Source organism: Cololabis saira, chromosome 2 (genome assembly GCF_033807715.1).
Source record: "Cololabis saira isolate AMF1-May2022 chromosome 2, fColSai1.1, whole genome shotgun sequence".
NCBI classification, from domain to species: Eukaryota; Metazoa; Chordata; class Actinopteri; order Beloniformes; family Belonidae; genus Cololabis; species Cololabis saira.
The window spans coordinates 14,054,989-14,176,694 of NC_084588.1; the positions used below are offsets into that span (position 1 = coordinate 14,054,989).

The window sequence follows — 121,706 nt, forward strand, 5'->3', positions numbered from 1 at the left end:
AAATAGCAGCTTTTCCCTACAGACTGCAAGCGTCTCTGCACAGATAAAGAGTTATTTTGTTCCCGAGGGGAACAAAGACGTATCAGTTTAGTAATCAAAGCACATTGCCTGGTACTTGCAGTGACACTGATATAAATAGAAGCTTTGTGAGCCACAGACTTATCAGTTCCAGGCCCTCTTGTCTCCACAATGGTTTAATATAAAAGTGCACAAACAATAATGCCACTAGTAGCCACAAACTGAAGTATCATCTGTGCCATCAGTCATATTAAAATCAATAAAATGTATTTAAGTTCATTTAACATGCAAATTAATTCCTTTAAGAATATTGTACAGAAATGTTGAGTGATTGCGCCATTAGATCCTTCCCCACAGTCTTCATCAGCGCTGGCAGCATATTCCAGCTGTCTCAACATTAATTCTCATATCCCTCTTTTCTTTTTATCCAATGATGAGCTGCGACATCAAATAGCCACATAACCTGCAATCCAATCAAATATTCACCTTCCAGGGAGCCACACCCCCCCACCCCTCCCTCCTTGTTCTGCACTGTCATGGTGCTTGCTCCAGATGCAGTTGTCATGGAGATGGAGATGAGCTCAGCGTCCACCGCTAGTGGCACTGTTACCATGGAGATCTCCGCTGCTGCAACAGCCTCAGCGGAGCGGCCAGAGCTGGAGGAGTGTGCTCAGCATCATGGACAGCGCCGCGCCGGAGCTGCATTCCAGCACCGAAAATACCGAATCCTGATTGTGATCGGAGAGATTTCCAGCAGCCATCACCTGGAAGCTGCCAGGCAACAGATCACGCAAGGTGAGCCGGCCGGGGAGAAGTCAGGAGGAGATAAGAAACTCTGGAGAGATCCCGGTGCTCTGCTGACCCGTTCATTTCAACTCAATAAATATCAAATGTGTTCATAACATGGCTGATGTTTTCATCCATTTCTCCAAGCTGCCTCTGTAAGTTTTCACACTGGGATGTCAGAAATAGGGATTAATGTTCCCTTTTCACATCTTACGTAGCTAAAACTATTTGATGTGCAAAATCTCGCTTTCCAGTTTCATGTCAGAAGAGGTGCACACCATCCTTATTTGGATGATTTAATATATCTGCGTGGAATCAGTTCTGGGTTTACATGCTTTTGGCCACTACTGCATCGTGTTTTACCACAGGCTTTATTTTTTTTTAGTTCAACAGAGTCAAAGAAGAAAGAGAAGAAAGAAAACCACATCCAGGTGCCTCTTGATTGGGGTGGAGAAATATTTTTTAAAGTTTATACCTGTAGTCACAAAAAAAGAAAAATGTGCAATACTGAAAAGACTTTTCCTTCAACTGTCCAAATATCATTTTTAATCATCTGTATGTAAAAATAAATAAGAAATAAAATCATATCACTCACTCTGACCTCGGGTTAAAGAATTCAAGTTTTAAACACCGGCAGACCAATACCAATACTTTCATTCTTAAACATTTCTTCACTTTTTGGTGTAAAACTGAGCAGAAATGGGAGATCTGTTGCTCCCATTGCCAGGGAGATAGTTGACTCCAACCTTCAAGATAGTATATAGAGTTTCTCAACTGATTGTGTTTGTTATTTATGTTGTGCTTTTCTTTTTTGTTGTAAAAACAGGTTTACGTTCCTGGAACGTTGATCCGTCTGTTTTTGACCTGAACAAGGAGCTGCAGCTGTTTGAGACCAGACACACGGCTCAGTTTTCCTCCCAAGTCAAAGGTCAGTCAGGATTTATTGATTATCACAGGAACGTGTACATCATCAGGTATTCTGTGTGTGTGTGTGTTGCATGCCTCCATCAGTATTCCTCTCTTTTTATTGTCTGGAGACGGCTATTGCCTCTCCGGCTCAGTGGGCATGGAGGGATGTCTTCATGCAGCTGGTTTGCAGAGAGACAGAGTTTAAATCTGACAACAACACCCTCTTTCTGCTCAGCATCTCTGTCTCCTTTTGTTCATGTTACAGTCGTCTTTCAGACCCTGTGCCTGCGAGCAGATGACACTGATCTGCTCTTTGCCCTGCTTGAGTTTGACTCCACGTGATGCATGAACTAAGACGAATTTGTAAAAACAAAGTGTCTCTAGATAGAAAATAATGACACTAGTGGATATTGAAGGTTTTTTAACAACTGAAAGACACTGCAAATGCAAATGTAAACAATGGTAAATGATGAAAAGCAGGAACCCCATTTAACTCCAGCTCTGCCACAATCCCCGAAAAAATGTCAATCATGGATTAAATTGCAAATCAAACGTATATATGTGGTTGTTAAAACAGTGAAATGATTATAAATGACATAATAAAGTAAATAAGATCAATGTCTAGATGAAAAGTATGATAAAACGTGTTTCAATAAGTAAAAATGACTAAACTTCAAAGATAAATATAAAAATCACTTACAGAGTGTACAGTATATCCACTCTACCTGGCTTTGTGTTTATGTTCAGATTGATGCCTGAATACGATTTATTAGCAAATCTAATCAGAATTCTCTCTCCCTGAACAACAATTTACGTCGTACAAATGATCGGATCCAATCTGTGCCCTTGCTGATGTCATAATCCATGTGGTTGCCATGGTTACCTCCACACATAAAACTGATCTAAGTAAACCCAGCTTTCCTGTTGTGACATGTGTTTGTGTGAAGCTGCGGTACAACATTTCCTGCAAGTTACAAGATAGCGACAGAGACAGAGGAGTCTACTATCCATCCATCCGTCTGTTCATCCGCCTATCTCTTTTAACACCAGCATGTCCTGGGTGTGTCCTGGGGTCTCCTTCTGGTTTGACATGCTTGAAACACCTCGGGGGACTTGGAGAGTCCCTCGAGGGACTGTATACTGCCGTTTTCTGAGCATTTTTTCCATTATCATCACTTTTGTCATTATCATCACATCTTGTGTCTGCCACATCCATCACAAAGTCATTTTCATGCTGTTTTTTGGGTCTGTGAATGTTCAAATTGAAGGGCAACTGAGAAGATCACAGTTAATTTGAGCTAAAACTGTTTAAGTGACCTATCAGTAAGCCCCAACCCTTAAAAACAGTTGAGTATCAGTTCCACAGGGACCAGAACTCGGACAGCTGCAGTTTTCATCTCCATAGAAAAATACGGGAAGATCTTGAACTCTCGTCTGTTCTATGGAGTTTATGCCAATTTTTCTTCTTTTTTTTTTTTTTTTTAAAACAAACAACTTTTAGCATATGTGTGGTACTTGTAAGATTAGTTCCAGGTATTCAGAGAGGATGGCTTGCGGCATTTACTTTATTCCATTTCCCAAATCCAAACAAAACACAGATAAATGTCTGCTTTGGATTAAATGGCCAATTTAACGTCTATAAGATCAACAAAGATTGTGTTTGTTCAATGGTAAATCAACACAAAAATGCTTGCATTCTGTGAGGGCCCGAGGACTCTGTTACCCATTTTCCACCAAACCGGTTCCAGGGCTGGTTCTGGTTCTGGTTCTGGGCCAGCGCTGAGTTTGGAACCGGGCTTTCTGTTCCCACTGAAAAAGAACTGCCTCCGGGCCAGAAAAAGCGGTTCCAAGGTAGCACCAACTCTTTGCTGGGCTAGAAGAAAGAACTGCTTACGGTACGTCAGCGGAGGGGCGGAGTTATGAAGACCAACGGCAATAGCAAGACTGGCGAATTAATCTGGATGCAGCAAAGCAGCAGTGGTCTGTGGAGGAGACAACCTGTCTTTTAACGATGTGGTCCATAGAGGGTGCTGCGTGGACCAAGTCCTTATTAGAGCAAATACGTTGTTGTTGCTTCAATTTTTGCACCAATGCAAACGCAGCGACCTAACTGACGTTTACAGTGACGTAATGACGTGGCTCCGCTTAGCACCCGAGCTATGAAAAAACAAACCATTTCCCAGCTGGTTTGCAAGTTAAACGAGTTGTGAACCAGCACTATCACTGGTCCAGGACCAGCTCTGGAACCAGTTTGGTGGAAAAGGGGTATGGGAGGGCCCGAGCACTGTGGGAGGCCTGAGTGCTCTGGAGAGTCTGTGATAGATGGGCAGGACCAAAACCATTAAGAGTTTTATAAATCAATTAAAGAATGTTAAAAGCAACTGCAAAGTCGAGATATTCAGTTAACGTAGTTTTCTTTCCAGTACCTGGACTTTGGGTAACAGCTGATCCTGAGTACTGATCCGATACCTGTGTTATTTTTATATTTTATTTATTTTTCATCAACAAACGAAATGTTTTAACATTATAACGTTAACATTAACATTATATAAGGAATATTATATAAAGAAAATAGGCAATTACACTTCAAGTGCAGCCACAAAGTTATAATATATAAATATTATATATTTACTGTATATATTTATAACAGATTCAGGATCCAAATGTCGGTTGTTTACCTGATCGCAGCATCTTTTATCTGACATGAAATATGTTCGCTCAGTCTCATGTTGTTTGTAGACAGTTTCAGAGACGTATTTCTGACCTGGGAAACTGCAGCGCTGCAGCAGGTGTTCAATTACGCAGTATAATCCAACATTTTAACCACAAAAAGGGACTGGTCAACTAGGACCAAGAATTCTCAAGTAAATACTCACAGAAGTATCTGCCCCGACTTGGGAGAGGAATGGCCACACTCTGGGATTGCTTTGCTCTGATTCTGTTCAATTGAACAGAGATTAAATGGATAGTTGGACAACTTGGGAGATGTGCTCAGTCTTTTCTTGCAGAGAGCTTGATGAGAAGATCAATAACACGCTCCCGTCTCTCCGTTGAGTGCAAAGCCCCAACTGCAGAGGGATGAGCTTTGCTTTGCAGAAAAATAAGATCGAAAGCAGACTGTAAGAAGTGGACGAACGTTGTCCTTCAGTTTGTGAATCGCAGTTTTGAAGCATCAAGTTCATCTTAATTGTAAGATGAGAGGAGTCTTTTTTTTCAAGCAGAGGTGAGACCTTGTTGGCCATCAATTTTATTGCATTAGAAGAAGACGTTTTCTCTATGGCTTCGCATCTAAAAACTGGTGGTGATCTTCACTTTTTTCTGTAGAGTTTGTGGGAGAATCAGCTAGTTTGGTGTCATCTAAACACAAATGTTCACTTTATCTTGATAACATTTATCAACTGAGATAAAATAAATAAATAAAAAAGTTGGGTTCCACAATTTATATTTGACTTTTTATTAGCAAAGAACAGTCATTTTATTATCAAACCACAGAAAAAGGTTCTTATCTTTTACCTTTTCCGATTAAAAGGGTCATATAATGATTTTTTTCTTTTTCTTTTTCTTTTTTTTTTGGTGTGATTAGAAGCACATATTTGTCGCCCATAGCAACATCCAACTCCAAAACTAGATAACGTAATTTTTCTCTCTGTTTGGAGCTACTGAATTATGAATACATGTCTCTCAGTGAGCAGTTCAAATTTGGGTGAAAGATGCAGATGAGTGTAAAATCCATGATTTACTCAGGGGGTACAGTGGCACAGCTGATAGTGCAGCCATCTCACTGCTAGAAGGTCCTGGGTTCAATTCTGAGAGTAAAAGTGAAACCAGACAGATTTGTATGTCTTTTCTTTTTTTCATACGAACTCGCTTCATTTCACTTGACATCAGCGTGTTACTGTTTCCTCAGTTTCCTCCAGGTCTTGAGTGTCTTTTAACACCTACACATCCACATGCTTCCCTCTGGAAATGTGCAGTTTGACTGGAATATTTATTTATTTATTTTATCCCACACTACAAACACATCGGTACTGGGATGTAACATTCATTATCTTGGTTAGATTCTAGTTTTCATGCATAATTCAGTTTTTCTTTTCTTTTTTTTTTAATTCTCTGATTAACCAAAAGAGCATTTAACTCCATTACCTCTACTGTCGTTCCACTTTTCATTTTTCTGAACTGTGCCGTCTCTCCGGTTCAGCTCGGACATATCAAAGCAAGGCCAGATGGATGGGTTTTAGTCCTTCAGGAGACTCAGTGATTGCAGAGAAATATTATCTGTGCTCTGACTTGATGGGAGAATATCTCTCCTTTCCAACTCTCGAGTCCAGCATCCACTTCTGGCTAGATATTTGAGACTACAACCTGCTACTACGTACTGCTACATACTTTTACAGTGTACCAGACAAATCTGCCATAAACACAAAGAAGACATTGAATGATAAAGAGGATTGTGGTGGTCTTTCTCACCTACGCAGATATATTGTTAGTTTCTCTGGGTCCTGGCTATGATGGGAACATAGACGCAAGAGTCCCAAACAAGCTTTCAAAGCATTCTTATTGATCGGGTCTTAACCCGTCTGGCTGCTGGTGATCAGATTTCCCAAGATGCATTTGAATGGCAGGTCTGACCAGGGTCTTCAACAATATCGTAATCTGGATATCTGTTTCGTGTTGTAATCTGTAATTTTAATGAGGTGTCTGTGGGTGCAGTGAAAGGCTACAGAAAGCCACTTCCTTTGTCATTTGCAGGTACAGTGTGGATGTGACAGAGTTTATCATGTGCTCTCACATAGATGTGCTGTATTTGCATGACAAAGACATCAGACAGTCGACCCGTTCCTGCAGCAGCAGCGTGACCGATTTGGAGGAATAATTACCTCATGGGACATTTTTTTACATTCAAGCGATTAAATTCAAAGTCAAAGCACAACAGAGACGTCTATAACACGCATGGTTGAGATTCCTGCACACGTGGAAATCTGTGGTCTCACATCACGAAGCTGAAAAACAAAGCCCTCGTGCCCTCACCAGGAAAACTTCTATATGTTTTATCAGATTAATGAAGATAATCCGCTATAAGGAGATACGAGGTGCACGGACATTTTCCAAGCAGTATTTCTAAATGTTTCTTAACTAACTGTATTGATTTATTGTGAACATGGAGAGTGGGTGATAATTAGTGGAGCGTATTTTAAATTTGCTCGGTGCCTGCTATTGATGTTATTGATTACTCTCTTTGTCTTAAATCTGCTGCATAAACACAGACTGGGAGGCATCTGATCGCACACACGTGCAGGGCTTTGTGTAGCAAAGCCAACACATGATGCCCGTCAGGATCACACGTCTGCCAGCTGAGGCATAACACCAACACACTCACGGAGGTCTTTTCCAGCTAGAACTGAGGACCAGCAGCGAGGGAGGAGCGCACCTTTTAAATGGAGGAAAAATATGTTCACTGGCGTCGCAGGGCGTCACCCTGAAACAGCCATTATCTGTCAGCAGTCGAGATTGAAGGTGTCAATAATTGTAAATAAACCACATTAAATAAGTAATTTTCACAATCCCAATAGTTACAGTATGTGGTGGAATACAAGATATCCAGCTGGATCTTGGCTTTTAGTCAGTCATACATTATTTATTTTGTATTGTTGCTTCTCTTCTGTACAAAACCCGTTTGTTCAACAATACAACAGAGGTGGGCGTGCACAAACCCAGTGTTCATTGATGCTGTGAATTCTCAGCCTTTTGGTTTTCCATTCGTTTGACTCGGCCTGCTTAATAATGTCAATAAACCTCTAACCCAGCCTCGACTACCACCTGCATGTCCAAACCCCGGCGAGACATCCTAATTCTCTTTTTCTTTTATCCAAAGACTTAATCTGGCTTTAATATCCGGGGGGTGGTATCGACAGGGGCAGAAAAAACTGGCTCTAGACACTGTTGGATAGACATGCAACTAATCAAGGTAGCAAAGCATGTACCCAAGGCAGACTAACCACCAGACTAGTATCAACAAGAATGACACTTAGTGGAGTAGGTGGATAACTGTTGTTGGTTTTGCAGTATAAACTTGTTGTTCAGAGGTTTTATTAGTAATTCTGCAGTCATTTGGTTGTCTTAATAGTTTCTCTTGGATGCTAAATATGTGATTTAAAGCCTGCACCCCTGTGCCACTTGGTCCGGTACATTCTGTACCAGTGGAAATGGCTGCGAATGAGAGTGGTACCAGATCCGTTTAATGAGAGATAATTTTGACACAGTGATAGAATATGGCTGGCCAGGCAGACTTAACCTATCACGTTCAGTACTCAGTGGGATTTCTCTGTTTTTAAGCTTACATCCACTCTGCCCAGACTTTAACTTGTGTTCACATTCTGTATTTCTTTCTGTTTTGTCTACATTTTCCCTACTTTTTCAGTTAAATTGTAGCTATTAGACATCCACTTTACAGTATATTGATTAAAAAATACAATAATAACTTAAAGCGATAGCAGGAGATGAACAAAAACAAAGATAACTGAGTAAATGGTGGTGGTGATTTTACTGCATTTATGTATGTGTGTCTTCAGGCAGGTTTTATTCTTGCTTTCATTCGTCTCTTTGAAGGTCTTTTTATTTCACCACACCACTTTTGTTTGGTCCAAGTCAAATTTCTCCATGGGGGACTAATAAAAGAAAACTATGAACTTTGATCCAAGCACAAATCAGACCTCTAAAAAAGAAGAAAAGAACAGTGAGAACCGTAATTATGTATTGGTTATGATTCCAAACTTTGTGAGCAGACACGAGGGAAGAGAGCGAGATTGCCCTCAGTCCTGAATCGATTTCAGTCCTGACTGGATCGGCTCTGGAAGTACTCCTGAGTTTTATTTGACTGAGCGGAGACCGTCTGCACTTGAGGAAACTGATGACTCAAACCGCTTTAATAATATATAATGGATAAGAACTCTCTTGTATTCAGTGAAGATGTTTTATGCCTTTGAGGATGTTGGCTTTTCAAGGACTGTTGTACGACGTCTCTTTTGAAGCCTGTCTTTTTTGTTAATCACTACAATGATCTTTGAGACTTTGTTTTATTTATCAGGAAGGTAAAAAAAAAAAATCAGATCCAGGAAGGAGAAATGAGAAAATGATTGTATGTAATCGCTCGGAGAGTACGGCTGTGAACTTTCAGCCCGTAGAAATATCAGCTGCACCCCAACAGAGAACTGAGTGGAAAGGCCACGCTGCCTGAGGCATCAACTTTAGACACACTGACATGAAGAGCGAGCTCAGCTGCGGAGAAACGTCTCTCCCTGGACTCGGGTTCATATGAGAATCACTTTGATGCAGGTTTGACAGAATAAATGAAAGAACAAACAAACGTTGCAGGAGAGATCGTCACTTGAAGCCTCACATATGAAGTAATGGACAGAAAATGATTTATTTATTTTACCGAATGGTTTATTGGACTTTGAAAACAAATCAACACCATTTTGCACTTTAATTATGTGGGTGGGTGAAGAAGTATGAAAAATTGATGATTGCATCATTCCTTGTGCTGCACAGCTGACTGTATAAAAAGAACTGGACAAACCACAGGTTTTGTGAGGAGTGCTTTTGAATCTTCTTTACGTCTCTTTGCACAGTGCCGTATAATAGGAACTGACTGGTGAAAACCCCAGTTAATCCAACAGTGGCCAGGCAAGCAGGCCTGCAGGCCAGCTGGAACACGACCCCCTTAGCAATCTATCTGAGGGTTGCTGCAGCCCAAACCAGGACTACCAGTTAGAGAGCTGAAACGGTCCGAGGCGAGGTCACTGGGCCGGAGGACATGGCTGTTCTGGCTTCGGCACGAAGTAGAAGCCGATGAGCTAGAGGCCGTCCAGCTGACCGGTTGGCTCTGACTAGCAGGGCTGGCCCTCGGATGTTGGTGCCTCTAAACAAGATTTGGTTTGTGACCTTGAAAACCCTCCAACACAAACACACTGCTTACGTCCGAACAAACAGACAAATATAATAGAGATGGACAAATCATTTATCAAACAAATATCTTACGTTACTTGGAAATTAAAAAATAATTATCTGAATTACCTTTCATGAGGACAAGGTTTTGTGGAACATGTTAATGTTTTAGATAAATTGACTGAACCCCAGTTGGGACCATTTTGATCAATTCAGAGTCAGAGTCATTTTTATTGTCCCTCGAGGGGAAATTAATTTAGCAGTATGGGAAACAGTCATCATACAAATACATACATACAAATAAGAACAATTAAAACATTAAAACATGACACAGTAGCCATAATAAATGAGTAAAAGCAGAAGTGCTTCCAGCAGTGCAGGCAGAATGATAAAAATGTATTAAAAATATTAAAATTTATGTGAATTGATAATTTTAACAGTGGTTGGTATAAAAGAAAATGTATACCTATTGCTATTGGCCTGGGGAAGCCTATAGCGCCGCCCAGAAGGGAGAAGGACAAACTCTTCTGACAGAGGGTGGCCAAGGACTGGCCAATTCATCTCCAAACTCTTACAAAACAACACAGAACTGGTCACAATGGTCTCTAAGTACAGTTAACAGCACAACAAGCCACATTATCTTCAAAATAACAATAACAGACTCTGACTCAGTAGACCTAACAATGCATACATTTGTTGCTTTATAAAATGTTTACCCATATTTACCCAAGTCTAGCTATAGGGATCCAACTGTTTTAACCAGGCTGTAAGCATGTTTGTTTCTGCTGTAAAAATTGGACATGTTAACATTGGGCATCAATGGAAATTGACTTGCTTTTTGGAGCCTCTAGTGGTCAGCCAAAGAACTGCACTTCCTTGCTTGATTAAAAAAGAGGATAACTGGATGTTGGCCCTTGGTAAAACTAACATAAGTGAAGCACTAAGGTGCACCGAAATTAGGACAGAAAGAAAGAGCTCTTTGAGTTTGTGAAAGGTGAATGGGCTGCAGATGTTTGTTGTAGATTGTTGTTTATGTGTTCATCTCACATTTCCAAAAACAAAAAAAAAGTATTTAGTTATCTGGTCTGTGGAGCATTCGAGTATGATTGGTTCTGTCCCCAGGTCAGCTCACAGTTCAGCAGATGCAGGATGAGCTGGGATGAATCATGGGTCAATGGTATTGGCTGGCCTGCAAAGGTCATATAGGAAAATTGATCTGCTCCGAGCAGGAAAATTGTCTGTGAGGAGATGGGAGCGCCTTCAAGTCGAAAGCGGGTTCTTTTGATCCATCCTCCAGTGGCTCCTCGTCAAGATAGCGATGCTCGTGGGGCTTGAGAAATCCCCCTCTCGGTTCTATTTACCTCTCAGGAAAATCTCTCACAACGCCCTCTGTGCGGCGGCTGGACGAGCCTCCCTCCCCCACATCACTGCTCCTCCCGGTCTGTGCCTGGAATACTAAAACGCAGCCGCTGGGGAGTGCACAGTCATCATGGCCGTCAAGCTCCCACAAAAAGAACACAAAGAAACGTCTACGTGACCCCACAGGAAGGATCATTCAGATACATCGACTCGCTGGCTGACTGGGTTAACAGTTTTCTAATTATCTGAAGCTGAGCATATTTGATCGTGTTATGTTGCCTTTTTCATAGTACTTTCCCGAAGGAGCTGTAGGATCAGTGTTTAATCTGCCTCGGTCGGCACCAGTGATGCAGCCGTGAGGAGATACGCCCTCACCTGTCACATGCCTCCCTTCAGTTTTGTGTACATTAGACAGAAAGACACACAACAGAGAGACATAAGAGGACAGTGACGTCTGAGCAAAAAATGTCTTATTAAAAAAAAATAAAAGTAACCCCACCAACATGCTGCACTGTTTTGCTCAGCACATTAGAGCTTAACTGAACTCTTACAGTCATGCTGAGAGACACCCAGCAGGACATTAACCGGATTTGGGGCTTTTTTCTTAATTTGGCTTTAGAAAGCTCCATCAATTATTCCCACATCTGTACGCCTTTACCATCGCCATGGTAACAAGTGGTAAAAAGTGCCAGATGCATAAGCAGACATTTCTAAAACAACACAGCCATCAAACCAACATAGAAAAGTGTTTAAAAACTCAAATTTTCCCACAACCATCTGGGGAAGATGACAGATGTACAGTAGTGTGATCAGAGATACTCGGACTGAAAACACAAACAGAATTAAAGCTGCAAGCAGCGATGAACGGGCCCTCGCACTCACGGCCACCGCCCCCCATAAGCATATCAGAAACGATACCACCCATGACTTCCTATGTCAAACCATTCAAAAGTTATAGCAGAAAAAAGGGACAACCAATCAGAAGAAGGGGCGGGGCTAATTAAGGCCAAAGAAGCTCAAGGACTCATTACAGAGTCCCATGACACCACCCACGACTCTCTATGTCAAAACATTCAAATGTTATAGCAGGAAATTGGGACAACCAATCAGAAGAAGGGGCGGGGCTAATTTTCACCAATTAGGGTCAAGGACTCTATACCGAGTCTGATGACACCACCCACGACTCTTTATGTCAAACCATTCAAAAGTTATGGCAGAGAAAAGTATTCTATGGGGCGCTGTTGAGCCGTTAGGCCACGCCCATTAATGCAAACCCTGAAATATCAAATTTATCGCCAAGCCTGGCTTGCATGTAAAATTTGGTGACTTTTGGAGAACTATCAAATATGGACCAATCAGATGAAGGGGACGCGCGCTTTTTCGCGTCTAGCGTCGCCACGGAAGGCCCTATTGTATCTGTAGGAATTTTTTTTCTTTTTCTTTTTCTTTTTCGCACTGAAGGTGCTCGGGCCCTAATAAGTCACCAGCAAGAGTTGACTTTAGTGACTTTAGTTTTCTCGCTGAAATCAGTGACATAAAGCATATTTTCAGAGTTTGGGTCAGAAAGATCCAAACACGGGCAAACTGGGTCAACATGAGGATTTTAGAATAGTCAAAAGAAAAAGATAAAACCATAACTCAAGGTAAGCAGTCTGATAGCGGTGGACCTGGACAACAGAAGCCTAAATATAAGCCTTTTCCCAAGTTTAAATCTGATTTTAAAGTGTAGTGTTATCTCCAGGCAAATTGCTGAAGGATGTACCTGCCGGACCCAGGTGGCGAATTTGCGCACCTTTATGAACTACGTCAGAAATTTTATGTTAAAAGCGTGATGAATGACTAGTAAGGATCAGGGTTTTTTTAACAGCATGCATCATACTTTAAACTACTTTCTCTGCTGAGCTACATACACTGAACCTTTGAGCCATAAAGACATTTTAATAATCCTTTTGACTTCATCTCTCCATCCAACAGTCATTTATCTTCAAAAAAGTTTTCCTTGCTTCTTTTCGTCCATGGCAGGTGCTTTTTATGAAACTAGAATTTGATAATAATATAGATTTGCTATATATTTATATGGATAATTATGTAGTAATAGGCATGTTTACGTGGTATTTATATAGACTATATTTATATGGATATTGTATAGATATAATAATAGCAATAATGTAAATTCATAGAGTTATAAAGGGGTATGAACTAGGAAAAAGTGTATACTTCTTCCTACTCCTTTTTCAAACCTATGTGCATATGAAGATGTTACTAATGTTACTTTTTATTTTTATTTTTTATATACATGTTCGAAATTTATTCATTCATTCATTCATTCATTCATTCATTCATTCATTCATTCATTCATTCATTCATTCATAACTGCTCATAAATGCAAACTCCATTGAATTGGACAACAATCGATCTGTGTTTGATCAACTGAATTCCTTAAATACCAGCCAAATTTCAGCCATCAACAGTAATGAACATGAACAGTGAACAGATTTTCTGAGATGATCATCAAATAGCTATTTGCTGTGTGCATAAATCCTTTGTCATGGTGACAAATGAATGATTCATTAATTATTTACTGCATAACTTGACACCCCAGACCTCTTTATCAGTCGTGATTAACCCCCCTCATGGCCTGCTTTGAGCTTCTTAAAAGATGCTTCCAGATCCCCTGCAGAGTGCAGCATTGATACTCTGTTGACCCTCTGACGTCATATTGAAATGGAAACGCTATTACGCACGTGTAAGAAGTGCATCCATCACTGCGGGGTCGATGAATTCTCAGCATCTTGGCTGGTCACACCACACTGTTTCCTCGCTGAATTATGGGGCCCGGAGACAGTCTGGCAACATGAAAGATCCCCTTTCATCCCAGGAGAGGGAGAACAAGAGGACGAGGGGAGAGAGGATGAATGCCGCTCTCGCCCACATGGTCCAATTAATAAAGACTCAGTGGACCTGCGCTGCAGATTGATGGCTGGTAAACAAAACCTGGTGGCATCAGAGAGCCCTCAAGAGATCTGCAGTCAATAGTGGCCATTAAGGCTCAGGAGTTGTATGTCCATTTATTTAGTCCCAACTGTGCTTCCTTGTAATCTTGGTGATAAAAGAATAAACATTTAAGCGAAGAACCTAAATTAAAAGCTAATAAAATGGAGGATCATCATATATCATGAAGGACAAGTTGCTGACCACAAGGTTCTCTCCAGCGTCCATCTTCATGTTGTGAAGCTCACTCACGTCACCTCCAGGTCCTGATTAAGACGGTTTATATACATAAACAGTATCTCTGTTCGGCATCTACGGATGCTTGTGCTCCTCAAGTGCCAACTGAACACGTTTTGAATGGGGAAAACTGGTTGTTTTTTTATGGAGACCAAGTCTGTATGTTGTCATACTACTTAAAGTAATGTATGTTTTCAGATATGCACCAGTTTAGCAATATTCCACTACAAATACGATCATACTGATCAAAGTAAACTGCCTTATTTGGTGCAACTGAGTCTCTGTTTATTTGTTTAAAGTTAACGAAAATAATGGACTTGTTGAGTAACACGTTTATTGTTAATTATCAAACATTGAGTTCCTCCTCTGACAGAAACAAAATACTGTAATATGTCAGTTAATACACACAGACAAGTTTTAGAAAGTGTTTAGGGGAATGGGGATTAATTCATCTCTTTAATAAATAATTACTTTTTCTTTAGTCAAAGGCAATTTGCAGAAAAAGTAAACAATTTAATGCAAGTCCAATTAAACTATCTGATTAAGTGTAATTATAATCCATCAAAGTATTCTAATTAAAACACAACAGTTGACATTAGGAAAGTGGTTCCTAACTTGCTGCTTCAGAACTCTCCAGTATGTTTGTCTCTGCTAAAGTCTAGTGATTATTGGCGCCGTTACAAACGTTCCACATCACTAAAGTGCTTCTCTTTTTAACGATGTCTATAAGTGCATCGCTGTCTTACGAGACACCCTTCCAGGTAGAAGACAAGGAAAAGGCACCATATAGCAGCACCAATCACAACATAACCACCTCCGTGCTTCACAGTTGGGATCAGGAAATGATGACTCAACACCAAAAAAGTTTTGCCATTTATAAGCCAATGGCTGTTGAGTATCAGGTACACAGGAAGCAGAACTGGGAAATCTGTAGCTCTCAGCTTCATAGAAAAACACTGGACGATCCTGAAGTCTCGTTATTGAGTTTATTACCAACCGTATCTATTTTTAGATTTTGTACATACGCCTGAATGCAGCATTTTAAGGACATTGAAAGGACATTTCAATGGTCCTCAATGAAAAGTGGTTGTTTTGTGTCCAACATCTTGGGACACGGTTCTCACACAGGCAGAACTACTTTAAAACTGAAAACAACATTAAAAGATTATCCGGGATAGCAACAGTAACTGAAGGGGCTTACCCATAGAGCAGCAATGGTAGGGTTGTATCTGTGCTGTGATCTTGACAAAATGACAGGGGTGGAAAGTAACAAATTACATTTACTCCCCTTACTGTAATTGAGTACTTTTTATGAGTAATTTTTTAATTTTCTAAGTAGTTTTTGAAATATGTAATTTTTACTTTTACTCGAGTACATTTTGACCCAAGTATTTTACTCCGCTACATTTGAACCCCCTCACGTTACTGAGTACAAAATTTGTGGTGAAAATCTTGTGGGCATTTTATTTTGGTTTATTGTGAATAGCAGGATCCTGCGGACATTGGGCACTTTATTTTGTGTTTGAATACTTTGATTCTGGTTTTAGTGTTGTCGGTTGGACAATATAACTGAAAATAGTTTGCACTTTACAGTACAGGTTGTGACTGTCCTTTTTGTCCTGTTCTGCGTAAGTAAGAGGATCATGTTACTGAGCTCAGCTGAGCTTTTACAAGTGTGGATGTGTACTTTAATATGCCTCGATGTTAATTAAAACAACTTGTGCTGGATTTGATTCGTGACTCATCCTTTTTTTGCATTAAATAACTGAAAGTAACTTTTACTCAAATTACATTTTAAATGAAGTACTTTTGTACTTTTACTCGAGTAAATTTTTAGATGAGTACTTTTATGTTGGTTTGTTTTGTAAGACATTATTTAAAAAAAACTCATATAGGCATGTTAACACGGTTACAACTTTATTTATTGCAGGAAAGTTCCGTTTTTGTTCCTGAAAGAATGAAATCATGAAAGTTTACAGAGTAGTAGGTAACATCGGCCTGAGAATGGCGGTAGTGGCCACATCACACTTGATGTCCGACACCTATCGGTTTGGTGGACGTTCACAGAGAGTGACAGGTGAAATAGCCGCCTGAAGCTGATGGACACAGACAGCGATGAGAGATCCTACAGGGAGGAAGCTGAGCTGAAATGCACAAAGGCAACAAACACACAGGGATGGCAATCTCTGCTCCTGCACGCAGGTCACAAGTGCGCATCAGAAATGCCAGCAGGGAAACTTAAGGGGGAAAGGTCAAGGCAAACATTTGAAATAATGGATGTGGATACATCAGGAGTGGCAGCAATAAACTCCTGCAGAGTCAGCAGGAGTAATCCCTGTGTGTGACAACTGCATTACAACAGTATTACCTACACATATAACTCAGGTGAACTCATTTTCTTGTCTTCTCTGCTCTTTATGAGTTCCTCCCTCCCTGGAGTTTTGGTTGTACTGCTGAACCAACACATGGGCTGGTTAGGACTTTCTCTCCCACACTGCACACGCTGGACACACACTAATCTGTTTCTCTATTGATTTCTGCCTGCGAAGGGCCAACATGTCCAACAAATCACTCCAACGTGCTGCGGAAAGCAATACTAACAGGTCACCGCAACGAGACGATCTGAAGGGAGCGCGTGAAATTGGTGTCACTCTCAGTTGTTTAATGACGCTTTTATTTCGGTTTTTATTTATTTTTTTAATTGTTTTCAAGCAAAAAATCTAGTCAGTCAAAAGCATCGGTGCAAGCTAATGCAAAATTCAGCTGGCATTATTGATTTGCCTCCGCGTTTCTTTGCAGCTTGGGAGGTGCATCAAGATATAGAATATCCTGCTCAAGATTCATTCATCTGGACCCGACGCAGAGGCATAAATTCAGTGGCCAAGACAGAGGCTGATTCTTTGATTCTGTCAGGGAAGGTTTTTTTTTTGACAATGAACTGGGCTGAAGAATGAGGTCCCGCATGGGATTGCCCCTGGTTTCACACTAGCACCTTCTGAATTATCCACTAGGGTTCACTTAGGGGGTTGGCTCAAGTGTGACCCAGGTAAGACTCCCACTTAGGGCCTAGGCTCCAAATATAAATGCTGGCTGTGATTAAGTAGGTAATATGGTTTCATGTTAAGTCACATCACATTTGTCTTTTAAAAGCTTAAAGTGTTCAATTCATCAAGGAAACTGTGAGGTCATGCAGGCCTGCTGCTGCTAATCTAAACCTAGTACGAGGATCTGATTCCTCAGAGTTCTGGACTCACGATACTTCCCAGAGATCCAGGTGATTAACCAGGATCTCCCTCATTGCAATATATAAATTACCAATTTTAATTCTAATAATTATTCTTTGCATTTTCATGATGTATTGTTTCATAGTTTATTATTATATTAAGTTATGAAATCTCATGAGATATGTTAAACTATAGTATTATTATATTGTTATATATAATAGTATGGTGATATAATTTGGTTATATGTTATAATATTTTATAAAAATTACGTTATATTAGGATATTACTATATTATTATTCTATATTATATCGTGCTACACCACTCTAAATTTTTTTTTTTTTTTTACTTTATTAATAGACTCAGGGTCCATTTAAACAAGACGAACACACATACAAATATATATGATAAATAAATGATAATTATTTATTTATTTAACTTATTTACTCTCGAATTAATATTGTCAATTTATGTATCTACTTTCATCATCTTATATACGCACGCACGCACGCACGCACGCACGCACGCACGCACGCACGCACACATACACACACACACAAACACACACAAACTGATGTTGTCTTTTGTCGTTGTTTGCACTGTATGTTAATAAATAAATTAAAAAAAGGATCTGCAGGGGTGTGAAGATCACTAGTTGTAATTGAGACTTCATTTTTCTGGATCAGATTAGGGTCTGAGCTGAGGTGTGGACGGAGGTTAAGGTGGTGCATGAGGGATGTGTTAGGAAGAACAACATGAAGTAAAATCAATTCCAGTCAGGACAGATGTGCAAAGTTATGCATGTGTGGGTATGTGTGTCAATGCTAAAATAACCCTGGAGAAAACACATCCGAACCACTTGGTGGCGCTAGAGGAACAGTCTGACACACAAACCACAGTGATTATGACAGAAAATAACTGCTGTTTTAGGTTTTTAGCAAGATTTAAGAGGTTGGTGTTGTTTATTCTTGTCCTTGTTGGGTTATAGTGGATGGATGGATGGATGGATGGATGGATGGATGGATGGATGGATGGATGGATGGATGGATGGATGGATGGATGGATGGATGGATGGATGGATGGATGGATGGATGGATGGATGGATGGGTTAATTCTTGTGCATCCACATGTGCCCCTGCAGTATTTTGTATGAGCTCATCACTCAGGACACAAATAATAGAGAAAAGTGAGTAAGGATGGGAATATTTAAACTCCTTCTCAGGGATGCATTAATCTACAAATACCAAACGGTCATGTGACCTTGTCTGGCATCTATGCATGTGTGAGGATTAACAAGGATGGTGTAGGGAGGTGGAGGATGGAGGAGACGAGGAACAGCTGAGACATCCAGGGGAGAGAAAAGCAGCACGTCTGCAGGAAGAAAAGGGCGTGGCACGCTGCACACGCGAGCACTGCGTCCATCAGCTGTCAGATATTTGAGATGATGCTGCATCAGTGCTCCCTCCACAGAGTGGCTGTGAACCACTCGGATTTCATTACCAGGCTCTTTCTAGAGACACCTAAAATAAATAAAACACTAAATAAAACACTAAAGCAACTGTCTTGAGACAAACTCAGAGTCAGCAGATGTCATAAACTTGTGATGGACAAATGAAGACCAAAGTCGTCTGCAGGGGTTACAATTTGGACCATTTGAAATAAAAAGGCCTATTAGGAGTACAATGAAGCAGAAAAGTGGTAAAGTCACTGCTGCCACGTCTGTGGAGGTTTCCAGCTCAGCACATTCACCTGACAATGATGAAGGAAGCAGGTTTAACCTCCCAGGAACTCCTGGTCATTTCTGAGAAAGTGGGTCTTTCAGGCAGAATAAAGAGTCTCATCTACAGCCAATTAATGACTCAATAGAAATGACTCAGACAAATTCAATTTCAGTGAGAGATAAAAGCTGTAGATCAACATCAATATGAGTTGGCAGAAAAAAAGTCCTCCAACTTTTCAATGTTTCCAGATGACCTGAGGCGGTCTGACGCCGGTCCAAACCGGCTCATCTGCACCAGCTAATGACTCATGTGGAAATAAAGGAGCAGCTTTCATCACAGCAGAGCACAATTTGGTAAACACACACGATGTCTGACTGCTTATTTGCAAACATTAGTTGCTGCACGTTCTCGTAGAGCTGGTAGAAGCCCTGTCAGTGGTCACCTTATAACGTTATCAGTCTCTCAAATCATTTGGGAGAAATGTTGGTCTTCTTTTCTTTACACGATTGCTTTAATTCATTAGAGGCTGCAAGCACAGGATTATCCACAGCTTTCAGCATTTCTGTCAGGTCGAGGTCTGGCCTCCGACTGACCGCTGATCAGCCTGATTGTTATCTTTTTCAGCCATTGTTTTGTAGATTTACTGGTGATTGATCACCGTAGCGTTGCAGGAACCAACTTCAGCACAACTGGCAGCCAGACAGACTTTCATCTGAAATATTTTGGTACATACAAGAGTTCCTGGTCAGTGACTGCAAGGTGCCGATGACCTGAGGTTCAACTGTGCAAACACAGTTCAGTGGAGTTCAGAAGGTTGCGTAAATTCCGTTTCTCAAGTATCTTACTCTCCTCTCTCACTTACTTTGTCTGGTTTTTGCTGAAAACAGGTATGGAAGACAACACTTCATGAAGGACGCAAATATTATTTAAAATGCAAGTCAAACAGATATTTCAACATGATGAAAAGTCATTTGTTCTGCTTTAATGACAATACAATTCAATAGTCCTTCAGTCCTTTATTTATTACAATATGATATCTTGTAGGGTGTATTGAGTCTACATTGTGCATGTAGACATTGTAGTGTACCACTGTACCATCACGACAGCTGAGTCAGGTTTTCTGGTTTACGTAGCACTGACTACGTTTACATGCAGTCAAAATTCGGGTTATTGCGAATATTCCGGTTACTGAAACATTCAGAATATTCCGTTTACATGCGTGAGCAAACAGGGTTATCCCTGTATACATGGTAATTAATCCTTCGGGATATCCCGAAGAAAACATCGACGCGCGGAGAACGTGATGACGCAATTCCTGTCATTTCCGCTTCTTCTTCCTGTATCCAAATTCAAAACAAATGCTGCTTCGCGCAACTTTTCGCTCACCTTCTTGTAAATCTGGCTATCCCGATACTTTCTACCGTCTACAAATGCAGAAATGTTCATATCCTTCATTACATTTATAAAGTGATCAGTCTCCTCCTCACTCCAAAAGTGTGGCGTGGTCTTGCGTTTCTCCGTGTTTATAAGAACTTCCTGGACTCAAAAGGATTCTTGCGAACAGAGCATGCGCAGAAAACAAATTCCTGTTCCGTTTGATGGGGATATTCCGTTTGGCGTTTACATGACCGAATATTCGGGTTAGAAAAGGAGTAACCCAGGGGTCATATTGAGGTTTTTAAAAACCGGAATATGAGCAAATTCGGGTTATTCAAAGGGGTTATTGGTGTTTACATGGCCGTGCAAATTCGGGTTATTGCCAATATTTGGGTTTTAAAAGGGTTATTGACTGCATGTAAACGCAGTCACTGTGTTAATCCAGATCTGAGTTATCCACATACTAACCAACAGTGGTTTTCTGCTGGCAGCCCTTCCAAACTGTCTGCCGTACATGCTGTCATGTACTTTATCACTGAACATGCTGTCAGGGGCCTGTAGAGTCTGAGATACAGCTTTTGTTTGTTTGTTTTCGTGGGGTTTTGTGTGTTTTTTTTCTCCTCAGAAGACTAACAGCTGTCTTAAGTATTTAAACCTTGTGAATAATCTTGTCTCACTGCAGAACAATGGACTCCAAATAGTTTTGAAATGGGCTTTCAGAATAATGATCCTTTCCAGATTGGAGGGTGACAAGTGCTTTTCTAAGATGTTTGCTAACCTCCTTCCTCCTTGGCATTGTGTTAACACACACCTGAATGTTCCAAACCACCCAACCGTCAAAACTGCTTCTTTCATCGTGTTTGCTGATGATCATTTCATCAAATGTATACAATCAGCAGCACCTGGCTGATTATTATGCTCCTGGTTTTTATGGAAGCTGTTCTTAGTTTAGTTGTGAGGAAACAGATAAAATAATTCATATTCTGATATCCAAAAAGGTTATCATGATGCACTACACTTAAATATATTTAAGAAAAATTAATAGAAGTGTTAGTTTTTAATCCCGACTTGACCAGTTTCATATTTAAAGGATGACACACGCGTGAAAGGTTTTGAGAGAAGTTCAGAGGTTTTTTGAGGATTTGAATCAGCGCTTCAAAGACCTCCGACAAGGACTTGCTTTTTTTCTTTGTGAAACGTTTTGGCAAGCACAGTGGCGGTGGGGAGAAATATCCACCAAGATTTAAGCATACTTATTAACAAAACCAAACTAAAAGAAGAACATTTAAACTGCTGTGGTTTTTACATTACAGGACTGTCTCAGAAAATTAGAATATTGTGATAAAGTCCTTTATTTTCTGTAATGCAAAAATGTCATACATTCTGGATTCATTACAAATCAACTGAAATATTGCAAGCCTTTTATTATTTTAATATTGCTGATCATGGCTTACAGCTTAAGAAAACTCAAAAATCCTATCTCAAAACATTTGAATATTCTGGGAATCGTAATCTTAAACTGTAAGCCATAATCAGCAATATTAAAATAATAAAAGGCTTGCAATATTTCAGTTGATTTGTAATGAATCCAGAATGTATGACCTTTTTGTTTTTTTTTAATTGCATTACAGAAAATAAAGAACTTTATCACAATATTCTAATTTTCTGAGACAGTCCTGTATTGAAGTTCAGACTGATTAGGTTGAGTTTATCTATAACTGTCAGCAAACAAGTGTTTTCCAACATGAAACAAGCGTTTCTTTACTCCCATCATTCGGTGTGATATCTTCAGTATGTGCTATTATATTTATATGTGGCTGTTTTTTAAGACTGTTATATTTGTTGATGACAAAAATCTGATGACGTAATGACGGGTTCAGTTTTCCTCCCCCTCAGAAATGTGAGACTGAATTAAAAATGTTTTCAACCACCTTTAATGGCTATTTTTGTACAGAAGAAAATAACTTTCTGTGTGATCCACAATAACATTATTTCAGGGACAGTGAAGTCGAGACCGACTGTTGTTGAGACGCTTCAGGGGTGGCTGAGACAGGGACGCTCTCCTCCTTCCTGATTTAGCATCAGTCTCTTTGTTTTGTCGGTTAAAAGTTATGATTCATGATTTCTGGTGGGTCAATCTGGCAGAGCTCTGAGTCTATTTTAGTTTGTCTCGGTCCCACCCAGCAGCAGCTGTTTGAGTCACAGCTGTTTGAAAAGTCCCTTCCCTGAACAGCCTCTCCATTTGCTTCCCACTTAATAATTACATCTGAGGCGGCCGGCCTTTGTTCAGATGAACTGAAACTGAACAGGACACACCTCTCCACTAAACTTAGATGGGAATCTGGGTCACGACAATTCAGCAGTGTGCTATATGAAAATAATTACATAGAGAATTATGGGTAATACTATGGGCATCAGGTTTTTTTTTCAGTGATTGGCTTTCATGCACAAATCCATCACTAACAACAGCAGAAATGAAAGCCTGAGAGCATGTTGATGATTATATATACTTTCAAGTAATCAGCTACGGCCAGAAACATCTGGAAAGTGCCACGCTGGCACTTTTAGAGTAAAAACAATGACACATTTACTATGAGATTATAAACAAAGTGACCTTTCATTAGGCAGCTGAAATGACCTGAATCAAAGCAACTTGAGAGAGAGTGGATTTGCCTTTGCAGCAACATGGCAGTGACTGCCAGTACGAGGGGCAATCACCATCCATCAAAATAAACACTGGAACCTCTGACGAAACTCAAAAATCTCATTCCACTTAAAGGAGCTTGAGGCCGGATTGTGGCAGGATTTATGAAAAAAATCTGTATACATTTTAAGTTTTCTAGTAATAATGTCAGATGAAGCGTTCCAAACCCAAAATAATGAGCCCTCTAGTGTATCTCTCCGTTGCCTTGAACAGGCTGTGTGCTGCAAAATGTGCTGCAATTCGGTCCCGAATTTCCCGCGCTGGGCTGCGGATGTGACGTCACATGACGCTGCATGCACGTTCTCCCCGTTCTCCCGTGCCGGCTTCACTGTTGGCTGCAGTACCCCAGGCGGCCGTCGTGGTGAAGGGTGGCGCTAGAGAGTCTCATTTCTTAAAAGGAGCCTCATGCTCCTTTAAGTGATAGCGTGGAAACGGTTTCCACAGGCAACCCGTGGCAATTTTCATAATTTTCACGTGACATCTCCGTCCAGCTGCCACTTTGTTTTTAGTCCCTAAGCCACAAGTCGACTACTTGTAGGACTACTAAGATAATGTAATGATTAACTACATTACAGAAGGCTCGACTCTCACATTCAAGATTATTATTCCATGTTGACACTTGACTATTTCATCATACATTTCCTTTGACAGTTGGACAATCCTTGCGATAAAGAGTCCTGAGATGATTCAGCATGGCTCCCAGCTCCTTCAGCTGATCCATGCTGGAATGGTGGAGACATCAGACATGACTGCTTTTTATTTATTTTCACTAAAAATTAACAGTTGTACAAAATGTATTCTCTGTAAAATATGAACATATGTGCTCCGTTATGTCTTCATTCACAAGTCAGAAGTCAGTTCTAAGCGCTAAGCAATAAAACTGATGACAGCTATCCATCAGTCCACCCACCTATCAATAGACCAATTTGTGGCTTAAGGGGGACATATTATGGCATGTAATGTATATTTTAAACAGGCCTTGAATGTCCCTGCTACAGCACACCGTGATACAAGTGGCTGTGTCATCAACAGAATTGTGCAGGCCTTGATGACAAGCTAATTAGGACCATTAATTAGAATCAGGTGTGATGATGAAGGGACACATCTAAAACATGCAGGACAGGGAGGCCCGAGGACCTGAATTGAAAACCCCTGATTTAAATAATGTGATACAAAGTGTTTTATTTTTAACAAGGCTAAAAACATACTTATTTCTGTTGTAAAAAGTTGGTCAACTGAGACTGTTGGAGTCAACCCCTAGTGGTGAATTGACAAACAGCAATTCATCTCATTTCCGTATAGGCTTCTGTAAATGATGCTGGCGCTTGGAGCAAAAGTATGGCAGTTCTTCACACAGCAGCTTCATCTTGGCATAAACAAACAAAACAAACTGCGAACTCCCTAGACCCAATTACAACAATAATGAATGACCTCCAAAGATGGTTGGAGGAGACATGTCATATTCACATAGCAGATTGAAAGAAGGACTTATATAACACAATTAATCTCTTTGACAAATAAGGTAGAGGGATTTGTATTGATTTTATTTGAGTTGCTATGGTACAGCTGCCGTGTACGAGGGGTTGTGAACGCAGCGCGAGCGGCGTGTAGGTGTCTGGACCAGGCCGAGCTGCTCCATCCTCATCCTCAAGGCGGATTTATGGTTCTGCGTTACACCAACGCAGAGCCTACGGCGTAGGGTACGGCGTGGCTCTGCGTCGATTTAACGCGGAACCATAATTCAGGCTCCATCCTCATCCTCAGCAGCAGCGGCAGCGGCGCTCCGCCCTCCCTCCATCCCCTCCGACCGAGGCGCCTCGCCGCGGTTACTCTCCCCCCATCCATCAGGCAGGACGCCGCATCTCTGCTTTTTCTTTTTCTTTGGTCCATTTTGAGTTGTTTTTCTTGCTGTATACCCACCCTTCTCGGAGGGTTTACCGCGGAGACTTACCGGACTGCTGCTCCGATTAGACTCGGCTGCTTGTGTTGAGAAACACCGCATCCCCCGATGCGGGTTGTCGGAGTCAGCGGAGGAATCTCACTGCATCAGGACAGAAACATCCTACCTGACAGTCAATACTAACGCGTGTAATGTGAGTACAATTATAGATGAAGATGACACATAAACATCTGCTGCAGCTCAAAGCTCAAAACACTGTTGATCTCAATTCTAAACTAAAGAAATGGTGCGTTTCGGTCACATTCTGATGGCAGGAAATTAGAGGCCATGTATCCTTATTTACTGTACAACAGCAGGTGATTATGACTAAAATACTCTTAAGACGGTCTTTTTTGCTTTATTTCACAAAACTGTTAAATATATAGTGTTCGTAGTTTCTGGCAGAGATGAAGTTTTCAGTTTTCAGTCACATCTGGCAGAAAAAAAGCCAAATTCCTACATTTTGTGTCATTTTGGGGCTAAAATGGTCAGATCAAACATCCTGGTTCACGTCACCATAATCCTCAAGGCTTGAATAAAAGACAAACTGACTCCTTTTCTTGGTTCTCAAAGAGATTTCACCTCTTATCCGAAAGGCTTTGTCGGTTCAAATTTTAACCAGCCTCATTTAAACGACTAAGCCTTCTGGATGACAGGTGGAAAAAAAAAAGTCCAGTTGCCTCACATTGAAGCCTTTGAAGATTAGACAAATGTAAGATTAAAAATGAGCTGAATCACCCTCAGACCATCGTGTGGTGAACAGTTTTAATATGAAAAGTCTTGACCGGGGAAGTGAAGCCAAAATTAACCAAAATAACAAGTCATGACCTCTTTGTGAGAGTCTGTGATATAGTTTTTTAAGATGATGATGCAGTTTTGATGTGCAAGGCCTCCTCACTCTCTGCATCACACTCGCGTGGTTTGTGTTAATGTGTCAACGCGCTGCTGCTCGCAGTTCAGCCGAGTCAATTGGGGTGACCTGATTTTTAAGTTGGGGGTGAAAAAAGTGCAGCATATCTTATGAGCTGAAGGCAGCAGATGAGGTGAAGCAGCGCCAGGCACCCGAGTAAAAACTGTAGGGACGTGGATTACAATCAACTCTCTCAATGCCCCCAAAGTTATGCAACTGATGGGACAAAAAATAAATTCTATAAATAGAGAGGTGCACACAGACAACCTAACAGCTGTTTTAATCCAGACACGCACAGCAAAGAGTGATTTAAGTCATTTACATAGAAAAATACTTAGTAACACCATCAATCATTATGTTAATGCCACATTAGACAAGTCTGACAATGATTTATATGTTTTATCAAGTACAAGTGTCAAAACTACTATTTCATGCATTATTGTCACACATGCTTTTATTTGAATTATATCAAATGCATGTTTAGTTTAGAAAAAATGGTTGTTTGAATCAAACTAGCTGATGGTTCTAATCCTTCAAAATATGTCCCCATTTGAGCTTATTATAAAAGCCTAAAGATACTTAGTGGAACAATATCAGGTTTGACCATATGGGGGCAACACAGAACAAGAAAGTGCACGTGACAGCCCCCACATTAGCCAGGGTGAGGTACAACAAACCTCTAGTGGGACAAACTGGTATGACAAGAGTCCATCCGGACTGGTTAGTGGCTCTTTTGTCATCACAGCCAATCTAAAAGCCACCGAGTGGTAGGAAGTGGTATTACTAGAGAAACTAGCTGGTCATTTGATCAAACAATTAACCGGTTCAGCAGCTAGTCTCTCATCGTAGAAATTTCAGTCATCAATTACTTATTATCAAGGTAGTTATTTAATAGTTTTTTCATGTTAAACTATCAGTTTCGTTTTCATTTCAGGGGTAATATTGGGTAAGGAAGTGTTTTCTAGCTATCACAACCCCTCAGAGAGTTACACAGGAAATCACAAAAAAAAACCAACTGATGTCGACTTTACGTGTAACGATTTTGCAGTCGCTTTCAAAGTCACAGACAAACTTCCATTTGGAATAAAATCAGCATCTTGCTCGAGTTTCTGATTCTGATTCTGATTCTGATTCTGATTCTGAGTTTGGGCGATTTTTTGTCTTTTAAATCTCTAAAGGTTTTCCAAAATGACTCCTTAACATCAAAAGAGTGCTAAAATGTCCTTCCAGCTGCCGGATGGCAATTATAATGAATGAATGAATGAATGAATGAATGAATGAATGAATGAATGAATGAATGAATGAATGAATGAATGAATGAATGAATGAATGAATGAAAGCATTTCTTCAAATCTTATTGAATCGAATTAATAGAAAAGTGAAAATGTTGGGGTTATGGACCACCAGTCTGACGAAACAATCTGTAGACCCGTGAATGAGTTTGACTTTTGTCTGATCAGCCAATCATCCATTGATCCATCCATTATCTGTACCCACATTGCTCAGGGTCACAGGGGTCTGCTGGCTCTGCCAATCACTTTTTCCATTGATTGAAAAGATGCCTAAGGTAAAAAATCTCTGATGAGAAAAAAACAATGAGAAAAAGGGCTGGCTCTTGAAGCTGCAACAATTACGGTAAATGCTTTTGACTGAAAATTTACCTAAAATATGAATGGATTTTAAGAAAATGATCCTAACTCATTTTTACCCAAATCTTATGCCCTGAACAGTCAAAGTGTTTTACAGAGACTGATGCAGATTTCCAACTCAGTTCACACTCTCAAATGTCCAACGGCGAGCATTATTCGGACGTCCTTGAGCCGGTGTCACCTTTCATAGACCGGGGAGCGTCCGCAGCCTCAGCAGAGCAGCTGGGGTCATCTCATCTCATCTCAGGTCGTGTGAAGGACGTAGCTTCATAATGTCAAAAGCTGACTGAACGAGATCATGTTTTATTCTATGTGTTCTGAGATCCCCCTGCAGACAAACCCCTCCTAGTAAATAGTAACCCCCCCCCACCTACGCAGCTCTTTGCTCTGTGAACTCCCATCATGCCTGAGGGAGGGTGAGGCGTTGTGCTGACTTCAGCAGGATCTGGCAGGGCGTGGATAGACTGGATGGCCAGCAGTGGGGATCGTCTCTGCGCTGGTTCCATAGAGGTGTGGCTCAGACTGCTCTTATACTCACTACATCAGTGTGATCGTTGCATTGGGACCCTGAAAAGACTCAGCGGCGCAGATTAAACATTACCGGTAACCCTAGTTTCTGAGTCTATGTAGAGCTCCTTTTTCTTTCTTCATTAAACACTAGCAGCCAGAGAAACCAGCTGAAGAAGCAGAAAAGGAAAGACCCAGGTGGGATTTGAGGGTTGCAATTGTGTCTTCATTGTTTTATTGACTCTTGGTTCAGAGCCAACACTTGTAGGGCTTTAACTATCAGCATCATACATTTTCCTTTTCAAGGTCCTAAAATGAGATAAATAAATCAGATCAACGGTTGTCAGATTTTACAGTTTACACCTACCACGATACACCGCGACAGGGCCGCCGCAAGGGGTGTGCGAACCGTGCGACCGCACGGGGCCTCGCGCCCCAAGGGGCCACGCGCTATGGGCCGTTTTTTTTCTCCCGTTTTTTCCCTTATAAGTATCAACAGTCACGTTCCATTACAGACCTAAATGTGTACTAGTCTGTGCATATCAATAAATATATGTGCAATGATGCGCGTGTCTGTTGTTCAATACAACTGCGTCTGACCAAGCGCAGACACAAGCTGCTCTGGTCCAGACGGGTGGAGTTGGAACAAACTGTCACACAATGTCGAGAGAACGATATAAATTCAGGAAATTTCCATCAGGGGATGAAAAAAGAAAAAAAACTAAAGAAAATGGAAGAGTTTAATGCCTCTCTGAAAGCCTTGTTAGATAAATTTGTTACAAAAATCACAGATCCGCCCGGGTCTCAAGCAGCCGTGGGGCCCCGCGTCGAGGCAAGCCAAATGATGATGAGGCAGGGGAAGGTATCCAGTATTTTGCTAATTGGAGAGTTAAAATTGCGCATATAGACACCCAATACGACCCGAAAAACCCCAAAATTTCGCGCACGTGCGCGTAGCGAGCGCGCGAGGGCCCCCCCCGACCATTTCGCACAGGGCCTCGCAAATCTCCCAGTCGGCTCTGCACCGCGATATGTTAGAAAACTAAGTACAACCTTACTACATTTACATGAACTAAGGGGAGTAACAGCAGTCAGGTGCAAGTCAAACTTGATTAAGTGACTGTCAGGAGCAGTTTTGGCAGTTAACTACATTTAATGTGTTCAGGTGTTTGTCAACACAATGCCAACAAGGAAAGACATCAGCAATGATCTTAAAGAAAACATTGTTTGTGTAATTCAACCTGCAAAGAGTTACAACCCCTGCAAAACTATTTGGAGTCCATCATTCTTCAGCGTGGAAGAATCAGTATCACGATAGTTGCCGGTCTTCCCAGGATTGTGCACCTCACCAAGTTCCTCTCAAGGTCAGACCCTTGACAGGGTCAGGCTCAGAGAAACTGCAAAAAAAAAAGTATGGTAGCACAGTTTGGGCTTGTGAGTCTGCATCTAAACAAACCACAAGACGAGTCCAAAGCGTGCATGTTTGGTCATAATACACAGTGGCGTACCTGATGAAAGCAGGGGTGAAGGTGGGTAAGACCCTATTACTCTTCAGTTCGTGCATAATATAAGAGAATATGTGTTCCTTTTTTATGGTAAAGACACTTAGCTATTACATTTCTAATAACTAAGTGAGTGATAACACACATCAGATCTATTGACAATAATATTTTAAATCCCGCTGGCATCACCAGTTAACATTCTTACAGTCTGTACTGCAAAGCTGTCAACCGCCAGGATCACTGAGCAACAGGAAGGACTATTTAAAACTCTGTTGCTGTTAAACATCACAGACTGTTTCCAGTGTGTAAGTGCGAAGATGTTCTGCCAGCAGTGTAAATTGGTTTCTGTCGCTGCTAACAAGCTCTGTTTCTTTGTGACCCGAGGAAATATTATTTTTCAACAGGTGACAAGTGAAGGAAAACAACTATACTTATCTAGAGGCAACATGGTGTGAGATTTGCAGTTATAAGATAAGGTTTAGGAATACATTTATTTATTGAAAGTAAAGAAGCTGTCGGACCGGCGGTGGTCTGGCTGCAGCTCCGGATATCCGTTCCCATGCTGTAAAGACGCTTATACCTCCTGTTCTATGTCTTCACCCTGTAATCATTTTACTAGATATTTTTATACTCAAGATAATCTCTTTTGAAGGTCCCACATTACTGAAATGATCACTGAATAAAAATAGCAATAAGATGCTAATAAGGTACATCAATTTTGCTAAATAAGATTAAAAGAACCAGGAGGAGAATGTTGTTCTTGATGTGTTTCACCAGTAAAACTTGGTAAAGAAACAAATAGGTTGTATGTAAATGGTAAAATCCCCTCATTACTATGCATCTATTGATGTTCTTGACCAGATTTGTGAACTTTTTCACCAGTAAAATAAATTTGATAACCTGTAACAACAAGAACATACACTTAGAACCAAATGTCAGCTCTTCTGAATGTCTGGTATAAGTACTGATTATTGACTACGGCTGCAAGCATTCACAGCATATTCAATTTATAGAAGATGCAACTTTTCTTAACTAAGCTATACTCCCCTGTGTCTTAGAGAGATTTATTTCTCCCAGTTCCCACGCTGGTAGACAACAACAATTGCTTCTTAAAGATCCCTGCTGATATCTTACCTCATCGGCATTGATTTAACACACACCTAAATGCTCCAGAGCACCTAACTGTTTTTTATCAGAGGTGCTCACTTTGCTCAACAGAAACAGAGGGTGATATTTCCTTTTCACAGGAATCTATGTGATGAGCAGAGTTTCTTGTTTGAGTCTTAGCTGTATTTTTCCGTGTGAAGTCTGTTTATTCTCGTCATGCTGGTGAGCTTGTCTTCAAGATGCACGCTGCAGCTCACTCAGGGACCGCTGAGACCGGCTCCTCCGTCCTTCAACCACCAACAGGAAGGTGGTTATAGAAAATGGACGGATGCAATATATAAATTATATATTAGCAAATCCTCCGAACGAAATAAGCTACTCTTTGCAAATCTTCAACTCCTTTTCTAAGTTTAGTGCTTTAAATAGTCTGAAACCAGCTAATCAAGTACAGATCCGAAACCTTTCCTGGAAATATGTACGTTAACCCTTCAAATTAAGTCTAGACGGATCACATTGTATATGTTTGAAGTCTTACATTTTGGGAGGTTTATGTGAGTCATTCGACTGCAGCAGCCACCCAGCCAGGAGCTTTTAACACCATGAAGACCATTGGTTCCTGTTCAGCTCTGGCCTGCAAACAGCATCAGTGTTAATACATCTGACAGTGAAAACAGCAGGTACAAATCAGCAGCGTGTCACGGTTACGTCCCTCTGAGGAAAAATACACCAGAGAGTATCTTCATAACTCTGCATCCCCGCAGCTTTGAGGCGTCATTCACTTTAACGTCTCATTCCCCGTGGCTAAAGTACCGCGTTTGTGCCCCGCTCTCATTTCAGTTTATGCGTTCAGTACAGTCTGATGGATGAGGAGGTAACAGCTGAAGCAGTGGTTGCATCAATGTTTTAATCAACCACGGCGGGCCTGAATGAGAATCATCACTTCTGGTGTTGGTACAAAACTGTAAATAGCCCTGAAATTACAACCGTCCTGATAGAATAAATTATTATAAACTACACAAGGCCATTTCTGAAGAAAGTGCAGTGGAGCTGGTGCTTGTGCCCTTTCCTTGTCTTTTACAACCTTGTTAAAGGCCTGATATTGAATCATGACAGTCTGTGCAAGTTGATCATAATGGGGTTTCCATGGTGAAGAGTTCTGATTGGCAGTTAAGGTTTCCATGGTGAAGAAAGTGCAACATCCTATCTGACGTAAACTAAAAATGCACTAATACTTTGTCTCCCACTTTAGGGGTTTAAACAAACACTGACACTCCAAATGATATTTCTTTGACGCCGTGACCCCTACGAGGCATTCTCTCACATGTCAGTAAAAGTAAAAGTAAAAACTGACAACTTAAAGGGAATGTTAGAAACCCTGTTCAGATTTTACACTGGATCCTATGAGAGAGCTGGATACCTCTCGGTCATGTGGAAGCTTCAAGCAACAGGGAGACGGAGAAAGCAGTTTTCAGCAATGTTGGTGAAAATGTAAGGCTCATCAATTAAAAAAAATCTCTAGAACAGGTTAAAGAAAGTCATTTTTATTTTATATTTTCTCCCATTTGGCCAAATTTCAGTCCCACTCTACCTCTGCTCTTGCTGCTCATTCATTGCTATGAGAATATTTCCTGTTAAAACTTTGATTCTTTCAGAAACAGTACAACGGACATAGATAGATGTGTGATGTGAACACCTGTACAAATATATCCATCCGTCCAAGGTTTGAGGATATTTTTAGAGAAACAGTTGCAGCATTTTTTTTTCTAAAAATTTCAATAATTGTTGGGAACTTTTTTAGGTTTTTTAGGGTCTACCCAAAAAAGTTGCAAAAGCCTCTGAAAACGGTAACTGACTTTATTTATTAGGTGTATTTATGTAGTTAGTTTGTTATTTTTTTAAGACAGAGAAATGCACATGGGGAACCAAACCAGAATGGAGAAAACAATTTTACGCTTTTAAGCAATTAGCAAGAGCCCAGGGACAGGCAGTTACAGCTACCCAATCACAATTTCTCCAATTTCTAAACATACTGAAAAAAAAAAATGAATCCCATCATTTCATTCTTTCCAAAACTGTAAATACTGATACTATTTTCAGGAAAATTGGAGCAGTGAAGGATTTTAATGGAGACTTTGTGAAATTGCCTTATATGTTTACTTGATTCGGGAGGAACAAAACTCAAATTGACGGGTCTGAATCACCCTGAACGCCTGGACATAAGGGGATAAACTTATTGCCCTTGTTATTAAAGGTTAGCATCATTTATCGTGCCATTCAAAATGAGCCGGCTAATTCACTGTGAACAGCTGTAAAAGCAGCAGCCTGAAGGATAAAATAAGCAGCCTTTAATTGGTTTGTTCTTCTCATGGCAGAGGAAGGCGTGTGTTCTTCCTCTTGGTCATGGCAGTGGAAATACTGAACCGCCGTAGGCAACGTTTTCCTGCTGTATTTTTAACCACTGCAGTGAGGCGTTGGGAGAATTAAGCCACGTCGACTCACGCAGGGTGACATTTATGGGACATGGTCCACTTTCAGGAGTAAACACGCAGAGCCGCTCCGCTGACATCTCTCGCCGTGTCCGTTGGCGATTCGGCACGTGAAGCCGTGGCCTCAGCTCAGCACTGACTTGGCAGAAAATGTGCAACTGGCTTTAGTGGCTCCAGAGCGTTTCCCATCATGCACCAGGGATGCGAGTGTGTAGGCTGGCTCGGCTTTGGCTTTATCCACACTAACGCTGAGCACCCACTCGCTGTCAGGCTCACTCAGACTTTCAAGCACAGGGGGAGGTCTTTTTCTGCAGCAGCTTTTTTTTTGGTTTGTGAATTGACTTTGATAAAGATTGAGGGATATTAAAATCTTAAGAACATTTGACAGAGGAATTGAAAGAAATACAAGATAATGAAAAAGAGCCAGTGGTCGTTAGAAGCTGCTCACCAAATACACTGGATTAAAATGTAAAAGTAAAAGTAAAAGTAAGGAGATATTTGGTCAGTTTGCCGGTCTGTGCTGCGCATACCGGTATGTGTGCAAACACAATGCCAAAGAGGAAGGACATCAGAAGGGATCTAAGAGAAAAAATTCTTGCTGCCCATCAGTCTGGAAATGGGTTATAATACAATGTCCAAACAATGTCTGGAAAACATTCAAGATGATTAAAGTTAGATGGATAGATAGATAGATAGATAGATAGATAGATAGATAGATAGATAGATAGATAGATAGATAGATAGATAGATAGATAGATAGATAGATAGATAGATAGATAGATAGATAGATAGATAGATAGATAGATAGATAGATAGATAGATAGATAGATAGATAGATAGATAGATAGATTGATAGATAGACAATATCGTTTATATTGATTTAAAAAAAAAAACACCTTTTTTTTTTAATGATTTTGATATAGCTTATTTTGTGACAAATTGACTTGAATGTTTTATTTGAGATTTGCACAAATGTTTTGTTATTTGCACAACTGTCAACCTCAGTGGAAAAGTCTGCCTGTTACTGTCTACATTGTATTAATTGCACAGTGTATTTTAATTTAATTGTTATGCAGGAAAGGGATATTTGTTTTATTTTATTCAAGAAGCATTTTTATTCTATATATGCAGGCAGTTTATTTTTATTTCATTTGTTTTATACATGTTGATATTGTGCAGACCTCTGTTAATAAAGGAACCTGTGTGACATTTGGCACGAGGCTTTGTATTAAAACTGACTGTTTTTTTAAGGGTTTGCCTCAGAAAAAAATGAAGCTAACAGAGATGCTATGCTATAATGCTTTGGGGGAAACCCCAATTATGGCACAGAAAAAATATCGAGATATATATCGAGTATCGCCATTTAGCTAGAAAATATCGAGATATGACTTTTGGTCCATATCGCCCAGCCATAATAGATTCCAATAGCTACATCACAGACTAGAGAGATTAGCAACGGTATACAGTATTTCGGTATCACGGTGGTGACAGCATGAGATTTCCAGCTCACAGTGATGGTAATTAATCATTTTAATATTATGCAGCGCTGCCGACATAATTCCACATAAAAAAAGAAAATGCACAGTACGGTCACCATGAAATACTGCGGTATACTTTAAAAAAAGAGCACAAGACCTGGGTCCCTGCAGTCCACCGTGAAGTCCTCCGAATCCCCAAAGGGTTTAGAAATTCACTGTGAGGTCATCTGTGCAACGTGTAAAACTCGGCTGAAAACGGGCCATCATCGTCGTCAGAACCATGATGCAAAGCAGCGTCACAAATACACGGCTGACTGGACTAAAAATAAAAGATTCAATGCGTTGCAAAGGTCAAGTCTGAGCATCGGATCCACGGACATCTCAATGTTGAATCAATAATGAAAATATATCACGTCATGTTGTTTCTCATCTAAGTTCATCTGAGATCAAAACCAGTTTAATTAACATTTTAATAGGTTTAATAAAAAAAGATTCTTATAAATAATCATCTTCCCAGTGAGACATCTACTGAGAATGACTGAACAACTGTCATGAACGGGAGCAAACCAGCCGGATGAGGCGACCAGCTCACGTCCTCAGCTCTGCAGACATTTTCTTTTCCTCGGGCAGAGCCAACGTGGCTGACAGCAGGTCACATCTTTACTACCACATCCGTCCTCCCTTGATTAATCCCCCGTTACCGTGAATGGCGTTAGCTGGATCAGGGTCGCCGAGTACATTTGCGGAGTGTTTCGTTTCCATGATAACAGGCTGGATGATGTGTGGGAGCAGAAGTGTCTTTTTGATTGTCCTCGGACACGTTAATATCGTGAATGAGATGAGAGAGGCGGTTAATAAGCTTTTCAGACATGCAGAGTATTTATATCTGTCAGCTGGAGTGGTGGCGGTGTGTGACGGCGCAGAGGGAGCAGAGAGGGCGGCTGGGTCACGTACACTCACATCAGTGTTACCACTGCTTCCATCCGTATTCAAATCCAGTCTTTACTGGGAGTTTCTTGGTTTTAGGAGGTCAGACTACCAGGATTTGTTTTTAGGGTGTATACAACCCTCCCTGCTTCTAAACCTTCAGCTTTCGTGTTGTAATTAAAGTTATCCATGAATAACCTCAGATTACATCAGCTCACAAATTTTATTTATTTATTTTTATTTAACCTTTATTTAACCAGGCAAGCAATTTAAGAACAAATTTCTTATTTACAAGTGCAGCCTAGGGGGGTAAGGGGAGGGAGCCAAGATGAAGAAAAACAAAGTTACAAAATACACAAAAATACATTAAAACACAATACAAAAGATAAAACAATTAATCAAGTAAAACAGTCAGTATGCATGAAGGAGGGCTAAAGGCAAGTGCAGGAGTCGGTTGTACTTAATAAAAGATGTAATTTGAAGGTGGAGATTGAAGTGAGAACAGAAAGTTTAAGGGTTTTTTGTAAGGTGTTCCAGTCAGAGGCTGCAGCGAACCGGAAGGCATTGCGCCCAAAGGTGGTGCGGACAAATATCAGTTCTACAACTGCAAAAGAAACAAAACAAATCATGTTGTCTGAAATAAACAAAAGAGCAGTTTATTTGGAAAGTTACTACCATGCTACTGTAATGATGATGACTTAATCACATCCAGAAATAAGCCAAAGATTTTCAAGATGAAATTATTTATTGATTTTATTCAACAGCTGGAATAAAGGGACAACAATAGCACCTTTGTTGCCCATTTGTCTTAAAATGTGGAAGTTAATCAATCATCATCATCATCATCCATCCATCCATCCATCCATCCATCCATCCATCCATCCATCCGCCTAGTTCAGGGACATGGTGGTCTCCTGTCGTGCCTAAGATATATTTTATGACTGCATCTTCTTTTCCAGTCATTTTGTTGTAATTCCATGTTTGAGTTGTTGAGGAAATCATCAGCATCATAGATCCCCGAGGGATCCTTTTTTTTCACTTGGAAGCATGGCTCCCATGTGGAGGTTTTTCTGCAAAGAATGTGGAATATTCAAAAATAATAATTATTTAATCATTTGTATTGGCTGCAAGGTTAATAAAAAAAAACACAGAGGAGCAACAACCAAAACCTTGCAGCAACAGAGTTAATCTGACACACCAGGGCCCTGCTGAGCATCCCAAAATACTATGAAGCTACGAAGCAAAGTCTCAGGTCTTCTTCAGACGTCTGAGCTGCGGCTCGTCCGGTTGCAGGAACAGTAGCAGTTCCACAAAAGACCACCAGGGGCTCGCTCCAAACGTGAGTCGGTCTCAGGTAAACTTGGCTTCAGAAATAAACATATTTACAGCTTGGTACAAAAAATAAATAAACGAAAAACAACCTGATGGTTTTGGTCCCCATCGTGAGATTTCACATCCACGACACAGATCCAATCTTACCACCGTGAGTGCAGACTAAACTCTAGCTCCGTTGGTGCGACCTTATACACAGAAAAGTAGAATTATTCTTTAGGAGAAGTGATGTGCGGAGGAAAAATACCGTCGGATCCATCTTTATGATAAATTAGCTTTGACAGCACAGATAAGACTCGACATTCTCCATTTCAGGAATAACAAACGTGCGTCTCTTATTATCCTCCCCAGTGGTTTCACAAGCTGGTGTGTGTTAACAAGTAAGCAGAGGTTTCCAGGGAGATTTTTATCGGTTCCTTCTTTTATTTTAACCAGAACTCGTCTCCGACTGTTTACTTTGTGTAATTAGTTTGTAATAATGAGCCGGGCTTCTGTTGTGGCTCGCTGGAATAAGAAGATTTGTTCTAATCGGCAACACTGAGGCCTTCTTCCTGGCTCCTCTGTGGGGCTCTGTCAAGGTTATAGAAACTTACTGGCTTACGTTGGCTGTCCTCTCGGATCATAGAGGAGAGCAGACTAATGCTATGTCAAAGATAACGAGAGGCACATTTACGTGGTCAAAACTGTGTTTTTACATCAGAACTTTCAAAATGAGCTTGTTTTCTCTCTTTAACTATTAAATATCCTCAGAAAAACATACTAAACATCTCAGGTTGCTGTTGCAAAATCCCCCCACCCTCTAAAAAAAGGATGTTCAACAACATTATTGACCATTTCAGCCGCATGACTCATCCCTGAAGCTTTTCTGTCTCATAAAATGTCTCCAGATTCACTCAGTCACAGCTTTGCTGTAGCCCGAACCAGGTCCATCCATCCATCCATCCATCCATCCATCCATCCATCCATCCATCCATCCATCCATCCATCCATATTTTATCCACAATAGAACAGATAAAACATGTCAGATGTTGAGAAGATGAGATATTTTACCATTTAATGAAAAGTGATTCTTCCTTTCTGAATTTGACATTAAAAACATCTCAAAACATTTGGGGCATTAGGTGGGATACTGAAAAGACCTGGATGAGCCGTCTTAAACTAAATGAGTTAATATGCAACAGGTCAGAGACGCAACTGGCTATAAAAATAACTGAAAGTCTGAAATAAGGACGCACCAATCTGACTAAACCTGAATCTGTAAAATGATGGAGACTTTGAATATCTCATCATCTGCAGTGATAATAACATGAAAGGCTTTGGGGAATCTGGAGAAGTCTCTGTGTGCGAGGGACAAGATCAAAAAACATCTAGCTGGGATGCTTGTGATCTTGGTCCTCTCAGGCAGCAGCGCAGGAATATCAGGCTCAGCAAAACGTATGGAAATCTGTGTGTGGGAAGACGGTTGGCCGCGCCAACGACCGATGCAGGTTAAAGCTCATCCGTCTTCTCTGAGCCAAAGCTTATTTAAAACAGAATGGAAAACTGTCCTGTGGTCACATTTATCAGGAAAGAGCAGGGACCATCTGGATCGTTATCAGCACTCAGTTCTCAAGCCTGCAGTTCTGACGAAAATAGTATTCAACATCTGAAGTGGATGAAAAACACACTTGAATGCAATGAAAGACTTCTGAACAATATCAGCTCTGGTCTGAGGACGACGCTGATTAAATGTTTTGATATGTGAGAGCAGATGACGACGATGCAGACGTCGTCTGTTTCTGGGAAGTCCTTACATCTCCCAGCAAGATGATGCTGAGCAGGACGGTGCATTCGTGAAATCACGCGGCTTTAGCGGCGCTGGCCTGGATGCCAGTTTACGTGATCTGCAGCTTCAGCAGAAGAGGGGCGTTGTATTACACCCTCTGCGTGTGATTGAGAGAGAGGCGTGCACAAACGTGATGCCCGACGACAGTTGTGCACACGCCTGAGAAGCAAAAGGGCTGTTTATGTGTGGGCAAGTGGATTTAGCAAAACAGGAAGTAATTTGTGTGCCAGTGAGAAATAAAATCTTCTTCTCTTTGAATAAATGCGACGGGAAAGGAGTTTATAATTTGCCAAATTGTCATGACTCAATTTAAAGTGTTTATACATCCGCGGTGTCCGCTTTGACAGCTAAAAGGAACTAAAGCCAACAAAGGGGAGCCAGATTCCTCTATATAAGACCGGGATGAATGTCCTCCTGTCTCGGGCTTTGTCCTCATGTGTTGCTGCAAGCCATTAGAAAATGACCTTTTATGTTTATATTTTATGTATTTTCTCTGTTCTATCATGAATGAAATATGGGTTTATGAGTTTGGTTGTACAAACATCTCCAGTTTCATTCAGTAACAGCTCCTTTGCAGAACCAGTTTCAGTTTATGATATTTCGATCATAAACTGCATAAACGGCGCTAATTCACAACAAAATACATCGTACAGCAATTTACAAAGTAAACAAGCTCATTTAGATACAATTAAAACTTGTTTTTAATTAAATTATATTCTAATCCAGTTCAGTTTATTATAATCAATTTATGATCCATTTGAGTCCAGTTTATTATTGTGTTCATAGAAAGCTTTTTTTTCTTTCTCAGAGCAACGAGGGAGAAAACAAACAGATCGGGGTCAAACTCGCTTCTTCTCACTGGAATCCCAATCTGGTTGAGACTTGAGACTTTAATTTGTCACGTTCCTCTACGGTTCCTGGGCGGTGATGAGATAATTAATGTTCATTTCACCTGTCAGTGGTTTAATGTTCATCTGACCAGTGTAAACGTGGTCCTGGATGCCAGTGCGGCTCCAGGATGTGTACGAAACAGCGGGACATGAAGAGAACAGTCAGTGCTGGTTTCATCTTTACTGCCAGCGCTGGTGTTCTGGCTGCAGCCAGCAAATATCTCCACCGCCTGTCTGGTCAAATGGCCAAGCATCTTTTCCTCTTTGTTTGTTGGATCGGCAGCTGAGCAAACTCAGGTATTTAAACAGTTTCAGAGGAGAGTTTGACGGTAAAACAACAGCATCTGAATACTCGGCCACCGAGTGTTTGATCACTAAACACGGCGCTAACAAACGCTGGCTGGTGCTTCACGCAAATGTGATTTTGATTCTAACTTGTTGGCTCATCTTGCAGCTGCCGATTCAACTGTTACATTATTTTGGTGTTGTAGAGAGAAAAACAGGTGACCTCTCGCTGCACTTGATCTTCTCTCCAGCAGTGAAGACCGGCCTGTGACAGCTCGCGTTTCTGATGTGGAGGATCAACACGCTTGTTTCCAAAAATAGATCCCCCGCGTTGAAGTGCCCTCATGCTTAAACGAGCTGCTGATGCTGCTCGCCTTCACCTCGTGTAGTATGTGATGCTACGTGCATGCTCTCATGCAGTCCGCACCTCCCCTCCCTCTCAGAGAAATGCTGCAATGCGTCTCCACCAGCCAAGACTGGGTCAGTATAACTCAGCTAGCATCCAGTGAGGTGTCGCCATAGCAACAACCAATGAGATGTGTGGCTGAGGAATTAGCTTTTCCTTTTTTCTTTTGCATTATTATGCTGATTTTAAATGAAAAAAAGTCCACTTGGTGGATCAAACCCATCATATTGGCTTTAGTTGATGGAAAAGGAAAATAAGATGGCAAGAGAGCAGAAGAGGAGAAGGGCGGGGCTGAGGATCCCGAGCACGGCCATGTGCTCAGGGTTGTTGTGAAAAATGCCGGAAGACGCTGTATCATCGGTAAATGATCCTGTCTGAACCACTACTTTAGTCAGATCCATTTGGAGGAAATGGTGTCAGCAACCTCTTTCTTAAAGAGTAATTAGAGAAAAGAGCTGAGCATTCTCAACACTCAGCAGCAGCAAAACATTTTAAGACTTTTTATGGCTCACTCTTCCTTGAAGTACTGTCGCCATCATCGTCTCTGACGTTTGAGGTTTAAATCAGTTCTGAGGTTTCAAGCATCAGGAAATTATTAAAAAGAAAGAAATGATGTGGCAAGTACTAAGTACCCTTTTACTGCAGTCATAGGATTTAAAGCTGCAGCCAGGCACTGCCAGTCCTCAGCCATGGGTTCATTTATCATCAGATGTTGACCAGATCATCATAACAGCAGATGTTTCTGCAGTTGGCTGGGCAGAAGCAATTAGATGCTTTAACACAAAACCAAGAGTGAAAAACAACAAGAGTCGTATTGTAGCAGGTGGAGCTGCACATCAGTGTGGACTGAACAAGTATGGCTTGTTTGGAGGGATTCCAGGAGAAAATCATGGAAAAACCACTGAGGTTCACAAAACCGCTCCTGAAAAAAACAGCAGACATGTTTGGAGAAACACCTCAGGCCCACTGTCAAGCACGGAGGTGAAGGGATGATGGTTTGGGTTTGTTCTGCAGTCTCAGGACCCGGGTGGACCATGAGGTCCTTGATATAGCAGAGTGTTGTAGAGACAAATGTGAGGACATCTGTCTGACAGCTGAAGCCTGGTCAAAACTGGGACATGGAACCGGCCAGTAGACTAAAGCACAGCAGCAAATCTACCCCGGTATGAAAAATAAATACAAATAAAAGGATCAATAATCTGGAAAGACCTAGTCAAAGTCCAGACCTCAATCTAATTCAAATACTCCGGCCTCTAAGAGGGCTGAGAAAAGATGGATCGTCACAAACTCAAATCACTGCTGCTGAAGGAGGATCAACACGCTACAGAACCATTGCTTTTATTTATTTCTTGAATAAATAACGTCACAGTGAAAAATGTTACTTGCTGATTGTTTTTCATCTGAGATTATATTTGTCTAAGAACCACAATGATCAGCTGGTATTTGATCCTTGTCGCGCACGCATGCGCACACATTAGTTTAAAGTAAGCTCCTGTAACTTTTGCAAGACTGTTAATATGATTTTGTAATTTAATACTGTTCACATATCATTTTTATGTACATCCTCTGAATTAATGTTTTTAAAAACAAGCTGGTGAAATGTATGTAAAATTGTATGTAAAAGGAATAAATGAAACAAGTATAAGTATGCTGTTTATTATATTTGATGTGGTCCCATAAAAACAAAATAGTTTGAAAAAAAAATCTGATTTTTTACAGACTTTAAATAAGACAGATATTGACTAAAATGCCTTTCTGGGAATGTGTGATTGTATTTCACCTGTTTATTCTCATAACAGCAACAAGTAGCCATTTAATGTCTCGATTACTCACTGAAACGTTGCTCTTTCTTCTGTGAACGTCGTTATTTGAGCTCATATGGGTTTCTGTTCGTGTTTTTCCTGCAGGCCAGCGAATTCTCCAGTATCAGAGTGATGACCTGGAGACCGTTGTGCTGGTGAACCCGTCAGAGGAGACCGCTTCTTCAGAGGTGAGTCTCATTCACGCCACATCTCATCCACGTGTGGCTGTCTGGAGTGTAGAAGAGGTGAAGACGTGTGATGGCTCGTGGATGAAGATGTGTGATTACTCCTGGATGAAGACGTTTATTTTAAGTGTCTCAAAGCAAAAGGGTGCAGCGTTGACATCAAAATCAAAAAAACTGAAGAGTGCCGGTCGGTGGCGTAGTGGGTTAAGCAGCGGCTCACATACTGAGGCTACTGTCCTCCTGCAGCGGTCGCAGGTTCAAATCCTGGCCTGCGCACCTTTGCTGCATCCCCATTCTCTCTCTACCCCCTTCCTGTCAGTACACTTTGAATAAAGGGCCACTAAATCCCCCAAAAAAACAAAAAACTGAACAGCAAAACAAGTGGTAACTACAAAGATCTGGTAAATATGAAAGAAAGCTAGTAGTACATATGCTGAGGTCACGATGACAAACACAATCCAGGTGAGAAATGAGGACAGGAACCAGAACTATACAGAGATAAAGGGTTAAACTCTAGACAGTTTGGTACAAAACATGCTAATCTGAACCATAACAACAGGTAAAACAGAAACAAGACAAAACCCAGAAGATATAGACTCTAAAACAAAGAATAAAAACAAATGAATGTTTTTTTCTGGTGTTTCACTCCGGAGAAGCACAGCAGGACCTTCTGTTCAGTATTCATCCGTCCACCTGGAGGTCCACGTGGACGGCTGTAATTAACACCAGAACACGCTGAGCTGAAGCTGCACGGTGTGAGATGGACGCACTGTTTTATATCTGCCAGCTACATGAAACTGCCTGCATCACATCTCTTTCCTGTCAGGGTGAAAATCTGGTCCACTTCTTTTTTAGCTTGTATGTTGGTTCCAACGCACACTTGTGTCCTCATGTTCTACCGGTTATCTGGTGCAGGGGAAGTAGCCTAAGTATGGAAGCCCAGACTTGCTTCTCCCCAGCCACTTTGTCCAGCTCATCTGGGGAAATGTCCAGCATGTCCTTGGTATTCCCAGTGGTGTAAAGTAACGAAGTACAAGTACTTCGTTATTGTACTTAAGTAATATTTTTGAGAATTTGTACTTTTATTGATACTTTCATTTTTCTGTACTTTTACTTTTACTTTTACTACTATTTTAAAGGAAAAAATCGTACTTTTAATCCGCTACATTTAAAATTGGACACGTCGTTACTCGCTACAAATTAAAGAACAGCACAGCGGGGGCTGATTTATGGTTCCGCGTTACACCGGCGCAGAGCTACGGCGTAAGGTACGCGGCGACGCACACCTGTGTGCGTCGATTTAACGCGGAACCATAAGGCGGACGGGAAGGAAGGGGGGCGCGTTAATATACCGAGAAGGAGACGCATCTCCCGGGAGAGTTGCGCCGCAGAGGCGGGCCGGAAGGCCGGAGGAACCGCCGTCGCGTCGAGTACCGATGAGGACTGAAGCCTGAATTATGGTCCGCGTTAAATCGACGCAGAGCCTCGCCGTAGGGTACGGGCCCTGCGTTGGTGTAACGCGGAACCATAAATCAGCCTTTAGCGGCAGCCGACGCGTGTCCATGCGCACCATTCTTTGATTCCACCCCTTCTAAGGTGGTTTTGGCATTTAAAAGTTCAAAAGTCTCATCCTTTATCAGCTGGGGTTGCTTAATGTTGTCACTGCATACTACAGGCTGGGGGTAGGGTTGCCACCCGTCCCGTAAAATACGGAATTGTCCTTTATTTGAGAAAAAAATGTTGCGTCCCGTATTGAACTAATACGGGACACGATTTGTACCGTATTTTCCTTAGTTTTTACATCATATTCTAGTTGAATTATTGAAATAAATTAACTTTTACACCATATTCTAGTTGAATTATTGAAATAAGTTAACTTTTACACCATATTCTAGTTGAATTATTGAAATAAATTAACCTTTACACCATATTCTAGTTGAATTATTGAAATAAATTAACTTTTACACCATATTCTAGTTGAATTATTGAAATAAGTTAACTTTTACACCATATTCTAGTTGAATTATTGAAATAAATTAACCTTTACACCATATTCTAGTTGAATTATTGAAATAAATTAACCTTTACACCATATTCTAGTTGAATTATTGAAATAAATTAACTTTTACACCATATTCTAGTTGTATTATTGAAATAAATTAACTTTTACACCATATTCTAGTTGTATTATTGAAATAAATTAACTTTTACACCATATTCTAGTTGTATTATTGAAATAAATTAACTTTTACACCATATTCTTCACCCGTAGGCTATATTACATCTGGGCTGATATGGACATACGTAGCATAGGAGGATATTTCAGCTGCTAGTATGGTTGTCTGTCTGTACAGTCATGCAAGTTCAATGCTATTAAAGCACTTTAAACTTTAAATCAAAGCATTTTGTTTTTTCATATAAAATAAACACATTTTTATTCAGTTTAGAAGTTTTGGGGCTTTTTTTTTGGCTCCTGCGCTGCTGAAATCAGGGCGTCCCTTATTTCTATTTCTGAAAGGTGGCAACCCTAGCTGGGGGTGAACCTGTCAGCGGGGCCAATGGGGTACAGCGGCAGTGATGAGCAAAGGGAGAAATTAAAATGGGGTAATGGAAACAAACGCTAAAGGGGTCAGAATAATATCACCATTATTTAGAGTTGTAAGCAAATTCTTGGATTCTTCATTTATTTGCAATCCTTTTGAAAATAATTTTGTACTTTGAATTTTGTACTTTGTACTTTTTACTTTTGTACTTAAGTACATTTTACACCATATACTTTTGGTACTTTATTATATTTAAGTTGAGGTACTTTTATACTTTTACTTAAGTAATGTTCTTAATGGGTACTTTTTACTTTTACTTAAGTAATTTTTTTTTTTTTTTTTTTTTTTTAAAGCACAGACGCCTTTATTTGAAAGTTCAAAGACAGGAAACAATGGGAAGGAGAAGGGGACTGACATGCAGCAAATGGTCCCCGGCCGGGATTCGAAACGGGGTCCACTGCGTATGTGGCATGCGCTCTAACCACTCGACCACCTGCGCGCCCTACTTAAGTAATTTTTAAGCAGAAAATTTGTACTTTTACTTAAGTACAATATTTTTGTACTTTTTCCACCTCTGGGTATTCCTCAGGTGTCCTCCCAGTGGGACGTGCCCAGAAAACCTCATCCGGGAGACATCCTGTCTCCTCTCGACTGGGAGGAGCAGCGGCTCTGCGCTGAGACCCTCCCGGATGATGTTCTCACCCTATTTCTAAGTGAGAGTCCAGACACCCTGCAGGGGAAACTTATTTCCCCCTCCTGTATCCACGATCTTCTCAGAGAATAAATAAAGTCTCCTGTGTTTATTTTGGGTTTCTTTTTTTTTTTTTAAAGGAAAAAAAGCTGTTTCATTTTAGTTTGTCTAATCTTAAGATATTAAAAGTGCTGTTTGTGAAGGTTAATAGTCAAAGCTGCAGGACTGAAACCTTTGATTTTGAGCACACTTGATCCCTGAATGATTCTGGAAAGTACACCAAACTGTGCACTCACTCTTTCGTCTTCAGCTACTCTAAAGTAGACATGCATCTAAAATAAACACATCCAGCAGCTGCCGTCTCATTTGCTGGGTAAAAATAGTAAACACTTTTTCAAAGGATATTATTTCAGTATGATGTGACGTGTTGAATCAGAAGTTGACAGGAACGATTAAACTCTGAGGATTCATTTTAGACTGCTACGTTTAAATTTGGTGCACCGTCTGAGCAGATCCTGCAACTCAGCAACCTTTTGTCTGAAACTCAGAGTCTTTGAATTCCTAGTTTAATTTGAGTTCTTTCTTAAAATGTCTCCCTTTTTCTGTCTGATTCCCATCGGTTAATGGCCTTGTTCACCTCAAACTACATTAGCAAATTCCTTCATGCTTTTGTTACCTCTCGTTTAGACCAGTGTTTCTCAACCCTGGTCCTTGTGGACCACTGTCCAGCATGTTTTAAGGCCGGGACTCACCAACCCGATTATCGGCAGTTGGATGCTGCCGGTGGTCGGGCAGTGGTCACGAGGTCGGTTTCTCGAGTCGGGTTGGTGTGTCCTGCGCAGTCGTCCGTTGTGCACATCTGATCCAGTTGCTGATGGTACTTGCTTGAAGCCATTGCTGGTAAAGGAGGTTCGACTAGTTATTAACACAAAGGCTTCACTTACTTTCCCTCCATGGATTGTTAATAAGACATTAGAAATGATAAAAATGTATTATCCACTTCTCACAATGTTTTAGTGTTTTTACTGTGCATTTTACATACAAATTATGCAGAAAACCATTCAAAAAATCATTTCAAGGGGTTGTATTGCTTTCTTTTATGTCTGGGGTTTGAACACTGGCACTAGTTTTCAGTATATTCTGTATTCTCTCCTCCCCCCAGACTCGCGCTCTGATCACAGACTCTGCTGTGAATAAGCTGCTGATCCTGAGCGGCCAGTCCTCTGAGCAGGGAGGTGACATCCTTGTGCAAGGTGGAGCTTTCACCTGGGAACATTTCTCTAGCATCATCTGTGACGCTGAAGTAAGCCAAGCATGCTCTCACTTTAAATTCTTTGTTACAGTCTACATATCTGGATCAAGTTCTGATTAGAAGGAATAGACAAGCACAAATATCTCGCTGCTCCTGTTTTAGGTGATTGAAGCCCTATCCAGGAACTCTGAAGAGCACCCATCTAAGCTTACGGTTTCCTGTCAGGGAGACGGGGGCTGGAGCTCCCTGGGCCACAGCCAGGAGCAGCAGCCTCTTGAAAACCTGTTGGAGTACCGATTGAACCCTGAACCCCATCTCCCCGACATGGACGGAGTGACAGAGTTCACCGAGTACGTCTCAGAGACGGTTGATGTTCCATCACCTTTTGAGCTCCTGGAGCCACCGACCTCAGGAGGGTTTCTGAAGCTTTCCAAACCTTGCTGCTACATCTTCCCTGGAGGCAGGGGGGACTCTGCTCTGTTCGCTGTCAATGGATTCAACATCCTGGTGGACGGAGGGTCGGACAGGAAGTCCTGCTTCTGGAAGTTGGTTCGACATCTGGACAGGATTGATTCTGTGCTGCTCACCCATATTGGTGCAGACAACCTCCCTGGCATCAATGGGTTGTTACAGAGAAAGATTGCGGAGCAGGAAGAAGAGAAGAACCAAGGATCGGGCTCCAGCAGCAATGGGGACTGGATGAAGAACCTGATCTCCCCTGAACTAGGGATTGTGTTTTTCAATGTCCCAGAGAAACTTAGGATGCCTGAATCCACACTAAAGGTGAAGCGAAGCATTGAAGAAGCCTCTCTGACACTGCAGTATCTCAACAAGCTTGGTATTACACCAGAACCTCTTCACAGGGTGGTCAGCAACACCATCGAACCCATCACACTCTTCCACAAACTAGGCGTGGGAAAGCTAGACATGTATGTCCTAAACCCTTTAAAAGAAAGCAAAGAGATGCAGTTCCTGATGCAAAAGTGGGCCGGGAACAGCAAAGCCAAGACAGGCATTACGATGCCAAATGGAAAAGAAGGAGAAATATCTGTCCCCTACTTGACATCGGTTACAGCTCTAATTGTTTGGATTCCACACCGTCCAACAGAGAAGATAGTCCGAGTTCTGTTCCCAGGAAATGCACCACAGAATAAAATTTTTGAGGGCCTCGAAAAACTGAAACACCTGGACTTCCTGCGATACCCAGTGGCCACTCAAAAAGACATATCATCTGGTGCACCACCTCCGATCATCAAACAAACTAAAATAAGGTCAAGGACGGACAGCAAAGAGAGTCTCAAATCTTCCCCCAAACCTCACTCTAAATCAACTAAGAAAGACACCAGCGGCCAAGAGGAAGACGCAAAGAGTGACACCACTAAAGAGAATAAAGTTGAAAAGAAAGAGGAGAAGAAACTTAAGAGTGAAAGTCTAAAAGCCACAAAACAGCAGAAAAACAATGCGGTGGCGCCCGGGGCAGACAAGACGGACAAAAAGAAGATATCCAAGGAAAAAACTTCCAAGCCAGAGAAAGCCTCCAAGATGGATGAAAAGAAAGACAAAGAGAAAAAAGAGCTAAAAAAAGAGAAAGTAAAGAAAGATGAGAACATAAGAAAAGAAGAGAAAAAAGAAAGTAAAGCTAAAGAAGACAAAAAGAAAGATGTGAGTAAGCCTGAGCTGAGAAAAATCACCAAACCTGACTTAAAGCCACTCACCCCTGAAGTGAGAAAAACGTTGAACAAGGCCAAGACTCAGGCGAAGCCCAAGACTGACAAAAATAAAGCAACTAAGGAAGCAGCAAATGGGAAAAAGCCAGTTGCTAAGAATATCCCTGAAGAGGTTGCAGCAGCAGCTCTGGCTGACAGGTCCATCATGTCTTCACCTGAAGACCTCACAGAGGACTTTGAGGCCCTCAAACAACAAGAGATGTCCAAACACAAAGCTGAGCCTACTCAAAACGATATCACTTCTGGGCCATCGGCACTAACAGATGCCAAAGTTTCTTCCTCGGTTTTGCCTGAAGAAAAGGCTGCGTCTCCAGCCACTGAGATACAAGCCGTTTCACCGAAATCCCCTGTCAAACAGGAGGAAAACAACAAAGTGAGTAGTCCATCAGAACAGGCTGCAGCTGCTCTGCAGGAGGACACAAGTTTTGGGTTTGACAAGAAGTACGAGGAGGAAAAAATGGAGAAATATGACAAATACTCTGTAAAGGACAGCTTAACAGACAAATCCAAGAAGAGTGAGAGCTCAGAGGAAGAGGGCGATGTCATTGAGAAAGCTGAACATGAAGAAACAGAAGATGTTGAGATCCAGAAACACAAAACAGAGGAAATGAAAAAGGACAAACCTGGAGAGGAGTGGTATGCTAAACCAGCCGAGCAAACACTTGCATCAGCTGCAGTGCTAATAACAGCCTCTGCCTCAGAGCAGTTCTCCTTCATCCAAGATGAGACCATCCCTGGTTACTCTGAGACCGAGCAGACGCTCTCTGATGAGGAGATCCATGATGAAGTGGAGGACAGGATCCCACCGCTACGCTATGATGTTGGGTCTTATGATGTCTCTGTTCCTGACGTTCCTGGCACATTTGACTCCATGCACGGTATCAAAGAGATGAAGAGCTCCATAGTGTCTGATACTGCAGACATCAAGCCCAAAGCCTTCGTAGGCCATGAGCCTGAACTTGCACCATACCCTGCCATCATTGCTGCTCCTCTTGCCGAAGAAGAGCACATCTCCTCTGCAACATCCATCACTGATTATGACAAGCTTTCATCCTTTGCCACATCAGTGGCAGAAGACCAGTCGATCGCCTCTGTGACGGCTCCTCAGACTGACGACTTTGGAAGGAACTCACTCCTGCTGGACACCATCAACAATGCCCCGTTGCGTGCAGACATCATCCAAGGTAAGGACTATCTCCACTCAGCAGGAACTATCTCTCCAACCTCCTCTTTAGAGGATGACAAGTGCTTTAAGTCTCCTTCCTCTGATGAATACCAGCCCAACATTCCAGAGATAGACGGTGATGCAAAGATCAAATCAGTCCATGAAGAAGAAGATGATGAGGAAGATGAAGATGAGGACCAGACCCCAAATGTTGACATCCCTCTGGGTAAACTTCAAGAGGGATACGAGCATGCAGCCACCCTGTTGCGCCAGGAGAAAGAGAAGTCCCCTTCTCCCTTCCTTAACACACAATCTGCAAAAGAAAAAGAGTCTCCCTTCAGTCCAGAAGGATTTAAAACTGTTTTGGATACAAAACCCGTCTCCCCACTTCCATCGTTATCCCCTGGGTTAGAGTCCCATTCCAGGCAGGAGAGTGAGGAAAGATGCTTAAGTCCTGATGACAGCACCATGAAACTGGCGTCACCCACACAGTCTGTGCCAACAAGCAGCAGCTACTCTCCAACCGAAGAGAAACCCCTTAAAGACGAAGACAAAGATGAAGCTGTGATTGACATGAAAGCTGATGCCCTGAAAGCTGACAAATCAGTCACTATCTCAGACAACACCTCCTTTATCGCCCTGACAGGAGACAAGACCGCATTTGAAGCATCTGAGGAATCTGATGAAGACAGTGAAGATGAATACTTTGGCAAAAAGGACTTACAGCCTGCTGTAAAAGCAAAGCTTATGGAGGCAAAAGAGGGGTGCTTCTTGGATGACGACTTCACATTCGAGGCAAAATCTCAACAGAAAGAAACAGAAATCAAGAATTCAGAGAAGAAACAGGTGCCCTTGAGTGCAGTGGAGAAACCAAAAGCTCCAGTGATGTACTCAGATGAAGAAGAAGATGAAAATGATGATGACTTTCCAAGTGGGCTTGGAGCTAAGCCCTCTTCGACCGATCAAGACAAAGTGGATTTTAAGAATGGCAGCACTGAGAAAAGAGACACTGCCGGTAATGAAGCTGAGAAAAGTGTGCATTTCGGTCTTTATGATTATCCTGAGAAGGAAAGCAAAGAAAAGGCTGTATATACAAGACAAGACACTCCCTATGTGCATGGCAAAACATTCTCTTACGGTGACATGTATGACAGCAAAACAAGCTCAGAGGACTCTGATTATTATCGTCAGGAATCTGAGGATAAGGAAGACAGAGACACTACAAAGGTTGAAGTAGATCTCAAGAAACAGGAGCCTCCACCATCGGTCAAAGTCATGGATAATATGCCAAAAAATGAGGAATTGACTGGCTCTTGTGGAAAAGAATCATCCACCTCTTCAGGGCTCGAGTATAGGAGCACTTCAGCCTCAACTCCAGCTGAAAAAGAAGCCAAAGACAAGGACACATTTGGGCAAAGTGAAGGCAGTCCTTTCCCACTGGGGGATGACAGACCTGAGGCCTCCACAATTTCTTTCTCACCAGGAAAGGACTCTCCTTTCTCAACAGGAAAGGACGCAACTTTCTCACCAGGAAAAGATGCAATTTTCTCACCAGGAAAGGTTGCAACTTTCTCACCAGGAAAGGATGCAACTTTCTCATCTGAAAAGGACTCTACTCTCTCACCAGAAAAGGACTCTTCTTTCTCATCTGAAAAGGACTCTACTTCCTCATCTGAAAAGGACATAACTTTCTCACCAGAAAAGGTCTTCACTTTATCACCAGGAAAGGATTCTGCTTTGTCACCAGGAAAGGACACTACGTTCTCATCATGGAAGGATTCTGCTTTGTCACCAGGAAAGGACACTACTTTCTCAACAGGAAAGGACACTACTTTCTCAACAGGAAAGGATTCTGCTTTGTCACCAGGAAAGGACACTACTTTCTCAACAGGAAATGACACTACTTTATTTGGGAAGGACACTACTTTCTCACCAGGAAAGGACTATCCTTTCTCACCAGAAAAGGACACTACTTTCTCAACAGGAAAGGATTCTGCTTTGTCACCAGGAAAGGACACTACTTTCTCAACAGGAAAGGATTCTGCTTTGTCACCAGGAAAGGACACTACTTTCTCAACAGGAAAGGACTCTATGTTCTCAACCGGAAAGGACACTACTTCATTTGGGAAGGACACTACTTTCTCAACAGGAAAGGACACTACTTTCCCGCCAGAAAAGGACTATCCTTTCTCATCAGAAAAGGATTCTACTTTCTCACCAGAAAAGGACTCTACATTCTCAACAGGAAAGGACACTACTTTATTTGGGAAGGACACTACTTTCTCAACAGGAAAGGACACTACTTTCCCGCCAGAAAAGGACTATCCTTTCTCATCAGAAAAGGACTCTACTTTCTCAACAGAAAAGGACTCTACTTTCTCAACAGGAAAGGACTCCACTTTCTCATCAGATAAGGACTCCACTTTCTCACCAGAAAAGGACTCTTCTTTCTCATCTGAAAAGGACTCTACTTTCTCATCTAAAAAAGACATAACTTTCTCACCAGAAAAGGTCTCTAGTTTCTCAACAGGAAAGGACTCTACTTTCTCACCAGGAAAGGACTCTACTTTCCCACCATGGAAAGACTCTACTCTCTCACCAGAAAAGGAGTCTACTTTCTCAAAAGGAAAGGACACTACTTTATTTGGGAAGGACACTACTTTCCTGTCAGGAAAGGACTCTCCTTTCTCATCAGAAAAGGACACTACTTTTTCACCAGAAAAAGACACTACTTTCTCACCAGGAAAGGACTCTGTTTTGTCACCAGAAAAGGACTCTACTTTATTAGGGAGGGACACTACTTTCTCTTCACAAAAAGACACTATTTTCTCACCAGGAAAGGACTCTACTTTTTCACCACAAAAGGAGACTACTCTTTCATCAGGATATGACTCTATTGTGTCACCAGAAAAGGACTCGACTTTATTTGGAAAAGACTCCACTTTGAAAGACCAGATTGAGAGCACAACATCTCTGTTGTTTGCTAAGACATCCGACAAACCAGCTGTGTCAAGCTTCAATGAAAAAGGTGCTTGCTTAGAGATCGATATGCGAAAACTAACTGCAAGGGATGAGGAGGATTATGATGATGATGAAGTTATTGGTGAAGATGATGAGGAAGAGGAAGATGAAGAGGAAGAGGATGAAGGCAGTATTGATTCTGATATGGAGAAAGGTGCCAAAGAGAGGTCAGAGAAGGATGTAAAAAGCCCAGTCAGTGAAATGTTTGGGTCAAACAGGCCGGAGTTTATGATTTCTATGGCTGGATATGGCTACAACAGTCAGGGGAAGCCAAGTATGTCAGAACACAGCTCAAGCTCGCTCACTAAGGCTGACAATGAGGCTAAGACTGACTCCTCACCTGGCAGTGGAAAGCCAGTGGATTCAGGTGCAACAGGTTTCTCTAGTTACTCTTCAGGGTTAGAATATCCCTTTGAAAGAGAAAAGAAAGAATCGTTTTTATCAAGTCAGATTGAAGACAAAGACGATTTTACTTCGAAATCAACAGTTGACAGTTATTACCAGAGCAACAGTGCTGACCCTGAATTTGAGAAACAGAAGACGCCAGATCTTCTGAGTAAGAGTTCACTGGATACAAGCTTTCAGTATACAACCACAGCTGCTCCTGGATACTCCTCCTCTTCAGCCTACAGCTACTCGTCCTCCACCTCAGGCTCCCTCTCTACCAGCCGTCAGTTCGGAGAGGAGCTGGAGACACCGGCCTCTGCCGAGCCTCCCTTTGAGTACTCCTCCTTCAAGGATGAACACTCACTGGTCATGGACACTCCCTTCTCCAGCTCAGCTGGCACCAAAGACGACTATCTGGAAGTTTCCGAGAAACAAATCACTGCAACGGCCACAGCAGAGTCTACTTCCGGTTTAGCCCGCTTCTCACCCCTCAGTCCTTTTGAGGAGGTGAAATCCTTCCCCTCCCTCTCATCCACTGCTGTTGCTGAAGACAAGAAGCTCCATGCCACTCCACTAGGTGCATTTGCAGATAAAGGTCCTCGGTCTGATTGTTTTTATAAGCCTGAGTTGCCTGAACGGAGCAAGATAGACTCAGCTCCTGGGTTTGGGGCCATGGCAAATCCATTCTCTCAACTCCCAGACTTCTCCACAGACAAAGAGGCTGCCAGTGCTGCCCTGTTTGGTTTCACTTCTTCACCCCGACCAGACATCGAAGGCAAGCATTACTTTGAAGAAACTGACAGCAGTGAAGAAGAGGATGAGGAGGCATATATGCGTGAAATGACTCGAAGGTCTCCCTCCAGTGGCCCGATTGGTAGTCTGTCAAGTTCTGATAAACCCCTTGGTTCAGTGGTCAGTGAAAAAACAGGCAGTACACTTCCAGATGTTCTTGGCTCTTACATGCCTTCAACCCTCAAGGCCAGTGAAGCAGACACAGCAAATGGACCCACTGAGGTCAGCGCAACCCCCACCCTACCTCCGGGGGCAGCAGCTTCAGCCTTAAGCAGGGTGGAGACCAGAGAGGGGGCAGCAGGTTATGTCAGGAGTACATATGAGTGGGAAATGCCAAAACCTCAGATGGCCATGGTGCCTGGAGACTCCCCTCCCCATTATCGCCACGATGATGACTTTGAAGAGGAGTGCGAAATGGAACCGGAGCATCCTGCTCGCCCACTTTCACTCTCTTCAAAAGATCAGCCATTCCGCTCACCATTCTTTGCAGAGGAGTGCAGCCGAGGCGAGCAGGACGACGATGACAGCGATCTGGATGTACCCATGGGAGCCACCTCCTCTTACACCAGCCGCACCTCTCCTGGATACTCATCCTCTGAGTACAGGCAGCGCAAAGAGGACCTGTCACCCTCCTTCATCAACCCCTCTATGCGTCAGCTTTCTAGCGATGAGGATGATAAAGAGGAAGGACACTGGAGTGATCAGTCACAGGAGGGTGATGAACATGATCTTTCGGTCAAGAGAAGGGTTCACAAACAGCCCCATCATCACCAGTCCCACCAGCCTGGTGGGTTACCAGCAGGATTGGGCCTGGCCACAGAGGACACCCCACCTACCTCTGTCAGTGAGTCCCTGGCCTCTCAGTCAGACTCTGATGTGCCTCCAGGCACTGAAGAATACCCCTCAGTTGCTGGTGAAGGCAATGTAGACTCAGATGAAGATGGCGAATACATGCCCGTTGACAAATCAGCCAAAGGAGGAGCTGTCCATCATTCTGCATCCAGGGGGAGTCATGATCCTCCCCCTGCTCCCCTCATGGACCCTCACCCTCACCCCCCTCATCCTGATGTTTGCATGGTGGATCCTGACTCCTTGGATAAGGGCCCAACGAAGAAAGAACCAAAAGCCAAAGGCTTAAAGAAGGCCTCAGGGAAAACCAAATCAGCATCCCCAGCTAGACGCAAGAGGTCGCCAATGCCAGTCAAACAGACGCCTTCTCCCCGCACTGCCTCACTTAAGAAAAAAGAGGCTGACAAGAGCTCTCGTTTGTCTCGTCTGTCAGATGGACAAGGCTCTAAAGATGATGACCTCTCCAGATCAAGCTACAACCCTGGAAAAGGGATGACAAATGGTGTCAAGAGCAGCTCGGGTGAGCAAAGTTACCTTTTTAGAGGTAGATTTCAGATAATTCTACACAGAACCCAAATGTTTTTGCGTAATAGTGACTGGTTGTGTTTTCCCAGGTTCTCAAAAGTCTGGTTCTCCAGCTGCTTCTGGCCTTCCTATTTATGTGGACTTGGCCTACATCCCTAACCACTGCAGTGCCAAGAATGTAGACCAAGAGTTTTTCAAACGCATTCGCTCTGCATACTACGTAGTGAGTGGAAATGACACTGCAAGTGGTGAACCGAGTCGAGGAGTGCTCGATGCTCTGTTGGACGGCAAGGCTCAGTGGGGATCCAACCTTCAGGTATAGTTTAGTATACTGAGGTTAGCTTGTACCCGAAAAGTATTTTCTTACTTAAACTGACATTCATTAGGCTCCTATTATATGAAACCCCCGTAAAGTTAGGTTATTTTTAAGCTTCAGCTTATCCTTGTTGGCTTTTCTGCATTCACTTTTGTCTTCAATACTTGAAAAGCTGTTCTTTTTGGGCTACAATAAGGCAGCTGACTTGGTCATTCAAGAATATTAAGTTGTACTTAAGTCTTGAGGTGTTTTGACAGTATGTTAGTCCAGTCAATGCCATCTATAGGCTCTGTAGCATTTGGTGGAATGTGAGCAGACAGTTAAGATTTAAACCCCTTAGAATTCATCTGAATACTTCTCTCAGCCGTGGCATCCTCCATTGGCAAGTATAAACTCCAGACCTTTTATCTGCCTTAGTGAGCTCGAAATGTAGAACTGCAGTTCTTTAACAAAACACAGTTTAATTGTTAGAAGTTACAACATAGTTGAAGTGATGATAGTGCACCTCTGTGAAAATGACAGAAATGTGTTGGCTCCCCACATCACCTGGCACTCTTAACCTCATGACATTTTCTCTCTTGTATTGTTTTCATCCCAGGTGACGCTGATCCCCACCCACGACAGCGAGGTGACCCGTGACTGGTACCAGCAGACGCACGAGAAACAGCAGGAGCTCAACATCATGGTCCTGGCCTCCAGCAGCACCGTCGTCATGCAGGACGAGTCTTTTCCAGCCTGCAAGATTGAGTTTTAAGATCCCCTTTCACCCCTCCTTTCCCTCCTTATGGCCTCCGTGGTGTAGATCTTTAATTCCTCGCTGTAACCTGATATGGAAATCTGTCTTTGTTCTGGGAATTTGTATTGTGTGGAAAGCAGAAACAGATCTGGATAACTTTTGTTTTTATTTTCATCTGTACTTTTGTTTGTTTCTAAGCTTGCCACGGCTGTCACCATTCATATTACAAAGTTAGATTTGAGCTTTCCATCCTTCACTACACTACTAACTATAATTCAGTTCTGCTTTTCTGTTAGATTTGATAAATAATGCTTTGTTGTTCATCTTTCAACTGGCTATGAAAGTACAATACAAGTTCAGATACCTTAACGCCAGCACCAAACCACCAACTCCCAACTGAACCTCTCGTTGGATTGTCCAGACCTATTTACTTTACTTTCCTCCACTTTCTCATCAAGTTTCTTTTGAAACAATGACGTTGTTGAATTTCGTGCCTCCCACTGACCTAAGTGAATAGAAAAAGTAGATCCCAGCGGACCTCTCAATATGTCTTTGGAGTATATTTGCTGTAGCATAGGAAGCATATACAAAAATATGTATTGTAGTGAATTATAATATTTCTACAGTTCTCTTAAACAATCGTTACAGTAAGAATTTGTCAGTGGCTGTCATTTCTTACAGTGAACTATCAAATACGTTCTCTATAACTGTCTGTAGTCTATGATGCATTTTTTCAACGTACTTGCAGTTAACATATCGTCACAGAAGTCATGTAGACAGCTGTAGGCCGTGATCCAAGTCAAGAAAGTCTACATCTTTATATCTTTACATACAGAAGAGCACTCATCAGCTCATTAGAGTGAAGTAGATGAACCTCATATCAGTGGCTGTGTCACCACAAAAGCTGTGTTAAAGAATGAAGAATGTATTTCACTACAACAACAGGAACATGTGGTTGTGTTTGCCCGATGAACGAAGATGTTGGCTGCTTTGGTCGATGTTGGAGGTTAGACTGTCACCCACATGTGCCTTTCTGTCCTGCTGTGCTGGAGAGATGAATGAAAGGTGTGAAGTACGTCGTCTACCGCTCTGTCGCAGAGGCTCAAATAGCCGCTGCTGTTGTGAGTTTTCCTTTTTTTACCTGTCAGTGAGATTGTCAGCGCACCGAAAGGTCAGAGTTGTACATAGCAAGCATAAGATGGCACTTTTAAAGCACCAACTCAGTATTTCAGCTGCCACTCAAAAAAGCACAAGGCTAAAAAGCGTGCAAGACTTCAATCTGTTTTTGCTTTGACATATTTACCAACATGAGGGGTGTGATTACAGCATTTCCCCTTAAAGACCTGTTTGGTTTTTGACTTTGTCATTGGAATGACAGTTTTCTTTAGCCTGGCCAGCCATACCCATTTACTTTGGGGAATTTCTGTTATGTGAAAAGAACCTGGTTCCTCCTTCAAGGTAAAAGCCATTTCCACAAGTACAGAACCCACCGGTCCGATCCCAAAGGAGTGTGATGACTCATACTGCATCATCCAAAAATCACTATTCAAAACAACCAAGATGCCTGCAGGATTACTAATAACATCTGGGATCAACAAGTTTTTTACTGTAAAGCCGTCAACAGTCATTAACAGGGATTCCTACTCCAGTCCAAACTATTTTAAATGTGTTTTGCTGATAGTCATCTTGTTGTTGCTCCATGCGCGTCATCTTTGATTGGTCCGATTGGTTGTCTGTCTGTCCAATGGTATCCACAGGGAATTTCTTATGCGCCTGTTGGGAATCGAAGTGGAATCCAGAGGAAGCAGAATAATTATTTGTATGGAAGAGTAAAGAAATGAGGATGCCTGACCAGGCTAAGTTTTCTTAAGTCAAAATTTAATGATTACTTTTAAAAACAAATGTTTCGTGACTCAAAACATTTTTAATTGCAAATGTTTTAGTTTGATTGAATTTTATATTTGAGGTTTTGACCAATTTGATACCAAGAGCAAAAACCAACAATCTAACAAATGTAAGGACCAACAAGCCTCAGCAGTGGGGCTATTTTATGATCGACAATGAAGCTGCAGCTCTTCTTCTTGTATTTGATTTAACCTCCTCAGCTTATCTATTGATGCATGTGCAAGAGATGTGTGTACAAAAAAACCTATTGCTCTTTACTAAAGCAGAGGGCTGCATAGAACCTCAGAGGCTCCAATCGATTTGAATGTGAAGATGCAGACTATACCTTTACGTTCTCTGTGGAGGACTTCCATCTCCTGGTTGCCTTGGTTACCTTCTACCATACAGTACACATCGGTGTCACTTGCAGAAATAACCTGAAATACATCATACAACTCTGTGCAGGGAAGAAAACTACCCATGATACACTCTGACAACCACCATACCCCTCTGAAAAGTCAAGTGTCATCAGCAAAACAAGTACACACTGAAGCGACAACGATGTTGAGATTCATATTTACAGGTCAACTGTTTCTTTGTTAATGCACTGCGCTGCCCAGCCAGATAATAATCTGCATTCCTGTTAAATATATATGTATATATATATATATATATATATATATATATATATATATATATATATATATATATATATATATATATATATATATCACTGTAGAGGATGAATATAACAGTAAACAATCAACACTACTCATACGTGAGCAGACCACTCACAATCCAGACTGCCAGACACGAGTGACTCAGTTCACTCATGTCACTGCATTTTTATCCGTAGTAGATTTACTATTATTCACATTTAAATTCATGACAAAGCTTAACACACACACACAAACAGCTGCTGCATTTCCATATTGTGCAAAAAAAAAAAGGTTTAAAAAAAGTCATATATCTGTGGCATTCAGACTCGTCTACCGTGAAACAAACCACGAAGACTTGGTTTTCAGTGAGCCCTGCTTGTTTGTGCATGTGTACCTTTTGAGTTCTCCTGTATTGTAATAGCTGAAGAAAACTGACTTAACATTAAAATGCTACTTTAAATTATGTGTATTTGAGAAGCTAAGCTGTCTGGTTTGGAGGGAGGAACATGTAACCTGGCCGTGCTGTGCTGTAAAGAAAGCCTTGTGATTGTTTTTTCCTCCTTCCTGCTTCATGGTTCTTTGTTCATATTTTGTTTTAGGTGCAATATTCTCTTTATCTCTCTTTAAATGCATATAAGAATAAAAGAACAAAACAGATTTATTGTTAAAATCAAAAAGTGTGGTCAATACCAATAAAACATCATTTACTGAAGGACATGTCTCTCTGACTCACTAGATAGTTTTTTTTTTCAAACTACAAGATATGCTTTTGTTTTTTTGGCATAAATGTTATGAAACTGTTGAGATTTCAGGATCAGGAGCTTTAAAAATTTTTACAGATGTCTGAGTTCTGGTGCCTGTGGAACTGATACAGCAATAGGGCTTGGTCGTCTTGACATCATCACTTGGCGGACCCGCCATTTCCGATGCTACATTAGCTGCTCTTCGGACCACTGCGCACTGTGTACAGACGTGTTCCCTCTTCGTTGTGTCTTACTTGTAATCGTTACTTTACGTTATTCTGTAAATCATGGTAACCCGTTGCTGTGTTGTGGGGTGCAGCAGCTGCACACATAACAGACGTGGGGAAAAGATTGCTAATGGTTTAACTTTTTTAACAGAGTCGTCGGCTCGCTTGGATCGCAGCTGTAAGACGACCAAACATAACCTTCCACAGTATCCCGATTTCGATGAGAGTCTGCTCCCTGCATTTTCATTCTGGTTAGTTAAAGATAGTGTACGATTATCTTTTTATACATTGTCTCTCCTTCAACCGCGACACCACACACATACACATAGAAGCGCGCACACAAACACATGTAAAGGTAGTCACAAGGCTAATACTATGCATTACATAGACCTGACACTCATAATCATGACATGGCACCTGTAATGACTCTTTGATTTCTTACATGTCATGATGTAAGTTAGATAGTGTTAGCCTTGTGACTGTCTTTACGTGTTTGTGTGCGCGCTTCTATGTGTATGTGTGTGGTGTCACGGTTGAAGGAGAGACAATGTATAAAAAGATAACCGTACACTATCTTTAACTAACCGGAATGAAAATGCAGGGAGCAGACTCTCATCGAAATCGGGACACTGTGGAAGGTTATGTTTGGTCGTTTTACAGCTGCGATCCAAGCGAGCCGACGACTCTGTTATCTCTCTGTTATCTCCGTGGCTCTGCTTCCGAGCAGGAAAGTGGTGAAAAGTTACACCATTAGCAATCTTTTCCGTTAATTATCACTATTTTCTCCAAATACCAGTCCCTGGTTTCCTTGTTTAAGGTATCCCGGTAAATACCATTTCCTTTCCGACATTTTAACATTTTTTTTGCGTTCCGTGCTACCATACACTGCTACTACACTACTGTTTGTTTACACTCACGAGGCATCGGAAATGGCCACCGCGTCCCAGAATGCACCTTGGTGACCAAGCCCTATAGGCTCACCTGCGTTTGAGTGGCAGGGCTTATGTAAGTCAGTTTGGGCATCTGGTAAGCCACTGATTTTTGCTAGGCACGGTTTTCCTGTTTGGATAATACAACAAATACTCTCAATTTTTTTAGGACAAGCCCAAATCCAGCACAAAACCCTTCAAAGCTTCAGGCTAACATGAATGCTAACAGTGTGCAGCACTAACTGTAGAAGTCAGAAGCTGGAGGAACGTCACATCTGAGCTGTCCAGTTGCAAAGTTGGAAAATGAACCTTTCCACAAGTTGAACTAGCCATTACTGCTGCTAGCTGTTGTTAGCAATGCTCATTCATAACGCTGTACACAAGCTGCGTCTGAAATTCCACACCCTAATGAGTAGCAAAAACAGTATGTGAGATTTTTTAGTGCGTCCGAAACAGTACGTACACAATAGTATGCTCTATCCATACTCATTCCGGAGAAATGTATTAGTATGGATTGATGGACACTAGCTAAGCAGAAACTTCCCACAATGCAATGCAGCGGTGTTTGGTTGCTAAGTGCTGCGCAGATATGTAATATATGTAATAAATATAATATTAAGTATAATAATATTATTATATAATATTAATATTCTAATATCCGTATATAATAATATTATATAATGTCATCTTGTTTCGACCAGGATAAATGGGAAAGAGCGGAGCGGTACTGCTACTGCTGCTGTGACAGGAGTTGTTACCATGGTAACAACTCCCCCTCCCAACGGCAGGAAGTGCTGTGTGGCTCTGAGTAGTACGTCCAAATTAATGCGTACTACTGATATTTACTCAAAAGTGTGCCAAACTTAAGTATACTTTTTGAGTTTAGTATGGCATTTCGGACGCACCGACAGTGTTCCGCACATATGAACGAAGTAGCAACACGTCTACTAAAAAAAAATAAAACAGTTCTATGAGTGTGTCTTAAAGTAAATCAAATATTTCAGAACAGTCATAAACAGGCTGGGGGAGTCTGTACTTTGATGCACGTTGATGCTACTAGCAGCCGCGTTGGATTGTAAGCTAATATGGAGGAAGGAGAAGGTCCGGGAACATCGTAGCTGAAACTACTGACTTAGTTCCTGGCATGCATATTCCTGGAGAGCACCATGGGAAGGAGGAGGTAGCGCTGCATGTTTTGTTTCAGGTGTCAACATAAGTGATGCCAGAAATCTTACTCCATTTTTTCTTCTTTTTCTTAGTTTCGACATTTTAAAATTCTAGTTAAGTCTGGTTTATGATTCAACATTAAAGCAATGACATAACAATGTGATAGCAGGGAACTGTGCACCATGAGTTACGCCTTAACCTGACATGACACCACAAAGGTTACCATGTATAGGGTCGATGCCCACCAAAACAAAAATGATTGGTAGTATTTTTGTTGTATTTTTTCCTCTCTGTGATCACTGAATAGAGAGAAAGCAAATCCCAATATTGTTAACCTCACCTTTGAATATAAACAGTCAGAGCTGAGTGGAGCACTGGACCAGGAATTCTGCGCTTTGCAAACACAACCCTCTGAAAGGTTTCTGCAGGTTACAATAATTGTCTGTTGGGCCACAGTCCTGGGTTGAACATGGCAAGACTTAATTTCGTTGTAATAGCATTGGCCGCATGGTTTGAAACAAAGGAACCTCCATAATGACTCAAAGCCCCGCCAGGCTTCGCATTTATGGCCCTTCGCTGGAATAGCCCCCTCATTGGGAATGGACCCCAAATTGCAGGAGGACCCGCAGCCGATTTATTGCAGTCCAAGCCGGGCTATAAAGAGCAACCTCCCCCCTCTCTTTCCCTCTTTCTACCAAGATCTCTTGTTCCTCAGCCCTGTCCACTGTCCCATGGAGTTCTCTGTGAGCTATGAAAAAGGGCACAGCTCCTATCTTAGCATGAAGAGCTACTAGCTATGGGCCGGCCTTCTCCATAATCGTGCCTGAAGAAAATGGCAACCACAGTCTGCAGCGCTGCAAGGAGTGACCCGCAAACGTTCTGAGCCCCAGATGAGCCGAACGAGGGACCCTTGCATGCCTCGACGTGAACGCCTTTGGACCGACCTGGAGCTGAAGGAGGCCCAGCTGCTGTGCGCATGCTGCACCCTCATCCACACTGAGATGAGGAGAGCAGGAGAGAGAGAGAGCTGCTCTTTATCACGATCACCTGCGGAGCGTAACCATCCAGCTGTTCACCAAGGAATGCTGACCGGCCAGACCAAACCACCTTTTTCTTCAACTACAAAGATCCACGTAAGAGGCTGTTTTGTGTCTGGGCAGAGAAACATTAACACATTTAACTAGTTTAGTTTTGCGCTGTGAGCCGGACCGCTGATCCCGTCACAACTGTGTTTATTAGTTTAAGTGTGTTTGTTTATTTTATTGTTTGTCTACTGTTGCATCCATGTTGCTGGATCTTGATGACATGCTCTTTCACAACAGAAAACAAAGCCCTTCCTCATGTCCCAGTTGAATGACCAGAGCGTACTGTACATGTGAAGTTAGTTTCACATTGGTGCGTCTCTGTGTGGGAAACATCAGAACAACTTGGTCTTCTGGTATTGAGAAGTTACTCTAGTGTCTTGAGTTTTACTTTATTCCTCTCCTACTAACACCTACGTACGCACACACACACACACACACTTATCTTGGCCATAAAGCCCCGTCAGAGACGTTTTATTTAAAATGAGACCCCCCACTACGGTTCGGTTTCCTGTATCTGTGTCACGTGGGTTTCCCCACTGCCCCGCCCCTTTAGGAGACTAACAGCAGGTCCTGAGTCTATTGAGTCCTATGGGAAAGGGAGAGAGGAGAGGGGCGACCACGCCCACTTAGGAGACAGGAAGTGGATACCATTTTATACCATTGGCAGAAACGGTAATGCGTGATCTTCTGTATAGAGTATCTTTGCCTCCGTGTTCTTTTGTTTTCATTGGATGAGACGAAATCTCATCCGCCATTTTGAATCACGCGAGACCCAGTCACCACGTAACTTTATCAGCCATACTTTTTCCACACCACGTCTATGAACAGCCATCGTGACACTGGCACTGGCGCCAGTGTCGCTCGCACGCACGCACGCACGCACGCACGCACGCACGCACGCACGCACGCACGCACGCACGCACGCACGCACGCACGCACGCACGCACGCACGCACGCACACAAATAATCTGAAGTTTGTGTTAATGTTTAGTTAGTTGTTGATTATGTGTAGTTTAGCCATCGGAATTTATCCCAAGTGTTGTTTCACTATCTTTTAAATACATTCTGATTCATTTGAATGAGAGAAGTTGTTTGTTTATTTTCTACATATTTGTCACAGCTGCTGGTTGCAAAGCTCTGTGCTTGGACTCCTTCCTTCACTGTTATTCTGTAACCCCCCCCACCTGGCAACAGGCTGGCACGTACTGTATGGAATAACATCTACTTTGAGACTGATTTTGCTGTTTAGTTATTTCCTGATAAGCCAGGTGATGCACCATTTTGATTGATTCATTTTGATAATTCATTTTGATAAGTGATCTTCTTTATTAATTAATAACAACTATCGTCAGACAATTATTAATAACTCTTTAATAACTGAACCAGCACTCCCTTTGTGGCACAACATGGCACTGAACTTGATCCACAACATAGATGTAACTAAAGAAACTGTGAGGCAGAAGTAATTCAACTTGTTTTTCATTGAGCCTCAGATTCATTCCCCAACCCTTGATAGAGAAATCACAACCCACGGTTTGGGAACGATCTGGTTTTGGCCTCACAGACACCAGATTTCCTTTGTTGTGGCCTCGGTGTGAGGATGATGTCATCTGGTTTGGTCCAGTGTGACACAGTGTGGGCTTTGTTCTGAGTGAAGAAAAAAAAAAAAAAAAAAAAACCCAACTTTTTAACCGCCTGAGAGCCCAGAGACGATGGCGGTGGGAGCGCCGAGACCCTGCAGTGAGGATCTGAACCGTTTGTCAACAGAACAGAGGCGATAGTGATTCCTGCAGCAGCCGGATACTGAGTAGTGTTTGTGAAGCTGGTTCTGCGTTGAGGAACGCTGGCGGACAATTCCTGCTCTGAGGGGCGGCTGAATGGACGCTGCCATGACATCACCTCCTGGGTCGCATGGTCAGGGAGGAGAGCGCCAGCTACAACAAATGAGACGGTTTGCCTTTTCTTGAGAGCAGGAAGCTCGCCGAGCACTTTCACGTCTGAGGACGGTTGTTTTTTTCATCATTAAATCTTTTTAAAACGACCTGAGGTTAGGAGGTTCAAATGGTTCCTTTTACACCATAACACGCTGTTGATGTGTTGTTTTAAATTCAGGTGATCAGATAAGCACTTGCATGCAGCTCATATTCGCCCACCTTCAATCAAACGTTACATGAACAATAATTCATATGCACAGTTAAAATGTTGTTTTAAACTCTGAAAATTAACTTTGCTGATAAAAAAAATGCTCAAATTGAAGGAAATAATAACCAAAACACTTTTATCCAACGATCTCTCTCGAACGTTATACTGTACCTACATTAAAGACAAAAAGGTTTTACATATGATTGCATAATGAAAAAGAGGTTGGAAGTGGTAACTTCACCATCAATTAACGACACACATGACGGTAATGTTCTGAGTAAAATGAGGCCGAACGCAGAAGCAGCGTGAGAACCACTTGTAGAACCACCTTTGTAGCAAACATTGTTTTCCATATGGTTTTCAGGTGACAATCTCTTGCAACTTCCTGATTCTTCTCCTTTTTACTCATCCTGATATTTGTCCTGCACGCGACGCCTCATTTCAGCTGGTGTAGAAAGAGCTCCTGGTCGGCCGGAAGCGTCTGCAGATCCTGTTGATGCACTAAGAGCTGGAACCAGCACCCGTCCACTGCCATGTTTGACACCAGTTCTGACGCCATGTGATGACTGATTCTGATGCAACTGTGATCACAGCCAGACATCTTTAGTTGGGCTCCATAGTCCGTTGTGGTTTGCTGCAAACCTCAGTAATCCTTTTGTGTTTGTTTTAGAGCAAACCAAACCTGTTTTGGCCATTTTTACAAACAAGCCTTACTTATGTGGTCTTTAACTTAATTTTACCATCATGAACCTCTAACTGTAACTGTTAGAGGTAACTGAGGTCCGTATCCTCTGAGATACTGCTCCTGTCGACATGTTAAAATATATCTGAATGCTGCAGACCATTAAACTACCAAAACGTGCTTAGCAGCAGCGGACTGTTACTTCACCTCTTAATTTTTATGGCAGCGATTACAGCTTAAAACACTGGTTTACAAACAGAACCTCATGTGTTGCTCAAAGTGATATTTGTTTGGAAAACAAAACAGGTTTAATCTGATGTTTTAGGCAGTTATGAATAGCCCATAAATGTTCTTGAAATTTGTTTTACGTTTCAGGAAGAAAACTGTCAACCAGATGTGGAAAAATCTGCTGGTATCAGAAAGAAAAAACCATAATAATCACTGAAATAACTTGAAAGTGACAAAAGCAATAAATAAAACCAACTAATGAAATCAGACATGGCTTCAGAATTGTGGCTAAAATTATTTGAAGGAATAAACCAGTTAAACTTACCTGTACAAAAATGGTGGACTCTCAACTTAATATTTTATTGTACAACTTTTAGATCCGATCACTTCAACGCAGTGATGAGTAACTGTCAGGCTGCAGTACCCCCAACGGCCGTCGTGGTGAAGGGTGGCGCTAGAGAGTCTCATTTCTTAAAAAGGAGCATCAAGCTCCTTTAACTAGTCAATCTTCAGTAAATAATTATTATTTATTATTACTTCAGGAGAGTTCCAAGATATTTCAGCAACTATTTCGCTGAAGGGTATTAACAAATGTGCACATTGAAATATTAGATATTTATGATGGTCTGAAAAATCCGAGTGCCCAGTAAATAACTCCACGGCTGCTGTTGGCTCCACTGGAGGGAAACGGCTGTTTATTTATGTGAAGCGACACCTGCAGCTCTACGGCGACAGAGCGAGCACAAGACAGTTACCACATTCATAATGGTGCCATGTTTCATCTGCACACACATGCAAGTACAGTCGCTGAATCACAGATGCGGATTTCAGTTCTACAGGTCATCGCAGTGTAACATGACATCTCACCGATTACACACACAGGCATCCACCTGGATAGCTTCTGAGGCACGTGTGCACACCCCGCTCCCTCCCCCCACACACACACACACACACACACACACACACACACACACACACACACACACACACACACACACACACACACACACACACACACACACACACACACACACACACACACACACACACACACACACACACACACACACACACACACACACACACACACACACACACACACACACACACACACACACACACACACACACACACACACAACCAGAAACACCTTCCAAAATAAAAGCACATTGAATATAAAATGCCCCTCTTGTTTGTTCAGTGATAAAATAAGACATTCACGTCCAAACACATCAAGATGTGCGGAAGGAAAACAAAGCAGCCGAGATGCAACTAAACATCTGAAGTGTGGGTATTAAAAATATAACTTTTTCTCCCAAGTTTGCAATTTCAAAATAAATATTTTCTCTTTAATTTTCTGCTGATTATATTAAATCTTCAAAGAGACTTAAAGACTTTGGCTGTAAGCGGTGCACACGCGGTTTGACCTCAACACTGAAAGCTTATGTTTTCCTAAATATGATTAAGATGCTGTTGTTCAAGTTTGTTTCAAATCCCAGGATGCAGGATGTGGAGACGCCGTGTTTCAGGAGCGCTGCACGAGAAGGTGCTGCCAGAGTGATGACAAACTTCAGGTCTTCTGATTGCCACCCACTTCCTGGGATTCCTCTGAAAGCAGCAAGTCTCCAAGTGTTTTAGTCCTTTAGCGAACGGAAGAGCTCCCACTCACCACGACGGCCGAGTTCGTCTGTCTTGTAGCCGGGAAGTGCGTCCTGATACCGGCCACGTTATTGTGACAGATGACATAACGGTTGGTGCTACAAAGGCTTACACATCATGAATCCAGCTGTCCAAGAGTAGACAAAGCTTATGCACAAGAGACAACACACAAATCAAACCTGTATCGTTATGGTAACAACAAATCCACAGAGCACATATCATTTGAAAACGTACAGATCATTTTGATATTATCCCAACTCTAAGAAGCTTCGCAGCTCACTGCTTTAGCTTTACAGGATATGTCCTGTGTGTTTAAGACTACACCTCCCCAGTTTTGTTTTCCTGGACTTTTCTGCCCCCTAGTGGCCACAATTAATTAAAGAAGTTTCAAGGAAATGTCCTCTATCAGCACATACATTTCCTTTCTGCTCGCCAGTAGCTTCACCTGACGACAGCGTCTTTACAGACGCTGGACTGTCAGCGGAGGCTCAGCGGCGTCACTGGTGCGCTTTTTAAAAGGCAATGAACAGCACGTGAGAGACTTCTCCAGCAAACACGGAGCCAGTGCAAAAACAAGCTGCCAAGAATCACGCACACAGTCATCGGCTGGAAGAGACGCAGTCACAAGGAAGTCAGTTTGAATGCTCCGCTACAAGGATTGGGCTTGTAAAGTTAGTTAAAACAGTCCTTTCTGACGTGATGCAGTTCTATGGCTCTGCTGCGTGAGCGGGTCCGGCCTCCAGAGGCGTCTCAGGATTCGGGGGGGTTTCTGCACCGTCCGTCCACAACTCCATGGACTCCTGCGTGTCGAAGAACTCGTCGGGCCCCTCTGGAGACAGGGGGGTCTGTGAGCTGGATCCCGCCTCGCTGCTGCTCTCTCTGAGCTCCAGCAGCACCGGCAGAGACCCGGGGAGGCAGTAGCTCTCCATCCGACCCAAAGCCAGTTCGGCCAAGTCGGAGCAGAGCGGCGTCTGGCCGGGATCTGGGAGCAGAGCGCTGCACGGATCCACAGGCACAGACAGCACCTCGTGCCCCTCCGGGGGCGCTTCAGCATTCCCAGGGTGGTTATCAGTAGCAGCATCGAGCTCCGGCTCATCCTCTGGCGAGTTATTAGGAGTCAGAGGGACTTCTGCGGGCGAAACAGCAGGCCCGGTGGGCTCGAGGCCTTGGGACCCGAAGGCAGGCCCCAGCTGAGAGGAAATGTTCTGGGAGGAGTGGATTTCCTCGCTGCTCTGAGGGGTAAGGGACACCTTGTCGCTGAAGCTGAAGCGGGGAGAAGTGTCAGCCGTGGTGGGAGAGGACGGCCCGGCGCTGGATACCGTACTGGATGGACCGCTGCTGTCTGCAAGGACAGAAAATAAACCAACTCGCATGAAAGACAAAGAAGAAACAAAAATAAAACAGACTAAACAGTGAGTTCTGTTTAAAACGGGTTATAAAAAAGGGACAACTTTTGTTCTACAAATAGTACAAACGTCCAGAAATGAGACGGCTCAGGAAGACCAGCCTAGAAATGTCAAGTATTTGTGATACTCACACCACGGAGGTCTGTCAGAACGGGATCTGAGGGAGATGGAGGACGACATGACTCTCTGAGGGATGTACGAGTCCACCGACGGCTGGTTGTGCGTGTCAAACATGGCTGACAAAGCTCCGGGGACAAAGAGAGACAGACAGTTGGTCGAACTTTCTGAAGAGCATTATGACATCTACAAATCAGGGATGGGAATGAACTTCTCCACGCACCTGTCAGAGCGGCTGACCTTAAAATCCTCCAGCCACTCAGGTTTTTGATGCACCCCTTTAAACTCCTGCTACCGACAAGTACGGCTCAGCTCTTGACTGATTGTTCGTTTTCGTTAACAGAACAAAAGAAGTTGAAGCGGTGCTGCTATAGTAACCCACTGTGTCTCATCTAACTTGTCTAATTGAAATAAATGGAAAAAGTAACTGCTGCGTTATTAATTATTTGTTTGTTTGTTCGTTTTATGTTTCCACCGCCGTGGCAGAGCGGGCTGAGCACAAAATAAGCCCCATTTGACATTTCCTGGCCAGGCATCTCAATGCTTTTCCGGTTTGATACAAAGAATGAGTCTGGTTCTGGATTAGACTTTGATTTCCAGGTGTCGGTACCAGCGGATGTACAAGAAACTGTCCCTGGATACGGCTGAACAGGCCTACAACCAACCAGAGGGATGAAGCGTGTGATGTAGGCAGCGACGACCACGCTGGATCAACAAGACACCGACTGCAAACGACTTTGTTCATGACTGCTGCTGGTTGTACCGTCCCCAAAGTCCAATCCAGAGAAACCAGAACTGAAGAGGAAAAGGATCTGGATGTCTGTCCAGGCTGGCTGGCTGGCTGGTTGGATGCTTCGGTACGTTCTGTACCAGCAGAAAGGACTGAATTGCCTTCAGGAGAGAGAGCTTTTGCTAAGGGAATGGGTAGGGCTGGGGATCGATTAAAATATCAAGAATCGTTTCGATTCCGATTCTTAAGATTCAGAATCGATTATCACGCTTTGATCCGATTTGATCCGATATTGATTTGGGTTACTGTTAATAAAACTGTTTTTTCAGCTGTTGCATGAATTATATGACTGTCTAGTTATGCAACATATTACTACTAGTATTATATTGAGATTAAACAGCAAGTATTGCAGCTAATGATGCTGTAAGGACCAATCAGCTCCCAGAATGCTGATAGAACTGCTTTCAGAAACATCATGTGGGTCAGAATTACCAAACAGATCCAGGGAGGAAACAGAGGACGAAAGAAATCGCTTTTATTTTTTCCCCGTTTATGAGAATTTGGTTTTTAACATTTATGCAAATGTATCCCCAAGACAGTATATAAAGCAAAGAAATATAGACAATTTATGCAATTATAACTGAAAACGTTAATGTTTTCATACCTTTAAACATATTTAAAGGCAAAAACATGGCACCAGTTATTCTCGTGTCCAACAAAACATTCCTTTTTTGGGCATAAACAAAAAAGTACCAAAAGTTGTAATGTAATGATGGAAAAAAAAAACAAAAAAAAAATATATATATTTTTAAATCTATCTTTAGACATATGAATCAATTTTTAGGAATTAATATGAGAATCGATTTAAAATCAGAGAATCGATCTTTTCAACACAGGCTTAGGAATGGGTCCAGGCTTCATGTGACAGGTTACAACGCTTCTAGAAATTCAGATGCAAGACTTTATTTCTCACCTCTGGTGGTCCTGGTGTGAGGGTCCCCTGCGCTCTCGCAGACGCCGGCGAGGAACTCGCTGACCTGTTTTAGCGACAGCGAGTTGTGTAGTGTTTCCAGCGGATAGATGGACGGCACCATGAAGCAGCCTTCGAAGCCTGCGGCAGAGGAGACACATGACGCCCGCAGGCACATCAGGCTCAGTTAGCCCGGGGAATAACAGGCAGAACCACTTCAGCTGACTCCCAACACCACTGCTCCGCCACACACTACACCTCAAAATGGCGCTCTGAGAACCCGGTCCTGGTTGAGGACAGACCCAAACCTGCTGCGGACTCTTGCCAGCCTCTGTGGTTCATCTCCACACAGGCAAGCTGGGAAACCCATGCTGGACAGCAAGAAAACATGACACCACATCCAAAAAAACTTGCTCCATTAGCAAAAGCAGGCACATCTCAAAGAAAAACAAAATGAAAAAAAAAACACCACCATAGCCTTTCTGGTGAGTCCCGTCTCGCAGACACGCCAGCAGCAGACGAAGCTGTTCCCACAGCAGCTCAAGTCCGACGCGTTATCCCAGCCAGCTCATCCACTGTTAGTTCACAACCAAGCCGTTCACAGTCACAAAGTGCCAAACCGCAGCCTCCGTCCTCCAGAACCTCAGGTGGGAGTTTTTACCGTGAGTGTACATCGCACAGACAGCAAACAAGCAGGATTCACATGCTGGTTAAGGTCAGGAAGAAGGCAGCTGGCATTCAAACTGAACTCAAACAGGGCGACTAAAACCAGCTTCAGTGTCTCAATGAAACGCTGCGGTGTCGCTCGTCGTGTTCACGCTTAAATCTAGAGGATTTTTTTTTTAATAGAAGAAAAAAAGCAGTTCTGAGACAGCGCGATGCAAGAATGGTGCTGCAGAAACCTGTCACTTCAATATGTAAATATTGTTGTGTAACAACCCACTGCAACCTGACAAAATACTTGTTTATACGAGCTGCAGGGAGGGATACACAGATGATGTTTACACTCCACTCTGACTGTAAATTAGTGAAATGACAGAGTCAATGTGATGAGCAACATAAATATTGTTCATTTTGACTCTTCGTCTTCGCCGCCCAGAATAAAACAAGCTCAACTCTCGTTTCGTTCAAATCTGATCAAGAAGATCGAGAAACTGACGACGCATTTGGTAAAAATCATTAAGAGAAACATGAACTTTCATTACTAATGGCAGTTTTACAAATTAGCTTCTTTCTTATTTTATTTCTAAGATTATCTTGGTGCAACAAAGCGTTAAAAGGATGAATTTAACGCTTGCATTTTTTTTTTATTGTTTAGAAATAGTGGTTTTGTCATGGTAGTTACAGACTACCCACAAGCCATTGCCCTGGAGCATGTTCATATTTAGCTTTTTGTAGGTGTCATTTTTAAAGTAGATTTTAAAAGTATGATTTAAGATGTCTGGATTTAGATCATATGATGTTTGTTTATAAGCAGCAAAAATTAATTTACTATAGTTTTTAAAACTATAAGATTTTTCTCTTGCCAAGTCACTCCGGGTTTCTCCCCGTCATTACTTTTTTGAGTCTGTTAGGGTATTTTCACATGGACACTATGAAAGTCGGCCCAAAGGAATCCCGCTGCAGACTGTGTAGAGTGGAGCTTAACTGTGTACCAGAACCATGCAACTTCCAGCCTATGCATCAACTTTTCCTGCTACGGTGCGCTAACGGCTCGGGAGTGGAGGTCAGTGGAGCTCCATCCTCTACACAGCCAGGGGCTCAGGACGCTGTAGAGGTCGTTATGGCCTTCAGAGAACTCTGATGTGGCCCGTTTGTGGTGTTAAAGACCCACAACCTCAGTTCACCCAAACAAAAGGAGGACACAAACATGACAAAACAAAGTAACACAGCAGTTGTGGACAAACGACTTCCAGTAATCTGGTGCACCGAGGACGTGCCGGCATAACCGAGGATGTGCCTACATAACCGAGCCTACATACGTGAAAATGACCTTTGTCTCCTCTACCGTCATGTCTTGTGTAGCTCTGCGAGTTAGTTTCACTGTCGTTCACATGCTGTAAAGCAAAGCGAAGCGTAACAGATGAACTGGACAAAATCTAAAATGACTTGGGCTGTGTTTTTCTGGCTATCGATTATATAAGAAAAAAAAACAGTTAAAGGACTTTCTACATACCTCACATGTGCTATGGAAGCAAGTACTCATTTACAGTGTCATATTAAAGTGCGAAACAACAAAAAACAAGAAACAAGCCAAAACACTGGACCTGACGGTGTTGCTTTGATTTCCCTCCCACAGCGCTTCTTCTTCTGGGTGCAAACAAATCCCCTTTCTTCTTTGCTTCCATGTTTTTGAGTATTTACTTGTTGCTGACTGAAACTTAAATGCGCTGAATGCTTTCGGGGTGTGCAAAAAGAGATTTCTGGTCCATAAACGTAATAATTTACAAAAACCACAAAGGAAAATGTATGATGAACAGAAGAAACTAAACCAAGTACGGAGCAATGTCAAGCTATTTGAGTAAGTATTGGACTGTCTAGGTCATTTTGCAGAAGACTTTCTGATTCCTGTGACAAACTATACTTGAAGATGCCGGAGTTTAAGAAATCTTTACTTTTTGAAATTTGTTCATATAACATATTAGCCTGGCAAGCCATCATAGTTATTTTCCACTGCAATACAGATAATTAGTCTGGTTGTTATGGATTCAACAGAAGAAAATTATGACCATCATTGGATAGACAAACAACCAATCAGAGAAATGAAGCATGTGACAGCGCGACAACCAGACGAGTGTCAACCAAAGACATCCAGAATGGCTGCGGTGGAGTGGGAACGCCGGTGAATGACTGCTGTCAGTGTTGCAGTAGAAACGTGTTGCAGTAGAAACGTGTTGATCCAAGATGTTATATGCAGCCATCTTGGCCGTCTAAAATAGCGGCTCTTGGACCGTCCTGCGCGAGTCGTCACATGAAGCCCCCACTCTGTTGCAACTGATTCAGTGCATTACGTGCCGGTGGAAATGGCCTTAAATGGGAAGGGGACTACAGCCCTTTCACAAGGATGCGAGTGGGCTGGGCTGGCCAGACTAATGACATATGAATGTAACATCAAAACAGACAAAAGGCTTTGTTTCTGGCTGAATTTGCAATTATCCTTCAAAAAAGAGGTGTCTGGGAAGCTTACAAAGGGAGAAAAAATAATGGAGAAAAACCGCTGACAGCCCTGCAGAGTGGGAGACCGTTTGTCTCAAAAATGGCCAAACATTCAAAACAGCTCACACCACTACAGCTGGAAGTCTGCATAACCACAGAAAACAGGCAAGCATGCAGAAACATCAGGAGGCAAAGCATGAGTGTCAACCACAGAGCAAGCACAGTCCCAACGAAACCGTGAGCAGTGGTTGGACAGAGCGTGAGGCTGGGGGATGGAGGGCGGGGCCAGGGGCTGACCGTGGAGGTACTCTAGGGGGTCCTGGCCGGAGATGAGCCAGTTTCGGAAGATGCGGAGGTGGTAGGAGCACTGGTGGAGGTGGTGGGCCAGCGCCTGGTCCAGAGGAGAGTGGCGGCCCAGGCTGAGGTCAGTGGAGAAACACCTCAACACCTGGGCCACATGGTGTTCCTCCATGGGCTCTGGGGAAGAAGAGGGACAGCGAGTGGACAGAGCAGTGGACCAGGAGGGAGGACAAGAGACAAGAAATGACAGCTTTTACGCTTGGAAAGGGGGAGAGAAAAGGTCTAAAATACTACGCAGATAAGGGAATAAGAGCTTTGAGAGACAAGTAGGTGTGCAGAGAGAGAAGAGAAAAAGTGGAGTGAGACTGAATGAAAGAGGTGCTCTAAAAGAAAGCAGCAGCCAACAGCTGATTTTGGCTTCCAAACAGCCATCAATCGGGAAAAAAAGCAGCAAATCATTGAGAGGTTTCCAGCACTTCAGTTAAGTTTTAAGCAATACGACACCATGTTGCTCCTCTGCAGCCTCTCTACATCACTACACAACTGAGAAGATTGAAGAACAGTGATCCACTCAACAGTCACAACCAACAAGGACACTTAAGGAAGCAAGGCAGCCCCAAACGAAAACATTCTTCACTTCATTCTCCACCACTGCAGACGTTGTTAAATGTGCAGATCAATCTGATGTCCACGTGAACAATCAGATGCCATCCGGCTGACAAAATGCTGCTGCTAAAAATGTGGAATCAACACAAAACAGCACACTCGGGGATTGTCGTACCTGTGGCAGTGGCAGCGCCCCAGAGGGATGGAGCCACTGCAACGGCGGAGGTGTCATCTTGTGTTCCTGTGGTGAATAATAATAATAATAATGGTGTCTGAAGGTTTTATCTTATTACAACCTCAACTGTATTCCCCTCTTGATCTAGGTTACCCAACCAAAAAAAACCTCTTTAAATCCACACGCAACAATCCAGCTCGGTTTTTAAACATATAGATGCCAGAGAACTGAAGAAACCCAAGATATTTCACCATTTCATTAACTGAAGCCAGTCTTTGTTCCAGGTGGAGCAGAAAAGGCCACGGTAAGCGGTCCACAGTAGAAAAACATCATCCATGCTCAAAAAACAATAAAACATCAATGAAAACAGCAAAGCAGAGGATGTTGTTGCATTTAATAATTCAATATTCACATGAACAATCTAGTATTTGTTCTGATTAATCACGTCATTGCTTTCAGAGCAATGAGAAGCATATTTGCACAAATGCACAAAAACCAAAACTGAGCAACGTCTTTTTCAGAACACAAACGGGAGATGGGATGAACCATGCGTCGAACCTTCCCCACTTTGACAATAGGAGCTGGTCGAGATCAGGCAGCTTTGACTGATCGCCATTCATACTTCAATTCACTTAGAGCGAGTTTTGAAGCTGAGCTCACAGACAAAGAGGAGAAGGGTTAAACATTGATTTGTTGTTGGGGGTGTTTAAATCAAGCTCATTACACATCGTCATGGCAACAGGTATGCAATTTATGCAGTTGCTGTGTGCACATGCACGCACACACACATACATCCAAATACTGGAAAATAAAAATAACACTGACCTATTGGGTAATGGTGACCACTTTAAATGAAGGATGTTAAACAGGGTTCCCACCCTCAGTTCATGAGGTTGTTTCATCATTAGCTGCTTTTAAATCACCAAAAACAGCAAAAGCTCCAAGAAAGCTTTATCTTATACAGGTGTGTTATAGTATCAATACAGAAGTAATTCAAATTAAGCAGCAGGTAATTTGACCAAGTAAAGGTGGATGACGACCCGTGTGCAGTCTGTTCAGCTAGGGACGAAATGAAGCACGAAACTACTAAGAGACGAAACTTTCGTTGCAAGTTACCAACATCACCAGCCCCTCTGCTATAGGCAGAGGAAGATTTCAGGAGTAAAGATGTTTTAAAAGTCTGACTGAAGCTGAAATCAGGCTGCAATTATTATTATTTTCTTCTTTGCTTATTGTGATGCATCAAGGAAAGCATTTTCAGCTTTCAAGTGTCCACCATTTTGGTTAATTCTCCATCGCGAGTCGAGATCTCCAGACCAAGTCATATAAATCACATCTCCAAAGAGGAGTACAGCTCAGTTTGGATTGGTATGGCACAGTTGGGAGCGGTAAAGAGTAGTTCTTGTCCCATCTTTGTACGTTCATACATCTGTCCATTCTGTCACTACCTCTCCATTCCTGCTTGCATCATTTGCGTTTGTATAATTATTAAGAAACACATCCACAAGGGGGCAGTGACAAGTCAACTATTGATAACAAACATGGCACCAACTGGCATGGCACCATGGCAACAACTATAGAGAAGATTGTTTTGGTTTCCATCGAATCTTTGCCGGAGTCGGCTGGAACAAAGGGAAGAGTGCGAACAGACCACTGAATGAAAGTTAATACATAAAAGAAGAGTTCTTCTGAATTTTAAGCATCCATGAAACTGTCAAATGTAATCATTAATACTTTAGGATGTCTGACACTTTTCTTCTTTGGCTTTTTCTCGTGTTTAAAGACTAACTGAATAGTGCCCCCATGACCTTCAGGGATATTACTCTATTAAGTCCAAATGTCCAAAGAGATGACTGTGGCAGGGTGGAGAGGTTGATGGGACACACGCACCTGTGTCCCATCCGCCTGAGTGGCACGCTCTCCACCCTGCCTGCCTTATAAGGCAGAGCTGGTCGGTGGATGCTGGGGGGGTTCAGAGAAGTTAGGAGAAGGTGCTTGGGCATGTGTGAGGGTTTCTGGTGTTGGTGAAACTTAAATAAAAAAGGGTCTGCACTAAACTCTGTGTCTCTCCATCCTGTCGGTCGGGCCCCCGTCGCACTCACCGTGCTACAATGACGAAAGTGCTGTGCTGGCAGTAGCTACCTCTACGGTGCAGAATCACAATTGTGCAAAAGTGTCAAAAAGTGTATGCAGATGAGACCCAGCTCTTTGACTGCAACAAACCCACTTCCAGCCTCACTGACTGCCTCATGAGTTAAAATCTAATTTTCCCAAAGTAAAAAGTGATACATCTAAATTTCTTCTTATGGTTACTTAAATGGGACCTATTATGGCATCTAATACCTATTTTAAACAGGCCTTGAATGTCTTAAAAACAAGCTTTTGATTGTTTTTTCTAAATAAATTAGAAATTCAGCCTCTGAGCCATGTCTTTATCTTCCCATTCTCTAACCTCATTATCTATGCGGGATTCTGAGTGGGCGGGGCTATGATAATGAGGCTCTGTGCTGATTGGCTGCCTGAATGACGCGATACACCGATATGAAAAAATGGCGGAAGCTCCGGCCGGCGGAGTTAGTTGTGGGCGTGGTTTCACGCATCGGAGGCCAACCGATGTAAATCGCATTTTTCGTTTCGTGACGTAACGACAGGAGCAGAATCTGAACGGCTCGTAGATCCACATCACACTGGACGGATCATCCGGGCGGCTGTACAGACACTGCAGAATTCTGTTGCTTTCCTCCTTCTCTGAGTTGGCAGGCTGAGGGGAGACCACTTTATATATGTTAAAGCAAGAAAAAACCTGTTTTTCATAATAGGTCCCCTTTAATTGACACTATCCAAAGCAAACAGTTTTTCACTCCACCATTTCTCCCCTCAAGTGAAGAGTCTGGGAGTCATCCTCAGCAGTACACCGTTATTCCAGTCCCAGACCAATAACATCACTCGGTCTGCATCTTTCCATCTACCTGTACCCCCCATATCCCTCCCCTCTTTGTTCCAGGGACCAGGGCAATCAGCCCCTCTGCTCCCTGTTTTTGATAAAACCACTACACAGTAAATTACTAAGCATTGAGAAAGGCACCTAAAAAAAAGTGAAGGGTTTGCCAAAACGTATCAACCTAATGGATCATGTCGGAAATACCTCCACTTTGAGGTGTCTGGAACGCATCCTAACCCAAACCACCACTCTGATCCTCCCAGATGACTGAGCCCCTGAAGTTATCTCCAAGGATTAGCGCTGCCATGCCTTTGGAGAAAGCGTTTTAGTCTGCTTGTATCCATGATCTCATTCTATCAGATTTGCACCCACAACTCATATTGAAGGGTGAAGGTTGGAAAGTAAACTGACAGCTAAGCATTGGTCTTCAGGCTCTGCTCTCTCTTCACCCTGACAGACCAGTTAAGCATCTGTAGGGATGCAAATGCTGCCCTAATCCATTTGTCAATTTCCAACTTCGTTCTAACTGCCCTCTTGAACAAGACCTAGACATACTTTAACTCCACCACTTGAGGCAGCAGCTCATTTACAATCCCCCGTTTTCTGACCGAGGGCCTTGGCTTCATCCCTGTTGTAAATGTGATGGTATTTTTTTTTCCCAGTCACCAGTTTCTTAAGAGAACACTCGGTTCAGACTCATATTGAGTAGAAAGAGCTTTGGTTCTGCTGTCCCACAAAGCTGCAAATAAATGTTATGAAAACTGTGTATGCGTTTACATGCAGTCAATAACCCTTTTAAAACCCGAATATTAGCAATAACCCGGTTTTGCACGGCCATGTAAACGCCAATAAATAAGTGGAATTTGCTCATATTCCGGTTTTTAAAAACCCGAATATGACCCCTGGGTTACTTTTATAACCCGAATATTTGGTCATGTAAACGCCAAACGGAATATCCTGATCAAACGGAACAGGAATTTGTTTTCTGCGCATGCTCTTTTCTCAAGGAATCTTGGTCTTTTGAGTCCAGGATGTACTTCTAAACATGGAGAAACGCCACAGTTGGCACAGTTTTAGAGTGAGGAGGAGACTAATCATTTTATAAATGTAATGAAGGATATGAACATTTCTGCATTTGTAGACGGTAGAAAGTACCGGGATAGCGAGATTTACAAGAAGGTGAGCGAAAAGTTGCGCGAAGCAGCATTTGTTTTGAATTTGGATACAGGAAGAAGAAGCGGAAATGACGCTAATTGCGTCATGATGTTCTCCGCGCGTCGATGGTTTGATCCCAAATGATTAATTATCATGTATACACGCATGTAAACGGAATATTCCGAATGTTTCAGTAACCGGAATATTAGCAATAACCCGAATTTTGACTGCATGTAAACGTAGTCAATGTAGTCTAAAACATTCTTGTTCTGTTGAAATTGTCATGCCGTCCATTCAGATTTATGTTTTTTTTCTGTTTGCATGCAAATCATATTAAATTCACTGAAGTTGGGCCATTTGTCACATTTTCATTTTTACTAGCTTACAGCATCACTCTAGATCAGTCACTTAGTGGTTAAAATATATGAGTACAGAGGTATTGATAATTATTTCCACAACAGCAAACTGCCCCAGTGCCTGTTGGAGAAGAACCAGATCAGGACCATGTTATCTTCAATCTCTGTTTGTGTCTAGAGATTCTGAGCGTATGTGGTGAAGAGCAGCCTTTGGACCAGAAATGGGTCAGACTTACTGCTGGCAACGTGAACCAATGACTCACTCTGGTCATGACAACGGGCCTGAAACCCCATATTTGACTTAAGCCTGGCTCCTACAGGACGGGGAATGGTCATGGTCAGGTTTTGCTGTGGTTTTCCCAGTTATTGTGCTCCGTCTTCAGGTCTCACTTAGAATGTTTCAAAAGTGGAGCACTTCCAAGAACTGTGCCCTCGGCTGGATTTGTGAGATTATGAGTTCACCCGAAGAGTCCAAGATCACGTGGAAATTGTGCGATAGTCTGCTCATTTGAAAACGGATATCCCGCCATGTTTTCTTCTTTCTAGAATTATACATATAAAAAAAGGATGAGTGGCCTCAAATAAAACGATCTTTTCAGTTTTATAACTGAATTTCTTGTACGTGATTCAAATCTCATTTGAAACCCTGTGAACCCACAGCCTCCACAGGGGCACGTGATACCCACAAACTAGTTGGAGCCCACTAGTGGTGTTTTATTTTGAAAATTCTAAACATTTTACTGCCTGCCAACTCGATCTGACGTGTTAGTTGACGCAGTTTAGCAGAACGTCAACGCCAAAATTGACTTGTAGCATATCTTTAGCGGAGCAGAGCGGACGGTCGCTTGCGGGATGCTTCTAAACCTGTCCATGGTGCATGTCAGCGACCCCTCAGCGACTAGAATGGCTGCGATTCACAGCGGCTGAGACTCTTGAGCTTTACCTTCTACTGGACAACAACAGTGACACAGTTGTAAGAACTCAAGTCCACAAAAAATGTGAAAACTGGTTGGGAAAACTTCCACAGAAACCGCTGGTTTTCTTTCAAAGATAAAGAGCTGGTCCAGTTCTGTTACCCCTGAATCAGAACATCCACTACTATTTTATCTAAAGGATAGTCTTGAACTAATATTTTTATTTTAAAAAGTACAAAAGAAAGGCACTATTTTCTATTTCCAATCTATGATGACAATTTAAAACAAGAAAAACTTTTCCCAAATTGAAACCATGTCTTTTAAATATATTCTCGTGGTTTTAGAAACAATGTTGATCATTTATTTGGTGTAAAGAACATTAGATTACTGCAGAAAGCTGATTGTAACCTGGTTTTAGTCAACACGATCTAAGGTATGATGGGAAATGGACCAACACTGAATTATGGGAGAAATGAGATTACATTCGTGCATCGCTTTTTCTAAAATTTACAAGCCGATGCCGGGCTTGAGGTGACATTAGAATAGAACACGATTCTCAACAATGACTGCTGACATCGGGAATTTTACATTTTTGGATTTTCTAACAGGTATTTTTTATGTATATTGTGCTTTACTGCTTTGAGGCCTTGGTAAAATTTGCTGGCATACTCCATTTTAAAATGTAAATGACCAGTGGGAACCCTGGTTATGAAGTGCATGTCAGGTAGTGTTAGAAAATAAGTGTCAAAAGCAAATGGGTAAGCAACAATTGACACAATTAGGAGGAAAAAGTTAACGGAAACCTGAAATGCTGGAGGGCCATGTGCAAAAAAAAAAAAAAAAAAAGTTTGAAGACATGCAAGACAAAAGGAGGTGAAGTGGAAAAATACTTGAAAGAAGCGGACGTACCATTAGTCGGATGCTTTGCAATTGACACAGAAAACCGTTTTACTGCCGGCATAGACAACAACTCTGAAATAAAAAAAATAAAAATAAAATTCACTAGTGTTACTATGAGCCACAGTAAGTTGTATATCATGTTTTATTATCCCTTATTTTTTAATATGGACGGGTTATAAAAAAAAAAAAGACGGTTAAGCAACATCTACACAAATGAGTGGTTTAAGAATCAGAACTATTGATCCAGTTTACGAAGGAGCCCCAAACTGAGGTAGCTGTGGAAACGGAGATACTTGATGCTTGAAGATGTTTCAATATGGCTTTGGGCCAACACATCAATGCAACATCTTCAGATGACAACGTGGGATGAAATGATTATGACTTAAAGAATGCAAAAGAAAATAAATACTAGACCAAAAGCAAGGCCAGTATCTAGGTCTGCTTTGTGCTTTCCTTTTTCCTCTTCAAGCTTAACAATAGTGAGCAAAATACCAGTCCAGCAAAAAGCATAACAAAACCCCCCCCAAAAACAGATTGAAACGACTGCTAATTTGTAAAACATGCAGGAATACATCAGTGTGTAGATCAAAAATAGAATGGTTCATCTGATTCTTAAAAATAAAGTTTAAAACAAGGTGGACGACGAAACTGATGATGCCCCTAACGTGAGCCGACCAGGAGGATGGAGGCAGGAAGAGACATGAAGTCTGCTTGATGCCACACTGACACCTGCTGGACGACATGATGAACATCTACACCGGCTACAGCGCCATGACTGAGCACGGTGGCCATGTTCTGTTGCTTCAGTAATCCCTGAACATATTTCTGAATTTGTCTGATTTCCATATAAAATTTTATTAAAAAGAAAAGAAAAAAAAAAGGGGGAAGTGTGAAAAACATGCACAGGTGCAGCCCTGAACGCTGCCATCCAATCAGAACAGCGCTGATTGCTGCTGCCGATTTAAAAAAGGTAACGCAATCGTATTTTTTCAAGATGAACAAATCTATACCCAAGCTGACCTTTAGCAAAGAGACTCGGGATTTAACTGAACAGACTGCAACGGGAAGTCGGTGCATGACTCATGCAAAGAAAACATGGAAAGGTCAGGATATTTAGAATGAGGGACAGATGATGGAAATGTACTGATGAACAGTTTTATGCCGCTTCTCACATGCAGTTGCTATAAACGAGACAGCATGCCGGTTCAGAAAGAAAGAGTTTTGGCCAACATCTGAATCTAACCCTAATAAAGCTCAACGTCATCTCAACTAAAACAATGAGACTGGTCTCCAAAGCAGATTTCAAGGTGCAGCAGAAAAACTCACAACAGGCAAAACTTTATGTAATTATGCAATTCCACAATGAAAAACCAACAAAACACAAAACTGTTCTTTTTCTGAACTATTGTGTTCAGGAAACTTAATTTGAAGCCATTCAAATGTATGCTGTTCTTTTCAAAGCATCGTGCTTTTACAGTCAGTTTTCTTTGGAAATCCTAACTGAACCAGAGGAAGCTGCTACGCTCTGAAACCGCTAAGAAGAAGCTCAATACTCTAAAGGTGGCATGGACAAAATAAAATTATAATAATAATATGGACAAACCGCAGATTTCTTGACTAGAATGAATATGAAAGTACAAATAAAAGTTAGTAAAGGACAAAAAAAATAAATTAATACATGTAATAAAATCATAATTAACACGTATGGATATGCATGACTTTTGGCCCAATAAATTCTGATTATTTTGCATGTTTCTTCATTACTACAATCAGTTTTCTAAATCTTTACTTTACTAGTGCTTTACCTAAATGACCATGCCATGTCCTCACTAATGTGGGGGGATTGTAAACCCTCTTTTAAGTCTGAGGTATTACGTCAGTCCACCTGGTCCTTACCAGGTCTTACCAAGAGCTAAATACCACCCCAGATGAACAACAGCACATGACATATGACACAACCTATGTGAAGAATTAACTAATATGACCCATGTTTCAATGACCTGTAGAAACCGTTTTATCAGCAATAACCTCAAATAATGATTTTTTTATATGAATTCATTAGTCTCACATGGAAAAATGTTCTGTCACATGTAGGAATTTTGGCCCATTCTTTGGTATAATATTGCTCCAGTTCATTGAGATTTTATTGAGAGTTTATTTTCGCACAGGGTTCTTAAAGTTCCACCACTTCACTTCAGTCAGGCTGAGGTCTGAACTTTGGGCAATTTCAACAATTGATTCTTTTCTTTTTCGGTAATTCTGCAGGTTTGTAGGTGCGTGACCTAATTTCTCCAAAGCTTTAGGTTCCGGGCAGACACCCTCACATTGGACCGTAGAATACTTTGGTATAAAGCGCTCATGGTCAGCTAAAAGACTGCAAGATGTCCAAGTCATGTGGTTGCAAAACAAGCCCAAATCTTCATTCCTCCACCGCTGCGCATTACAGTTGGTACGAGATATTTGCGTTCAGATGCTGCGTTTGAATTTTCTAAAACACATTATGGCCAAACATCTGCAGCTTTTCCTCATCTGTTCAAAGGAAAGCGCTCTAGAAGTTTGGTGGTTGGCTCAGATGCAACTTTGCAAATCTGGTCTTTTAGGTTCTTAAAGGTTCTTTTTAGGTGTTCACGTGGTAACCCGTATACAAAATAATGATAATTACTCACTCTTTTTCCTAATAGTACCATCAACATTTAACATCACAAACGAGGCCTGTAGGAACCGAGATGTAATTTTCTGTAATCTGTCAGAGATTATCTGATTTTGGGGGTCAATTTGCTGGGGTGTCCTGTCAACTGTGCTGAATGTTTTCTGCTTTGAAAATATTTTTCTCACTGTAGATCGATACATTTTAAAATGTTTGGAAATGGTTTTATAACCCTTCCCAGACTGATGGACACAAACAATTGCTTCTCTAAGGCCACTGCTGATATCCGTCTTCCTTGGCATTGTCTCAACACACACAGTGTAATATGTCATGTGCTGTTGTTAATCTGAGATTATATTGATTTAAGATCTTAATATGTAAAACCTTAGAAAAAAAAAAATGGGATGTACTTTCTTCCCCACATGACTCTACATTTACATTTTAAAAGTTAGCAGCGGGGTGGTGGATGTGTAACTGATCTACTGTTGTCCTGTGCGGGTTTGTGAAGGAGCGCAGTCTCAAACACGTACCGTCTTTGTAGGACAGACTGCTGGTGGAGAATTTTTTGCGATGCGCGCGTGCGTAGTCCTGCAGGTTAGGTGCGCTAGAGGAGCCACCGAGGACGGTGGTGCTGAAGAGCCCGGCACACTGAGAGCCTGCGAGGGGGCGGGGTGGGGGTTAGTCACCACTACCATAACATGCCGTTACTTCAACAGTTCATCAGAAAGAGATCAAAAGTAAAAAGAACGACAGAGAGAGAAAGAGAGAGAGAGAGAGAGAGAGAGAGAGAGGGAGAGAAAGAAGAAGAAACAATCTGGCAAAAACCAAGACTCAGAGAAAACCATGCATATTGTACCATTTACCTGCCCGTTAGCGGGCAGAGGAAAAAGTTTAGAGACGGTTGGTAATTAAAGCTATTCACAAAATAAAATGTGGATATATTCAGTGACTTTCCAACCTGTGCCAGTATAAACGTCAATATCCAATAATGAATATAAAAAAGTACCCTAGAGGAGAGGGAAACAAAGAAAAGTGTGAGGGATAATCCTGAGGGAAGAGTTGCTGAAACCGGTATATGAGGCTTTAGACGGCAACAATCCACAAGCACCAGGGATATTCAACGCGCAATGCTGAGAGACCAGTTACAATTGACACATTGGTGCAAGAGAACAAGTTTCCTTTCCGAGAGGAAGATTTAGGAAAGATTTTTCATTTCACAGGGCTTAACAAGTGCAATGTCAATCATTCTGGTCTTCTGTTGCAGGTGAAAAGATCTGAGTCTCACTGTGGACAGAGGAGAAAATAATCTCTGCGGACATATACGCATGTTGGACCTTTGATTCACAGGAGAGTCTGAACAGACCACTAGGACAAATCTTTCAGTGATTTTTCATCTCATTTAGTTCATAAAAACAGGCCAAAAACGCTACCACAACTGAAATCCTCTCAAAATCAAGATTCACCCCACCAAAAAAGAAGAAAGGATTTTAAGGGCAACTTTTAAATTGCCTTAATTAGTATTTTCCAGGACCAAAACAATCTCTTTCCTGGAAACCAAAACAAAAGGTTTTTGAAAAGCATTTAATTTCTTTCAGAAATGGAAAATGATGTAAAAGATGAGCTACTTTAATGTATTTCCCACCATGGTGACAACAGCTCTGAGTAGGAGTTTTCCATTAATGATTATGTCCTTCACGGATGCAACATAATCTAATAAAACCTCCGCTGATCCCGATTCTGATGCACACAGTTTCCATGGCAACAGAGGATATTTACACCTACCTAATCCACTTTGTTTCATCTCGGGGGATTGACGTGAGCAGAGCGAAAAGAGGCGATAACTGCCAACTTTGGAGGAGGAGGTCTCTGACAGGACCTGGTGGAAAACACACGTACCCAGTTCACACGGCTGTAATGAGGAAACATGAACATAGGCCTGGGCGATAAACGTTACCGGCATTCACTGCGATGACCGACGTCAAATGTCTGTAAATTCGGTGTTTTGATTAAAAAGAGAAAATAAATGTCTTTTTGTCCGTTTTGACTATGTGCTGATAGGCTAATTTAATTCCGCTTTGAGACGGCGTGTGTCTAATTACGTGACTCCCCCGATCCAGTCTGAACGAGGAGGGAAACCCAAGAAAATGGCTGATGGTTCAAATGAAGAAGTGGCTGACATAACAGGGCTGTCTAGTGTGACACTCACGCATTTCAACAAGATCACACACTCTCTTGCCACACATGCCATTTCTCATGCTGAGAAATTAACTTCAGCGTACAGTAACTCCAACAGCCGATCTTACAAACGAGTCACAGCACGTTACTTTGCGCTGAGCTCTCAACGCAGAGCAGCTGTCTGGAGTTACCGACCAATCAGCCAATCTGAAAATAGAAATCTTTGTTGCTGGGTAAGGGTTATTGTACATTCATCGTTATCGAGTTAAAACTGCCCAATTTACGTTGATATTGATTCGAGGTCATATCGCCCAGCCCTACGTGAACATAGTACATGTCAAATTTGACCTTGGAAAACTAGTAAAGCCAAAACCACAGAAGTGTGATCCAGTAAAATACTGTATAATTTATTACAAAAAAACCCAAAAAACTTCTCACCTCCATGGATCCAGTCTTATGATTGCGTATGAGTGGGGACCTCCTCTGAATGGTGATTGGCTCAGACAGCGGCACAGCACGGTCCGTTTCATCACGCGACAGGTCCTCCAGACTGCCGGGGTCAGACTGCTTTTGCCCGTTCTGAACAAGGAGAAAGACGGCTGAATTTACAGGCTGTTTCCTGCAGATCATCACAAGTAGGAGACGAATACGAGTTCTACCTGTCTAGCCACCTCGGCAGAAGCAGGTCTGAAGCCGAATCCAGTTGGTGCGTTCTCCTCCTCTTCAACACCTTTGACACCGGGGCTGAAGTGGAGCTCCACGTGGAAACGTTCTTCAGAGGAGATGTCCTTTACACAGAAAATAATTACATTTCAAACATTGTGAAATTTGCACCAAAAAAAAGACAGAATCTAATTATTAACCGTATTTAGAGAAGGCTGTGTTAAGAAAATGTATTTCAAATTCCAGGATTACACGTTTAAGAGAACATTAACAGGATGACCTTCACATCTGAGAATGTTCTCTACTAAAAACAGAAGCGGGCGGAAATGCAGAACCTTCCAAACTACAGTTTGAATGCTGACCAGCCTTTGTTTTAGCTGTGCACGTTCCTTGGCAGGAATAGAAAACATGTTCTGACATTTCATCCACAACTTCATGCAACACCATCACAGACGGCAGCATAATGCCATATTCTGTTGGGAGTGTTTTGCTACTGAAAGTTTCAATTGCAGAGGGTTATTTTCAGGGCTATTCATGTTTGTTTTGCATTTGTCGAACACATTTTAATATTGCCATACGCCGAGGGTACATTGTCGAATCATGTCTTCATCACACCACTGCACACTCATCATTTAAAGAGATTTATGGGTTTTGGTACCTGAACCCAGTTACATTTTGCATACCCTACAGTATATTAGAAAAGACCAGCTCCTATGATCTCACCAAGTCTTTCCTGGTACATGTGATACTTTTGTCAACTATGGCTCACAGAAAAACAGCAGGATTGCTGCTTGTGTTTATGAGAGCCTCTAACAAGAAGTCTGTCCTTATGCCCTGCTCTGTTTTTAGGAAACACAAATTAAACTGTTCTAATGTCACAGAAGCAAAACCACATTCAGCATCTCCCACCAACAGTGTAGCAGGAAGTGAATCACTGTAATTATGTTCAGTGTGGCGTGCACAAGAGCAAGTGCAGTTATGCTCCATGGACACGATGCTCTCCGCAGGCACAAACTGTTTGTCTTTGTGAAATGTCAGTTAGTTTGGTTCACGACCCCAAATGTGTTCTTGTGCCAAACATTTGACGTAGGATACGTCCACTGGGGACTTGTGTAAACTTGAGCTGACAAAATATCCCAGAGTGCAGTTTGCATCAACAAGCAGAAACAATGGGGGAAGAGAAAATATCAAGAAGACCGTTATAACTTTGTTGTTTCTGTAACAGGGTGTAGTTTTAAGATGTTTTCAAGTGAGAATAAATTCAGTTATTCCGAGTTCCTCAGTTGTGGTTATCAATATAAAGCTTATTTGAAAATGTCAGGGACTATTTCATCAATCATCAGGCTGTTTCATTAACAGAAAGGTCAAACTGCGTCCTCTTGTCCCCTGAAATACATCATCCTCTGTCGTACTTGCCAAGTATGAACTACCAAGAATACAAGTCCAAACTTTCTATACTTGGGTCTGAGAAACAGCTGGAGTCTCACCGTGGCCCTCAGAGTTGGCCGTTTTTCAACTTCACACTCTGTTCAGACATTCAAACCGTGAGAACAACTATCTATCAATCAATTTAAACTAAAATTAAACAGTCCGAGTGTTTGCTCTCACCAGGGTGAAACTGTGTTCATTCCGAGTTGAGCTGCCCTCAACTCATTAAAATATGTTGACCTTTAGCAGCTGATGACATTAAATGAAGCTCCTACTGCGCATCAAAGGCAGCTTTTACACACACCCCAAACTTTACCCTCAGCCTCTCAGCCCTCCGATCATCTTCGTCTTGGTGTTCTTCCAATAACGTCATCCAATGTTGTCTTAACAACTTACTCTAGGATCAAATGTCCAATGTCATAATTAACAGCCTCAAGACTTCAGAAACTGCAGCTGTTCCTTTAACGCTCCCACCTCCAACGCCACATAAACAATAATAATGGACCATGAGTGAAATGATTTTGTCTCAAATTATAAAAGCAAAGATAATTTTTCAAGTATCACCCTTTTATGAAGATACAATAAATCATAGCCAATACCAATGTTAATCTTTTCCTTTTAAATATAGAGCAACTGTCAAATTAAATTTTGCCAGTCCAAACAAGCATTAATAATAATAATAATAGATTTTATTTGTTGGCGCCTTTCTGAGCACCCAAGGACACCTTACAAAAAACATAGAAAATACGAATAAAATACAACAGGAAATAAAATAAAATACAAAAAATGTATACTGGATATGCAAGTCTGAACAGATGGGTCTTGAGATGGGATTTGAATTGTCCAATGGAGTCAATCTGACGGATGCAGGGGGGGAGAGAGTTCCAGAGTCTGGGTGCAGAGCAACTGAAGGCTCTGCCACCCATAGTGGCCAGTTTAAATTTGGGTACAGACAGGAGAGCAGCTGAGGAGGAGCATAGAGCACGGGTGGGGACTGATACTTGCTGTCTAAGTATGAGATATATGTATCATGTATGATGTATGATGTATGATGAAGTATGATGAGTAAGAAAACGCAGCATATTGAACCATATAGAGCAGATGCAGAATGCACAGCTGGAAACAAGGTAGCAGATGCTGGAATGTGGTGACGACAGAAACAAGATCCCACCTTATTATTGTCTTCATAAAGCATGATGACAATCTGCGTCATGTAGTTGAGTTCGGAGACGGCACTGAGGTAATCCATGGCCCGCTTCCACTGCTGGTCCTTCTCCTCCTGTTGTCCACAAACGGATGATATTGTTACGTATCATCACACAACCATTCACAGATCTGCAACATTGTTGTTTGCTTACATCAAGTAAGCCTCCATATCGGAAAATGCTGAGCAGTGAGTGGACGTGGCTCTCGCTGGTGAAATATAACCGTGTCCTGACATGACGGCCAGGGGACATCACGCCACGGGAATACCTGTGGACATGAAGAACCTGAGGTCAAACAAAAAACTATTCTCCACCGCCAGCTGAGGCACCATTTACCTCCTATTTCTATTCAAACAGCCTTGTATTAAAATTAAGCGTTATCTTATTAACATTCATATCAGACTCACAGAGGATGTAGTTTGTTGACAGACTCATCTTCGTGGGTTCTCTGCAGGTCGAGCTGGATTTTCCTGACCAGTGGGAGGCAGTAGGCGTATGCTATGTCCATTTTCTCCACATTATTTATGCCATATTCCTGATAAAACAGACAAATGCTCTATAAACATAGCCAGAAATGCTGAACTTTGTTTTTCAGAGTCTCTGTGGCTTCGGCTCTTCTCTTCCTCTTTTCTCTCACCTGTGGGATGACGATGTCGGCTAAAGCTCGAGACAGTCTGAACAGCTCCAGCGTGTCCTCCAGGCCCAGGGTGGCATTGTGTATGACATCGTACTTGACACAGTCGTAAATGTCAGGTATCTTACTGATGTCGTAGCGGCCGTTTTTCATGCGGAAGTCTCTCTCGAGTTTGGACCAGCGCTGCAGCATCAGCTCCAGGGTCTCACTGTGGTACAGCTGCAGGTCTAACGAGGGAGAAAATATCAACCTAAGACTTTCTACTGTGATTACTGATGAAAGTACTGACGAAAGTCAGTTTCATTTTAAAGAAATCATTTGAAGAACACTGTAGATCACTATTCAGATTACAGAGGGTTTGGTGTGGATTATTATCCCTCCTCGCCAGTAGAGTCAAACATGACAAAAAAGTACATTTCAAGTGTTAGAATTAATGAAGATCAAATGAAAAATATCCTTTTTTTCTTGTTTAGGCCTAAAAAATGTGACATAAGCAGACTCACCGGCAGATTTTGGGTCTTCCATTCTTTTGCGGATCTGTGAGGTGAGACTCTGAATGAGCGCGTATACATCGTCACATGTGGCCACGGGGTTGTTGACGATCTTCATCGAATTCACCAAAGACGCACTGCAGGTTGGGGCCAGCTGCAACAAACACACTTAAGTTAAACAAAGGCTTCCTGCTTTCACATGGGAAGGGTCTAGAAGTTTCAAGATGCAATATCACACACGTCTCAGCTGCTTTTAAATTAAAGTGCAGAACACAGACATAATTATCTCCAGACCGTTCCCAGCGGTTATCGTCAGGGCTGCTGAAACTCTCATTTGCTTTAAGTCACGGTTGAAAAACGTTTTATTTATTGCTGCATTTCAGTCCACCACAATGCACTACAAACTTTATTTCTTGCATCTCATTAGTTTTATTCTTTTTAACTTCTGTCTTTAATTTCTGCTTTTAAAGTCTCTTACTTTTTAATGCATTTAAAAAAATCTTTTGATGTAAAGCACTTTGAATTGTATATGAATTGTGCTATACGAATAAACTTGCCTTTCCTTGCTCAGAGTAATAAAAACAAATAATTATTCAAAACCCCCGGGAGGGGAGCAATCAATGTAATGGTTAAGGATTTGAACATACAGACAGAATAACAATAAAACAACATCTACTTGGGATCTACTGACTTCCAACAGATGTTTCCAAACCCCACCAGGCCCTCAAAGAGCAGGAGACCATTTTAGCAGCGACTGAACAGGCCTGGTTAATCACCCTATCATAGTCCTCGTCAGTGAACTCCCGGTCCCTCTGCAGGATTTCATGGAGCCGAGCCTTGACGCGGTGCTGGCAGCTGCTCAGGGAGTCGCTGTCGTTGTCCAGAAGCCCGTTCATGTTGGCGCTTTTTACCATCTGCACCAGGATGGGTGTCAGCTCACCCTCAAGAGCCAGCAAACCCTGCCGCAAAATAAACAGGAGTGTTAGAGCTATTTCAAGATAACCTTTAATGCAAAGTGATGATTAGATTAAGTGGCAGCGGTAAGGTCACATCTCACGAGACCGACCAACTTAGAGAAGGCTGTTTTACTGTAATGAACCAAAGGTGGAGAATTTTTGTTACACACGTAATTGTGTTGACACTGAAAATAATTTCTTTATCTTCAGGTTTTGTGCCTTTATTGTTTATACACATGCTAAAGACAAGAAGCTGGACAAAGAATGGAAGGAGGGCACAGACTGCCTGCAGTGAAGATGCTTACAGAAACAGGGAAGCTACAGAAGCAGCTGAAGCCTGGATGCATCAGGAGCATCACGAAGGTACTGCAGGATCGGCATCAGAGACCAGTATGTTGTTACATGCCAAGTGGGGACATGGTTCAGTCATGGTGGCGACGTTACAAATGATTCTTATTACATATGTCAGGTGACAGAACATTTCTCAGTTAATACATTACATTGAAACATGAAAAGTTATTGCTTAACTGAGTGATGTTTTTCCCCTTCAGTACTCACAGAACAACGATTTTTGGTGTCCCAGAACAACTTTCAGTTTAAAACCATTTGATTTCTGCAGGTTGAGCTCTTGTCCATCTATTCAACTATGATGATTCCTGTTTGCTTTCTGAGTCTTTGTATCTACTGGTTCTAACCTCACAGACCTGATGATATTTCTGGAAAACTACTAATTTAGCTACCAAAATTCTTTATCCCATACATAAATGCTTACTGGTAGCCCTGAGAAAAATCTGTTGTTTGTGACAAATGTCCATCCTGTTCGGAGGTCTTATCAAGTACCTTTGCAAAAGCTGCAGCCGTCATCTGCACCCGGCCTTCATCAGAGGCGTATATCTTCAGGTCATGTCTGTAGGTGCTGTGTAACCGCAGTAACCCACAGCCTGGGAACCCAGCGTAGTCTCCTACAAGAACAAACAACAACACTGGTTTACACACAGATGAAAATCAAATTGGAGACAGGCAGCGTGGAAGAATGGAAGATTTATCCACACAGAACATGATTATGGTGCATAATGTAGGCAGTTTGTTGTAAGATTTCGCCACATTGCTGTTTGCCGACTCTTTTCCCCTCTGACATATTTGCAACACATGCCCCGAGTTTGACCCAACTGATCTCTGTTTAATTGTCTGTTGTCTATGTTCTCTGTTTGGGAGTGATTACTTTATGTGTCCACTGTGAGTGTGCTATAAGTCACCTGCACTTGACTCTACCCGCTGGCCTCCAGCAGCATGATCCACGTCCTGCTCAAGGTTTCTTCCCTCCTAAAGGGGAGTTTTTCCTTGCCACTGTTTGGCTTAAGGCTTTTCTCCCACTAGGGGAGTTTTCACCTGCCATTGTTTATGTAATAATTGCTCGGGGATCATGTTCTGGGTCTCTGGAAATATCCTAGAGACCTAGACCTAGAGAACTTCTGTTGTAATAGATGCTGTATAAATAAAATTGAATTGAATTGACTTAAAAGTATGCTGGTTCAAATCCAAGTCTTAACTAACTCCTTTCGTTTTAGCCACATAAGTGCACATTTCTTGTCCCACAAGTACCACATTCTTAAACTATATTAACAAATAACCAGTGGAAATGTTACCCAACATCAGTGAGTGCAAATATGAGGTTAGATGCAGTTAAAAGTGCAAAGAAACTGGATGAAACTACATTAAAACAGTTTTTTTTGTTGTTGTTTTTTTATAATAAAACAACAGGTTTTATAGAAGCGTCTTTCAGCACGGATATTTAGGGACACTGGGATAAAACATCTAAAACAAACCTGTTCCTGGGTATTTTTGACACACTTGTTGTGTTCATCCTCCCCTCTCAGAGTCCTTTTCCGAGACTGCTGACTCTGATAATGATGGCTGTGGTTTTTATGTAGGAGCTGTTTTTGTGCGTCACTATATGTTGTTTCAACTCGTCAGCTTCACAACCTCCTTAACTGCTACCGATCTATGACCTCAGTAAAATTTTCCATTGCTGACACACTCTTCCTGTGTAATGTAATGATTCTGGAGCAGTTGCAAATAGGATGGCAGTTTTCAGCAGGCCAACACATCTTGTGTATCTCACCTTGTCCTCCAGGGTACATACAGCGAAAGGCTCTTCCCAGTTCCTCAGCCTGAACTCTACCAGCTGGAGTCAGCTCTCCTCCCCACTTTAACACCAGCAGCAGAGATGGACCCTCTTTCCGTGTATCTAGAAAAGGTTCAAAGATGGGACAGTCTGAGCACCTCTCTGCACTATTTTAGCTAAAAATAAAATAAAAGAGATTGAAAACTTTATTGTTCTCTACCTTCTTCTTCACTTGAGGTTTTAGGTTGCCCATGAGGCAGGTAAGTTAGTTGCACTTTTCTGTTGATCCCAGAGAAGTGGCCATACCTTAATTAGAAGGAGAGAAGTGAAAAAGAAAACTAAATTATTTTGTCCTGGTGAGGTAAAGTGGATTTGCTATTATGCATACATGAAAACTGATTAAATATGTTGTTTGAACTTCATACTGCCTCCTGGTCCTGTAATTAGAGTCCCTGCTATGAAAAGAATTTTTTTGAAGGATCATGAGCATGAGAAGAATATCTCTCATTGAACACTTTTGATACATTTCTGTACATCCCCATAAACTTGGCAGAGGATGTGTTCTTGCCAGTGAGAAATATTCCTTTCTTAAAGCAGCACTATGTAACTTTTCCACCTTAATATTTCCAGAGTCATTGTGATGGTACATCAACTTCCAACAGGTTTAATGACACCTCTGTCATGGTTCTGAGGGGTCTGTATCGCCTTCACTGGCACTATGTAACTTTGAGGAGCATGGTAGGAACCCTGCCACACTAAAAAACTACACATTTTTACGGCTTTGACTGCTTTACGGCATACGTCACTTCCCCCTCCTTCCCGATTCGTAGTCGAGATGAAAATGGGCGGGGCGTGGAGCTCAGAGCTCAGGAGGAGCTGTTGTTGAGCTAAACGCGGAGCTGGTATCATGGCCGAAGCAGCGTACAATCAGAAGAAAATAAAAGTTTTATCAGAGGAGGCAAAAAAAAAAAGAAAGAGGGAGAGTAACAAGCTAAATGCCCGGACAACAATAAACATTGGCCCGGTGTCGCGCCAAAATCTGATTTGTGGCCGTGGGAGCGCGCACAGCAGCCCGTTGAGCGATAGCGTTTAAACGTCAGATTTTCCAATTATGAAGCTCAAGAATGAGATAAAGTCATATTTAAGCAGAAACAACTTTTCATTAACTGTATTTGGCCTTCAATCAATTTTTGGCAGGTGAAAATGCCTATTTTGTGTTGTAAAAGAGTTAAAAGCAATCCTGTGAGCTCTAGTGTTTATATTATGAAGCTCAAGAATGAAATCAAATCATATTTAGGTTGAAACAACCTTTCATTAACTGTATTTGGCCGTCAATCAATTTTTAGCAGGTAAAAAGATCCATTTTCAGGGGAGAAATCAGATTCTGGCAGGCAATCACTTTTTGGAACGACACCGGCGTTCACTCGCTGGCATGAGCTGTGAACGAGGAAGGATGTCCAACCGATGGGGATTTATGGGGATAAAACAAGAGACAGAATTGTTATGATACAAATGTAAATGTAGAGTTCTATGTTCAATAAGAATAAAAATTAGAATGTTTTCACATTCGTCTTGGGTTTTGGTAATTCTAAAATTACTGACAATATCAACAACAGACACAGAATAATAATAGTGATCATAATTGGCATCATTGGCAATGAGGAAGCTTTATAAAATAATAATACAATTGAATAGAATTACAGCACTAGAGGAAAGAATGCAATGCAAAGAAAATATATAGAACATTTCTACTATTTTTCCTGAGAACTGTAAAATTGTGCAGGGCTGATCTGCAAAACATTCAGTTATTTACAGGTTATAAAGTATATTTTTTATTTTGTCAGTAAGTATGTTGGACTACTAATTTATGACGAAGTCCATCTAAAAGATGGACGATAAATGGACTAAAAGATGGTGCGGTAGAAGAAAACCAGAGCGCATTATCAAATGCACGCGACGGGCACAGGAGTTTTCCGGCAGTACGCGCTGGTGCTCATGGGAAACGTAGTGTTCTTTCTGGTAAAGCACTACCGCTTTTGTCCAAAGGAGCCGCCAAACTCAACAAAAGCTACATTGTAGCATTGTACCGCTTTAAGTTCAACATCACAAATGTTCAACATTTAAATCTAGAATATATTTGTTTGGGCAAGCAGATCTAATATTTCACCAAAATGAAAGTACAAATGTTTCAGTTTTTTAAAGCACATGTTGTCTTGTGATGGTTTGAACAAGTCACTGCGTTCACCCAGAACTCTCTGAATAAGCGATCAGAGATTTGTAGTTGATAGTGTGACCTGGTTTATTTATCACTCACATTTCCAGAACAGTCTTCAGCTGCTCCAGTTTGGACTTTTTCTCTTCAATCTCACAATCATTGTGTTGTCCCAAATCTGCAAGCAGCTGCCGTGTGATGTCCAGCACCTCCTGAGGTGAAGATGAGTGACAACATGTTACAAGCATTATATTATATATGTGTATATATACACAGTATACATATACATATACACACACACATATATACACGCACACATATATACACGCACACACAGGGAACAGTTGTTGGACATCACAAGTTTAAATCCACTGATTTATTGTTGATACCTGCAGCTGTTTTGGCTTTTTGAGTTTTAATTTCCCAGTTTTGTATCCTCCATATTTTTCGAAAAGGTCAAAGAACCTGGATGTACAAAAGAAAAACAAATTAATAAAAAAGGTATTATTCCTGTTTTGTAGTAAACAAGAAGATATTAATACAAGGACAACATACAAGGGGTTGCGAACTTCCATCTTCATCTTCTGTTTGGGAGTTCTGTCTCCATGACGGATAACAGCGATGACACAGCGTAGCTCCATCCTGCAGAGTTTCAGTGTAAAATAACATCAACGGAGGAACTTAAAGCACAAATGAGTTTCCATCAATGAACAAATGGTATTACTGAAATGACTCACATGGTCCCTGAAGTGGTGGGAACAATTGGGATGTCTTCTGAATCCGTTGGGATGGACCAAGGTATCTGAAACTGAGGAGCCAGCTCACGCATGACTATGTTTCTGAAAAGTTATACAAGTTTAAACATATCAGATCAATGCAACACAAGGAAAGATGAAGCATGAATGACAAAAACTGAAGATGGTACCCAAGGATCTTGGCACAATCGTCATAATATTTCATCGAGTTCTTCACAAAACTGAAACCGTTGACATCACACACGTAGGAGTGTCCGTTGGCTCTGAGAAGGTCAAAGCCACACACTGTTTGCTGCAGTAAAAGGAAAGGAGAACACAGTTTTCACCAATTAATAAGGATAAAATACAACATGCCTGAATGTGTCAGCTATATGACCTTTTCTTACCTTGAAAGCCAGGCACACTTTACGAGCCACCAGCTTCTCCATAGCCGAGAGCATGACAGGGTAACGGACCTCTTTCCCTTCGCTGTCTCTCTCGACCTTCCCATCCAAAGCAGGAGACTTCCGGGCCTCGGCATGAGCATAGTCAGGCCCCACTGTGTACACCTGATGTCACACAAACAACCCACAATCATTACACAGCTGATTTCACAGCATCTTTCAGGACTAAATCAGTTATTTCAGTCTTCCATTTCTAAGATAAAACTGAGCATCTCATAGGGTTTTCCTTCAACAATAAATATTGATAAAATCAATACTCTACCTTAACATCGGTGCCATCTGTCGGCATGAACTCTTCATAGATGTACGAGCCAGTCTTTCTGACGCTGCTCTCTGGTGAGTAGACGCTGCTTCGGCTTCCAATCTGAACAAAACACAGACTGAGTTAAGATAGTCTTCTGCAGGCAGATCCATGAATGAACTGATCCTTTAGTTCAACTGTTCCTTCTGCACAGCCTCAACATCATTGATCACAGTCTGATTTAAAGGGGACCTATTATGAAAAACATGTTTTTTCTTGTTTTAACATATATAAAGTGGTCTCCCCTCACCCTGCCAACACAGGGAAGATAAAATCCCATGAAAATCTGCAAGGTCTGTTCCCCCCGCCCGCTGAATCTTCCAGTGTCACGTGACTTTTTTACGAGCCATTCTGTATCTGCGCCTATGGTGACGTCACCATAGGCGCAGAGGTTCGGCCTCCGCTGCTGAAACCACGCACACAGCCAGCTCTCTCCACCGGCTGGAGCTCCGCCATTGTTCAGAAGCGCTGGCTGTTTCCACAGCGAGGGACAGTAGAAATGAGGTTTTGCATCGACATTTACCCTCATAAAAGGATCAGTGCCAGCAGTACGGACCCGGCAACTGCACATGAGTCAGCGGTAAGTGACGTTATTTTTTTATGTTATTTATATTTGTCTATGAGTATGATGTTTGCATGGGCTAAGTATTTAGCTTAGCTCCGGAGTACCGGAGCTGCTCACGGACCGGACTGATGAGGAGCCCCGACGGGTACCGTAATACATTTATTTCTGTTTATAGTTTCAGATCTTCCAAGCACCTGAAGCTGTTCAACGACACCTCCAGAAGACGCACGGTCCTTCCTTGAGCCAGCAATAGTGCATACATGTTATTTATATACAACTTATGTTTTATTTTTTTAACAATAAAGTTGCCATTTGTGAAAATTCAGTGTTGTGATTTCTTTACAGTTAACATGATTCATTCGTCTTGAGGAATCGGAGTAAATAACTGTGGTGTAACTGTTTAGAATTAAATTAAATCTTCCTATGTGAAGACGATGTGACTAAAGGCTGATTTATGGTTCCACGTTACACCAACGCAGAGCCTACGGCGTAGGGTACGCGCCGATTTAACGCAGAACCGTGGACACGCTTTGCTACGCAGCCGCTGCTCTTCTCCCCGGAGCAACGCTTTGTCTCCTCCCCTGCTACACGTCATTCAAGCAGCCAATCAGCACAGAGCCTCATTATCATACCCCCCCCCCCCCCCCCCCTCAGAATGAAGCACAGAAAAAAGCTTTAGAAGCGGTAAAACTACAGACATGGCCCACAGGCTGAATTTCTGATTTATGTAGAAAAAACAAGCTTGTATTGTTTTTAAGACATTCAAGGCCTTTTTAAAATATACATTAAATGCCATAATATGTCCCCTTTAAAGGCTGAAGCCACATGTTTGACAGGTGTCGCACTTTCCTCTCGGACTGCTTTGGTCCTGCTGCATTTGGAAAAAAGCCATCAAGTGTGTCTCAACTAAGGTTACACCAACACTACCATGTCTTCATTTGAAACCGTGAAACTTCTGTTATTTTTTTCCTGTTACGTTTAAACCCAGCATCCACACATCTCCAGCATTTCTGACCCTCTAAAACGTAAATGGTTCTGACCTGCTGCAGAGAGTTTGTGGATTTTTTTCCATTTGTTTACTGTCATTCCTCCTCAGTTTTGCAGTTTGTGCCCATTTCCACCACTATGGTGTCAGCTGGTTAAGATTAAAGAGGACCCATTATGAAAAACAGTTTTTCTCTTGCTTTAACATATAAAGTGGTCTCCCCTCAGCCTGCCAACTCAGAGAAGGAGGAAAGCAACCAAATTCTGCAGTGTCTGTACAGCTGCCCGGATGAGCCGTCCAGTGTGATGTGGCTTCTACGAGCCGTTCAGATTCTGCTCCCTTTCATTACGTAACGAAAATGCAATTTACATAGGTCGGCCTCCGATGCGTGAAACCACGCCCACAACTAACTCCGCCAGCCGGAGCTTCCGCCATTTTTTCCTAGCGGTGTATCGCGTCATTCAGGCAGCCAATCAGCACAGTGCCTCATTATCATAACCCCGCCCACTCAGAATCCCACATAGATAATGAGGTTAGAGAATGGGAAGATAAAGACATGGCTCAGAGGCTGAATTTCTAATATATTTAGCAGAAACAATCAAAAGCTTGTCTGTAAGACATTCAAGGCCTGTTTAAAATAGGTATTAGATTCCATAATAGGTCCCCTTTAAGTTAATGGTAACAACAGAGGTCCAAATCTATCTAGTTTTACTTGAAGTTGTGAAAGACAACACAAGATATTATTCAAGCCACTGTTTTCCAAAGCATTCTTAAAGGGCAGCAAAGGATGAGGAATATTCAAAATCAAAGAAAGATGAGCGCTTGTCCATATGGGTTTATGTCACTCACCACCGCCATTGTAACAACACAAAGAAAATCTGATCCGTCTACTTCGATGTCAGACGCAAATGGACGTATCCAAGGCATCACTGAAATATTTCAACATATGAAAGAGGCCTGAAACCGATGGTATCAGATATCAGAATCTTTTTTTCCTCCTTGGTTTTCCCAGTTTTATGCATTAATATTAATGGTTAATACCTAGTTTGGCAAAACCTTAAAGCTCCATATATATACGTACATTGTGATTTTGCAAGAGGGTTGTTTTTTTCTCCTTTCGTTCAGAATCCATGTATGTTTTGCAAAACACACATTTCCATTGCTTATGTCTGCTCTGTGACGCATGGATGGAAAAAAAATGAACTGACACACTTGAACCCTGCGGTGTAAATGTAGCGCAAGAGACACAAGAGCAGTCTGGGCTGAGGGGAGTGGTGTGTGTGTGTGTGTGTGTGTGTGTGTGTGTGTGTGTGTGTGTGTGTGTGTGTGTGTGTGTGTGTGTGTGTGTGGGCTAGCATTTAGGTTATCAGATGCCAATTTCATCCCACATTTTAAATAAAGTAGACATAATATGATAAAAGAAAGCCACAAAGACAAAAGTAAGGACCTTTCTGAAGAGTCGCTGACTGCCTCCACCTGCAGAGGTGGGGTAGTAGATGTAGACATTGTGGTCCTCAGCACAGACAGGCTTCTCGACAAAAGGCTTCTGGAATATTTCTCCGTTCACCTCCACGTGGTCCTCTCCTTCCACCAGGTTACACTCTGAGACACACATACAGAGCAAATGTTGCTGTTTGTCATGCAGCCCCTCCTTCTTAGCCCCAACAACGTACACGGATGACGCACGACCCTGCAATGTTTACTTTGGAGCCCTGCGAAGCAGCTCCGTGCTCTGAACCCCGTGACATTCATTGGTCAGTTTAAAGAGAGTCACATCTGTCAGCCACGGTGGACACGTAAAACATCTGACAGCTCATCACTCCAGGGACTGTGGAGACAGGATTTGAATACCAGGACCATCATATCACACCACTTAAGTGAGACACTTGTGAGTGCTCTGCATTTGATACTATATTTATCCGTGAGCTGAAATAAAACCGATGCCCTCTTAAATACGTGGCATCGGGACGTTGCCTAGACAGGAAGTAAGACCTATTTTACTTTATTTTTAAGAAAAAATATTTAGAATTCCATTATTAATTGCGTGTATTTGATATTTTCAAATGGTTAATAAGTTGGGGGCTACAGTGAAAACACTTCAATTTAAAGAGAAAAAAAAGTGAGTTAGCGGAAAACTGACCTTCAGGTTTGTCTGGGTCACGGTTCAGCACAGCGTAGCGCGGCAGCTCTATCCCTTCCTCCTGCAGGATGCGATACACCTCTCTCCTGTTCAAAATTAATCAAATACTTCAAACAAATAGGCCACGACTCACTGCTGTACTCTTAAGCAACTCCTTGCTTTGCATGGTTTTACTTCAAATTGGAAATTAATGTTTTTCTGTAAAGGAGGCACCTGTCTTGAATGTAGTACTGCATGTTCACGTCATTGAGGAGCAGAGGGTTTCTCAGCTTGGCATAACTCACTGCTTTATCCAGCGGGAATCCTGCATCCACACAGAAAAAAGAAAGAAAAAAAGATTAAAACATGGAGGCAATCACTTTCAAAGAAATAGACTGATGAATGATAGATAACGAAGAAACAAACTTAAAATAAACAGATGAGACTAAAGTTCTTGGACTAAAACATAATGAAATCTTTTAAAGTAAGTAGTAAGTATCACATAAAAACATGTACTTCCTGTAGCATAAAAGTATAAAAGCATAAAAGTTTATACTGTCAGAATGTTGTGTGCATGGAAGGCTGTAAAGTGCTGTACCCTTGGAGTGGAAGGAGATGAGGCAGTCGCACAAAGGCCATTTGTTCACGGGCTCGTTGAGGATGACGTCCTCTGGAAAGATGACCACAGTGATGTACTCAAACCTGCACAGCCTCTCCAGGATCTGGGTCATAGGCTTGGATTTGGACTTCTTCATCATGCAACAGATCCCCACCATGATCTGCCGCTCCGGGGGCTGAACAAGGGAGGACAGCAACATTTCTATTATGTGTAAATATCCACCAGCAGGCTTTAAGTAAAATGCGAACACATTAGTAACCAAAAAAAAATTGTGTCTCTTCCGATCCAAGAAAATACAGTGAAAACTTACAACTCACCTGTAAGAAACTAATTTGATATTGAAAACTACAGTATTTAAAAGCTGTTTCAGCATTATCACCACTTTACCTGCCCTCTCTTATTTGTAGGCCCAGACTTTGACCCGTCACATATTATTCAGCTGAATGTGATTGTTAAGTCACAGCTTAACACCACAAAGTGCACCTCTAGTGGAGCAAAGTGGTTTTCAATAACATGCCGGAACTTCACCACTCATGAGCACGGTGTTATCAATGCTTTTGTCAGTGTAACAGTCCTGTAACAAGTCCTGTGAATGAACACAGTCGTATCTTTAAGAAACCCAATTACTTAGTCATGTACATTTACTAAATACTCAGAAACGCACAAGTCGTCTCTACTAGTACCAACTTTGCTCGATTCTACTCTTTTTTTTTTTTAAGGGTTTTTCCACTTGGTGATAGTACCCGGTTAGCACCTCCATTTTTCGCACCCACTTGGCTAGGGTTCTAACTAAGCTGGACCGGGCTGAAAATGTAACGTCACCAGGCTGCAGGCTACTGATTGGCCAGAGAGTAACGTCTGCGATGAGTCTTGAGAGCAACTCCTTCATACCCACCATATTTAAATCCCAGCAATTTACTTTACAACTAAACTCTGGTACAGCAAAACATGACAAGCAAACCTACTCATTGGGGCAACAAGGAGGTCCACACATTTCTGTGCCTCGTGGCCAACGATTGCATCCAGAGGGAACTCGATGTGGTAATGGGCTTTGGGCCACCTTGCCATTAAGACCCCACCCACATTGAGGTGGTACTGAATTGTAAGGGAAAACCCTGTGACCGAGGCAAGTAGAGGCGAGAACTGTGTAATGGAAAAGGGGCTGTGATAACACCAGCTAACTCCAGGGTAACGGTCTGGTATTAGTCAATACCCTTTCAGATATTAAACATATTTGAGTTTATTTTTTGAGAAAACCCTACTGCTTTTGAGCATTTTGTTCTCTCCAAGATGTATATTAACACTTCCACCCAAAGAATGAAAATGTTTCATGAGGACAGTTTATTACTGATTAACCTGAGATAAGAGGGTTTTCCAGGTGAGTAAAGGAAGAGTATTTTACCGAGTCTGTGTCTTCGTCGTCCTCATACAGCTCCATGTCTGTCCTCATACAATCTTCCACAACCTCGCTCTCATCGTCCTCGCAGCCCACGAAGAATCTGGGAGCGCCACGTCGGCTCTCGCCCGGGCTGTTGGGCACTGACATCACAGTCTCCCGCGACAGCCCTTAGCGTCCCACCGCGCCATCGTACACCAACACACCGCCGGAGCAGGCCTCCAATGGGAGGGCAGCAGGCCTGGGGAGAGGGAAGAGTCCACACCACCTGGCCTACGCAGCGGAGATGGTAGGAGGTGTGTGAGGCAGAGCAGCAAGATGACATTGAACCATAAAGGAAATTGCTATGACAACACTACTCTAATTTTCTCATTCTTCATCCAGCAAATTCACACCTTGTATGATGGACTTCGTATTAAGAAGAGTCTTCTGCAGCAGGGCAAAGCTCCAGTTACCTGATGACAGTCCTTTCTTCCATGTCAATGCAATACTGAAAGTCCTACATGAACACAAAACAAAAATAATAAATTTAACTGCATATATGCAACAATGTGGTACGGTGTTGAATAGTAATTTACATTGTTGTATCATCCTCATCCATGATTGCTGCAACACAAATATTGCTGCCAAAATACCCATGTAAAGTAATTTATTATTATTAAATAGAAAGGCCAAAAGGAACATGTGTGAGACTGCAAATACACCACAAAATATGGCTGAGATAGCCATAAACTCTAAAGACCAACTCCAGCCCTTGCTGTTCTGCATCAACGCAGCAGAAACCTCAGCCCGATATGCATTACACTAATGAGACGTGACTCCTCTGGTGTTTTTCCACCATCATAGAGACAGAGAAGTAAGCAATCGCTGCCATATTGCAGACGAATCACAACTCATCAGTAGCCCCTCCATATCACACTGAGCAACAAACCACTTCACCATCAGGGACAGTCAGCCAAAGGTCTGGGCAGGCCATTTACAACAGAAAAACACTGTTATTAGTAGAAGCTGCTTACAGGGGTTCTACTGAGACAACAATTTTCCAAACCCTTAGAGACTCTCAAAGTCAGGCAACACAAATGTGGCAACACTGCCAAAAAACAAAGTCCTCTGTAAAAGGTTTTGACCTCAAACTAGTGTGATCTAAGCACTCATTACACTTATGCAACGTCTGCTGATACTGCATGAATGAAACTTTTTATGACAAAGAAAGTATTAGTATGAAAATAAACCAATCAACTGGTGATTGTTGATGATCAAGAGTAAACCTAAAGCACCCTAAAGTTGTTAAATTATGCTCGGAATTGAAAAGAGTTTATTTTTGGAAGGACATTTTTACACTAATACTTAACATGGAAAAAATAATTCTCCACTCCAATACATCTGTAGTTAGGGGGACACTAAATGACATAATGCTGAAAAACAAGAAAATTATCTACACGGTTATTGTGGACATGTTTGCTATGTTTATATAACTATAAAGGCAGACTTGTGTGGTGCAGCAGCCACAGCTGTACTGTACTGTACTAAACAGCAGTCCACTGTTTGGGGGGAAAAAAACCCAAAACATTCTGCAAAACTACAGAAAAAAGTAATAGAATAAAAAGTGGCATGAATACATAGCAGAGAGCAACAGTTTTCTTCCATCCAGGTATTAACAGGAGCATCATTTTTCAATTTAAACCAACTTTCCACAAAGACATCTACTGATAATTCTGGTTGCATAAAGCAAGGACACACGAGGCACTGAAAATAGTGAGAATCAAAGGTTAACTGTGGTGTCCATGGCGGTTAAGCACGTCACTCAACAACGGTCTACGACACACACTTACTGCAAATATTCATTATCGTTCAAATTTTGCTTTTGGGTTGCTTTAAAGTAAACACAATCCATACATAAGAAGATTATGTTTCAGAGCCTGAGTATTACAGTTAATCTCTGCTGTTACACCTGCTTAGTCCAGCTCCCAGCGGGGCCACAGCTCCCAATGAGGGCACAGGGGTCATGTCCTCTATTTCAAATGGGAATTTGTGGTTTTAGGCGACGCAGCTGCACTTGATGTTCCAGTTTCCTGGAGAACAAAACTCTTCTGGAGTGAAAGCCTGTTTATTTAAAGCAGCCTTTAAAAGCTTGATATATTAAAATATATTCTTTGAAATTGTCCAACAGCTTGTGACTGAGTTTTAATTAACTGGACAGATTTTGTACCCTGAATTAGAGACTGTAATCACTGAACTGAGATTTGCCCTTATTGATTAAATCCTTTCATATTTTGAAAAGGAATGTGTAGACGGACTTTCCAAGTTGCCATTTCAGCACATTTTTTTCCACGTCTGTCTCATTGAGGTTGTTGAGTTTCCAAATGATATAACTTGTTTTATTTGATAAGTCACTGAATGTATTAATTCCTTTCAAATATATGTGTTTTGGGGTGTTTGTATCAGCTGTAGTTGGCTGAACAAGGCCTTATCTAAGGAAGGGCTTGTCAGATTAGGGTTATTGACCCCTCTATGAAATCTTCACAGCCAGTAAAATCAAAGGAAAGATCACAAATCAACATCACTTTAGGCATTAACCAATCAGAACAAAGAAAAGATTGTATGTTTCCAAGGTGTTAACTAGGTATTGGCTGTCTGTCTGTATGCTATACAGAAATTGCCTGAGATCAAAATCACTTTTGAACGCAGAGACTTGACTTTACATGAATTGAGTTTGCACTGGAAGAGTTATGATGGTGAAACACCATCCATCCATTATCTATACGTGCTTATTCCAATGCAGAGCCACAGGGGTCTGCTGGAATCTCTCCAAGCTGCCTTCAAGCAACAACGGTATGGGCACACCCTGGACAGGTTGCCAGGAAGAAAAACACCAGCTGAGCTTATTGTTCTTTAGGATTTTTTATTATTTACATTCTTTTCCTCATGAACCCTGACTTTCACACTGCTTGATGACTCAGGGTTCTAGACTGTAAAACTTAAAAATTACCAATATTATTTTTCTCTGATATATTCAAAACAACAAAAAAAAAAGAAAAGTGTGTGTAGATTTGATTTTACGCCAAGGAAAATAACAGTGTATACTTGTAGATTGTTTACAGAAAAACTATTCATATAATAACTATTATTTGCAGCTCAGCCACAGACTTGTAAAAAAATAAAATAAAAACAAGGAAAACTGAGGAGTGCAGCTATGTTCCCTGGCAACATTAAGCTCCATATAAATCTTCAGTTGGGAGGAAAAAAATAAATAAGCCTCTTTACCCACTTCACCTCACCTTTACCTGACCTCTTGATATTTTCTGTGATAAAGTTGCGTATATGTAATGGCTTAATGTGTTGCACACAGCTGGTGAAGACTAAAAGTGAAGTGGATTAACTGGCAATATTACTGAGTTATGCACATTTTCAAGCAGCAAGTTTAAAGCTAATAATGGCTAACCATCTCAAAACAAGAAAAGTAAATCTCATAAATATGATATGGACAGGAATGTCTATCTTCATAAATAACTGGAAAATTGTACTAATCAGGTTTATAATAAATCTATGTTTGCTATGGGCAACAATATGGGGAACAAAATGACCCCTGTTATAACCCCTGTTTGTTAGTTAGTAATAAACATGGAAATGATAAGTAGCACTGTTTGGAACAATCTGAGATATTTGGAGCCACAATAGTGGTGTGCATGAACAAGTAATAAGCCGAAACATGAATGAGACTAATAAAAGCTGTCCGAGAAACCAGATTGGACATAAAATCAGTGGAATGCTATTTATAAACAACTCTTGTGCTTTATAGCCTAAAATATAAGGACATGTAATAGACTAGGGCTGCACAACAACATATTTTGCAGTCCTAATAGATCTGTTTTTGGTATATTTTACTGACCTAGGCTCATTGATTAACAGGCAATGTGTGCGCATGCACAGTTACCAAGGGAATATGAATGATGTTTCTGGAAAATATAAATGACACTGGTGACCTGTCCAGGAAACCCCTGCCTTTGGCCTAAACAGTGCTAGGGTAGACTCCAGCAGACTCCCATGACCCTAAACAGGATTAAGCGGGTATAGATAATGGATGGATGGATGCATTGAATATAAATTAGATACCATTGAAAACAGAACAGACTCACTGGGGAATATAAATGATGTCCCAGGCAGCATATAGAAAACACCAACTCTCCCAACTGAGACACTTGAAATTGTCTGACAAGTTTACTTTGAGACAAAAAAAGTAAAAAATAAACTGTTGACCAAGTGATCAGATGCTTATATTTGTTAATTGTACAGACAAAAATAAATGAATCTATGAAAATGTCTATATGAACTACTGTTTTATCTCCCACAACATTAGTATACAAGGCAGATTTAAATGTCATGAATAGTGCAGTGAGTGTGAACATTAAAGTCTAAGAAAACCGTACATATCCATAAATACATAGATTGAGCTCCGAACTAACAAACACATTATAGCAGGTAATTTGGGTATTTCAAGTTGCTACACCTGAAGTTCCAGTCTGTAGGGCTGACAGCTTTACACGGAGCACAAGATGCTTTTCCACACGAGCGGCTGCACCAACATGTTAAAGGTCCATTTAGAGTATAAGGGAGAGCCTTACACGGGCACGTAAATGCACTAAAATGTATATTTAGTAATGATACCTGTAAGCAAATAGAAAATGAACCAAGTTTTCAATAAATTCAACAATATCTCACGTCGAAAAAAAACCCTGATGTCGTTCATTTTTTGATGATACATTAATGTTAGCTTTTAGCATTTAGCTGGCAACACGGCTGGTTTTGGCGATGTAAACAAGCCTTCCAAGGCCATTTTGTCTGAATTTAAAGCAGAAACCAAACACCGGGACTTTCACCAGGCTTACGCTCTGAACTGAACGCTTGTCAACCGTCAAGAGAGATAAACAAATAAATGAAGAGCTCACGGTTAGGTGCTGTTTTCACCCCGGACGCTTCCTCCACTATGACAGTTTAACCGACCTTAATTTTTCAGGTTGACATGGTGATGATTGATGCCTCCAACAACCAATGGGAGAGGAGAATCTCTCCGCACAGGCGTGACGCAGGGAGGGCGATGAGCCAATAAGCAACGACAAAAGTTATGAAAGGTTTGGGAAGGACCAAAAAGGAGGAGAATATTAGCGCCCTCTAGCGGCCAAACGCAGGGACCGACAAACATCAAATCATGGAAATAAACTGACATATTTTTTTTACGGAAAAATGTATACGCCATGTATTGTACAATATCTGAACATTTTAAATTGAACAAAACTTAACAATAAATTAAATGTTCAAATATATTAGTTAATCCCAAGAGGGAAATAATGAAAGAAACAGATGAAAACATATGTGCACAAGTGAGGAAGATGTAATAAGTAATGTAGAGGTAATTTCCCTTGAATAATAAAACAAATAAAGTAGTTGTTATGAATAATAATAATACATAAATAATAATATAAAAATTATATTAAAATAGATAATATATAAAATGTATATATTAAATATAGTGCACTATTAATAAACATTAAATTAATTGCTTTATATATATATATATATATATATATATATATATATATATATATATATATATATATATATATATATATATACATATGTATGTATATTGAAGAAAATGACTGTCCACTACTGCTGTTGCTCGTGTGTGTAGGGCCAACACTGACATCAGCGTTTTTGTGAGACACCCTGTGCAGACCGGAGCCTGGTTGTCCGCCGCGCCAGCGCGTCGGTTTCATGCCTGACTGCAGGCCAAGTGGGTCGGTTGCAGCAGGCTGTTACGGTGCCTATGAAAGGAGGGTTTTAGAAGCAAACGGTATTACTGGAAGAAGACTGAACAGGAGGATGAGTGGCGTCACAGGAAAGTTAAATGTAACGGTCAATTTTTAAGCATCAGCTTCAGTTATTACTGGTGTTTTTATTGCATTCGTTTGGTTGTCGGCACAATGAATAGAGTAAAACATTGTCCTGTTAGCAGAAGAGGCAGCTTTTTCCCTGTTTTAATTCCAAAATCCTGTCATTGTGCCCGACTACTTCCAGCATCTGTCACAAAGACCCTCTGTGAGGAAGCCCCCTGCAGCCCACCGCCAACATATGGCTTTCATTTGTCAGAAGTATTTTACTCTCAGTGACTTCCAGCAGCAGGTCAGACCAGGACGAGAGGTCTCATTATGGAAACAGAGGCAGGCTTTACTTCTAGGCTGCTGCTGCTGCTGCTGCTGGATGCTTCAGTTTCTACAGCCCTTCAGCAGATGATGGATTTGTAGGATTTTGCCAAGAAAAAAAAAAGCTTTTTCCCACATTTGGCTGGTTGTTCATTCAACACGTATGTTGAAGTACCCATGAATTGGACTGAGGTGTGAAAATGTAACCCAACTGTGTGGATTAGGGTCCATTTCAAATGCTGAATTAAGAATTGGTAAAATCTTACAAAAATGAGAGCAGAAGAATGGTGCTGCTGTCATGGCACCCTGTTGCATTTGCTCTTTCAAAAAAAAAATTATTTCATCTTTTTTTTTAACAGTTTTATTTTTCCATTGAAACTATGCATTTTAAAAACTAGTTTTTCATACTGGTGTGGATGCTGTTCTGCATGGAGGAGTTCTACTGGTCTTTCTGACACTTTTTAACATTTGTTGTGATGAGTATCCATGACAACGGAAAGTTCTTTACATGTGGAAACAGCAGATTAGTACTCCATAGAACGGCAAAAGATCAGAAAAAGACCTGAAATGCAGATGAGTTGAAAGTAAGTCACGGATGTAGAGCAGGAGAAAAACAGAGCAAAAAGGAAGAGGTATTTCTTTAATCATCATGGAGAGTGTGAGGTCTTTAGGAGGTGGATGGATGAGCTTGTAGCGCTCACAGCAGACAGGAGGAACATCAGTTTTTTTCTAAACATGACTGCAGGAGCAGGTTCTGGATTCTTATCTTTACATGGATTTAAATCAGGTTGTTTGAAGATTTTCGGCAGAGCGACAGAAGTGTCTCAGGAGTGCTGCAGCGTTTGTTAAAAGGTGGTGTCATGCCTAGTGAAGGTGAAGCTGCACCTCTGCACCCAGAAGTTGCACATTTTACATGCAAGTTTCCATGCTGTCTGCAGAAAGATCAACTGTGTTACCTGCCAATGCTGCTTGTCACATCATCACTACTGTTGCCAGGCAACAAATACAACACGAATGATGAATTTGATAGTTACAATTTGAACAATATAATTTGACCTTGGAGTTTTAAACATCGGTATTCAATTCAATTAAACAACAAGACTCAGATTTTCTTAAATAGATTGAGAATCAAACACACAAAAGTGCTTTGCTTGATTGAAACTTTATTTTACAGGAATGAACAAGACGTTTTTATAAATACTGTACATCTGCGATTTTATCCAGACAAAATCTGTGCCATTAAATCTACAAATTGATTTAAATTTTGCCTCATTGTACTACCAAAGTGTATAGCAACTGTAACACATGTGAACATGTTCTGTTTGACGGGTGTACGGTTTCCGGAGGCTGCATATAACACACACAAGACCTCTTTCATGGGGCAGAGCGACGCGTCTCCACCCCGAGAGTTTATATGACTGGCTCCGGGGTCACGGGAACGCAGGTCGGTTGTGGGTCAACGTTATCTTTTATCAGCGGTGTTTTCCATCGCTGCTTATGAGAAGTGTGCCTGTTCTGATCTTTACTAGAAAAGAGCCAGGGTCGTGTCAGAAACATGAGCGTGAACGTGCACACACTCTGGCAGGAAAATGTTCAGAAGGTACATCCCAACAATCAGTGAGAGAATATAATAACTACAAATCCGAAAGAACTGCGGTAGCATGGAAAATACAAATATAAGAACAAGAAGGCTGAATCCTTGAGTAGCAAAGATGGGAAGAAGATCTCCACTTTCATCAATAAATTTGGGCAAAAAATCATTGGAATGTTTAAAACACTTCCTCAAAGGGTAGATCTGACAGGATCAAACATTTCTTTGAGGTTGTTTGTTGGAGAACACCAAGCGGACAAGTCCTTAGTGGCATTAAAGTGGCATTGAACAAGGAGCATCCTGAGCAGAAGAAACCAAAGTACGGCACACACAGATGATCATTACTTCAGAGACTTTCTGGTCAGCTATAACCCCCACTAGAGTGATGAGACAACCTGGAGATGAATGAAGGGAAGCCAACTGTTTTCATAAAGCAGAGAAGAGGAGCTGACGGATATCATGTGTGCAGGAGAGGAACCAACGTGAAACACTCTCCGACCTCTCACTAAATCAGTGCGGTTACACGCACATCTAAATCAAGCTATTGGCAACAATATAGCTAAGTATTAAACTGGAGTTTCCAAGAAATCCAAGTATACATGCGCGAGAAGACAATCGATTATTGAGTGAGGTGCATTCCACTCCGCGATGCTACAGTAAGTGGCGCCACACACATTTTCGCGTTGGCGTTCTTCTGGTTCTTTCTTTGTAGTTCATCTTCTTCTTCTCCTACTGTGTTGATATTCTGGCTTTCATGGTGTCATCACTTCCAGAAGGGGGAGTCCCGGGCAGTCACTGGGTTGTGTATACATGCCGGAATACCTCGAATCAGGACCATATTATCTGGCACTAGTACCTCGATCTCAAGAGTTTCAGTTCGGTTTGACTACAGCCCAACTAAGGTGTATACATGGCTTTTAAGAATGTGATATTAGGCAACAATTCCACTTTCTCTTAGTGCATGTAAACCTACTGACTGAAAACATATGAAGAAAGGAAATGAGAAGACACCAGGATGGATCCTACAACACGTGTACCAACAAATGAGGCGACTACTTGTGTGCTTGGTCAGGCAGACATTTTGAGTCCAGGTGCTCTTCACTTCCTGGATGTTCTGTTCCAGTTACTCCGTCTCGTTCGTGGGTCCATCGTCCACCAAGCTTGCTGCCACTTTTAAAACCCTCCCCAGCCCTCCCTGTAGACTCAGAGTCTATGTAAGGGGCTTTGGTTATGTTCATCACCCCCAATGTCTCTCTATAGGTCTAATATATGACAAATAGAGACGGATTAGATCAGGCCCCGAACACCAAAACTCAAGTGTTTATTGCATTATGACAGCATTTGATGTGGTAGTTGTGAGAGCTGGCTGTCTGAGATGAAGTGAAGTTGGTGAGAATGAAAGAAGGAAATGTCTCGAGTGAACGTGATCAAAAGGGTCCCAACTGGAGTTCAGCCCAGTTCAACACATGTTGAACATATTCCACAAAACCCTTTCTTTATGAAAGTTAGTTCAAATAATAAATTTTTATTTCCAAATAGATTTTTGATAATACAATTCTCCATCTGTCTGTTCGTTCAGTTTAGGGTTGCCACCTTTCAGAAATAGAAATAAGGGACGCCCTGATTTCAGCAGCGCAGCAGCCAAAAAAAAGCCCCTAAACCTCTAAACTGAATAAAAATGTGTTTATTTTATATGAAAAAACAAAATGCTTTGATTTAAAGTTTAAAGTGCTTTAATAGCTTTGAACTTGCATGACTGTACAGACAGCCAGCAATACTAGCAACTGAAATAGCCTCCTATGCTACGTATGTCCACATCAGCCCAGATGTAGAATATAGCTACAGGTGAAGAATATGGTGTAAAAGTTAATTTATTTCAATAATTCAACTAGAATATGGTGTAAAAGTTAATTTATTTCAATAATTCAACTAGAATATGGTGTAAAAGTTCATTTATTTCAATAATTCAACTAGAATATGGTGTAAAAGGTTAATTTATTTAAATAATTCAACCAGAATATGGTGTAAAAGTACATTTATTTCAATAATTCAACTAGAATATGGTGTAAAAGTTAATTTATTTCAATAATTCAACTAGAATATGGTGTAAAAGTTAATTTATTTCAATAATTCAACTAGAATATGGTGTAAAAGTTAATTTATTTCAATAATTCAACTAGAATATGGTGTAAAAGTTAATTTATTTCAATAATTCAACTAGAATATGGTGTAAAAGTTACTTATTTCAATAATTCAACTAGAATTTGGTGTAAAGGTTAATTTATTTCAATAATTCAACTAGAATATGGTGTAAAAGTTAATTTATTTCAATAATTCAACTAGAATATGGTGTAAAAGTTAATTTATTTCAATAATTCAACTAGAATATGGTGTAAAAGTTACTTATTTCAATAATTCAACTAGAATTTGGTGTAAAAGTTACTTATTTCAATAATTCAACTAGAATTTGGTGTAAAGGTTAATTTATTTCAATAATTCAACTAGAATATGGTGTAAAAGTTAATGAAAATACGGTACAAATCGCGTCCCGTATTAGTTCAATACGGGACGCAACATTTTTTTCTCAAATAAAGGACAATTCCGTATTTTACGGGACGGGTGGCAACCCTAGTTCAGTTGCAAGAAGTTTGTGGGATTTGGTGTTTGTGCTTGGAGTGTTTTTTGAAGCCACAAACAAAATCTTGTTTAGTGCCACCAAAGTCCTAGGACCAGCCCTGGGCACAGCTTCAAAGACAAAATAGTCCAGCAGGCAATTTATGGGCCAACATTAATTCATGCAAGTGTTTTCCCTCTTAACTTCGACTCTGTACTCCACGTGTACTTCATTCCTCAAAAACTTGTGAAGAAACAGCAAACATCAAGCTTAACGTGTTCTGTTTGTCCTGTCTAAATACCGGCCTCCCACAGGAGATGCGTTGTGTTCAGCAGCAGTCAGGTTCTCCTTTTCTGGTGGAGCCATTCATATGTTTATAGCCAGAGAAAACACACAAATGCTGCTTTCAACAACAGGTCTCCTGAGATTCTGACAAAATCAGCAGCGGTCAGGAGACTTGCTGACTGCAGTAAAACCTCTCAGGTCTCACACGTTCAAATGAAAGCTGCTAGAACTTGGTGAGTTTGGAGAATGTCCCTGTAAGCGGATCGGCCAACAAGGACACGTGAACGTCTCTGTTACGACAAAATACAACAAAACATGTTCATGCTGAGACAAACGAGCAACCAAATGATGCTGAAATGAATCTGGACTGACTAGGACTTTGTTTGAAATGAACACCTTTAGGTTTTATTTTTCATCTCTGAAAAAAATACTTTGCACCAACTTTCAGTTAAATATTAGAGATGTTGTTAAAACCAGTAAGAGTCAACAAGATTTAGAAGACAAAGTATTAAAAAGTAGATGGTCATGCAAATGTTTATTTTCTGTTTGATACCAAGAAAATAGAAAGAAAACTTGCCTGGCTCGTCTGAATGCGACTTTGAGTCAGCACTGAAACGGCCTCTGAATCCCACTGGACATAAAACCGACCAGAAACAAAGCAGTGATGTCAGACCATACCAGACGACCAGAATCAGATCCAGACATCTTTATTTGTCCATATAGGGGAGTGAAACAGAAATTAGGTGAGTGCACAGCAGCTGGCATCTCCTCATTTAAATATTCAATCACATCAGAAAAAACTGGGAACATTAATTTCCATTCGGGGATGAATGAACTATTGTAATAAAGTTATTCTAATATAGTATTTCTCAGCTTGAATGAATTTGATTATCTGAAACCTCTAAAAGCAGAATCGTGGGTAACATCTGGTCCCTCTTCTGATGCCGACTTCATGTCTGATGTTTCACAGGTGACTTCACTTCCTTCACATCCTTGAATGTTGGCACTCATACATTGTTGTTGACGAGCAGAGTGACAAATCCTTTGAGCCTCCCCCACATAGAAGGTGTTTTCTTAGCATCTTCATCTGAAATGGAGCTTTGCTGCTCTAGGAGGAGAAAAAACATTCCCTGGTGCAGATTTGTCTTTTCTGGAAGTCTGATTGTCTGAAGCAGATGTCCTTTTCTCCATGTTGTCTTTGGGGACGTAACCTTGGTAACAATGTCCCTCATCTTCTGCTACAGAGACGTCATCTCCACCTGAGATCGTTGCTTGTTCATGTTCTGATGGAGGAACATCTTCTTCTGCAAAGACTCTCCAGCTGAGACGTCTCTTTCTGCATGAATGTCTTCATCATCCAGCTCAGAATCTGTTTGCTGAGCATGTGAATGTTTAAACACCGGTAACAATCCCAGATCAACACCAGGTGTTTGTGAGAGGCCGTCTCCACCTGACAAAGAGAGGTCTGTTATCTGCACCAAACCCTGTTTCAGTGCTGAATCATCTTCCAGTCTTCTGCTGTGGAGACCTGTGTTTCCACTGAAACCTTCTTGTGGAGGTTCTTTGTCTAGTGAGGAGTCTGCTGGTGTCATGAAGAACTCCCCTCTGTCTTCCTCTGCAGAGGCGTCTGTTTGCATGAAGACGTTGGTTTGCGTGGAGACTTCAGCTCGTGCAACTGTGATGACCCCTTGATTGGGATTATTGTCTTCTAAGGCAAGCCTTCGTTGCACGGCGAGCTGTGCCACCTTCCACTGAAGATACTTAACTATCTTCAGCTGTCTCCTTTCTGTTTTTACTGCAATAAGCTGGTTTTACTCCATTTGTACCTTTTGTAAATTCAATCAAGAAGCCAGTTTAAAGTTGTAATGATCAGTGATCCACGCTGCTGTACTTCAACAATATCTAGCAATTTGCAAAGACAAATCTCAACAAAGTTCTGTACAAAGTCCAAAAGTTTTGAAAAAAAATCTTCTGGTGCAGATTTACTGTAATAGGAGAGTTGATGCTGCACCCTTTGACGCATCACATGTGTTGCCATGTGATTTTAGTAACATCATATCCCTTTGTGCAATAAATTATAACTGAACATTCTCCATACAAAACTGAATCCCCGGTTTCTAATGTTGCTAGGCAACATCCACAAACATGAAGATTTCAGGTAAATTAACAACTGTATTGTGTTTCTGATCAATGTTGATGCAGCCATGTGAAAAAGAAGGAGCAGTCTCCATCAATGTTGAAGATCTACATATTTGAACTTTTCAAATGAGGTAAAAACAACCTGAGAACACAAAGAACACAATGTACAATTAGTAATTTAATAAATACTAAGCCCAGCTAAAACAAGTATGAAAAGCGTAGTACACTTCATGATCCAGTAGCTTACAGAACCTCCTTTGTTAATGATAGTGTGATTTATTTTTGTCTGTATCTTTCACATCACATATTTGTGCAGCAGCCACGGCCCACTCTGCTGTACAGTGTTTCCCAGTGTCACTGAGGTTTGCAGGTATTTGCTTTTACACAGCTGAAGGAGCCACCACAGCATCTGAACTGGACTGGGAGCGGACACACCTCAGACTCTGTTACAAGACCAAACAGAAATGTTTCCTACTTGATCCGCGTGGTCCTGTTGAGGGTGATGTCCAGGCTTAACCATTTAGGATTGATCTGCCACCAAAATAACTTTTGAAACTTTTAAAAAGTGTCAGCATTATTTCAAGATTTCATTTATTGTTTATTGTTGGCTTTGTCTTGAACACAACAAAATCCTTCAAATTAAAAGCATCAAAATATCAAAAAAAGCAAAACAATTTAACAGTCTCATCCAAAAATAAAGCAAAGCAACAGCAAAACAATGTTTTCGAGAGGGAACAGGAGGAAGCAGATGCTTATTTAGTCCTGTCCCATCCTCACAATATCATATCATATATGCCATAAAAAAAAATTAAAAATTAAAATAAAATAAAATATAAATAGATAGATTAAGATCATATATGCCATAAAAAAATTAAAATTAAAATAAAATAAAATATAAATAGATAGATTAAGATAGATAGTTGTCCATAAAATTGAATTATTTTTGTCTCGTGAAAAATTATCTTTTTTATTCCTCTTTTCATTATTATCATTTCATTTCATTTACTGCCTCTCTCATGCTCTCTCTCTCTCTCTCTCTCTCTCTCTCTCTCTCTCTCTCTCTCTCTCTCTCTCTCTCTCTCTCTCTCTCTCTCTCTCTCTATATATATATATATATATATATATATATATATATATATATATATATATATATATATATATACAGGACTGTCTCAGAAAATTTGAATATTGTGATAAAGTTCTTTATTTTCTGTAATGCAATTAAAAAAACTAAAATGTCATACATTCTGGATTCATTACAAATCAACTGAAATATTGCGAGCCTTTTATTATTTTAATATTCCTGATTATGGCTTACAGTTTAAGATTAAGATTCCCAGAATATTCTAATTTTTTGAGATAGGATATCTGAGTTTTCTTAAGCTGTAAGCCATGATCAGCAATATTAAAATAATAAAAGGCTTGCAATATTTCCGTTTATTTGTAATGAATCCAGAATGTATGACATTTTTGTTTTTGTAATTGCCTTACAGAAAATCACAATATTCAAATTTTCTGAGACAGTCCTGTGTGTGTGTGTGTGTGTGTGTGCGTGTGTGTATGTGTGCGTGTGTGTGTGTGTGTGTGTGTGTGTGTGTGTGTGTGTGTGTGTGTGTGTGTGTGTCCTACCTACCACTCATCAGGTACCCCGCTGGTATAGTAAACTGATATCAAGATATCAAGAATCTCCTCGTGATGCATGGAGGATTTCATCCCAAATTCAACACCATTAGTGAGCATCAGAGCCACCATCCAGGATGAAACAACAAAATTGATGTTGAAACAATAAAGATCCAGGAATACGTCAAGAAGATGGCTCTAAGGATAAACTGCTAAGTAAATATCTCAGGCACAAGAAAGCCAGTGAGATGGAAGAGGATATGGAGGAGGAACCATCAGTAAAATAGAAGCCAGTGCATTGTATGTACCATCAGCAGACTGAAGAAGTGGCTGCCCTGATAGAGGCCAGGGACTACCACACACACATACTTGACCGTTGGTATGATGTTTGCTTTCTTTTTTGACATCCCTTTCTGCATGAATGTGTTCATCATCCAGCTCAGATTCTGTTTGCTGAGCATGTGTATGTTGAAACATCAGCAACAATCCCAGTTCCACATCAGGTGTTTGTGAGAGGCCGTCTCCACCTGACAAAGAGAGGTCTGTTATTTGCACCAAACCCTGTTTCCGGTGCTGAATCATCTTCCAGTTTGAGACATCTTCTGCTATGGAGACCCGTGTTTCCACAGAAACACCTTCTTGTGGAGGATGACTTCAAGGTTGTAGCCGTTACTTTTGGTCTGAGGTCATTGCAACACTTTTATACCAACAGTTTGTCTTTGTTGACGGCTTGCTGAGGCGGGGCTCGAGTGGAAAAATCTTCCGTTTCTCAAACAGTTCAGTCATTTCACGACCCCGGTTCCAGTATAAATAACTCAGCATACAGACACGCCTCATCCCCAAATACCCTGAAAGTGGAAAAATCTAAATAACTGGAGACGAAATAGGGAACAATTGTTGACCAAATGTCAAAGAGGATGCGAAGTGAGAGCTGTTGGGGTTTCTCCTCCTGCTCTTTTAAGGTCCAGGTCCAGGCAGTTCGCTTGCTGTACACTATTTCAGATGTAAATCCAGTGAGCCTGACTCACAGAGGTTAAGTTCAACCTCTTATTGCTGCACACTTGCGGGTGAGCGATAAGTCATCAGAAAGAAATATGCGGGGCCACATCAGAACTTAACAGAAATCGAGGGTTCACATGATCTTGTGTCTCTTAAACTCATTTAGTCATTTTAGTCATGTAAATAGTCTGTAATTGCTGTTTCCTGCCCTGTTAGCACTAGGGGTGTAACGATACACTAATCTCACGATACGGTACGATACACGATATTGAGGTCACGATAACGATACGATACGATATTATAGCAGTATTTTTTAACAACCTTGAATGAGGAATATATAACTGGAAAAAAATGTCTTTTATTTGAAAGACACATAATACAAAACAATACTGTGCGTTTGCCCTATTTTTACAGTTTGTAATGCTTTATAACTGTTTAAGTTTTAAAGAGAAAGCCAGGCCAACCATTTTCCACAAACTGAACTAAAAGTAAATGTCAGGTTTGCATTATGCATCTTCAGTTTCATATAATAAAAATATTTTGCCACAAACTGAATAGTTTCTCTCATGTATGATTTGACTTTTTTCTTTTCCAGAAATTTAACAACTAAAATTGAATAAATAAATACAAGTAAATAAATACATACAATTTTACATCATAAAAAGATTTATTCCTGCTCACCTTATAAGTGTAAGAGGAGATTCATTTTTGTTAAGAAGGTTATTTTGGTAATTGGGTTCATTATTTTGTAAATATATTCTTTATATTCTGTAAATCAGGGACTATAATTACACTAGTCAGTATATCAGTTGTTAGTATGTTTTAGATTGGGCGGAGTGATACAGCACTAGGTGTTGTTTTGATGTTCTGAAATCCTACGCTGTTGAGCGGACATTGAAGTACACGCAAACTCACGCAGAAGTTGTCTCCGTGTTTATCCTACTCACGACCCCAAAAAGGTTTAATTTAATAAGGTAAGGCTTAACTCTACACCAGACTTACATCAGTAAAAGTTCAGAGCTCAAAACAGGACCGCAAAACGGGACTACTTTCTCCTGAGCGGAGGAAGATTTTGGTCCGCGCAGCCGCGGCCGCGGTCGGATGCGCGTTTCTAGTCAACACAATAGATTAATATTAATAACATAATATCGCGATACAGGTTGTCACCTCCACGACACGTATTGTGACGTTTTTGTATCGCGAAATTTCGTGGCACGATATATTGTTACACCCCTAGTTAGCACTCACTGGAACATGAGTGAAAGAGATGCTTTGTCCCTATTTCTGAGAGCAGTTTTTTTTTCATTTCAGGAAGAAAAATATATAATGTTAAAAAAATTGGAGGCATAACACTTAAACATTTAAAGGAGCCCATTAAAGTGGAAACAGTCCAACCAAGCAGAGGATTAAAGGAAGAGATGAGACACTTTGGTCCGAAATCATCATCAGTCGTTTTATCAGACTGATCTATTCTGTGAAGGATTTAGTCGCCGTTTAATAGTCAAAGAGGAGATGTTGGACTCAAAACACCAACTGTTTTTCGTCTCAATTCATCTGGGAGACCCTGTTTCACACAAAAAATCTTTGATTATCTTACAGTGGCTAATTCCTATAAAGGGTTCATTACCTCATTTTGACCACAGAGGTGGGGCTGTGCACTCCCTCCAACCTCCACCTACTTTTTTTTGGTTTTACTCCATAAAATAAGTCAAGACTAGCCGGCATCCTGTTTTTTCTTCCAAATAAAAGCATGGGCACTTCTGGTCTTGGGATTTTGAAGTCATTCATCACACGTGCATTAACATTTGGAAAATGGTTGAGTTTTTATTTGTTTGATGCAACGGTTGAATCCACTTGTTTTTGACTTTACAGTAAAAAATGTACACTTCTCGTGATGATAAATTATCACTTTTTTCCAGTGGTGGACAGTAACGGAGTAAATTTACTTGAGTACTGTACTTAAGTACATATCCAGAGGATTTGTACTTTACTTGAGTATTAGATTTCTTTGGTACTTATTACTCTTACTTGAATACATTTCCAAGACAAATATTTTTACTTTTACTCGAGTAAATTTCTAGGAAGGCTGAAAAGTACTCGTTACTTTCAGGTCTGCTCTTTTTTCTTCTTCCCTAAAATCCTATTGGACACAAGCTGTTTTTGTCAAAGGAGGAGACCTATCACAGTGCACGCTCTCCACTGGGATGTACGTAAAGCGGAAATACGTCAAGCCTCCTCAAAACGATACCGCCAAAGTAGCCTGCGTTTGTCAAGACAGAGCCGCAACAAGTCAAGACATACCGCAACAATGGCTAAGCCTGCGTCAGGAGAAGAAAGACAATCCGCTGAGTCGTCTGAGTCTGATAATGAGCTGGACTCGGAGCAGGGACTTTCACAAAATCCTTGGCCGTATCTTAACTCAATGTTTGAGTTCGACCGAGTAAAAAACGAGGGCACAGACAAACCACAGACATTTATTTTCAAATGTTTATTGTGTCTGCCGAAGCAGAACTACCTCTCTGCTTTCAACAACTCAACATCAAATTCTCAGAAACAAGAGTTAAAAGATCCTTAAATTAATTTAGAAAAAATATAGTAATTTACTGATGTGGAAAATAAGAAATTTACTCTTACTCTTACTCTTACTTTTACTTAAAGTAAATTTAAAAGCATTTACTTTTGGATACTTAAGTACCTTTAAAAGCAAGTACTTTTCTACTCTTACTCGAGTAATATTTTGACTGAGCTACTTTTACTTGTAATGGAGTAAATTTTGACCAGTAGTATTTGTACTCTTACTCAAGTACTGGGGTCGAGTACTCTGTCCACCTCTGCTTTTTTCTTCCAACATGACATCTTTTAGTTAAGATTACAGCCAAAGCAAAAAAGTAACATTAAACTTATTC

At 41.4% G+C, this 121,706-nt stretch overlaps 2 protein-coding genes across 13 annotated transcripts; one reads left to right on the top strand and one right to left on the bottom strand.

Annotated features, from left to right (window-relative positions):
• The first annotated feature begins 554 nt into the window (after positions 1–554).
• Positions 555–59,505, top strand: map1aa (microtubule-associated protein 1Aa). Its single transcript, XM_061738618.1, has 7 exons — positions 555–813; positions 1,631–1,732; positions 42,419–42,501; positions 46,895–47,035; positions 47,147–55,445; positions 55,540–55,766; positions 56,365–59,505. The coding sequence occupies exons 1-7, from the start codon at positions 555–557 to the stop codon at positions 56,518–56,520; spliced, it is 9,267 nt and encodes a 3,088-aa protein (XP_061594602.1). The 3' UTR covers positions 56,521–59,505.
• A 7,409-nt stretch (positions 59,506–66,914) lies between these two features.
• On the bottom strand, positions 66,915–108,375 carry ppip5k1a (diphosphoinositol pentakisphosphate kinase 1a). 12 transcript variants are annotated; one of them, XM_061738671.1, is made up of 33 exons: positions 108,299–108,375; positions 103,748–103,851; positions 103,359–103,625; positions 101,936–102,131; positions 101,572–101,662; positions 101,359–101,444; positions 100,666–100,820; positions 97,630–97,731; positions 97,311–97,472; positions 97,095–97,216; positions 96,907–97,008; positions 96,725–96,811; positions 96,559–96,634; positions 96,272–96,381; positions 94,178–94,263; positions 93,955–94,080; positions 92,673–92,794; positions 91,653–91,835; positions 90,889–91,030; positions 90,389–90,612; positions 90,159–90,286; positions 89,905–90,019; positions 89,718–89,825; positions 87,127–87,243; positions 86,894–87,034; positions 86,063–86,156; positions 84,811–84,936; positions 81,643–81,705; positions 75,368–75,433; positions 74,584–74,763; positions 71,134–71,271; positions 69,445–69,558; positions 66,915–69,249 (listed from the first exon to the last, which is right to left on the bottom strand). In XM_061738671.1, exons 3-33 carry the CDS (start codon positions 103,500–103,502, stop codon positions 68,615–68,617), a joined length of 4,341 nt encoding a protein of 1,446 aa, XP_061594655.1. In that variant the 5' UTR covers positions 103,503–103,625; positions 103,748–103,851; positions 108,299–108,375; the 3' UTR covers positions 66,915–68,614. The 12 variants fall into 12 exon arrangements, with proteins under 12 accessions (XP_061594655.1, XP_061594646.1, XP_061594638.1 ...); XM_061738662.1 differs by having other exon boundaries at positions 71,134–71,262; positions 87,115–87,243; XM_061738654.1 differs by having other exon boundaries at positions 87,115–87,243.
• Between the last annotated feature and the right edge of the window lie 13,331 nt (positions 108,376–121,706).

Excerpts from the sequence above, each read along its gene's own strand:
- map1aa (XM_061738618.1), top strand. The coding sequence starts at position 555 with ATGGTGCTTGCTCCAGATGCAGTTGTCATGGAGATGGAGATGAGCTCA. Across the intron at positions 47,036-47,146 it reads GCATCATCTGTGACGCTGAA|GTGATTGAAGCCCTATCCAG; the intron begins GTAAGCCAAGCA and ends CTCCTGTTTTAG. Across the intron at positions 55,446-55,539 it reads TGGTGTCAAGAGCAGCTCGG|GTTCTCAAAAGTCTGGTTCT; the intron begins GTGAGCAAAGTT and ends GTGTTTTCCCAG.
- ppip5k1a (XM_061738654.1), bottom strand. The coding sequence starts at position 103,502 with ATGTCAGTGCCCAACAGCCCGGGCGAGAGCCGACGTGGCGCTCCCAGA. Across the intron at positions 90,613-90,888 it reads GGAAGACCCAAAATCTGCCG|ACCTGCAGCTGTACCACAGT; the intron begins GTGAGTCTGCTT and ends CTCCCTCGTTAG. Across the intron at positions 87,035-87,114 it reads CTGCCGAGGTGGCTAGACAG|AACGGGCAAAAGCAGTCTGA; the intron begins GTAGAACTCGTA and ends CTCCTTGTTCAG.